The sequence below is a fragment of the Mytilus galloprovincialis genome, chromosome 4, assembly GCF_965363235.1.
Source record: "Mytilus galloprovincialis chromosome 4, xbMytGall1.hap1.1, whole genome shotgun sequence".
NCBI lineage: Eukaryota > Metazoa > Mollusca > Bivalvia > Mytilida > Mytilidae > Mytilus > Mytilus galloprovincialis.
In genome coordinates this window covers 81237510-81357195 of record NC_134841.1, presented here as the reverse complement: position 1 = coordinate 81357195, position 119686 = coordinate 81237510, and the positions used below count along the sequence as shown (strand labels likewise).

At 31.6% G+C, this 119686-nt stretch overlaps 3 protein-coding genes and 1 long non-coding RNA gene across 8 annotated transcripts; 1 reads left to right on the top strand and 3 right to left on the bottom strand.

Annotated features, from left to right (window-relative positions):
• The first annotated feature begins 8969 nt into the window (after positions 1–8969).
• On the top strand, positions 8970–36017 carry LOC143073109 (uncharacterized). Of its 5 annotated transcripts, none has more exons than XM_076248422.1 (15): positions 8970–9076; positions 9533–11487; positions 12014–12112; positions 12754–12855; positions 14669–14803; positions 15287–15318; positions 18903–19027; positions 19715–20053; positions 21023–21170; positions 28667–28725; positions 30249–30313; positions 30763–30859; positions 33517–33661; positions 34394–34553; positions 35464–36017. In XM_076248422.1, exons 2-15 carry the CDS (start codon positions 9589–9591, stop codon positions 35512–35514), a joined length of 3456 nt encoding a protein of 1151 aa, XP_076104537.1. In that variant the 5' UTR covers positions 8970–9076; positions 9533–9588; the 3' UTR covers positions 35515–36017. The 5 variants fall into 5 exon arrangements, with proteins under 5 accessions (XP_076104537.1, XP_076104534.1, XP_076104538.1 ...); XM_076248419.1 differs by having other exon boundaries at positions 33499–33661; XM_076248420.1 differs by lacking the exon at positions 8970–9076 and having other exon boundaries at positions 9168–11487; positions 33499–33661.
• A 5850-nt stretch (positions 36018–41867) lies between these two features.
• LOC143070791 (uncharacterized) lies at positions 41868–43897 on the bottom strand. Its single transcript, XM_076244930.1, has one exon. It carries the CDS (start codon positions 43549–43551, stop codon positions 42016–42018), a length of 1536 nt encoding a protein of 511 aa, XP_076101045.1. The 5' UTR covers positions 43552–43897; the 3' UTR covers positions 41868–42015.
• A 13794-nt stretch (positions 43898–57691) lies between these two features.
• On the bottom strand, positions 57692–73779 carry LOC143073108 (uncharacterized). The gene is made up of 9 exons (XR_012977398.1): positions 73720–73779; positions 70635–71985; positions 67488–67586; positions 66544–66645; positions 64480–64614; positions 64131–64156; positions 59496–59620; positions 58652–58954; positions 57692–58049 (listed from the first exon to the last, which is right to left on the bottom strand). It is a non-coding gene; the product is annotated as an uncharacterized LOC143073108 (long non-coding RNA).
• A 19404-nt stretch (positions 73780–93183) lies between these two features.
• Positions 93184–118302, bottom strand: LOC143073107 (uncharacterized). Its single transcript, XM_076248418.1, has 12 exons — positions 118253–118302; positions 113963–114912; positions 111644–111742; positions 110755–110856; positions 109211–109345; positions 106686–106711; positions 104920–105044; positions 103820–104167; positions 101648–101768; positions 97280–97338; positions 94330–94394; positions 93184–93583 (listed from the first exon to the last, which is right to left on the bottom strand). Exons 2-12 carry the CDS (start codon positions 114905–114907, stop codon positions 93488–93490), a joined length of 2121 nt encoding a protein of 706 aa, XP_076104533.1. The 5' UTR covers positions 114908–114912; positions 118253–118302; the 3' UTR covers positions 93184–93487.
• Positions 118303–119686: the final 1384 nt, after the last annotated feature.

Here is a 119686-nt window from a genome sequence, read left to right as displayed (position 1 = left end):
GTTTTATTTTTGATTTCATGTATTGCGTTTTTATGTTTGTTAACATGCGATACTTTCTTTGGGGTATAAATGTAAATGTGCATTTAGGGATAAACTCATTTATCGCTATTTTGTGCATTTTTCCTTTAATCTTTTTTTTTTTTGATAATTTTTATATCATGCTACTCGCTAGAGATGGAAAATGATCGCTAGAAACTAAGAAGCCACGTGGCGTTGCTAATGAAATTGACAACATCGTCATAGGTAAAATAGCGATAAACAGATTATCATGGGTAATCTCAACTCGATTGCTTTTCTCGCATTCGCCGTATCCGGCTCAAGCGAGAAAATCAATCTTGTTGAGATAACCAACGATAATCTATAAATATGCCGCTTTCGACAACGCTGGTATAAAAACTTGTTACAGTGGTGAATTGATGATCAATGCTTACTTTCAAAAAAAGGTTGAGGTTAATCGGATACCATTTACCCCCAAAAAATATGAATATGCGGACTGCGACGGAAATATTACTGATTATTTTGCCGTATTGATTTTAGAACTTCAAAAAGCACAGATTGTTTGTCTTTTACTATATTACTTTTTTACTCATTACCATTCCACAGATAAAAAGTCCCTTTAATTATAGTTGTAATCATTTAGCATCCTGTAGATCATTTATATTAATTAATGTTATTGTCACTGGTATTGATTTATTTGTCTGTTTGTTTGCAGACTGATATCAAATTAAAAAAGTATTAATTTAACACACGAGTATTCATTGCTTATAAAAATTTGTCTGGTCTCGGTACATGGAGGCTGTAAGTTTCTGCAATGTATTTGAATTGTTTTCTTTTGTCACTTCACATTGATTATGAAGTACTGGTTTCTCGACTGGTTTACATTATGTGCACTACAATGGAATAGAGTTCATATGGTAGATTGTTTATATTTTTACAATCAACATTTCAAGGACAGTATTTACGAAAGATATTTCACAAACGATATGAAAATATAATTTTACTTATAACAATGTGAGAAAATAAAGCATTCATTTTCTAACTTCATTTATACGCGCTTATACATCCTTTTCCTATAAAGTTCTCACGCTAGTCTTAACGCAGTTTTCGGCAAACGAGCAGGAATCTTCAGAAAGACTCGTTACAAGCCGAAATAGGCACTGCCGTTGCAGGAGGTATTATATGATTGTCTATGTATTTACATCTTGGCAAACTTTATATGACCTAATTCTGAAGTGATAAATCACTTTGATTCGGGCCAGTAGAAACCTAATGTTTCTATTTTAATCTTCTCAAGTTCCTCACATAGGAGTGCAATAGGTAAGCTATATGCTTGTTGTCGAGTCTGCGACTTTTGTCGCAAAATCCTCGACATAGGGCTAGGGATTTTTTGTAATGTTAATTTCTCTCTTGATATACATGATACGTATAAGCAATAGGATACCTATATTTTATGTGTGTACCTTGCAAGGTCTTCATGCCCATCAGACATTTTTCACTAGACCTCATTTCATGAATAAGTGAACAAGGTTAAGTTTTGGTGGTCAATTTTATATCTCAGATACTTTAAGCAATAGGTCTAGTATATTTGTTGTATGGAGAGATTGTAAAGTGTATATGTCCAACTGGCAGGTGTCATCTGACCTTGGCCTCATTTATATGGTTCATTGGTTATAGTTAAGTTTTTGTGTTTTGGTCTGATTTTTGGACATGTACATCTTACCATCGTTCCATACACCAAATTTATCTGGAAGTAGTGTGTTTGAACGAGTATATAAGAATAACTAAGTTTCAGATGGTTCCGAATAGCAGGAGTAACTTGTGTTATCACATTGAAATGGGAACAGTGAAGAGATATTTTTGAATTTGCCAAAAAAAAAAAAAAAAAAGACGCAAATCTTACTCAGAAATAAAACAAAAAACAAAGATATATTAACGAATCCAAGAATGGAAGACAAATAAAAGATTTGATGACGTTAAGTTACATGATCGCCACACTCAAACACACTACGGTGACCTATATATAAAAAAAGAAGATAAGGTATGTTTGCCAATGAGACAACTCTCCACAAGAGACAAAAATGACACAGAAATTAACAACTATAGGTGACCGGACGGCCTTCAACAATAAGCAAAACCCATACCGCATAATCAGCGACAAAAGCCCCGAAATGACAATGTAAAACAATTCAAACGTGAAAACTAACGGCCATATTTATGCACAAAAAATGAACGAAAAACAAATACGTAACACATAAACAAACGACAACCACTGAATTACAGGCTCTTGACTAGGGACAGGCACATACATACATAATGAGGCCATGGCGGGATTGAACATGTTAGCTGGATCCCAACCCTCTCCTAACCTGTGACAGTGGTATAACAGTACAACATAAGAACGAACTATAAAAATCAGTTGAAAAAGGCCTAACTCATCAGAACGACAAAAATGCAAGTGGACGTGGGCGGATACTTGTACATCCCAACAACAAAAAGACACTAGGTACAGATCTGAGAGTACTCGCAGTTAACTGACAGCTGTTTTAATTTCTATGTCATTCGGTTTCAGGTGGAGAGTTGTCTCATTGGCAATCATACCACATCTTCTTATTTTTATACGATAAGTGAAATTTGCTTCTGCTATTCTTGTTCCTACTATGCGGCCGATATAGCGAAGTCTTTATATATAAACAGACTTACAAAATGATAGGATTAATCAGTTTAATGCTTTTAAGAACACATGGGTAGTGTCCAGCAAAGACATTGCTGACAAAAAACACATTGATGATAAGTATCTTTGTGTCATTCAGTATCCAGATGGAAACCTTTTCACTTTGGGAGTATAAATCTGAACATTCATTCACTAGTTACGTGCAAGTTTACTTTTAATTTGATGAAATTGTCTGAGATCCGAACAGCGTCGATTCGAGTAAATTATTTATCATCTTGTACTTTATCGTCGAGGATGATGACTTCCGATAGTACCAACTAGTGAGATCCTTATTTAGATAGTTTATTTACCATAAAATACGAGGTTAATTTTCATAGCTGTAACTGTTGATTTCGTCCGTCTTTTGGTAATAGACTTAATGAATATTTTATGCTGACCAGAAATCCGATAATAAAATTACCCCAAAACTCATTATATAGTTAACTAATTACATCTTAATGAGATACTATATTGGTTTTTCTACCAGTAAGGGAAAATTATTGTAGTTTTGTCAAGTGATGATTATACTAATTTGGTAAATGGTTTATGTGATTACTTCACGTGAAATGTAATGAGTTTTGCGCGATGACTTACCAAAACTAACAACTATGATATAACGTTTCCACTTTCATCATGTTTATAACTTCAATTGCAGACAACATAAAATATTACTAACATTCAATCCCTAAACATGGTGTGGGGAACAACTGATTTTTTTGTTTTGTTAATTATGAGTATGGTATGTGTGCATGTGGGGTGGGTGTGTGGGTGTGTGTGTGGGGGGGGGGGGGGTGTGGGGGGGGGGGGTAGGATGATACTGTAGTAACAAACTGCATAAGCAATTATTCTTATCAACTATCTTATATGGGAAACTTAGACGTAATTTCTATTTGTTATGATATTCTAAGATTAGGCCGGTGCTACTGAAATATTGCCACACACAATTGAAAGTACTCAAAATCGTTGAAATTGGTCATATGTTTGTTGGCAATGTCAGAAGTCAGCCGACTTACACTGTACATATTTATAATAAAATAGTTCGATTGGATAAATGTGATTTACAGTCACAAAGTTGTCAATCATTTATTTAGAGGACATCTCGATATAGGGGTACATGAAATATAAGAATGATATTAGTTTCCTTAAATTCTTCATGATAGCCACTGTATGTAATAGGATCATACGATTAACCTCAAGCAGTTAACGGTATACATGTGCATGCAAGAATCATCATTTATAATATTTGTCCCTAAAATAAACTATAATAAATTAATGACTATTAAAATGGGTAAATTTTGATACATGTATAGTGGATTGGTCATAATTATTTTTAATTTGAAACAAATCCCTTAATATTTTTTTTTTGAGGTTCGTGTTTCTCAGACAGTTTGTTAGTTTTCTAAGTTGTGTTGTGTATATTGTTCGTTTTTCTATCGTTTTCATTTTTCCTTGTCAGGGTATTTTTGACTTATGAGTTTGATTATCACGTTGGTATCATTCGCCTCTCTTTAACATCACAATTGAACAAAAAAAAGCAAAAAAAAAAAAAAAAAAAGCATCGCACCTGTAAATGGACATCATTTAGATACTGTCCGAACGTTGAAATTGTCTGATATAATCTTGTTGCAAGCATGCATTCTAAAATGAGAGATAGTCTGGTTCTTATCACCAGTACCACCGGTTGTGCAATCAATAATTGGAAAATTAAATAATATCAAATTTATTCCAATGCAGAACAATTTACAAAGCATTTGGGGTACTTCACCATACAATGAAAATATAATGAATCTGACAATTAATTATTTCATAAAAAAATGATTCTGTCATTATAAGTTTTTTCTTCCAGAAATTGAAAGACAATGAACACATTTATCTTGCTGTCAGATAACTGCAAGTACTCTCAGATCTGTTTTTGTGTCTTTTTGTGTCGGGATGTATAAGTACCCGGCCACGTCAACTTGTATTTTTGTCCATCTGATGAGTTAAGCCTTTTCCAACTGATTTTTATAGTTCGTTCTTATGTTGTACTGATATACCACTGTCCCAGGTAAGGGGGAGGGTTGGGATTCCGCTAACATGTTTAACCCCGCCACATTATTTATGTATGTGCCTGTCCAAAGTCATGAGCATGTAATTCAGTGGTTGTCGTTTTTTTATGTGTTACATATTTGTTTTTCATTCATTTTTTTTATATTAATAAGGCCGTTAGTTTTTTCGTTTGAATTGTTTTACATTGTCTTATCGGGGCCTTTTATAGCTGACTATGCGGTATCAGCTTTGCTCATTGTTGAAGGCCGTACAGTGACCTATAGTTGTTAATGTCTGTGTCATTTTGGTCTCTTGTGGACAGTTGTCTCATTGGCAATCATACCACATCTTCTGTTTTATAACATATATATTCATACACTGATACAGTAGTATAGATTGTAGTTGTCTTTCTTCAACCAGATATTGGTAATATTTTAGCGTACTGCTGGGATCCTCTACTTGGCAAAATGAACGAACTTTAGTGTTAACAATACTTATTATAAATCACATTGATCAACGATGTCAATCAGTATCTCAAGTATGTGAACTTAAAACTATTGATTTTTGCTTGCGTTTCAAAAGTAATTTTCAAAAAATTGTGGCTACTTTTAATTACATGTTATCCAAATTAATCATACAACAAAATGTATCTCACAGCGTTCTTATACATGCACGAAATATATATAATGTTATGAACAGAAGGAGAGGTGGAGTATACGCCAACGAGACAGGAACCACACGAAAAAGATAATCAAAATACACATTTTTCAGTCTCAAACAACAGACAGGCGACAATATATATACGTATGAACAAACCATTGACAACTCTACGACAGATTTTATCCATTGGATCACCAGTGATGGTGATACAAGGCTGAAAACACATTCTATATATATTATTTGTCTAAATTACAGACTAAAAATGTAACAATGTTTTAGATTTTGACGAGAGAAATTTATGTATTACTGAAAAATTATTACACCAGGGTGTTCGATATCACGATCTAGTCAAAACATTAACTAAATTTTATCATCGGAATAAGGACATCATTCGTAAATATAGCTCAACATGCAGACTTCTTATACGTTCAGGTATTTCACATCCATTTTTTTTCTGAAAATATTCTTTATAAAGCACAAAAATGTCAGTATTCACCTCAGAATCTAACAAAACCTTTAAATAGAATTATTTAGAAGGGATATAGTTACGATACTGTTGTCAGGTTATTAAAGATTGCATATTTTGCCGTTAGTATTAATTCACTTATAGGGTCTATGCACCGGAACTAAACACATTTTATAATTATTTAAAAACAGTTGTTGGCATGACACGGGTTAATATGTTCTTCTCATATATGTTATGATGGTATGATACTAAACCCCTAACGGGAAGGATTGTGCCTGATATTCATGTGATGAAAACATAATCTTTCAATCAGTTTAATTGAAGTCTGGAGCTGGCATGTCAGTTAACTGCTAGTAATCTGTTGTTATTTATGTATTATTGTCATTTTGTTTATTTTCTTTGGTTACATTTGAGACTACTATAACATGTGTTATAGTAGTCTCAGGTTACATCTTCTGTCATTAGTCTCGGACTTCTCTTGAACTGAATTTTAATGTGCGTATTGTTATGCGTTTACTCTTCTACATTGGCTAGAGGTATAGGGTGAGCTAGGGTTGAGATCTCATAAACATGTTTAACACCGCCGCATTTTTGCGCCTGTCCCAAGTCAGGAGCCTCTAGCCTTTGTTAGTCTTGTATTATTTTTAATTTTAGTTTCCTGTGTACAATTTGGAGTTTAGTATGGCGTTCATTATCACTGAACTAGTATATATATTTGTTTAGAGGCCAGCTGAGGGACGCCTCCGGGTGCGGGAATTTCTCGTTGCATTGAAGACCTGTTAACGACCTTCTGCTGTTGTCTGTTTTATGGTCGGGTTGTTGTCGCTTTGACATATTCCCCATTTCCATTCTTAATTTTAGATCTGTAAATTTGCAATAGAAAATTTTTGTATTGCCCTGGACGGGATTCGAATTCGTGCTACTGAGAAGTCATGGCATAAAATCGCTTTGCACTATACCGGTGCACTAGACCACTCAAATACCTAGGCTAGATAAAGATAAGTTTAACATGGCCGGGTGTAATGTACCTTTCCTCGTCAGTTTTATCTTGCGTCGTAACACAGTACATGATATATAAGGCATGAAGATGGAATATTACAGAACAGCTGAGTTATCTATCGTAGAGGATCTTACAAATTAATGTAGGATGCAGTCCCAGAAATAATTATATTATAAGTATGTCTGAACCAGATGAGTGACAACTATTCACACATTTTATCCATCGGAACACCAGTGTTGGTGATAAAAGGCTGAGAAAGCATTCAGTATATTTAAAGCGTATTTAATAACAGCTGAACAATGTTACATCTGTAAATTTTCGGAATCACATTTATTCTTTCCTGGCAGGGATTCTAACTCATGCTATTGAGACAACGTGACACCAAATCGCCTTGCACTACTGCGTCAGACCACTTGACCACCTAGGCTAGCCTAAAATCAAGGTTTCGGCGGTCGGGTGTTACATTTTCTTTTGAGTGTTTATCTAGCGTCGTAACGCAGTACACAACATATTGGCGAATTATTGTTTGAGAAGCCAATATATCAATAAAAGCAAATTTCTTCTACATTTGGACAAATCATAGCATTTTCTTTAGAAAAAAAAATGATGTATGTAAGTTTTTTATTATAAAAACTAGCAATTTAGTTATAAAATACATATGCATCAATTATTCCTTAAAGTCATATGAATCCTATGCAATAATGCATGTTTTTTTTTATAACTAAATGGATAGTTTTCATTATAAAACTCTTGTGTATATACTATTTTCTGAAGAAAATTCTTTAATTTGTCCACATTTCAAGTTTATTTTTTTTTAATTGCTTGCTTCCAGGAACCAATTCGCCGAGTCGGACGTAGTTTCAGTATGCAAGTGACCTCAGCGTGACCCTTCTCTTAACCGGTGATCGTAGTACCCATGGATCTGTCATTTAAAAAAGCTATAATCTGATTGTAACTGTTATAGACATGCTCAATAGCCATGCTTCTTGATTGATTGTTTACTATAAACTGACAATCAGTAAACTACGACTTTTAAACACGACAATTAAGTAACTGCCATATTTTCAAACTATAACAGGCAGTGACAAAACAAATGGGCCATTATATACGAAATGTTTGCGTAAAAAATGATAAAATCGTGCACAGAAGACTAAGTTTATGATATATACATGCATTGGTTCAAGTATTGGATAAACATTATTTTATCACCAGTCACTCGTTTCATATGACTTGAATTTGAAGTTTCATAGTTTTACTACAAGTATCACATAAACTTTTATATATTTTTTTAAAGATCCATGACAATGAGGTCAGGGTCAGATAAATCCTATCACACATATTACAACTATAAATCTTACATGTATATCAGATATGAGGGTGTGGATGGTGTTTACTGAACATATATTAATGTACAAAATATTCATAGTAAAGGGTGAAAATCAAGAATTGAGAAAAATAGGCCACAAAAAAATAATAAAATAATTGTGTGCTAAAATATAAACAATAGAGAATATTAGGAGGCTTAATTATATAGAATAGAGAAGAATAGTTTAAAATATTAAAGACTACAAAGTTGAAGCACGACCAGTTCAGACCCTCAAATTTAGTTGACATAGGTATTACTTATGGTATTTGAAAAAACGAACAAAGCACAAAAACTTAACATCATTAAGGTTTAACTACAAGTACCACACCCCTTAGTAACCAAAGAGCAATGAAAATGAAAATAATGATACATGTAATCGGGGAAAATTAGTACACTATTAGACAAGGAAATAGCTAAGCAGAGTAAAGGGTTCGAAAAGTGAAAAGAAAAAAAAAAATAACGAAGGGTAAAAAAAGATAGTAGACATTGGCAAACAGTTGCATTTTTGCATTATTTCATGCATCAATTGTAACTAAAAATATGATGTGAGCGACGCAGGCTCATTGGAGCCTCTAGTTTAATTAAATCATTCACGAAACAGACTTTAAAATGTTTTCAAGTGAACAGTTCTTAATAATTTATTATTTCACATTCTGCCTTTTGTTTCTTTTCAAACACTTCATTCGACGATATTACAATGAACAAGTAATCTAAAACTATTTAAATAAAATATTGTGTTGTAATATCTACATGTATTATATAGTTTAAAGGTTTTCCGAAAATCAAATCTAGTTTCGGTTTAGTATAATGTGTTCATTTCTGAATCTGTCAAATTATATTGAACAGGTAAGTTACATTTTTATCGTGATAGATTAGGTTTTTATAGAAACGGAAAATGCATACAGGGATTTTCTTTGGGGATGAAAGTGATAAATTATCAAACGTAATTTTCACAATATATCTTGCATAAATTATACTGGATGTATAAATGCGCTGACATTCCGATGCCTCGTGTAATGAGTGTGCCCACTTCACATATGCACGCCAAAGAACCAATATAACAACAGTGTGGATTCTCGTTAGTGGCCGTTTGAGAGGCCATTCAATCAGTATCGTAAATATTCATAAACAAATTAGGAATGACTTAGTGCGAATAGCTGTCTACAAATGAAATTTTTGTTATATTTGAATTTACACATTCAAGACGTATTTCCTTGTATGCCCCCTTTGCACTTTATCTAAAATAAAAACGGTCTATATAGACACTATCAAATACTAAATGTTACCTTTCTACATTTACAGCCGGTTGACATTAAGGCATACTACTAGATACATGATAGAGCTTCACATAACACGAAATGACCGATAAAACAGTATCGTTTGAAAAGACGCTCATTTCAATGAGTGAAACTACAAACTCAAATGCTTTTGATTTAGATTTTGAGAGTGCAACAGATATTATAAATAATCAGAAGAAGGAAGATATCGAAAAATCCAACAAATCAACGAAACTAGTACCGGTTGAATTAACTGCAGTGGAAAATCAGTTTTTAGCAGAAAAAAATAGCGATTGTGAAGTTGAAGTTTCGTTGCGATCACAATCACAGGGAACACAATTTAAGACAAGTATTGTTGAAGATGAAAGACAGCATGAATGCTCTAAGCAAGATAACTTCAAAGAAAATGCTACTGGAGTATGTGATTCCACAGTGGTTGCGCCCTCAGATTTAGAACCAGTTGATGGTAGAAATATATATGGCGAATCAGGTTGTTTTGATGAGGAATTGTCCAAGTTGACTAAACTCAACGATGAAATTGAAAAGATGTTTCCAAAAGAAACTTATCATATAGAGGAAAAAGCTGATACTTTTAGTAAAGAAAAACCTAATGCGATAGATACTGATATACAGCGCTCATTGGAATCATCAGAATACAACCAAGATGAAAACAAAAACGTTGATAAAACTTCCTGCGTACAAGAACCTATTGAAATAATTAATAATGAAGATGCATTACCAAATGAAAATAGGTCACCTAGTTATGATACTAATGGAAACACCAACGTTTCACGAGAGCAATATAAACGTGAAACTGAAGGCAGTTGTGAAGCACAAGACAAAGACATTTTCGAGATAAAATGTGAAACAAATAGGGAATGCAAGCCTGAGGTAAATAGAGACGTTATTAATTTTGAATTGAAGCATTTGACGGAAGACTGTTCACATCCTTCTGTCTCATCTCGTCAATCAAGAGAATCTTCAAAAACGGTACAAAAGTGTGTACTAAACACTATCAGTTTGGAAACGGACAGTAACATTAAGCCATCATCACAGATAATATCGACGAGTGCAAAAGAACTTAAAACAGACAAAAATGTCACAAGTGGTGAATCAACATGTGTATATAACGATGTCAATGAGATTGACATTGAAAATGAGCTGATCGATGAATGTTTCGTTAATAAGAAAACTGAACATTCCAAAACTGAAACAGGGATTCAAGCTTTACTTAAACTGTCAGACAAAGACTTAGAACGTGATAGTCTTACAATGCATAAGGAAGAAGAGGAGGAGGAGGACACAAGCGTTAATATCTCTTTGAATGGTAATGAAGAGTTGGAAAATCTGCAACGAAATGAAGACGAAGCTCAGACATCTAATAACACATTTATATCAAAATCATCAAAAATATTGGCGAACAATTTTGAAATTTTTCAGTCTAACGATTCATTAATCAAGAACACATATGAAGGGGATGACAAGTTATCTACTATAAAAGCTCGATGTGATGCTATTGACAAACAAAACAAATTGTGTATTGATGTAGAAACATGTTCCGTTCAGAAAGAAGAGGCATCAAAACATTCAAAACCTCAGGTAACAGTTTTTAAATTTGAGGCTATCAGTTTTAAACACGTCAAATCCGATAAAAAAGAAGAACGAAAAATTATTAAGATAAAAGCAGGACGTTCTCCAACTAAACAAGTTTCAAATTCATCTCAATCAGCCACAACCGGTTTGATTAATTCAACTAATGTTGGATCTGAAGTCACATCGTTTCAAAAACCAGATGATCAACAAGAGGATGTTCAAGATCTGCGTAGTAAATTGTATTGTAAAAGTCATCACGATGTTGTGAAATTTTGGTGCATGGATTGCAAGAAATCAGTATGTGAAAAATGCATAAACATTTTCAATAGTGAACTTTGTATAAGACATCAGTTAAAGAGTTTGAAACTACTCGTATCAAACAAAAAGGTAAGTAATTAGTAAGATTTGTAGCAAAGCTATATTCTTAGTTTAAATTGTACTGTGACCAGCGGTAAATACGTATTGAGACAAAAATGTCAATGAAAGATTACATCTAAACATTATTTTCCGCATCTTTTTATGCGTCTCAATAGAAAAGCTGTCAGTCAAATCGGCTGCTCGAAAGTTTCCATTTCTAAACTATTTCTGTTCAAACTGTTCTTCTCGAACATAAAATGAAGATAATGTGTCGTTTAATTGTCTGGTAGAAAAGTTTTAGACAATTCATTTTAATTTGTTATTCTATTCTTTAAAATGATATGTTTTAGTTCACTTAAAGAAAATATGTCTCTGATAACAATGCACAATGCGTGAAAATGAAACAGATACCATATTATTGTTTATTAAAAATTGCTGTGACATATAAACATACATGTAGGTAATTACTTGCTAAAGAAATTGTTTGAATAAATCAAAGTATTTGTATGTATAACACAAACTAACAAATGTTCATTAATTTGTATAAACACCACAGGAAAAATGGGAAAAAGAAATTCAAAAGAACAGCAATAATTGTTTGAAGGTTTTAGATCACGCATTCAAAGAACTTCAAAGAAATGAACGAGAATCTCAGGTAAGATCAATTCATCGAAAAATATAAAAATAATTTTAACCTCAAAACATGTTTTGTGTGTTCATTAATTTTTTTTTTATAAAATTCGTCTGAAGCTAGTTATGATGTTGGGTATTACTTTGGTCAATTTTTTTTGTCATGTATGTCATTCAATTATGTCCAACATTAAACAGCATGAAGGTTCATGATAAGGTAATTGGAATTTGCTATCAATATGGATAATTTAACAATTGTCCGTAGCCACAATGCACAACTTGTAGGGATTGCATCTATTAAACTTCAGAATTACAGTCAATCTCTGTTGATCTGTTGAACCTTGTGTAACTGAGGCTTGTCTGCTTTGATGAAGAAATGCATTTTAAAACACGTATCAAACGATAGATAGCTATACCATTTAAACAAAATGTGTAACTATCAAAGGGGTCGTCGTTGTTTTGGACATAACCTCTATTGAAGATGACATTTCACGGAGACTAAGCACTGAGGAGGACACCTTTTAAAATAATTCAAATTATTTTAAAAATTTAGGAAAAATGTAGGTAAAGGGGGTTACACCAATTTATTTCCTCTTATTTTTGTTTTCTATTCAAGGAAATTTTATTGATACATATGAAACTAATCATATTGTTATTATTTTCTAGTTTCAAGCACTAATTCAACGAGATCGTATTCATCAAGAATTTATATCATTTCATCATCTTCTTATTGATGAAGAAAACAAGATACTGAAACATCTAGAAAAGGTAACAACTATCTAATTGTATTACTGATTTCTATTATGCCCTTTTGTTTTCTTTGTTGACAAATTTGTTGTCTTTGTTGTGTTTTCTTTGTTGACAAATTTGTTGTCTTTGTTGTGTTTTCTTTGTTGACAAATTTGTTTTCTTTGTTGACAAATTTGTTTGTTTTTATAGTGATTAAAAAATAGAAAAAAACACGTTTAATAATTTATTGCGTCCGAAGCACTTTTCTGGTTTTGCCTTCATCAGGAACGCTCAAAGCCAATCATTTGAAATTCGAAGATGTATAAGTACCGAAACCGTTGAAGAGCTATACGTCAAAAATACCTAAAATAAATAGCCAAATTTATCTAAAGCCAACTTTGCCTGAGGGAGTTGAAACCTTAGCTAAGATTTAGATTAAGATAATAGCAAAATATTGACCGTTGTACCTCTTTTTATATTTTTACCTCTAATGTCCACACATCGTTGTCAGTATAATGGAATTGTATGCGACTGTCATTCAAGTTAGATGTTGACCTAGCTATAAAACCAGGTTAAATACATCATTTTCGACACAGGGAAATGCATGTACCTCTATTGAATAAACGAATAAGTCTCAATAATTTTACGTTGTGTTACTATGATGATTAAAATCTAAATCTAAGGTGCCCATATAAAGGAACAAAGTAACGTCATAAACACAAGACGTCAACTACGAGAATGTTAAAGATATTAATTTGCACTATATTCTCAACAGTTGTAAATCAGTAATATGACAGCTTGTTTGATGTTTTTGAGCTTTTGATTTTTCCTTTGATGAGGGACTTTCCGTTATGAATTTTCCTTGGAGTTCGGTATTTTTTACTTTTCACATTAAATCATAGCTAAACCCCATTCTATATATATATATAAGGGTAAATAATGACGTGATCATTGTAAGGCATATTCCAGTTTAGTTTTCTTTTAACAAGCTTTAGCATTTGAAATGTGACCATGTGAGGGTAGTATTCTTTGGACATTCATTTTCATCAATATTTTAAAAGAAATTTCAATATTGTTTTACGAAATCATTATAATATATATCCGGTATGGAAGGGGAAAAGAACGTGTTCATTCGATATTTTTTTTTTATTATTTCGTGTGATTAATATTTTGAAAAGTATGTTGTTGTTTTTGGCTGTGCATGATGGTTCCTTAAAGGAAATATTGAAGGTTAACAGCTTAGATTTACAATTTTTCGTCCGTTTTATGAAATAAGATCGTGTTATGACGTTATATTGTGACGTCATAACAAAAAAGATAATATGTACTTCATTTATTTTCATAATCTTATGCATTTCATTATGAGGAATTTGAAAAAAGTTTTCAATTTTTTTTGGGGACCTTAATGCCCAACTCCATTCTGGATCTACATTTAGATACTTATGGATAACACCATCAAGTCATTTGTGCTGTTTTGTATCATGTTTTGTGTCGACCTGATGTTTCAATTCATGTGTATTTAAAGTAAAAGATATAGCAACAAATGAGAGACGAAACGACTCACATGCACAACATAATATGAACATAAACAGATAGAAAAACAGGCAACACATTGATTAGGATTAATAAGAGCAATTTTATATTGTGTCTGAATCCTATTTATTTTATGTTTAAGAATTGTATACTATGTTTTGATTTATTTGGATAAAATATTGTTTAAGCGAAAGTTCGAAAATATAACTTATTTAAAAGGCTATACACTCTGACAACAACAACAGGAACCCTTAGTTATACTTAAGTTGTCGCCTCATTAGTGCTTACCAAAAATGTTGCTCTATCTAATTTTTTATAGACTTTGGATGAGCATTCTTTGCAGACTAGTGAAAGTCAGAAAAAGTATGGTTCACTTATTGACGAAGAAGCTTCATTAATGTGTGAAAGCGTAAGAAGTATCGACGAAGATGATTCATTTGACACAGATTTGAGTGTAAGTAAAATAACGTTAATATTATATGAAGTAAATTGTGTAGGATTTTTATGTTATTAAGGAATTTAAGCATTATATTTTTCAATACATATACGGAAACAAATCGACTTAAGTCTTTATATATATAAATATAAGATTTTTAATTAACTGTTCTGTAATTTATTGTGGGTTACCCTTGATTTTGCTATTTGATTAGGGACTTTCTTTTTCGAATTTTCCTCAGAGTTCAGTATTTTTGTGATTTACGTTTTATTAGTGTTAAAGACCAAATGATTAACAGAAAGACGTCACTATTGGTAACCAAAAAAAAAAAAAAAGATTTACTGACATGACCTTACTGCACTTGATTATCATGAGACCAATTCGACCTGTTTTAATCTTTTATGAACTTTAAAAAAAAAGAACATTTTTGAAATTTCGTTATGATTTTTGTATAAATATTTTCGTTTAAAATGCTGTTCAAATTAACCTTTTCTATCACAGGTCTTTGACAGTCTCACACATACACAAGACAAGTAAGTACGAAACTGTCCTATTGCTATCAAATACACAATCATTATTTATCAAACATATTAGGTCAGAGGAATCAATAGTGATATTTGTGATTGTAACTTATGGCACACCGCATATTTCAAAAGTAGTTGGGAAGTGTTTTTTTTTTATATAAAAATGTAATTTCTTTTTCTATCATCATGGGGTTTCTTTATCATGTCACATTTTGATGTTAATTATGTAATTTGATTCCTATATTATATTATGCAATTAATTTCTTTGGATAATTCCTTACATGACGTAGTTATATTATGTATACGAATAAATTCTACATATTCTTTTATTGATACAAGGACCCTAGCTAACGTCAGCCAACAGAGTAATAATCAAGATAAGTCAAGATTACCTCAACCGTTTTGTATGTTCAGTGTTATACATAATTTAAATACTGATCGTGGTAAAAAACTAAATATTTGCTCAAATTACATAACTATTTTGAGGTACAATTAACCCTGAAAAACTTAGTTTTTTTCAAATAAAAAAAAAGCATGACTATATTCCAAAATGATTTCAAGTTTAATTTTTTTTAATGAAGTGCAACTTACGTTTTGCCGAGCCTTCGAGTTTTGTCGAAAAAGCGAGACATAGCGATCCTACATTCCGTCATCGGCGTCGGCGTCGTCGTCGTCCACAAATATTCACTCTGTGGTTAAAGTTTTAAAAATTTTAATAACTTTCTTAAACTATCCTGGATTTCTACAAAACTTGGACAGAAGCTTGTTTATGATCATAAGATAGTATCCAGAAGTAAATTTTGTGAAAATAAAATTCCTGTTTTTCCGTATTTTAATTTTTCCATTTGATTAATAACTTTCCGTTTTGAAGTTTCCTCATACGTCTGTTTTTTTGTTTGTTTGATGTTTCGTTATTTTAAGTTTAATTTTACTTTACAAATCAACTTGTCTGTGAAATTATATTGATCACAGCTTTAAGTAAAACTTCTTCACAAATGTTTTTTATGAGATATTTGACAATAAAGTGCACATGTAAATAAAAGAAAAACTTGATAGAATCGTGTTTTCATAATCACAGCAAAAACATGTAATTATTGAATCCTTGTTTTAGTAATTTCATAGGGTACATGCGTACATTTTACATCCCATTGAATTTACAAAACAAAGCATTCAATTCATAATAATCTACTAAATACCAATTATATATTATCAGGTATCTTTTGCTTGCAAATTATGTATACTATAATCAAATTTCATATACAATAAACACCTGTCAAAACTTATATTTTGGCGCTGCATAAAGATTTGATACTCTGCATCGGATTGGAACATCTAAGTAGAGAATTTGTCAATTTATAAACTGTATCATAAATGCAAAATACTTTTGATAGCTGAGAATAAAAAAAAATCTACTTGGGGGTGAATATGAACATCAAGATTGTGTAAAGTATTATTGTGAGCAGTTTTCTGTATGACAAACCGTATTTTTATATTCACAACAGACATTGGTCCGATTATTGGGGTTTCCCACCTTTTATAGCAATACCTTTGTGATATAATCAAACGGAATTTTAGAATATAGGTGCTCACATTTTATTCGATCTTTCGATAGAATAATGCCAATAAATAAGGAAAAATAGCACTCAAAGTAATAATTTATGTTGCCATTGATACACATAATTGAAATCATATTTCACTGTTTTTAAAAACTGTTGAAAAACAAATCTCTGTAACATACCGATTATAAAACAATGTTGACTGCTATGCCCTTATTTTATTTTTATATTTTTACCTATCATGTCGGCATGTTTTGATTACAAATCGTAGTCAAAATAATGGATATTGTTTGTGACTGCCATACGAATGAGAGTTTTAGCTAGCATTAAAACCAGGTTAAATCCACCATTTCCTATATGAGGAAATGCCTGTACCAAGTCAGGAATATGATCGCTGTCGTCTGTTCGATTGATGTCTTTGAGCTTTAGATTTTGCATTTGATAACAGAATTTCGATTTGAATTTACCTTGGAGTTTGTTATTTTTGTTATTTAACATTTTACATACATGTGCACATCTTTGTCACGTACAACTAACCAATGAGAACATTAGGAATAGAAAGATGATGAAATATTATGTTGATTTAATTATATTTCATTTCCTATATGTCGAGTGCCATCTTAGTTGTTGCAAATTGTTCCGATTCCCGTTACTATTTCAGACTGAGCATGTTCATATATGAACTTGGTAACATATAGGTTTGTTGAATTTAAGGATAACTTTTCGCCAGATTTAGAGCTTACCATACAACATGGTGAATAAAACATCCTTTAAAACCGTATAGTTACTCCCGAATGTATGCTTTTGTTTGTTAACTCTGGCTTTTGTCATTTGTGTATCTGCTTACAACGAATGCTTATGGAATTTATAGAATATTTTTCATAATCGTTCTTTTATCATTTTTCTTTATCGTTGCTTTTTCATTTTGTTTTCGTATCAATTATCCTTTAGAGTTAATAATTTGTTTAAAGTCCTATGAAACTTTCAATTCAATAAAAACAAAACGAAAAAAAAAAAAACGTTCAGTATATATTATTTACTTGACTGGCTAAGTTTAACTATAAAAAGTATCCATGCACTTTCTTGTACAAGAAAATCCTCTGTATAATCTATTGATGCAAATATATACTTTTATTTAAATATTGTTTTCCAGTACACAATTGGAAACATTAAGGTTTAACTAAACACATTGAATTCGTTCTATAAATATCATTAGAATTCAATTAAATATTCACATATTTTTGTACTCATTTGCATAGAAAAAATAGCCTCACATTTTATGATGAAGAATAATGAATTTATAATTAAATAAACTCAACATAGATACCAGGATTGAAATATTTTTTTTGTAAGAAATAGTTATTATTTTTCTCATTCCGTATAATTTGACGAAGGAGAATATTTTTTTAAAATTAGGCATTATTGAAATGTGTTTCAATTTCAACTTTTATCAAGAGACAATTTATACATGTTGTACAAACTTTTAGGTTATACGACTGCAACATTTTTCACAAATAGACAATTTATCAAATAAAATTAAAATTTGTATTATGTCAACATCCGAGAACTACTGCTTAATATCTATTGCAAGCTTTCAGTAAGAGAAAAAAAACTTTTTGTATGAAAATTTTCGATAAAATTTATTTATTTTTGTTTGTCATACCATTGACATTTTTGTTTAAAGTGACTTATAGACCCAAAAGGTCGGGTGTTTCAATTATTGTTTTTATATCTCACTGTATTTTATGATATTTTGTGAAAAATACCTGCCACTATAATAAATAATTTTCCTACTTACTTACTAAACGTTCATATGAACATAAAATTGCCGAAAACAATGAAAGATAACTCAAATCAATCGTAAAGAAGTGTTTCTACTGATTTTAGGATAATGAAAATTGAGCCATGAATCTGGAGATGAATCTGGAGAATCACATTATAATCTTGATTGGAGAGATTAAACAGTAAACGTATCAGTATTCAAATAGTATAAGAAAATGTTGAAATGTCAGTAAATAATAAATCTATTTATTGCAGATGGAAAAAACTCGAAAATGAAGCTATAGAACTGTTTAGTTCAATTCAACCATTGCCAAACGCTATCAACAAAATGTTTAGTTTCAAACATCTGAAGACCGCAATCGGAGAGCATTTGGAATCTGGTAATTCTAATTATTTAAAATTGAAATACATCAAATACGCGTATACCCGATTACTTCCTTAAACACTTTTATGTGTGAACTTTTAGAATCGTGTTAGGTTTGGGACTCTCAATGTCAACGTAGTTCTTTCTTCAGGCCTCATTTTTCTAGTATATTTAAGTTATTTTCTGGAACTGAAATTGGTTTCATACATATTCAATACGTTTCGATTTCCTTAGCTGTGTTTTGCACAACCTCTCAGAATTGTGGATCATTGATGCTTTTCAACTTCATACTTAACTTTGTCTTAAAGTTTTTCTAATTTATTGTAACATATTTGATTTATTCGTCACTGCTTAATGTTTTGTAGACGAAATACAGATGAGTTAATTTGTTAAAACCTTTTACCATTTAGTCAGTATCACTGGTTTTGACTGAAATCGGAATATTTTTATTCAGGTAGCTTTTAAAAATTCCTTTCTTGTAGTTTCGTTTTTGAATTTCATACCATGACCAGAATAAAACTTTCGAAATAATCAAATGATGCCATAGTGGGAAAAAGGGTTTGGGATGATTAACATTCTTTTCTTGCGAAAACTAAAGAACATTGTTTGCAATCATTACCCCGTGTCGTGTTTTTTCTTAAAATTATGACTAAGACTTGTCATTCCTTTACTCTATTCTAAAATGTAGTATTTTTTTTTACAGTGGTAAATCCATTCCCCCTATGTACAGTCAAATCCACAATGTTTTTGGATGATGAATTTATCGTAGCACCTATTAAAGTATCAGATCTATTCCTGTATCTAAATTCAAGACGAATGTTTTCTGAAATTTTCCTGTATATCGAATTAATATGTGATAAGAAAATAAAATTCAAAAAAGTTTTGAACATGAGTGACTACGTATTCAACTTCTATGGCGGATATTACCTTCATCCTTATAAGCGATACATTGTTAAAGCGAAGCATGTGACGAGCAATGAGGTGGAACAAGTGAAATCAGACCATAGCAAAGAAAGACACAAGCATATCTTAGTAGTAACAGGTAATTTATTGTCTTTTCAATACACGACAATAATGAAAAATCATCGAAATATCTTCTAAAACGTTCAGGTGGAATAGTTTATTCCAAGTTTACTGAAAATATTTACATGCATGTTTATTTCAATTTTGTATCCATTCTATCAGCGAATGAACAAATTGTTTAATATTTGTAATGAAGTGATAGATTTGACTCTTTAAATGTGCACAGGAGTTTTAATTCCGCTGTGAAATAAAACCATCTTTAACTTAAATTTTAAAAGTGAACTTGTGTTTGTGGCTGCTTATATTATATATAATATAGTGATTAACTCTTATTTAAGTTTTGAACTTCGTTACTTTGTGTGATTGTCGAAAATGAAAATTAAAACAAACAATAAAACCCCATAAAACTCGAGTTAATTTTACAAAAAGAAAATTGGTAAATGTCAAAAAATCAAAAATTAAAAAAAACCGAAAGTTGAATGGCAATATTTTGATACGTTTTGAGTAAGCGATTTTTTACTAGCAATTCAAGTGTAGTTTCATTTCTTTGTTGTACATGCTATGGATGTATGGTTATTCGTTGGATATTAATTTTCGTTGGTTTCGTGGGTACAGTCGAACTACGAAATTAAATGTACAACGAATAACAGTTTTTCTAAGGACTTGTCTGCAGACTTCGGTTAACCGCGAAATAAAATATCCACAAACATGTAATGGTTTCTCTATCCAGGAAAATTAATACCCTAAAAAAAAAAATGAATCCCCAGTAAACCATTGTAAATCATAAACATACGATGAAATATCTAAATAAACCACACAACATTTAACATTTTAATGATATTAAAATATTTGTTTTACAACTTTACAACTTTTCAAATTTTATGTTCTATGATAAATAATATACATGACATATGTAAAGATTAACCAATAAAAATAAATAATATAAATTTACCAATATTGAACTAACGAATTTACTGCAATCTTATAGGAAAAGGTCCTCGCACTACATACTCTATGCGTAGTGAGGGTAGAGTGCAGAGCCTAATAGCAAATACAGATTGCAGTCAAAGACAAACTTGTCGCAGAATTATCAACACTTATCAAAGAAACAGAACCCGAGTATTTCAGAGTATAGGGTAAATATGCTACTCTCAAAGTATATCATTTTACCTGAGGATAGCAAATGGGAGATAGATACATTTCAGACAGTAATCAATAAATAACGTAACAAATTTCGTATAAATAATCGCAAATCTAACAATGATAGAACTTACTTTGTGGTCGCATCACGGATTGGTCAACAGTTTGCTATGTTTTATCATGAACATATATCACAAAATACTACATGTTTTTTTTTACCAAATTTGATCACAACCTGCTTTTGACAAGCGAGGTTTACAGGTATCAACTATCGCAGGGGGAAAATAACGGAAGACGATAAACTTGCCCAGGTTTATCACCTAAATTTTATATTAGTTTGGTTAAATAACAGGTTATAGACGAAGCAAAGTTAAGTAATACAATATGTATTAGGAGAACACATATACGGTTAATAAGTTACATATAAAGACATCTATTTTGCAGAATTTGAGGAACTATTTACGTAACATTAATGATTTTATTGCTACCTAAACTTCTCAATTGTACGACAGTAGCATACAATTCATTTATATTGACAACAATGTCTGAAAAAACAGACATAATAGGTAAAAATGTCAATATATGAGTAAAGCAGTTCATATTGTATCATTATATAAGTCACTATAAAACAAACAAACATGTCAACAAAGTAAAAAGGAAAAGGAATAGAGACATACCACATAAGGAAAGGACAAGACTGTTTTTTACATTAATTTATGTCATTAACAATTAAATATTTTTTACATATACGACTTTTTTTATTAAAAAGAGTTAACTTTTCCGTTTTTATTATATACTTCTTGTACATTTCACATATATTTAACATCTAAAATATATTGATTATATGGAAAATTAGATTGTCAGCGTTCTCCTGTATACAATTATTGTTTTAAATAACTTATTTCCTAGGTTTATATCAGCAATGTCTTTGACACTTTCGAAAATAAGTGCTGATCAAATTTTTAAAGCCGTTTCGAAATATTGAATATAATGGAAGTCACATTGAACTTGCTCTGGATTTTTTTTTTTTTTTTTTTTTTTTTTAAATTTACAAATATAAGATTAAGAGTAAAGCAGTTTAAACACCGGAGAGAGAGAGATAGATAGAAAGAGAAAGAGAGTAAGAGAGAATAGTGTGGTGAGTTTACAATATAATTCATCTATAAATTGAATTCTATTTTAGTATAGTAAATACAACATTTTCATGTATAACATGTATAATATCAAATTTAAAGTATATATATTTTTGTACTTGACTAAGTAATATATCAAAAACATTCCATTCTCTGAGAAACTGATGTTCACATTTGTTTTTTCATAGCAATATTTTTGTCCATTGCATACACATATTTCATCTTTTCTTTTACTGAGTTTATTGACATTTTTTTCAAACCTCTGGAATTATATATATATTGCTTTTTGGTAAGAAAAAGAGTATTTTCTGCATTGCCTTTTGATATTTTTGCAGTGTTACCAAACAAAAACACTTCTTTTGTAAAAAGTACACTAATTCCATTGGTCAGAAACCAATTTTCAATCTGTTCCAATAATGATTGTGTATGTTGACATTCCCAAAATAAATGTTCTAATGTTTCAAGTTCTCTATTACACAATTTGGATTATCATAAATCTTAATTTTATGAAGAATTTGTTTGTAGCTAAGATTGAATCTGTACTGTGACCACTGTAACTTAGTATTATTTGTGACAACAAATGGCAGTTTATAAAAAAAATTCCAATGATTTTGATCAAAGCCAAAAATTTCAGTCAATCTTAACTGACTAGTGGGAACACTTCCATTTTTATTTAAAACAATATACATATCTTTAGATCCTTTTGAACTTTTAACAAGTCTTTTAAGGGGGTTCGCGGGTCTAAATCATTTATATAGGATTTCTCTATATTTTTCTATAAATGAACTTTATCTTATAGTTAAAAGAAAAATAAAATAAAAAAGTGGGGTCACCGTTCATTTGCGCTCACAATCTGCCTTCGAAAGAAGCATACATTTTGGTAAAGGTGTTTTTTTTCTGTTGAAGTAATAGGAGAAATAAATGTAATATCGAAATAAAATAAAGAAATTTATTACAGAAATCGCTAAAATTTTACAATAATTTAGTTTAAGTACAGCTTATATGGAAATTATATTAAAAAAGATAGGTCACCGATGATTTGAAAAAGATATTTCAATTTTAGAGCCAAAAAATGGCATTTTTCCACCAAAGGGAGATAATTTGGAACTTTTTCAATGATGTATACATTTTGAAAGTCATCTGGGGCCAACACGAATTGATTGTTTTGAATGATTTTTGTACCATATGATAAAGTAACAACTACAAAAGGAAATAAAAAAAATTTGTAATGAAAAACAAATGTTTGATTTTTTCCTGAAATTTTTATACCCTCGAGCCTCCTTAATAGCAGATGGAATTAAAGGTAGTTCTAATTTGTGATTTTTTCCCACAAAAAATTTTGATGCATGATGTATAGCAGATATAATACTATTATATCTCATGAAATTCACATTTATCTGATACATTTCTTCTATTTTTTGATGAGAGAAAAAGGTCCCATCTTCATTTACAATATCATTTATAAATCTTATACCATTTTCAAACCAATCTTTATAAAAAATAGCTTTATTTGATACCTTTATATTATTGTTAAGCCAGATTGGACTAGCAAGAAAGCATTCCCAACTGTCATATTCATCTTTTTCTCTGAGAAGTTGCCATGCTTTCAGAACATCTTGCCAAAATTTATTTTTGGATATAAACACTTCCACAACCATAAAATTTTTCAAGTTCTACAAGTTGAACATTTAACAAAGAAAAAACAGTCTGCCATTTGTTGTCTGTTTTAAATAAACTCCTTATCCGTTTTAGTGCTAAAATAAATGCATCAAGATTTATCATTTTGAGTCCACCATCTTCAATATCATTTTGTAAAACATATCTCTCTTAATTCTATCAATTGGTGAACTCCATATAAAATTGTACATAAGTTGAACAACATTTTTTTAAAATATTGTCACTTGGATTTGGTAAGGATATAAACAAATGATTTAAAATAGGCAATATGAATGTCTTTGCTACAGTAATTCTACAAATAACAGTAAGATTTCAATTTGACCATTGTCTAATTAGACATTTTATTTGTACAATTTTTTCATAATAATTAATTTTTACAGTTTTATCAAGATTAACATCAAAGCTTATACCTAATACCTTAAAACAGGTTTTTCCCCATGTAAGGTTTCTATTTTGGCATAATACCTCATTACTATACTTTTAATTTTCTATCCAAATAACTTGTGTTTTAGATTTTTTTTTTTTATTTAAACGAGATATATTTCAAAACCAATCTAATTCATTTAATGCTTCATTCAAAGATTCTTATTTACCATCTAACATAAGAGATGTGTCATCAGCAAATTGTGAAAGTTTGTTCTCAACTTGCGTTATTGTAATACCATTTATTTTATCATTATTTCGAATTTTTAGTGCTAATATCTCAGCACAGAGAATAAAAATATAAGGCGACAAGGGATCACCTTGTCTACAGCCTCGTTCTTTAGAAAAAAATTCTGATAGATGTCCTCCCTTGTTTACAGCTGATTTGATATTGTTATAAAAACTTTAACCAAATTAATTATTGATTCTCAAAAATTGAACAACTTCAAGACACTGGTTAAAAATTCCCAAGAAATCGAATTAAATGTCTTTTCGAAATATATGAGCAGCAGAAGTCCTGGAACATCGTTTTCCTCAGTAAATTGCATAATATCATAAATTAAACGAATATTTTCTCCAATGTATCTCCCAATAATAAATCCAGTTTGATCGAAATCTATCAGTTTATCTAAAACTGTTTTAAAGCGTTCCGATATAACTCCAGAACCAATTTTATATACTGTATTTAATAAAGATATAGGTCGCCAATTTTTTTAAGAAATGTCTAGGCTTATTTCCTTTCGACAGGCATGTAATGATTCCTTATTTTTGCGTAACAGATAGTTCACCAATCTCATTACTGTAGTTCACGGAGTCAACAACAAAAATTTTCAAATCTTTCCAAAAAAAAATAATAAAGAAGTCTGTGGAGAAACCATCAGATCCTGGTGTTTTATTATTTTTCATATTTTTCAATATCAAACCGGCTTCCTCAATTGGTATTTCACCTTCAAGATTTTTTTCTCATCATCAGCTAGTATTTTAAATTTTATATCTTTGAATCCTTCTTTACGTTAACGGAATTTATCTCCCCTTGACTTATCTTTATTCTTGTAAAAATTTTCATAAAAAGATTTAACTTCTTTTAAAATATTTTTTTTGTTTTGAAATTACATCTCCATTTTCTTTTTCAACTTTTGGTATTATCTTATTTGTAAAATTTTTTGATTCTAGCCCACAAAAATAGCTAGTAGGTTTTTTTAACCCATATCTACCTATTGTATTCTTGATCGAATTAACTTCCCTTTAATTTTTTTCTTTTCTTACATTTTCTAATTCACATTTTTTAGCTCACCTGGCCCGAAGGTCCAAGTGAGCTTTTCTCATCACTTTGCGTCTGTCTGAAATTTTAGATGAATCAGACAACCGGTTGTTTGGTTGCCACCCCTGAACTGGTAATTTTAAGGAAATTTTTTTGGTTATTATCTTGAATATTAAACAGCAATAATTTTCAGCAAAGTCAGATCTACAAATAAGTCAAATGACCCCTTAAGGAGTTATTCCCCTTTATCGTCAATTTTACCAATTTTTCTTAAATTTTTGTAATCTGTTACAAAAACCTTCTCCTCTAAACTACTGGACCAAATTCAACCAAACTTGGCAACAATCAGTATTCGGGTAACTTATTCAAAAAATGTGTCCGGTAACCCGGCTAGCCGGCCGCCAATGCTAAAAATAGAACATAGGGGTAAAATGTAGATTTTGGCTTACAACTCTGAAACCAAAGCAATAAGAGCAAATCTGACACGGGTTAAAATTGTTAATCAAGTCAACATCTATCTGCCTTGAAATTTTCAGATGAATCGGACAACCGGTTGTTGGGTTGCCACCCCTTAATTGGTAATTTTAAGGAAATTTTGCCGTTTTTGGTTATCCTGAATATTATCATAGATAGAGATACACTGTAAACAGCAATAATGTTCAGCAAAGTAAGATTTATAAATAAGTCAAACATGAACAAAATGGTCATTTGACCACTTAGGAAGTTATTGCCCTTTATAGTCAATTTTACCAATTTTTATGCCCCACCTACGACAGTAGAGGGGCATTATGTTTTCTGGTCTGTGCCTCCGTTCGTTCGTCCGTCTGTGCGTCCGTCTGTGCGTCCGTCCGTCTGTGCGTCCGTTCGCTTCAGGTTAAAGTTTTTGGTCGAGGTAGTTTTTGATGAAGCTGAAGTCCAATCAACTTGAAACTTGATACACATGTTCCCCATGATATGATCTTTCTAATTTTAATGCCAAATTATAGTTTTGACCCCAATTTCATGGTTCACTGAACATAGAAAATGATAGTGCAAAGTTCAGGTTAAAGTTTTTGGTCAAGGTAGTTTTTGATGAAGTTAAAGTTACATCAACTTGAAACTTAGTACACATGTTCCCTATGATATGATCTTTCTAATTTTAATTCCAAATTAAAGTTTTGACCCCAATTTCATGGTCCACTGAACATAGAAAATGATAGTGCGAGTGGGGCATCCGTGTACTATGGACACATTCTTGTTCTTAATTTTTATGCCCCACCTACGATAGTAGAGGGGCATTATGTTTTCTGGTCTGTGCGTCCGTCCGTCTGTCCGTTCGTTCGTCCGTCCGTCTGTCCCGCTTCAGGTTAAAGTTTTTGGTCAAGGTAGTTTTTGATGAAGTTTAAGTCCAATCGACTTCAAACTTAGTACACATGTCCCCTATGATATGATCTTTCTAATTTTAATGCCAAATTAGAGTTTTTACCCCAATTTCACGGTCCACTGAACATGGAAAATGATAGTGCGAGTGGGGCATTCGTGTACTGAGGACACATTCTTGTTTGTAATCTTTTACAAAAACATTCTTTTGAAACTACTAAGACAAATGTAACCAAATTTGTCAACAATCATCATAAGAGTATCTAGTTTAAAAAATGTGTCTGATCACCCTGCTCGTGAACCCTGATGGCAGACATGGCTAAAAATAGTACATAGGGTAAAATGCAGTTTTTGGTTTATATCTCTGAAAGTGAAGCATTTAGACCAAAAATGTTCATCAGATTTAGATATATCTGCCCTGAAATTTTCAGACAATTCCGACAACCAGTTGTTAGGTTGCTGCCCCTGAGTTAGTAATTTTACAAAAAATTTGCTGTTTTTTGCTATTACCTTAGATATAATACTATGAATTATGATTTTAATCTTATTTTACATGATTTCCAAAGCTTCAGAAAATACAGGTCAGCGAAACAGGCTCTTTAGAGCCTCTAGTTATTTTCCAAAATCTGTATTGAACCTTCATCTACCTTTTTCTAAAATAAGAATTTCATTTCTAAGATCTTTCTCTTGTTTTTCTTTTACCTTTTTCTTATAACTTGAATACTATATAGTTTTACCTCTAATTTCCACCAACATTGTCTCAAGAAATAAGTGACTGTTAATATCAAAATGAAGATCTTCATTATTCATGTCTTCAATTCTATCTATATCATTATCAGGTGTTGCATATTGTTTTTTAACGTCTACTATTTTTTCTTTAACAATCTTTATATATTCTGGATCATACAATAATGAATTATTTAATTTCCACAATCCTCTACCTCGATCAAATGATTAAATTCTAGATTTAATACAACAATAGAATGATCAGAGCGATAGCTAGGCTCTTACAATTTTTCAAACAGCATAGTAGATCTTCAGATAAAAGAAAAAAAATCTAGCCTTGCTTGTTTAAAGGGGGTTCTTTTTCTCCATTTGAAACGCTTCAAATCTAGGTAAAGTTCAGGGTCAATGAGACACCTTTCCTGAATGATTTCTAAAACTTTCTCCCGAGCTTTAGGGTTATTTACATATAAATAGTTAAAATAGTCTATATCGGGGTTGAAAACAAGATTAAAATCACCACATTTCACATAGCTATCATGACCAAAATCATCTATAATTGACATAATTTGAACATAAAAAATTGGAGTATCTATATTTGGTCCATAAATAGTTACAAATGTAATGTAAAGTATCAACAACTAAGTCTAATACTAAATAATTGCCACCAACATCTTTTTTTTTCTTTTAGGACCTTAAACTTTAGTTTTTTATCCATAGATTTATGAGTTTTGAACAATGGTATACTACTGTTGCCTTTATTTAATCAATCAAGGTACACACAAAAGAGCAACACAAACTTTTCATTTCAGCAAGCGTAGGGCCAGTTGTCTCAAGTTGATATTCCAAACAGTAAAAAGTTTTGTTTTTTATTATAACGATGTCGTTCCTTTTGAAGTTTTTTTTCTTTTTGCAGATTTCTACAATGGAGACAATCAAAGATGTGGCCTTTTTCTGCAGTGAAAGGTTGCAAAGGTATTTAACCACACATACATGTAGCACGTATTATTGATAGTAGAATATTAATCTTGGAAATTTTAACACAAACGATACATATTATTGTTTGTACACATAATTTTCAGATACTGCCAATTAAATCTTCAAGTGAACTGTTCATACAAAAAGAGGGGCAAAATGTACCAGAGGAATAGTCAAACTCATAAATCGAAAATAAACTGACAACGCCATGGCTAAAACTGAAAAAGACGAACAAACATATAATAATACACAAGCAAAAACATAGAAAACTAAAGACTGAGCAACACGAACCCCATAAAAAATGGGGGTCATCTCAGGTACGCCGGAAGGGTAAGAAGATTTTAGTCCATATGTGGCACCCGTGGTATTGCTCATGTTATTACAAACCCGGTAAATATTCTAATTCGGTAGGTCACATTCATGAAAAGGGAAGGGGATTGTAGTTACAACGTAAGAAATATATCAATATCATCAGTGAAACGGTTATTCTATAACCGTCAACAAACTAATACAGTTTATGTATCCATGTCTAAATTCTGGCTAAACGAAAATGATTACTTTTACCTTGAATACTGGCTATAACTACATGTATGTGCGTTAGGTTGAAATAAAAAAAAAAAACCCAGAGTTTTCACGTGATTTGTCTTTGTACTTTTAAATTCATTTTTGCATTTATGTTTACAACTATTTATATATATATGTTACATATATATTTGAAAATGATATGCACACTTACATTGGTCAGAGCAAAATACATTCTTAATCATGTAAATAAAAGGCTTTTTATAAAGAAATTTATTAGTAATCCAACGTTTGTACTTCTTTTCAGATGTTCAAATAAATCCCCCAAAGGAGTATAATAACAGCCCTGTAGCCAGTCGGTTCTGAACATATGGATATTGTCTTAATACAATCACTTGTTATTATGAAAATTATTTGAAATTAGGGAATGTTTCTCCATTATTTACAGCTTTGATTCTTTCTCAAGTTTGGCTATATTATTGGTCCTTTAATCAGAAGAATCAGATCTTCAACGTGTTTATTAGAATTTGAATTTTCAAATATTTTGCTTCAAGCATCACTGAAGACTCCTCAATAAGTCAAAATTCGTATATGGTGCTGTATTTGTTTTTACCTTTCATACATTACTTTAACTAGTGTTGTCAAATCGTTCAGTTTTGCCTAACCGGTTACTCGGATAATCGTTCGATCTGCATATTTCTTCAATTATTTGATAAAAAAAACATTATAGTTTTTAAAATATGTCGAAGGGTTTGTTCAACATGTTCAACTTTTAGTAAGTTGAAGACAAAAATATGATAAAACCAGATTAAATGCATGAGGAAAAGCTTAAAATACTTTAGCCAGCCTTTCAATGTGAAGCCTGTCATATACGCAAGTATCATAATTTACATAATATATGATGTTTTATGATTATGAAAATTATTTTGGTTACTTCAAATAAAAAAGCAGATTCCATAATTTCGGAAACATAATAATTTAAAACTCCTTTACTCCAGATTTGTATGACATCAGTCCAGAAGAGATGAGATCATTAGCATACAGATTAGATAAATCGTCATATGTAAGTTGCCCTTAACATGGAGAGTTGTAATTCAAAACAATATAAAAGCAAGTGACGATCACAATTTAAGCAATCGTTTTAGGGTCTTTCATTTTATATATGTATATTTTTTTTTACAAATCTATCATTCAATTCAACGACAGAATGAATTAAAAAAAGATTTTGACCTCAAACTTGAACTAAAATTGTATCATAATCATGATAATTCTGATGGTTATCTGCGTGTTTTCGTTTAAAGATTGTTTTGTACTGTTTTGTTGCCCAGTAGTGTCATGTGCATCGACTGACAAACGTGTTAAATATCTACAGAACCAAACATATAAAGTGTCATTTTGATCGACATTAACTTTTAATTTTAGTATGTCAGTACGATAAAAACAGAAGGATTCAGAAAACTCAGACTTGTATTTGAAAATTTAAATAATTAGTATCATATGTTGATTTTAAAGGTGTCATTGGAGAACGACTTGACAGATACTTTTGATGTGATGTGCTCTAACGATGAGAAAGAACTACTGGATAATCTCAATTTAATATATCAAATTAGTAAGATATGAATTATATTTTTTTGCATCTGGCGTACAACATTTAAATCGTTTGTGTCGTTTGTTTTCTCTAATATTTGAGTGTGAATTCACATTATTGTAAGACGTGTCATGGTACTTTTCTATCCCAAATTCATGTATTTAGTTTTGATGTTATATTTGTTATTCTCATCGGATTTTGTCTAATGCTTAGTTCGTTTCTGTGTGTGTTACATTTTAATGTTGTTTCGTCATTATCTTGTATTTAATGTGTTTCCCTCGGTTTTGGTTTTTGACCCGGATTTGGTTTTTTTTCTATCGATTTATGGGTTTTGAACATCAGTATACTACTGTTGCCTTTATTTTCTATGATGATTTATTTGTATTCTGTTTTGAAAATCATATATTTTCTGCATAATTTACAGACCTTTTGTTCTAAAATTATTTTTTACTCTGCTACATGTATGAAACATCCAAAAGTAATGTATGAAAGGTAAAAACATTTTTTTTACTCTGCTACATGTATGAAACATCTAAAACATCGATAAAATGTTTCATCAGTGCTTGTGATTTAAGTTGACTATATTTGAATTAAAAACCGAAACATATGAAATTGAATAGATATAAACATAATATGTAAACTTTAAAATTAAAATTAGGAGCAAAGATATCAAAAGCACACTCAAACTCAATAGTCGAAACTCATAGCAAAATGTGGAAATTATTGCCAATGAAACAACTATCAACCAAAACATCAGTGACAAGGATGTACACAACAACAAATCAACTTGCTGTCTTCAAGCATATGCAAAACAACAAACCTAAGACCATATTGTAAAAACAATACAAACAGAACATCCACACATGGTAAAAAGTAGGATATCATGCGCCATTAAAATCAATTTAGTGCCATGTACAACATACAAATTTAACTTTTCGTTGTTCATAACATAATACCAGAAGAACATCAAATGTAAGAAATTGATGCAATTCAACTAGTTACCTTTGGTTTGTCACAGTTTATATATTCAATAACACATTAATAATCTTTTTCAACATTTCCTATCCTGATTTGCGATAATCTAGATCTAACAACTTCACGTCAAAGAGAAAATACAGAATTTAATTGTAAATCTTCGACTGTTCAAAAGGTTGTAGATACAACGATTTGAGTTTATTGCTTGACTAATTGAATATCTCGTCTAGGTTTTCTAGTCATAAGAAAAGACATTTACTACATTGTAGTAGTTGCATGTCTAACCAAAAAAAAAAAAGAACAATACAATTTGAAAAAATAACAACCTTTAAGTTTAGCTATAATGTCATTATACACTCCTATAACTTTTTGTAAAACAGAGGAGCTTATTAATACAAACACTTTGAAAAGCGGAACGGATTCTGATGTAATTCCACCATTGAGCTCCACTATATGTTTTTGTAAAAGGACAAGGTACGGTAAATGTTGTTTCAAATAAAGAAATACTCGGCATAAGTAAGGTTTTATCCTGTCCAGTACTTTAGACAAAACTTCACATAACATTTCATTACATAAGTAAAAAAACCAAAACAATGAAAGTTAACCAATAAAATGTCACCTCTTTTTTCCCGTGTTCATGCTTTAATTACCATATAAACTCAAGTTTCCCAAATATTCTATATAAACACCAAAATCAAAAAATTCCAGGAATTACTATTTTTCGACCCTTTTTCGTATGCAACCTGAAGTTATAAGCCTGGTACCTTTGATAACTATTAGCATACAGAAATGCCTTATTGTAATGTTTATTTGTGTATTTCTTTGTCCTGAATGTTCTTGCATTTATTTGTATTGTAGCCCTGGCTTGTAATGTTGTCATTTTAGTGTTATATTTAACATTGCCATAAAAGTGCGTGCGAGGTTTGGCTTGCCGCAAAACAAGGTTCAGCTAACCATTTTTTCTTAAAATGTCCTGTATCAATTCAGGAAAATGGCAATTGTTATCTTATAGTTCGTTTCTATGTGTGTTGCATTGTCGTTTTGGTTTTTTGTTCCACTTTAGAGTTTCTGTTGTTTCGTTGTTTTCATCTTATGGTTGATGTGTTTACCTCAGTTTTAGTTTAAAACCCGGATTTGTTGTCTCTCAATCGATTTATGACTTTTGAACAGCGGAATACTACTGTTTCCTTTATTTATATCGTATGATTTGATGGCATTACACCTTAAAGAATAGTTGCAGGTAAAGAGACAACACTTATTTTTAAAACTAAAGTCTTCTCCTTCTGTATAAGATTAGTAATTTAGATAATGTTGATAGAACTAACATTCAAGGATATGATCACAAACATATGCTCGAAGTCATGATCATTTTCTTGAATAGGGACATTTTCCTTTTGAAACTCTTTATTCCTCTCTTCAGGCAAGCTCCAAATATGCTGTTTTATGAGAATTTAAGACAAACGATTGATGCATTAGTAATTTTGGTGTAGAATTAAATAAAGATGTTCTTTTTATATTATAGTTATAGAAATCATAGAACATAACTTAATTTGAATATTGAACTCTTAAAATGCTACTAAGTTTTAGTTTATTATTTTTCTGTTCTTTTTATAAACTCTGAGTTCATTTTCATATTAAATAATTATATATTTGAACCTTGGATTACTTCACACTTTTGTCAACAGAAAAATTTGATACAATAGGAAATGCAAACGTCAAGTTAGATTTTGAAATGAAGACAGTCCAAGAACAAGAGATGGAGATTCAAAGAGAAAGTTTTAATGAACAGTTGTCATCACTTAAGGAGGAGATTGATAGCAAGCAGTATTATATTGACCAACTCAAACAGTAAGATAATTTGTTGTATAGCAAAGAAATCTGAACTACATCATACGAAGACATTAGTGTACAATAATATATGGTAAAGCCTTTATGCAATAAGGAATAAGGAAAAACTATCTTATATCCTTATGTGAACTTCCCGCTGGGTCGTATTATAAATAGTTAGAACAAGAATAAATAAATAAATAAAAGCAACAGTAGTAACCGATGTTCGAAAGTCATACATCGATTAAAAGAAAACAAATCCTGGATACAACCTTACACCATGGGAAACACATCAACTATGAGAGGAAAACAAAGAAACAACAGGAACAATGAAGTGCAACAAAAACAAACGTCAATATACGGAGAAACGAACTATTTGATAACAACTGCCATATTCCTAACTTGGTATATGACATTAAGAAAAAAAATATGGTGGTTTGAACCTGGTTTTATAACTAGACAAAACCTCGTACTTTACAACAACTGTCATAATCATGACTTGGTACAAATATATTGTGGGAATATAAGGAAACTCTGGGTTAAACCCAGTTTTATATTTAGTCAAACCTTTTTCTAGTGTGACCTTTTTCATAGTTCCTTAATATTACAAAATATGGGTGAACAACCAAAATAACTATATTTAGGTAAAATAATAATATTTGGGATTCAATGTTGATGTATTATATAAGTTTTTAATTTTCAACGCAAAATATCTATTCGAATCTGAAATAATGTTGACTTATTTTGTCACAGGGAAAACGAGAAATTATCTGTAACTGTTGTCAAATTAAATGAGGATACATGCAAGAAACAACATAATGAATTAGAGTCAGTCATGATGACCGGAAAATCGTCACACATTCAAAACGACGAGTTAGAAGAACGGGATCTCGCTTGTCTTAAGAAATCTACGGTATGGGCAGAATAGAGTTATTTGTGTTTTTCAAACTCTCATATGGTGCATTAGTTATATAATGAATATTCTAAAGATATATCTCGCGTTTTTATCTCATTCATATTACTTGAAAGGTAGCCAAAAACAAATGAAAATTAAAAAGCAAAAAAAAAAACCAACTCTGCGGAAAATTCTAAACGGAAAGTCCCTTATCAAATGGCACAATTAGAAGCTCAAACACACATAAAGGAATGAATAACAACTATCATATTCCTGATTTAGTACAGGCAATTATTTACGAAGAAAAAGGTATATTAAACCTGGTTTTATAGCTAACCAAACCTCTCACTTGTATGACAGTAAATAGGTAAAAATGTTTTTAAAAAATAAAGGGAGGTGCACAACAATCAATATTGTGCATTGTGTATTGTGTTAAAATCATAGAAAAACAAACAAAAGAAAAAGAAATAGGCGTATAGACAACGCACTTAAGCAATATTATATATATGCGGCTAATTGAAAAATATTGAAAGCAGTATACACATTTGCAAAATAAATTTTATATTTTCTTGCACAGTGAAAGATAGTTTTGACAAGACAAATAGCCGACGAACCTCTAGAATCAATAATTAGTAAATAATGAATTTGGCAAATCACACATTGATAACATTTGTCTCATATGATTTAATCCGCTGTCTATTCGGAACATTCATTCGTAAATTTTCAATAAATAATAAGATACGAGAGGTAGGTTCAACAAATATTCCACCGTTCATTTCTATATTTTTACAAATATATTTAATTTTACAATTCTAATTAATCAACAATAATAACAGAGAAACCTCAACAGATTTTAGAATACAAAAATTGTGTACAGTCAATACATTTTTAAAATCTAAAAGTATCAATAAAAGCTATTATTTTACAGTCTCAAATGGATGAAAAAGATGGCAAAGAAGATGATGTATTCATTATTTAAAGTACAGAAAAAGAAAACATCATTCTAAGAAAAAATAACCGTCGACAACTTCCAAAAGTTTTTCACCTGTTAAAAACGGAATAACATAACAAGACCAACAATACACTATACTGTTACAGAGGCTAAAGAAGGATCTATAAGAGACAGACAGAAGTTTGAGGATATGTTTCTCCTCGTTGTTTTTGCTATTGAGAAGTATCCAAAACAGTTATGTAAAATCAATGTCAGTGGCAACTGAACACATAATGAAATAAGAAATAAAAAAATAAAAAATAAACATAAAAAAATCATATTCATGTATTTTCCATGATTGTATAATGTAACTTCAAAAATTTGTTATTCAAAATAAAACTCAAAATGAGGTATCCAATACCATGTTTAACTAGAAAGACAAAGACAGAAATTCATATCAATCAATTTAGAACTTGTATAAATAAACGAGTGTCCGGACATACACAAGAAAAATATTTACAGCTGCCAATAAAACAGAATGTTTATAGAAATTGCAGAATTGATATTTTGTCATAACCCTAAACATTACGTCTCAAACTTTGTTTGACAAAAAAACCATTATATTGTTAAAATAACTGTTCCTAAAATGAACTCTAGCAACAGGAAACCCAGATAATAAAAATATGTAAAGTTACAATTGGGATGTTATGAACACAGAACGAAGAAGAAACAAGATTGATTGATTGATTGTTATTGTTTCGCCGCCATCTTTAAGTGCCATTTTCGGCCTGTTTCGTGGCAGTAAGTTTTTATTAGTGGCAGAAGTAGGAGTGCTCGGAGAATACCACCGACCTTCGATGGGAAAACTGACATTCCTAATCAATTAAGATAAGAGTCGAGTGCACCAGCACAGGCGGTGTTCGAAGTCATAACCTCATTGTTGACTGGCTAGAACTACTTACACCACTTGGCTACTGCGGCCCGAAGAAGGGACAATTTTTGGCATTGTAACGAATTGCTCATTGTTGAATATCTGTTTTTCTGTTCATTTTGTGTTATCACGTCAAAGATCACTAACAGAAATATATTATTCGACTGTGTTTTTATCAAATGTCAAGTATTAGAAATTTCATAGATAAAAAGATTGCATCATGCAACCCAAACCCTAATGGAGCAGATTGATTGCTATCAAATAGTAAATTCCGCATAACTATACACATCTTATCAATGAAGATTTCAACAAACTTATTAATAAAACTTATACTTATTGGTGGCTTTCGGCTATTATCTGCTCTTTGGTCGGGTTGATGTCTCTTTGACAATTTCCCCATTTCCTTTCTCCCTTTTATCAGATATTCGAGATATAAAATGAGATGTATTAATTTGTTTCTTGTGGTTGTGGTCAGTTATCCATGTCTTGCATGCAACAAATTTTCGCGTTTATCACTGCACGAACAAGTGTAATGCAAACTATGTCAATTTTGTTGGCTTATCTTCCATTTCGAGGTTAAAAAGTGTTAATTTGATTATCTGATCCAGCATCATGAGAAACTATCAAAACTGTGTTGATTTCAATGGCTTATATCAGAGCTTATATAATGAAATTGTATCGACTATAAATTTTATCATTGGTAACGATGTACATTCCGTTTATGCAACGGACGTTTGTGTTAAGATTTCTTCAATAATAAGTATGTTCCTTTGAGTAGATTTCGGTGGTATATTTAAAGAAAATTCTTGATTATTTATCGACAATCTATCATCACGATAAGGGCAATTTAATATTTAAATGCAATTCTGACGGATTTTTACTGAGTTTGCTCCAGGAACATGTCTGCCATTTAACGATCATAATTGTTGTCTATAGGAAAAGCTACAAACTGTCGATAAAATTAGTTTGCCGAAACATTAACATATATCATTTAGTAGAACATTAACAGCTCCAATCATCACAGCAGACTTTCAGTAAGCAAATATAAGAGGACTTTTTTGAGTTGCAGCAAATATATTTGCAATCAAATTAACCAAACAACCATTTAATTACATAGGACAAGATTTGTTTGATAATGTTGTGTTGAAGTGTAGTGTAAAGAGTTGATAAGTCAAAACTGACAACGGAAGGGACCATCAAAAGCACGGATTTTTTGTAAAACATTCAAAAGAATGTTTTACACTCCAAAAAAATAGTTCAACTATGTTCACATTTTCTATTATAAAAGTTCTTTTATAGTATGTAGGGAACTAGTTAAAAGCACATACAAATTAGTTGTAGAACACTTAATAGAATCCGAAACGACACGATTTCCGATCTATTCTAAATGGAGGACGACATTGTGTCCATTTTGCAAAATATTTTGAACCTTTCGGTCTTGAACTATATTGAGGTCTCCTGTAATAACATGACCATATGGGCCATATCTAAAACTCTACGATTCACTTTTTCAAGTTAGAGAAATATCATTTTTCTACATTGACGGCTGATGGTTCTGACGTATAATATAAAAAAACAGATAAACTCTGTTTTATGTATACGAAATCATATAAAGTTTTGTGTTATCAAAATAGGCATGTATAAAGATTTAAATGGTAGAGTCAATTAATATACTTGCTAATTTGATGAAAGCAATACATCTTTTAATACATTTAACTTTCAACAAGTGCCTTTTATGATCTTCGAGTTTATCAATACGTAGGAACAGTCAATGGTGACAGAAATCTTTAACTGTACTCGAATATTCCTAGAATGGGCTGAAGAATGAGAGTGTTTCACAGTTCTTGAAAATATCATGTGATTTACTTATAGGTGGTTTACCCAGTTTACACATACTAGTATTTTATACGCCTGGTTTGTAGCCTTCACTTGTTTTCAATTAATTGATTTATGACTTTTGAAGACCAGTATACATCTGTTGCCTATATTCAAATCGATGAATTAAATTACGTTTGGCATGATATCTTTTATTATATTGTCCGTTATCACTAGAAGATGTTTAAGAGATGTTCTTTGGTCTAAGTATATTGTATTTAGACCCAAAACCTAAACCGTTCTTAGGCAACATTTTTGTTGCTAGGTTGTTGCTTATCTAAGTTATTGTTAAACAAACAATTCTATTTTGAGTAATGCTATTTCTTATGAGAAAGCAATGCATAAGTGATAATTTGGCTATTGAATAAAACCTTTGCAAGGCAACCTTCCTTTTACTGGAACAACAAAAATCATTGATTTGTCTAGTTTCTATACAAAGGCTACATTTATCAATGATTTATATATAAACGTTTTTGGGAAGGGGCTAAAACGGCCCTTATCATACCTTGTCCTTAAAAAAGGTCGTACCTGCTCTATCCAAAATTTTATTTTACAGTGTAAAAATATTTGGAGAAATTATATCGAAATGATAGAAATGTATATAGACTGTCACTTTAATTATGGATAAGAGTGGTGAATAATACAGTCTTACACTTTCAGATCTAGACATACTAAATTTTGTCTTTTTCAAAGTGGACCAGATCACTACTTTACCTCATGTACAATTAGTATAGGCAGCTTTAAGATACCCGGACATGACAAACGTGAAACAATTCATTCGAGAAAAGAACTTCCCATAAATGATTTTTACTAACTACAATGATGGACAAAGGATTATATTTCCGATACGTAGTATTGATTTCCAATAATGAATACAAGTTAATGCTTACTTTTTATTTCCTTCTGCAGAATAGTTAAAACCCTGCAGTGCCCTCTAACACTTTGAATAGAAAATACTATATTATTACCGTTTGGACAATGAACAATGTGCAAAGTATAAATTGATTAAACCGTGTTTGCTTAACTTAAGTTACATTATACAATTGCACATCCGAGAAAAGGATCAAGCCAAGTAGCCCCAACAGAAGTTCAAGACAATTGTTTCATGGAAAAAACATTTTTAAGCGGAAGGTTTAACTAGTTATAAAACCAGGTTCAACCCAACAGTTTTTCGTAAAATGTCATGTATAAATTCAGGAATATGACAGTTATTATCAAATAATCTGTTTCTAGGTTTAACCCAACAGTTTTTCGTAAAATGTCATGTATAAATTCAGGAATATGACAGTTATTATCAAATAATCTGTTTCTATGTATGTTGACGTTTTATTTTGTTTCAGTTCAGTGTTTACGTTGTTCTGTTTTTTTTTCCTCTTGTAGTTGAATTTCCTCGTTTTTAGTTTGTAACCCGAATTTATTTTCTTTAACCGATTTATGACTTTTGAAGTTTTATAACCCCTGTAATATGAACTGGTCGGTTATGACCTAAACAATAATTCCTAGAGTATCAATCTTTACGAATATATAACATTTTTAATAAACGTTATTAGATTAACATAATACACAATTCAATATAAACTTAAGTGTTTCAGTATTTCAATATTTCAATCATTGTTCCGAAAGTACTACCAACAGACTATAACAATATACAATATTTAGTATTCCATAACATAACAAACAGTAGTCGATTCTTTGGAATATTAATGTTAGCTGGGAAGGTTCAGAGTGGAAATGTGACCAAAAATGAACTGGAAAACACATTTAACAACACAACAATTAATCGATTTCTAACTGGGGAAAAGGGGGGGGGGGGGTGGGCAAAATATCCTCCTATGCTATGGTTAGTGAATTATTCCTGTTACAATGCAGCTAGAAAAGCAGAAAACGTATTTTAATTACATGTTGTCAAAAGCAAGAATGGTAGAAGAAAAACCTTTGGGAGACATAAAGTCTCATGACAAGAATATATCTACACAGTTTTATTGTACCATAAGAAGCCGAATGTTGTTGTTCTTTTAAAAAAGACCAGAAGACAAGATGTTAACAAGTGCAAGACACCATCGGTATGATCTTAACCAATTAGAAAAAAAACCCGATACAATATAGTTCGAAGTAAAAGGCACTTGGATTACAAACGGGAATTAATTCATCCGAGAAGACCAAAAGCCTGATATAAGTTCAAATTTAAACCCCAAAAAGATATTAAAATAAATTATAAAAATCACTGTGCCACAGGATTCACATAGGGATATACAACTAAATGTGATGCACAAGCACAGCATTACTAAAAACTAAAAATGCTTTAAAGCACACAAGGAATTTTAAATATCTAAAAAAACTAGTCCAATTCTACTATATTCATTAGCCTATTTAACTCAGGAACCTCATTGGCGGTTGTCTTATACCCTATTAATAAATCATCATAGATACCAGGATTAAAAAAAATGTATTTAGGTCGAACGTGCGTTTCATCGTACAAAGACTTATTAGTGACGCCTGTTTACAAAAAAAGAAAAAGATCAAATAAAGTACGAAGTTGAAAAGCATTGAGGACCCAAAAATCCTAAAAGTTTTGCCATATACGACTTACGTAATCTATTCTGAGGCAGAAAAACCTTTTAACTATTTCAAAAATGTAAAGTTTTGTAAAAAGTTAACTCATAATTATGACCATATCAATGAAAATTCATGTCAGAACAAAAGTGTTGGCTACTGGGCTAGTGATATCCTCGGAGGAATACAATTCCAGCAGTAATGGTTTCGACCCAGTGGTTGTAAATAAACTCATCATAGATACCTGGATCGAAATTTTGTAGTTGCGCCAGATGCGCGTTTCGTCTACAAAATCTATGAAAAACATGATGCTGATTGCACATCTATTAAAGTTTTAAGGGGCTCCTGGGTATAAATCTTTTTTTTTCTAATATAGGATTTCCCTATATCATGTATACTTTTTTTTATAAATAAACTTTATCATATACTTAAAAGAAAAATGAAATAATAAAAATGGGGTCACCGTGCATTTAAGCTCGCAATCTGCCTCTGGAAAAAGATTACAGTTTTTTTAATGTCCATTTATTCTGTTGAGATAATAGGAGAAATAGAGGTAATATCGAAATAAAAAAATAACCTAATTACAGAAATCGCTTAAATTTTACAAGTATTTAGTTTATGTACAGCTTATTTGAAAACAATAATAAAAAATATAGGTCACCGATGAGTGAAAAAAGATGTTTCAAAATGAATGCCTAAAAATGGCATTTTTGCACCAAAGGAAGATAATTTGGAGCTTTTTTAATGATATAAACATTTTAAAAGTCTTGTGGGGTCAAACCGAATCGTTTTTGTGGTTGATTTTTGTACCATATCATAAAGTAATAACTAATAGTGTAATAAAATTTGTAATGACAAAATAAAGGTTTAATTTTTTGCTGAATTTTGTACCCACGAGCCACCTTAACTCGATTTTTTTTCATTTCTTTGGTTTTATTTATATCAGACGGTGTATAGCTTTGCGTTGTGTATCTATAAGCAAAATACGATGATCTTTTTATATTTTATTTGTTTTTATGTTGTTTTATAATTGTGGTTTCATTAATATATAACATATTTGTTCTTTTAATCATATAAGAAAACAACTTCTATTTTCAATTATCCAGCTTTTCAGTTTGATTCAAGTAAAGTTGACAATTTTGCATGGTTACAGTTTTCTGGAATTTACAATGTTTCGTTTTTGTTTTATTTTAACTGTTACTTTCATGATCATATTTGTACTTTTGGTGAAGAATGTAACGTCCTATTTCGGCAAACATATCGTTACCTCGCATAACACTCGCACGACTCTCCAATCCTGGAAATGGTTCAGGCCAAGGTACATGTACACTGTAAACGTCATCTAAAATCCAATTGAATTTCTTTGCTTGGGTTTTGAAATTCTCTTTAAACGACGGATGACAGGTTCGTTTTTGTGTATGACAGACAACTTGTAGCCGTGGTTCGATATGAACAGAATCAGGAAATTGTTCATATACTTTATAAGGTGAGAATATAGCATTGAACCACCAACTGTTAGTCTGAAAATATTTTAGATTTTCTTTCCAATGTTCAATGAATTCGCTTTTGGGTTTTGACATCATAACTCCGACTTGAATTGTGTCTGGATAGTATGTCCAAGGTATTATATCGAAAGAGACAACGGCAGCATAACCTTTCATAATTAAATCATCAACAGGCTTCACCCATACCCATATAACATCCCAATCGGTGTAGATTCCACCATACCGTAGTAATATGTCACATCTTGTGACGTCACTAGCTGCTGCCAAAAATCTAATTTTATTTCCATAAACATACTGCGGCTTATGTCTGTAGACAAAAATAACACGTGGATCTTTTGATATATTTTGCATATAATACCCAGTAAGGATGACATCACCATGTATGTATAGTTTTTCAGGATTAAGAATGGTTAGAACACTTCTTAGACTTAAGTAGTTTTGAAATGGTAGATCACTTGTTCCATACCATATCATGTGGACAATCTTTGGCATTACACTTTCAGAATGAGTTTTTGTATCAATGTCAGAATGTTCGTACAATATTTGTTTTGCTAAACGACCAAATGGCGATATCGAATTTATTACGTCTACTTGATTTAACGTTGGTACAATTAAACATTGTGAATTTCTACCAGTGTAAGTGTTTACATTTTCACACTTTATGCTATTGTTGAAAAAATAATTACTATGTTCTAGCAAATAACGGGTTTTAAACCTATATATACAGCTAGTGAATGTAGCGCTTTTTCTTTCTGTAAATATGAAACTAAGTTTCTTCATTTTGTCAAATGCCAATGAGAATCGTCGTTTCCTAAATGACCTCAGTGAAGATGTAGGAAAAACATTATTGGAGAAATAAATACCCCCTTTTTCTTGAAGTTCTTGAAATATGTACCCTAGAGTACACTCGTCATCACGGTCAGGGGTTCCTTCTACGGTTAACACGTAAAAACCTGGTATAGCATTCTTAAGAAGTCCAAGCCACATATTATAATCATTATATTTTTCCCAACGAAGGGAAGGGTCAGCCTTTTCACCGGTATTGATAACAGATTCAATATTATCATAAATTGTCGTGAGAACTATGATGTCCGGTTTTAATGTTCTCCATATCGTGAGGATACTGAGATAAACATTGAAAGGAATCGTGTATCTTTTACACCATGAAAAGTACACAGTATTTGGAACGAAGTTACCTTCAAGATCGTCTGCAGCATTCATTGTATCGTAAATATAATTTTCTGGTGAAATATGTATTCCTTTGATCTTTCCCAAATATCTGTTCCTATCAAATGTAAATGATCTGTTATATTGTGTTTTGACTTTAAAAACGTTTCCAAACTTCGAATTATATAGGAAAAGAACGAAAAGACACAATAACAATATACAAATGACATATCTTAATGGAAAGCGGCATTTTATTCTGAAACAAAATAAGTAAGTAATTATAAAGCGCAAATAAACATTTTTGATTTTAAAACAGAGGTAATTTGACAGTAAAAAAAACAGCTTCAGAAAATACTCGGTGACCTATTATTTTTATTATATTTTTGAACATATCGTGCACATTTTCATCTTACACTCACTCACTCATCCTCTTCGTGCCTGTCAGCACATAAGGCCTCAACCTTATTTTCATCTTAACTGGAGAGTATTTGGTTCGGTACCCTGTGATATAATTACCTAATATTCTTGTATATATATATCTCGTTTTAAAACTTGTCGTAGATGCAAAATATAGAATTGTCTCATTGGCATTCATACCACATTTTCTTATACTATTATCTATTTATTGGAATAAAGGCTGTGACATTTTCTAGGACACTATTTCTTAAATAATAGGACATTTTTATACAGATGATATTCTGATAGATGGAATAGATTTAAAGATTTGAATTATATGACAACAAAAAATGGTCATCAAGCCCGAACTGATATACATTATAATTGTTGGGTAATTTACGAATAGTTAAAAAATCCTCTTCCATAACAAACTAACGTGCACATTTTGAACAGATATATCATGTTAAGGAGGGGTATTAGCGAAAAATACCAGTCGAGAGAATGTTAAATTTCACGAGCCGTAAGGCGAAGGAAATTCATTCTCAAGACTGGTATTTTTCGCAAATACCCCTCAATAACATGATATATCTGTTTAATTACACCGAATGTTAATGTACTAAAACGCATTGATGATCGTGACGTTACAAGCGTCCAGTCGGATAGAGTATTTTTTGGCAAATACCACGGCAGAGAGGGTAAAAAAGGCATATCCTTTTAGCAAATACCCCGGCGGCGTTAAAAATGAACGATATTCATTTGATAACAGTAAATTGGTGAAAAATACACTGGCTATTAACCAATCAAAACCCCGGATTCTTACATAAGGTGTAATTATGGATGAAATATTTATCCCATGATTTTTCTCAAATATGGGTTCCTATATGATGTTAATGGTCTATGTTATTTTGTTTTGACTCCAACAATGTCTACCAACTTCGTATTATCAGTAAAAACAACTAAAATACATTACATCAAGAATTCGACCTGATCGGTTATGAATAATACAACCGATCGAGTACATGTTAAAGAATCAAAATCTACTTATGATACTAAATTAATTCCTTATGCTAGTATATCTCTTACAAAACTAAATAGATTTGATAAATATTATTTGCTATCGAACAATCTGATCTAAGCTGAGGAGTATTTGGTGTGCACCCTTGTGAAATAATTAAATTTACCTCATAGTCTTTCTTGCAAATCTCGTTTTAGAATTTGTGATGAAGGCCAACTATAAATTGTCTTCATCAACTAAGACTTTTATTCAGGTATTGATTACATGAGCCAAAAATTTAAAACAAAAAACAGGTAAAAGAGCTTTGAAATACGCAATATATAAACGCAAGGTGTGCACTGAATTGGAATAATCGAACAATGAATATATAATGCTTAACATCTTTTCTTAATGTTATTACATGAATTCTTTCAAAAATAAATGTACATTTGTACAATGTACAAGCACATTAGGTTTATGGTCTATTTTCTATTTTAGTGAAATAAATGAAATTGACAGTCTTAACATTCTATTCAAGTCAAATCTTGCAACAAGAATGGCCAACGTAGATACAAGTATCTTGTCTTAGGGAGGGATAAATCATACTTTTATATAAGCTTTGGATATCAAATATTTTGGCCACGAGCATCACTGAAGAGACATGTATTGTCGAAATGCGCATCTGGTGCAAGAAAATTGGTACCGTTAATTCTATTACTACCACTGGGTCGATGCCTCTGCTGGTGGACTATTAGTCCCCGAGGGTATCACCACCCCAGTAGCCAGTACTTCGGTACTGGCATGAAAATACGGATTTTTTGTGTTATTAAAATTTACTGTTACAAAATTATAGAAATTATTATAAATCAAGGAATGTATCTCCCTCATGAAAAGCTCTGATTCCTTTCACGGATTTGGCTATATTTTTTGGACCTTTTGGATTATAGCTCTTCATCTTTTATATAAGCTTTGGATTTCAAATATTTTGGCCACGAGCATCACTGAAGAGACATGTATTGTCGAAATGCGCATCTGGTGCAAGAAAATTGGTACCGTTAATTTTATTGTAAAGAATCACTCTGATTCAAACAAAAAATTCTCTGAAACCGATATTATCAAGATGCTTGATTTCTTGATCATGTTGATTAAGAACATATTTGTAACGTTCGGAGGACGTGTTTTTCAACAGACTGTCGGCATCCCAATGGGAATAAACTGTGCCCCTCTACTTGCCGACTTGTTTATTTATTATTATGAGGCTGACTTCATGCAGGAACTTCTTAGGAAGAAAGATAAGATGTTAGCAATATCCTTTAACTCTACTTTCCGCTATATAGATTACGTTCTTTCACTAAACAATTCAAAATTTGGTGACTATGTGGAACGCATCTATCCCATCGAATTGGAGATAAAGGATACTACAGATACAGTTAAGTCGGCTTCATATCTTGACTTACATCTAGAAATTGACAATGAGGGTCGGTTGAAAACAAAACTTTACGACAAAAGAGATGATTTCAGCTTTCCAATTGTGAACTTTCCATTTCCAAGTAGCAACATTCCAGCAGCACCTGCATACGGGGTATATATCTCCCCATTGATACGATATTCCCGTGCTTGTATTTCCTATCATGATTTTCTTGATAGAGGGTTACTGCTCACAAGGAAGCTATTAAACCAAGAGTTCCAAATGGTGAAGTTGAAATCATCCCTTCGTAAATTTTACGGACGCCATCACGAGTTGGTTGACCGTTATGGAATAACCGTTTCCTTACGTCGTAACTACAATCCTCTTCCCTTTCATGAATGTGACCTACCGAATTAGACTATTTACCGGATTTGTAATCACATAAGCAACACGACTGGTGCCACATGTAGAGCAGGATCTGCTTACCCTTCCGGAGCACCTGAGATCACCCCTAGTTTTTGGTGGGGTTCGTGTTGTTTATTCTTTAGTTTTCTATGTTGTGTCATGTGTACTATTGTTTTTCTGTTTATCTTTTTCATTTTTAGCCATGGCGTTGTCAGTTTGTTTTAGATTTATGTGTTTGACTGTCCCTTTGGTATCTTGCGTCCCTCTTATTTTAACACCAATATATAAAGATTTCCTCTCTAAAATATGTTCTTGTCACATTGTTTAATTTTGATTAGTATAAATTTATTATTGGGCCATTAACGTCTTTTTTGCCTTTATAAAACTGTCACCATGTTGGTAGTGAAAAATCTTGAAATGGCGTTTATGGTTTTACAACGTGACGATGTTACGCTATTTGTGTTACAAAGAACATAATTTTCACTTTAATATGCATACACAAAAAAATAAAAGACAAAGAGAGTGAGGCTGTGATTATTTTACATATTCATTAATTTACAAATTAATCAGGCAACATTTTCATATAAATGAAAAATCTATGCACAAGGGGAAGCTTATTGAGTTTGACAAAGTATTCGGTAGATTTTACGTACATTCTACAAAAATGTTGAACTATTTAATTTAAGCACGTATATCTACTTAATGAATTATTTTTTCACTTTTAGTTAATATTTTAGTTTTGAAACATGCCAAATGTGTATGCAAAATATTAGCAGAATCTATGACCTAGCACATTTACTCTTTCCTGATGGTAGGGTATAGATTTGGTTTACTTTTATAAATTGTTACTTGGATGAAGAGTTGTCTCATTGGCACTCATACCACATCTTCCTATATCTATTGATAACTCTTTTCACATTTAATGTGCATAAACAAATGAAACAAAATAAAATCTTTGTAACGAAAAACGAATAATGAGACAAAACCCCTAAAAACGGTAAAAACCCCGATTTGGTATATTATAATTGCTAGGTATTTGTTTAATAATCATGAATAGCATATGAAATCCCCTTCCGTACAACAACAAAAAAAAACAACGCGCTCATTTTTGAGAAAATGTATAACTAAAACTATGGCGAAGTGTTATATTTGCCTAACGTAGACACATACTAAAAGACCGAAGCACTAAGACGTGACTGTTCCATGAAGAGGTCAGCAGCATTCACTTTATCGTGAATACGATTTTCTGATGATATTTTTATCCCTTGATCTTTCCCAAATATGTGTTCTTATCTTATATTAATGGTCTGTGATATTGTGTTTTGACTTTTTAAAACGTTTTCGCAACTTTTTATTATCAATAAAACAACAAAAAGACATTACCTTATGCATTCGACCTGCTCGTTGTAAATAATACAACCGATTGAGTACATGTTAAAGATGAAAAATTAAGTTATGATACGAAATTATTTTCCTGTGCTATTATCTCTTTCAAAACTAAAACATTTTTATTTGATACTGCATAATTTGATCTCAGCTGGAGAGTATTTGGTTTGCACCCCTGAGAAATAATTAAATTTACCTCATAAAATTTAGAATGGTAATGGGGAATGTGTCAAAGAGACAACAACCCAACCATAGAGCAGACAACAGACAAAAGCCACCAATGGGTCTTCAATGTAGCGAGAAACTCATAGTCTTTCAAATCTCATAGTTTACACTCTTGCAAATCTCGTTTTAGAACTTGAACTTGTCATGAAGGCAATTATATATGCATATATTAAATAGGTGATTTCACAGATGTTATGAGAATTTTGTGTAACATAACTGTGCTATGTTAACCTTGGACAAACAATTAAAGATATAATGCCTTTATCTTTTTGTTTTAAAGTTATTGCATGAATTCTTTCAAAAATAAATGTACATTTGTTTAAAAAGCACACTAGATTAATGGTCTATTTTCTATTTTAGTGAAATCTTCAATACCAATATATAATTAATTGGTGAACTACAATTACCACAACGAACTTGCATTCAGGTTTAGGATGCTACTTTTATAGTTTATTTTGAAAATGATTTTTTTGCGACTGTCATACAAGGGAGACTTTTGGCTAGCTATAAAACCAGGTTAAATTCACAATGTTCTACATACAAAAATGCTGGTATCAAGTCAGGAATATGACTGTCAATGCGTTTGCTGTGCCTGAGCTTTTTGCCATTTAATATTACTTTCCGTTTTGAAATTTCCTCGGTGTTCAGTACTTTTGTGATTTTTCTTTTTGCATATTCCTGATTACCAAAATTGAATAAAGTTATCCTTAAGTTTCTATTATGAAATCCATATTGATATATATATCCCTCGTTAATATATGTAGCTTATGTGTGTGTGTATATTCTACATTTCCTAGAGGTATAGGAGGAGGGTTTAACCTCGCCGCAGCTCTCAAGTCAGGAGCTTCTGGCCTTTGTAAGTCTTTTATTGTTTTAAATTTTAGTTCATTTCTATGTTTTGAAGTTTGGTGTGAAGTCCATTTTTTTTAAACTAGTACACGTTTTGTTTCAGAGGCAAGCTGAAGACCACATCCGGATGCTGGATTTTTCTCGATGCATTGAAAACCAACTGGTAGTCCTCGGCTGTTTTGGTCGGGTCGTTGTCTCTATTGAAGTCAAGAATAAATATTTGATAAGTTGAAAAGTTGTAGTGATTCCAATTTTGTTTAATTGCTTAATTCTGGAAATTTCCCATAAATAATGGTCAAAATTATTATCGTACCTGTTTTAAAAAAAAAATAGATGTGGCTGACCCTAAAAACTACCGTGAAATTTCTTAAGTATCTCATGTTGAAAAATGCTTCACCTCGTAGCTGAATACAAGGTTGCTACAATGGAGTTAAAAGAATTATGTGTTGTCAGAGGCACAATATGGTTTCCGTCTTGAATTTTGAACAATCGATGCCGTCTTTGCTCTTTTTTCTCTTATCACTTTTTTTTTAAGATAGGGTAAATTTTCATACTTTGCTTTGTAGCTGACACTAGATACAGCTTTTGATGGTATCATGCATTACAAATTATGGCAAAAGTTTGTCAGATGCGTAATAAATGGTATGATATTAATTGTCATTAAATCTATTTATAGCAAATTAAAAGCATGTGGAAAACTTGAGAAATATTTTCTTAATTCTTTTAATGTACAGTTGGTCTAATGCAAGGGGAATCCGTATCCCCCTTGCTGTATTTATTATATACCAATGATATGGAAATAGAACTTATAACACAGAATTATAAATCATGTGAACTTAAAATGTTAAATCTGTATTTGTTTATGTACGCTCACGATATTGTTTTATTTAGTGAAAGTATAACTGATCTACAAAAGATGATCGATACTGTAATAAAATTAACGGTATCAATTTTCCTGCAACAGATGCGCATTTCGACAATACATGTCTCTTCAGTGATGCTCGTGGCCAAAATATTTGAAATCCAAAGCTTATATAAAAGATGAAGAGCTATAATCCAAAAGGTCCAAAAAGTATAGCCAAATCCGTGAAAGGAATCAGAGCTTTGAATGAGGGAGATACATTCCTTAATTTATAACAATTTCTATCATTTTGTAACAGCAAATTTTAATAACACAAAAAAAAAATCAAAAAAATCCGTATTTTCATGCCAGTACCGAAGTACTGGCTACTGGGCTGGTGATACCCTCTGTAAAAGTTTATTCACATAAGTATGATTTGTACATAAGTTTATCAAAAATCAAAAATGTAGGTTTTAAGAAACAGAGGTAAAATTAGACCAGATTAGCTATGGTATATAAATTGAAAAGCTATTGATACATGTTATGAGTTTGTGTATTGAGGAATTTTGATTTATTATACTGTTAAGTTTGCAATACCCAAAAGAAACTATCAGAACAGGGTAAAAAGACTGTTATAGCAAATTAAAAGCATGTGGAAAACTTGAGAAATATTTTCTTAATTCTTTTAATGTACAGTTGGTCTAATGCAATTTGTTGCCATTTTGCTGTCATTATGTTATACTTACAAATAAAGAAAGAGTTCATTTGTATTTTTCCAAACGTAATCTTGAAGTCAAAATGAGTGTTTTATTGTGAATTGCTATGATGAGATGTATGAAATAAGTTGTATTAAAAAAGAATGATAAACAAAACAGGTGTTGTAAAATTAGAAGTCTTTTGTTTAGTTATTGATTTAACTATGTTTGGTTAAGCCAAAGTTTGTAAAGACTTTTTTCTAGCACAATTAAAAGAAAGATTGACTGGAGCATTCATTAGTAAATAACCGAGTCTTTTTGAGAATTCAAATAAATGCCATTTGTATATATATTTATATTAATAGTACAAACGCATTGCAATTGTATTTAGCTATAAAGAAGTAGGTTCGGTAAGGCCCTGAAATTGCCCTCTTATTTAGCTTATATTTCAAATAAGGATTTATTGACCAATATCACAATGCATCATAGATAATATAGCGACTAGATATGAAACACTCTGCGCTCTGTTTCCTTGTCTTAAATATGGTTGAAATCCAGCCTATTTTTCAAATTTCGCCAAAATCTCTAATCTAAACCTATTTGGGATGTAAAAATGAACACTTTAGAATAAAACTTTGACACAAGTAGTTCTTTTGGAGTTCCACACATGTCTTTAAGTCAATTTAAATTTGTGTTATCTTGTAATATAGTACTTTATAATCGAGGCCAAATGTGGCCCTTACCGAACTGACGACTTTGTAAATATAGTAAATCAGCTCATAAATTAATCATAGAAACAATTAAGGACATTGAAGATGAATATTATTTTATACTTGCATGTCAAAAATATAGTCAAATCCGAGAAAAGTATAAAAAAATATTAATAGAGAAATCAATTTCCATACAAACTTATCCAGTCGTTATTTGTCAGAAATATAAAAGAATCAAATAACTTAGGTATATTTTTTAAATCAGCAGAAAAAATTTAATTGCATTATATACCATATTTGTTCTCACTTTGTTTAGGTATATCATTCTCCGCTCGTATTTCGTATTATGTATTATATTTTATTTTATAAACTCATAGATATTTGTATATACACATGGAAAAAAGTATTGCAACAACGAATTGAAACTCAAATTAAAAAAAAACCACACTCTATATTGTGTTGTGATATAATTTATTGAAATAGAACTAGTTCAACGTTATTCAAATCTCTCCTGAGTTAAATCAATAAATGATGACTCGATAAGTTATAATCTGCACACGAATTTACTGTAAACAATAACAGATGTTTTTTAACCTCATTGTTTTCGACACTTTAAATAACTAAGTTTGTAAAGTTATGTGATTGCCACCATGTACTAGGTCCACCACAACTATCAACTGCAGCAATATGGCATATTATCATCATAAGAGAAGTAGGTATGTCTTTGCGACACGTATTGTTGGTCATCACCATTCCACTATAAGTTGTTTAATGAATTAAAATCAGGCAAAAATTGATGTTAAAGACCTACAGAGATCAGGAAGACCCCCTATAACTTCAGCAAGGGAAAACCAAGCCGTAGAAAGGTTGGTTAGTAGAAAACCCTTTGCAAACAGTACAAACCTAGTGGTTGCCTTACAGGAGACTTTAAACAAGAACTGTTCGAAATCGACTCATCACTACTGCGTTTCATACATGTACGAATAGACCATTTCGAGGACATTTACTTACGAACAGACATAAAATTAGCATCTTGAAGGAAGATCAACTGGTCCGATGAAAGTCGGTTTATCTTTTTTGGCCTATTCGAAGCCCGGATTTGATCCATATCGAGCATAAATGGAACCTTTATTGGCGTTAAATGCGCGAAAGGTCACCCCTAGTTCAAATACTTCGCGAAAAAAACAATGCTCATTATCAGGAATGGTTGCGGTTACTTCATCAACAAATTCGTCGATGGATGGCGGGTATAAAATGACGTTAAGATGCAGTTACTGTGTGAATAGAGGCTGCACCAAATATTGATTCTTTGGTGTGCAACGATCAACCATGATGTGAAGAATCATGTTAAGATTTATTTTAAAAATGTCTGACATTGTAAAGATCGATTACAGTAAAATGTAAAATGCATTTTTTTTGTACAAACATTACTTCATTTTGTTTCAATGCTTATGTTATCATTATTTTTGTACAAACATTACTTCATTTTGTTTCAATGCTTATGTTATCATTATTTTTGTACAAACATTACTTCATTTTGTTTCAATGCTTATGTTATCATTAACAATGTTTCAATAGATTATACAAATATCTGATCATATTCTATCCAAAAAGGAGGCTGCTTTTTGAAGGTTTAAAAAATCAAGATGTTGCTATTTTTGTTCCCATGTGTATATTATGTAACTCTTGCAAAGAGTCTTATATTGACGCATTTAGAATTATTATTAGTATCCTATAACCTGTATTGTTTTTTAAATTTAGTATTATTATATGTTAACACATTTCCATTCTCAATGTTATTTTAACAATTCATATAAATGATGAGGAATCGATCATCTAAACAGTCTAAACCGAATATTTTATACGTACTTGTATGTGTATTTTTTTGTAGTTATATAGGAAATATTCCTCGCACAGTATATACAATATAGTTGCATATTAATTGCTTCAAATGAAATATAATTTTACAAAATCTCAACTGTATTCTTACAAGGACATCTAAATTTTCAAACTCCAAAATTTCTGATCCAAATTATTTCATTGGTTCTACTTTTTTGTTTTAAACAAACCAATTTGACATTCAATATATAAGTTATTTCTCCTACATTTCTTCAATAATCCATACATAGCTTCAGCTGATTGTTCTACAAGATACTTTTTTGTAGACAGGAATGATTCACTCTTACAAAAGAATGTATTAGAAATGGCATGTACAACAACTAGATTCAAAATGTCTTTGTTAACAACCGGACTTCTAGAACTCTAGATATATTGATATCATTTCTAAAGTCTAACATTTTTCAAATTTTTATGGTTTAATTGTAACTTGAATGTTTCTATCATATTCATTTGATTTGTACATTCATGCCCAATCACTTCCGAAACTAGTGAAATTGTTGAATGACTATCTGAGTACAATTAGATGAATTTAAGTATTTCAATAGATGATCTGTGTTGAAAGTACAATATACTACACTCAATTTGTTCTAATGGATTTCCTAGCTCTGTCATTTCCAATTATATCATTCCACATATTTTAAAACATTAATATTTTTCTCCTGGATTTAAACTCCTAAATTAGAACTAATTATATTTTTACGGATATACAATTCATCTAAAATTTTCAATATCAGTTGGTTCCGTGATAATATCAATATTATTAACACAATAATCTTCTGTATTATGATTTTCTATAAAATCCCTTAATTTTCTTGGGCATTAAAATCTCCAACTAAACAAGTCGGATTTGTATTTTTATTTATATATAGTTTTAAATGTTACTCATTAAAGGTCTCAAACGACGAATATGAACTATTTCAGGCGGCACTTAAACACTTACAAATTTAACATTTTCAGGTAAATCCAAACTTGTTTATCGATAATGAACCAATGAACAAATTGACAGTTTAATTAAAGTTTTAATGTAGATTTTATACACATAGACAATACCACCTAACTTGATTATGAATTAATTTCGACTTTTATAATGAAAGGATAAAATCTTTGCGTTGTATTTCATCGAGCTAATCTAATTTGTTTTCTGTTAAACATATTAAGTCATAACACGTTTAGGTTGCACTTTGTAAATACACCTGTTTGACAAACCACACCTCTTTTATGAATATATCTAATATTCATTAATATTTGTTTCAATTTTTGTACTGGTTCCCAGGTATGCTTAAGTTTCATGTCATAGAGACAGATCTTGGGAATGTCATCAGTATAAATTGACCAAAATATTAAAACAAAAGTAAAGGGAGAGGTACTACACAATCTAAGTTTAAACTCTCAGAAGAGCAGCCATATACACAGTGTAGCTACTATTCTGTACGCTATCCGGAAGTCGCGATTTTCGAAGCGAGAACTTTTTGGATAGCATGTGAAATTTGATGGATATACTGAATTAAACGGTAAGTGGATCATCTGTACATTGCTGAATGATTAATTCAGCTGACATCGATATTCTCAAATGGTTTAGAATTAAATTTAGCACATTCATTATTCGTATCTCTGTCTTAATCAATAGATTTTCAAGTGCATCACTAAGGACAATCAGTCTGTGAACCTAAAAACAATCTTTTTACCCTCTTAGTGTACAAATTAACGTAAATACCAGACTTAATTAACTAAATGAAATATATTTCAAGTGGTGGTAAAAGTTTCAACCAGATCTTTGAAGCCAGAAATAAGAAAATAACACTTGTTTGAATTTCTCACTGTACGATCAGTCTCGCTTGTATATTTTGAAACTGTATGATCAGTCGTTATTTCACTGTATTCTAGTAGTGATTTCAAAGTTATTTACGATACATTTAGAAGGTGTCATTTTTCTAAATAACACAAATATATTTCAATAAATTCACATCCTGAAAACTTATATGAAACATGTTTAGCTTAATAGGGTGTACTCGACTTACTACATTCAGTATAAGGATGTTAAATGTTGTTAAAATCTTTATTTCACTGTATTCTAGTAGTGATTGCAAAGTTATTTACGATACATTTAGAAGGTGTCATTTTTCGAAATAACACAAATATATTTCAATAAATTAACATCCTGAAAACTTATATGAAACATGTTTAGCTTAATAGGGTGTACTCGACTTACTACATTCAGTATAAGGATGTTTAAATGTTGTTAAAACAAGAGGAAGGTTTGCTGTATGTATAAGTTTCAGAATTGTCCTCCGTTATACTTAAATTGTACAAACGCACAGATTTAATTGTAATACAAAAATGCATGTATTTACACACATTCGAGGCCGCACTGTAGCCTATAATTGATCACAGTTACTTCACTTTGTTTTGGGAGTAGAGCTATTTCTGTGACACCCAATTGTACAACACTTTGCGGGGGTTTATAATGATAATGAAGGCCGTCTTTCCGTTCGTTCGTTGGACAGTTATACTATGTTTGGCCGGTTTTGTAAGTGCATCTCCTCATTTACCACTTAATATACAATGGGGTTTCCAGCCATTTTTAAATGGAGAGAGGGTCCAATCCAGGAGAAAAGGGGATTCCAAATATATGTTCCCATACAAATGCATTGATAGTTAAAAAGGGTTTCAATCCGCCGGATCTCCTTTTTTTATCCGTCACTTATATGACTTAATTAATCTCTCCGGATTCCTTATCATAAATTATAATGACTGTATTGTGCACCGTCTATTTCGAATTTAAGTAAACATCTTTTATGGGGGTTCTTTGTATAAGATACGGACTATGCATTGCCACTTTCAACTTTAATTCTTCTGAATCATGACGAATTATGCAATGATCTACCAGTTCTGCAAAATCTCTTGACCGTAAAAAGATGAATAAAAGCAGCGAAACTCTGTCATTGAAACTCTGTCATTGGATTATCATGAAAAAGAAATATATCTTTCGTATACTTGAATGCATTACAGCATTTAGAATCATATTCAAAACAGTGTGGTCCTGGCCATTGATTGACGACCTAAATTATCCCATTGACTGGAACAGATTAGGTGAACGTTTGTCGGTATCAATCACTGCTCACTATGTACTTGTTAAAGACACTGAATCTGTGGGGTCACATAAGGTTCTCAACACCTAAATAAAGTAATTCGAAAAACTAATCCGGAATAATACGATGTGTTGATTTATATCAATAACATAAATCAAAACATAAAGGTTATTCCTGAATAATTTTTCGAATAATTTTATTATTAAAGGCGTTAAGAACCTATGGTGACCCCACAGTTTAAATTCTATAATAAGTAAGAAGTGAGCAATGGTCGTTACCGACAAACGTTCACTTAATCTGTCCCAGTCAATGGGATAATTTAGGTCGTCAATCAATGGCCAGGACCACACTGTTTTGAATATGATTCTATATTGATTTGAATTTAACATGTTCATTTCATTAACAATTTTCAAATAACAAAGTCAGTAGATATTTATAATGTGCCTCCTTTTCACCCCATCCCAAAGTTATTCTCAGGGTCGACTAATATCAACTTTTAATCTGAATGTTTCGGCGGACGATGTAAATAGTTTTTTAAAATGTTATAGTTAAATAGATAATTGCAACTATACACTATTACAAAGTCCACAATCAAATCAAGTATTGCTTTTTAGGCGTTTGATTTTAAACAAGACTGACGGAACAAAAATACAATTATTTTGCAGTCTACAAAAATCATCATATCTATATTTATATTGTCTGATGAACGATATTACACTGTAAAGTTCCCTTGACAGTTCATAATATCATATAAATACGTAGATACCTTCAAATTGCCTTTGTTTTTTTCTTCAAAATCACGACTGGTCATACAGTAAAAAAATTTGAAATCGCTACTAGAATACAGTCAGTTATGGACTGATCGTACAGTAATTTATTTTGGGATCCTCAAGGAAAACATATTTTTTATGGGAAATACGAATGTTCTACTTAAATACGAAACGAATATTGAAACAGTATATATTGAACTTTAAACTGATGCAAATATTTGCAATAAAAGGTTATTTGTTTTGTACTACGAGAGCAAAATTGTCCATCGATTTCACTTTTTTCTATCAAGTTGGTATGATGCACACGTATATTTTATATTCTAATGCATGTTTTTGTTAAAGTTACACATATTTATGATGCTTTACATACCTTGAAGATGTTCAAAGCACTTTATAAGTATAGGTGTAAACAAATGGTGAGAAAAGTCACCGTAGGCAAAACCGTCCTGTTAGCCAGTTGGTAATAATCGCTTCGAAAATCGCGACTTCCGGATAGCGTACAGAATAGTATCTACACTGTGATATAAATGTTGAAAAAATGCCGAATAGCAAAATGTTTTGACATTAAAATAAAATAGTAGTGCATTAAAACTTTCCATTTCAAGATTTTTTTACAAAACTTAATAGTAAAAATGTTTTTGACGTAAAGGGTGTTCCGAAAGGGAATTACATTGTATATATTTACAAAAGTGCAACGTAAACAGTGATTTAAATTCTGGATAAATAAACGTTTGTTTTATACAACATACATTTAAAGATAAAAGACAAAATTAATGTTATTGTATTTTTTATGAGCGTTTTAATTGCACGAGAGGTCGTCAGTTCCACTAAAGTATTCACTTTTACTGCGATCAGCTGATCCTCCATGGCTCACCTATCTATGACCTGGTGGAGAAAGAAGTAAAGAAGTCACAAACAACGAAATAAAGAAAGGTTAAACAGTTTTGAATCTTTTGCAATACAACGATTTGTAGCGTTTTCCCCCCGAAGTACAACGAAATAAATATCATGTTTTACCGTTCAATTATCATAACGACGTTCCAATATTCATATTTTATTTAATTGCATTTCTGTTTGCACGGATGTTGTTTTTGGTCAAGATTTAAAGAAATTTGTAGTCTGACGAAAATAACGTTTATTACTTGATAGTCTACCAACTTATTTATAATACTGATTATTTATGTAAAAATGAGTCAGAAGATACAACAAGCATAAAATTCTTATAATAAAATGTGAATGTAACAACTGTGAAGTTACGAGTTTCCAATGCACTGTTTTAACATAGTCGCATAGAAATGTTTATACGGAGATAAAACTTTTGAAATGCCTCGGCAATCAAAATTATGAAATCGTATGAATAACTATGTAGTATTATCATTTACATTATGAATAAAACATTTTTTTTCTTTTTTCGAAGGAGTAAAACTATCAAGAATTTCTTTTCGTAAATCCATTATTATTACATAACAGAAACTATATATACGAACCTGTTATTAAAAGTATATTCCTACATGTAGTCGTATCAGATAGTCGTGCCTTTATCAAATAGCGACGCCACTCACTCAAACGGGGCCTACCGTCAAAGTTAAATATGTAGTCATACATATTCAACGATTCTTCATGAATAACCATTCGACCGCAAAAAACTTCAATATGAAGTTTAGCTTTCGGAAATGTATGTTTTAAGTTCTTGCATATGAAGAGATCGGATACTTTTATAGGATACTCCATAATTGAACCATCGAAGTACAATGTAAAGTTCAGCGGGCAAAGTTCAAACGGATCTCGTGCTGAAATAAGAATTAAAAAATGTACAAATGACCTATTTTTGAAGCGACATCTTTTTAAGAAAATATTTAATAAAGAAATAATAAAGAATTATATGAATATATAAAAAAAATACAGGCGAACACTAGTCATCCTCAATTATACCACTCACAATCAATATATATCTTCGATAAAATAGATAACAAATGGAAAGGTTCTTATATGGAGCATCAGAAACTCTTTGTGCACACTACAATAAGTGACTCATATTTATTCTGTCAAACTGGTTTATAACCTCATCCTATCATACTGCCAAGCTTTTAACAAGAGTCCCAGGCTTATTCATAAATCCCTCTCATTTGTTTATCGTTTAAAAAAATTAAGTATTATTAGGTAAGTTTAGTAATACATCATGGGAATTATCTGTTTATGGTTTCACCATTGTGAATGTAGAGTTGTCAATTATTTATGAATATGTTACGATATGCTAATCTTTAATCTCGGAAATGTTTTTTGATAAACATTTCTATGGTACATCTTTTATCTTAATGTGAAATTCCTCACCATTACTCAGCTGCTTCATGGTATCCATTTTCTGCTGCCGGAGTGATAACTTGTTTTTAATGTCTGTCGGCATATGTTGTATCGAGTTTATTACTCCTTTTACGTTTTCTTGAATCTTCGACCAACTGATAAAGGTTTAAAGGAAGAGTTAGAGAAACAGCCGTTCACTGATCAGTTGTAAATGTACAATATCATAATCTTACAAGAAGAGCGTGGAACATAACGTGTGCGATGAAACGTTTTAATAATGCAAATACTACAAATACAAGTGGGCGTGGCCGGGTACTTGTAAATCCCAACAACAAAAAGACACTAGGTACAGCTGAGAGTACACGCAGTTACTTTACAACCATTTCAAACAAATTATAAAACAAATCATGCATCTAATGTATGTAACAATGTATTAGATTTTAGCGAGAGAAATTTATGTATTACTGAAAAATTATTACACCAGGGTTTTCGATATCACAAACTGGTCAAAACATTTACTAAATTTTATCACCGGTATAAGGAAATAATTCGTAAATATAACTCAACATGAAGACATCTTATACGTTCAGGTATTTCACATCCAAAATTTTATGGAAATATTCTTTATAAAGCACAAAAATGTCAGTATTCTCCTCAGAAACTAACAAAACCTTTAAATAGACTTATTAAAAGGGGATATAGTTACGATACTGTTGTCAGGTCATTAAAGATTGCATATTTTGGCTTTAACATTGATTCACTGATAGGGTCTTTGCATCGGAACTAAACACATTTATTTCTAAAAAAACAGTTGTTGGCATGACACGGGTTATGTTCTTCTCATATATTTTATGATAGTATGATACTAAACCCCTAACGGGAGGGATTGTACCTGATATTCATATGATGAAGACATAATCTTTCAATCAGTTTAATTGAGGTCTGGAGCTGGCATGTCAGTTAACTGCTAGTAGTCTGTTGTTATTTATGTATTATTGTCATTTTATTTATTTATTTTCTTTTGTTACATCTTTTGACATCAGACTCGGACTTCTCTTGAACTGAATTTTAATGTGCGTATTGTTATTCTTTTACTTTTCTACATTGGCTAGAGGTATAGGGGGAGGGTTGAGATCTCATAAACATGTTTAACCCCGCCGCAATTTTGCGCCTGTCCCAAGTCAGGAGCCTCTGGCCTTTGTTAGTCTTGTATGATTTTAAATTTTAGTTTCTTGTGTATAATTCGGAGTTTAGTATGACGTCCATTATCACTGTACTATTATGCATATTTTAGGGACCAGCTGAAGGACACCTACGGGTGCGGGAATTCTCGCTTCATTGAAGACCCATTGGTTGCCTTCGGCTGTTGTTTGCTCTATGGTCGGGTGGTTGTCGCTTTGACATATTCACCATTTCCTTTCTCAATTTTATCTAAGACTAAATTATCAATCCCTACACATCCAACATCCAATGGATTTAGTTTTAAGACGTCATAAACAGTCAGAGAATAGCATGACCTTGTGCTATGCCAAGATACAGGTATCGACGATTGTAGATCCATGAATGTGTATATGTATATAACATGCTAGTAATATTTAGTTTGCATTTAATTAACTGATAACAAAATCAATATTTATTCCAATGAAAACAATATCCAATAAACTTATTATAGTGTTGAATTGGTAACCTTTAAGAATAAGTTTATTCAAAGGAGCGATAAGTTTACCAGGATCATTTCTAAACTTCAACAACATTTCCGTAAAAATGAGGATGTGTTATCCTGTTTGAAATAATTTTTCTACAGGTACGACCAAAACTTTAAAACCAAATCTTTATATCTATGGATAAAGGAGTAGGTTCAGTAAGACCCCTTTTTGGTCCCAAAATAAAGCAGTTTTAGAAAATTGTGAAAATGTAATCTTTAAGCTATATTTTGGAAAGCAAAATGCTTCTGCTACATAAATATGAGCTGTTTTTGACAATACAATGCACAAATATCGCGTTCTAGCATCATTAAGTCGTGCTAAATTACTGAAATCTTCAAAATTGTAACATTTTGGTTAATTTTTAGACGGTTTCCGTCTAAAATGAAAGTGGTCGCATTCGTGTTCATTCATAATATTGAAATGTAAGTTGTATTTGATGATAATACACAACATATATAAAGGTTGAGGATGAACACGGATGCGGCCGCTTTCATTTTTGACAAAAACCATCTAAAAAGTGACGTATTTTGGCATATTTCATAGATTTTTCATATTTACGCTTGAATCAGAGCGTTTTTAAGGACTAAATCAGTTAAAATCTTTCACATTAACTAATCTAATCAATTGAAATAGACACTTAAGTGTTTAAAAAGTGGCCAAAAACTCGTTAGATAAACCTGAAATTTGAGGCCAAAATCGGTCCTTACCGGACCTAGTCCTTTAGTAAAGGTTTTAAGTAATTTATGGTAACGAAATCCATGACTTAATAATTTACCAGTTATACATAGATTACGTTCGTTAAAATCAAAAAGCCACACCAGACACGGACATCGCGAACGATCTGTGAAATATAAACACCGTAAGATGGTACCAAAGGAACATCATCATCTTAAAATGGGAAAATTAACAATAGGGAACGAAAAATTGCCTTTTTCAACTGATTAAAGTTCGTTCTTATGTTGTACTGTTACAAAACTATTTCAGGTTAGGGGAGGTTTGGAATCCCGTTAACTTGTTTACCCCGCCACATTCTCTATGCATGTGCCTGTCCCAAGTCAGGAGCCTTTAATTCAGTGGTTTTCATTTGTTTATTTGTTACATATTTGTTTTTCGTTCATTTTTTGTACATAAATAAGGTTTTTGTTTTTCTCGTTTGAATTGTTTTACAGTATCATTTCGGGGCCTTTTATAGCTGACGATGCGGTATGGGTTCATTGTTGAAGGCCGTACGGTAACATATAGCTGTTAACTCATGTGTCTTTTTTGGTCACTTGTTGATAGTTGTTTCAATGGCCATCATACCACATCTTTTTTTATATATAATAGGTTAAAACACAGAATGACATCGATACTACATTGTGCAAACTTTCGTAAATGTATAAATAGCACCATCTTACTGTGTTATATTGCACAACTCGTTCTTTACGCTTGTGTTTTGTCGTTTCAGATTTCAATGAACGTATTCTATATATGACTCGAAAATTATGAAGCCAGGAAATACGTTACAAAATTTACTTATACTTTTTCTAATCTCTTCTATAGATATAACAATTTTATTTTGAAGTTTGGTTATACTGTAGACAACTTATTTCAAATGGGATAGCACATCATCATTTTAACGTAGATGTTGTTGACCGAGTCCGAAAATTTAGATGTTATCCGGGTAAACTTATCGATCGTTTAAATAAACGTAATATTCTAAAAGGTTACCATTTTCACACTGTAATTAGGTCTTTGCATATTGGTGATTGGTATTAATACTGATTTTAAAATCAAACTAAATATTTGCTCACTCATGGCTCTAAAATGCTTTGTATCGATCTGATAAGTTGAATGCCGTACAACGACCACAAGTTGTTAATTTCTGTATCACTTGGTATATTGTGAAGAGTTGCTTTATTGGCAAAATATATCACATCTTCTTATTTGTATATCGTAATCTAATCTTTGTTTTTTTATTGAAAGTGATAACTTTAGAAATCTAACTATCAATAATAGCACAATGAATTTAAAAAAAAAACATCATTATGAAATTAACATCATTTACGTATATGTCTTATTATTCAATTTAAATCGTTCGATAAGATTAAAACCATAAAAAATAGTACGATCAAGAAGGTAAATGTAAACCTAAAATATATGTTAAATTACTTTATCTTATTCAAATATTGATATTTCTTTAATATGCAAATTCAATCAACATAATATTCCTTGTCTATGTCTTTCTACCAGTTTTTATTCAGTAACTTAAAATCAAATACTCTTTGTTTATCCACATTTCCCGTTTCGATACATTTTGAAGCTACTCTTACTTTTTCAAATGGACACACTTTTCGACTAGACTACAAGAACACGAGCATGACATCTAAGATTTGTTTGCATTTCTGTATTTACCATTATAAAGAAATGTCCAAACTTATACATTTTAAATCAAATAATGTAAAAGTACATGACTATGTCAAGAATTACAAAACCAGATTTAATCACCACTTTCTCCATAATAAAATGCCTGTAACAAGTCAAGAACATACATTTGTTATTAATTTGTTTGGTGTGTTTGAGCTTTTTATTTGATCATTTGCTTATGAACCCTCCCATCAGAATTTTCGTAGGGGATCCGTATTTGTGTTATTTCACTCTTTTCGTGTATGAGAAACGGAGCCTAAAGCGAATAGCAAAGTTCACCACCATCAACTATACTTGAGGGATTTTGAACCCTAGTTTCTAAATAACTTTTTCAAAATTGACCATTCAATGGTGAATCAAGACATTTATATTGTTAATAATATCAGTACGAACTACTAGTAGTCCACCATCTACTTTGAAAATGATATTTTTAAACCTATGGAGCATATTTTTGCATTTACTATTCCACAATCCGCCATTTCTTCGGTATGTTATTTTGCACAACGTCTTTCAATACATTTATGTTAAATAAATGCTTATGTTAGGTACTTACTCTTTCTGAATAGAGTTCTCGATTATCTATGTAAGAAACAAAAAGGAAATATTTGTACGTACTATGTAAATTTGTATCACACTGAGATATGAATAAAATATACATCCATGAGACACAACATTGATAAGTTGGTTAAGAAAGGATTATTTTCCAAAATATGTCATGAAATATAAATGTGTTTTTTTATTATTATTAACTTGAACTTTATAGAATATTAAGCCAAAGTGATATGTGTATAAAACATTTGAAAGAATCAATAAAATACCCATAGAACAAACCAAAAAAAGAAATCTTGAGTTTGAACAATACTAACAAAAACGTATATTTGTTTTAAATATTTTATATTTACATTCAAATTCATCCCAAACGGATCATTTTTCGCTAGAACACTTAAATGATAACTCATCAGTTTGGCTTCTTCCTCAAGAACGGTGCCACATTCTTGTTCTGTCATTCTAGTCTGCATTTTGTATTTTTCCAGACACTTAAATGCACAAAACATTAAAAATTGTACTTCGGAAATATAATTTCAACATTATTCGATTATTTTATTTTGTAGTAATGATGGTTGTCAGTGATAAACATTTGCATAAAATAATTACTGACCGTTATTCAAAATATAAACCAAAACCAGGGATGTATCAAACTCATTAGTTGCAGAAGGACTAACAACACCATCATAACAGACAAAGTAAAAAATGAGAAAGTGTAGACCACTAAACACTTAAAAACTAAAATTGAGCAAATAGAAACTCAGAATAAAAATAGTTGAACTAACATTATCTAGAAGTATCAACACTACCTGATACTTCAGTTTCACGCGTCGTCTTACTTCGGCTTTATCCATAGATTCTATATATTCGACAGCAACAGTATATAATGCTATTAAATAGTCATAAATCAATTAAGCGAAAGCAACATCCGGGTTACAAACTTAAACCGAGGGAAACACATTAACTGTAAGAGGAAAATAACGAAACAACAGAAACATAGAAATTTCATAGAATATTTCGATATGAAAACTATAAACCACTTTACTTTTTGTGGATATTGTTGATTAACCGCAAAATAATAATGATTTTATTAGGGATATAATTGTTGCTGGATTGCAATTACTACTTTTCGTAGTTTATGTAACAAAATAAAGACGATGTTTCTGGTAATCATGATCAATTCGTAATGAAAATATAATTTGATAACAGGTCGTCAAATAATTAAATTATTCAAATTCTGTCTCCTATGTAATACTTTGTTCAACTAATTTATAAAGGAAGATGTGGTATGATTTCCAATGAGACAACTCTCCAGAAGAGACCAAAATGACACAGAAATAAACAACTATAGGTCATCGTACGGACTTCAACAATGAGCAAACCCCATACCGCATAGTCAGTTATAAAAGGCCCTGAAATGACAATGTAAAACAATTCAAACGAGAAAACTAACAGCCTAATTTATGTACAGAAAATGAACGAAAAACAATGATGTAACATATAAACAAACGACAACCACTGCATAACAGGCTCCTGACTTGGTACAGGCACATACATAGAGAATGTGGCGGGGTTAAACATGTAAGCGGGATCGCAACCCTCTCCCTAACCTGGGATAGTTGCGTAACAGTGCAACATCAGAATGAACTATACAAATACAAATATCTTGAAAAAGGCTTAACTCATCAGATGGACAAAAATGTAAATACAACATATACAAGTGAACGTGGACAGGTATTTGTACATCTCACCAATTAAAAGACACTAAGTACAGATCTGAGAGAAATCGCTGGTACTGACAGCCAGTTAAAGCCACTAACACCTCATAAAAAAATCATGCATCTAAGACTAAATTTGTTGGATTCTTTCTACTGGCCCGATGTTGTTATTTATTCTGTTTGTAAATTATATTGTTTCTGTTGTTTCTTTATAGTTTACAAATAATAAATTGATATTTTTGTTATTATCATAAGATTGATTTATGGTTTCTCGATGAAACTAGTTTATGTTTTTAAGTATTTTTTTTACTATATGTGTAACCTACTGAAATTAACATTGTCCTGGTAAAGGTTTCTCTCCAAGGGTATAACCAGACCCTTAGTCAGCACTTCTGTGTTGACATGATTTATCTTGATATGGTCATAATTATCATAAAACGAAAGGAGTTTCTTCCAGGACAAAATATTTAGCAATATTTGACAAAACTATTCGAAATTTTCGGTCATCAATGCTCTTCAGCATCGTACTATTTTTTTCGCTGTTAGATTTTTTTTTATTCTAGCGTCACTAAAGTCTTTTTAAGCAGAAACGCAATTGTAATCCTGGTATCTATGATGAATCTAGTTGGGAATTTTATGTCGAATCCACTTTAATTTGTTGATTGCTCGTTTTGATAATGTAGAATGTACACATTAATTTACCTCATCAATACTTTCCATCAAAATGCGTTCTTCATCATATAACAAATGATGAAACGATATAAATTCTTGTCGAATCAAATCTTTTTGGATCAATGTTTGAAACTACAAAATAAGGATTAATATATATATATATATAATTTGAGCATGAAGTGTATATTTGATATGAAAAATATGTGACAATATGAAACGACGACGCACCCCAACATATACATGATAAGTGAATAAAGTATCTTTTTAATTGTTCACAAATGTTTTAAAAACCAGCATATCCCAACGCTTTCTTTGTCTCATAGTTTTATCATGGGTGTATTTTTGGTCAATATAACCCATAGACTTATTGGTGTTTGGTCCTTTCCGCTACGCAATCGGTATTTAGGAGTAAAGGCAAAGACTGATAGAGATTCGGATTCAGAAATATTTTCTCAGATAGGGTGACATGTCTTCCAGTGAACTATTAAATTGATAACTAGCACTTTTAAATGTCTATGTCAGTAGAAAAAAACAGGATTGATATCCATATCACATTATTCTTATTTTGATGTGCATGATTTTCTTTGGACATTGCATAAAATAAACATTGTTGCGTGCACTAAAAATCGATAATACAAATTCACATTTTAAATGTCTGCTATTTTTCTTAAATTACATTTACAAATATTGGTTCAGTAGTGAAAACTGTATTAAGCCCGTTACTTCATTTCTGTTCATAAACTACTGATCAAGTACCAATTCTATGCATGTTTTTCACAATCGACATCAACAAATTGCGATAAAGTAGTTTTATCGTTAAGTTTAATGAAACGTTTTCTTTAACTTGTACAATTATATTAAAAAAAAATTCAACGACTTTGAATTTTAAAGAAATTTTCAACAGATATTGGTAATTTTGAGACACAATCCATCGATAAAAACCTACTGCTTTATATTTGGCCATTCATACTTACTTCGGTTTGCTGTTCATTTAGTTGTAAGACTCTCATTGCTTGATCAATTGTCCTCAAACATATGCTACTTTTCATCTGAGTTCTGTGTCCTTGGTCTTTCTATATACATATACGAAGTAGAATGATTTTGTTTTAAAAAAATTAAAATTTGGAGGGAATATATCAATATTTTCAATGAAGACAAACACAAATTTACAGGTGCACACATTGTCTAGGCTTATACCTCCGATCATTATGTGATTTTGTACATACAGTATTTATACAATCCACCATTTTGTTATTGTACTATGGTTATTTTTTGTATTACTGTCTTTCAATTTTGCTTATGTGGTTTGTCTAAAGAGTGTCAACGTGCGTTTGTTTTTCTTTGTTTACATAGTTGTTAATTTTTGTAGTGATTCAGATTACAATACAATGTTGATTACTGTACTGAAATGTATGACAATTTTACCTTAAATAAAGATATATATATACAAAAAATTAGCAAAAGTAAATTGACAGATCTAACATTGTTGGGTTGATGTTTAGACGAGTTGTATATATACATCTAGCGGGACGGCAGGCGATTTGGTGTCACGATATCTCAGTAGCATGGGTTCGAATCCCGCGAGGGAAGAACAAAAAATTTGCGAAAGCAAATTTACAGATCTAACATTGTCGGGTTGATGTTTAGACGAGTTGTATATATGTTAGACTCAGATCTACGTCCGGCCTCTAATCGACGTCCGTTCCTCAAATCGACGTCCGTTTCACAAATCGACGTCCAAATCTGACGTCACATTCTCAAATCGACGTCCAATATGTTGATACTCTAATCGACGTCCAATATTTTGATACTCTAATCTACGTCCAATGTGACGGCAATACTTGCCAAAACTACACCCGATTGATTGCTGTCGTCTTAAATCAATGTCCAATATCAATAAATAATAAATTATTGGTCACAGATAAGGCTTCTAGTTTATTCGTTTGAATTGTTTTACACTGTCATTTCGGGGCCTTTTGTAGCTGACTATGCGGTATGGGTTTTGCGCATTGTTGAAGGCCGTATGGTGACCTATAGTTGTAGAGAGTTGTCTCATTGGCAGTCATACCACATCTTCTTTTTTTATATCAATTGTTTACACTTATACATGTACATAATTTATTTTTCAATCCGAAATAGGTATCATGCATATTAAAGTTTTTCTTGATATAAAGTTAATCCAATTGATCCACATCAAGGAGCGTGTGTCATTCCTATTCATAATAATTAGGCAATTAGTCATGCAACCCAACGACTAAGAAAACCAAACGACATGTAGGAGCTTTATTCAGTCTTCATCAATAGACAAAATAAAGAAGCACAGCCAAGTGTTTTGAGAGTATTATAATTCGGGTTTGTATTTTAACAAATTTCTGAGTTTTACACCTGGAGTGAAACGTAAAATTTACACAAGATAATTAGCATTATGTTTTTATGTTATGCTTTTACATCACTGTTCTAGGTTAAGTGCTCACACACATGTGTAACCCCTGACAAATTCTGTATGGGCCTGCAGTACATTGGTGTCCCTGGTTTATGTCTGTCATATTTGTTTTTCGGAATTGTTTTTAATAAATAAGACCGTTAATTTTCTTATTTGAATTGTTTACATTATTTATGTCGTGGCCTTTTATAGCCTTTGCGGTATGGGTTTTTATCATTTCGACAGCCGTATGGTTTATAATTGCTCACATTTTTTTTAACTCTGGTGTATAGTTGTCCCTTTGAAATCATACCAATCTTTGAAAAATTGAAATCACAACCTGTTTACATACTTAGTCTAGTATAATAATTTAAAAAGAACCACACATTTCTTATTTATTCCGTATTTTACTTATAACTGGACTTAGTTTTTCTGCTAGATCTTATTTGTCTCACTCTCACATACTATGATATGTTTAAAGGTTTAAATGTTTCAGCTGCTTTCGGTTCAGTTTAGTTTTGTATTCTGTGTCCAAAACGGACGTTGATTATAGAAGCTTAAAATCGGACGTCGATTAGAAAATGCCAAAAAAATGGACGTCGATTAGACAGGCATAAAATTAGCTGTCGATTTGGAATGTTATTTTATTGTGAAGTCACATTTGGACGTCGATTTGAGGAACGGACGTCGATTAGAGTCAAGGTCGAAAACTTTGGTTTCAGTTGACAACCCCGTGTCCTGTGGTGAAGATCGTGTCCGCTCCATATCTAGATAACCGTTATGATTTTATACTTAATACTTAACATGTTTATTAACCAACACCAGAGGGTGTATTACTTTCTACAATATACACGTGTATTTACAGTTTATCAAACTCTTTCAAAGTCTAGATTTTTTTAGATTTAATTTTACCCGTTTAAACGACTGTCAAAATCTGCACTCAGTACCAACAGATGATCCATTGAATAAGAACATGCACAGTGGATTGGTTGTATCTCTTTTCATAAAAGTTTTAGAGCAATTTAAGCTGGGTAAAGGGTTGTAAAATTCTCAATATAACTGACACGCATTTTGTATGCATACCAAGAATAAAAATAATTCAAAAATCAATTGTCAAATTAAGTGAAGGAAGTCTGACAGTAGTTTTAGAGATTTATATAAATTAAACATTTTCCCTTGATAACCGATTGACATACTATGTTGAATAATTCAGGTATGTATTATTGTATGAAGTAAAAATGTTCGATTTTTTTTTTATTTTGCTCTTCAAATTTGTATTTGTGTCGGACTTTTTATTGGTTAATAGTATTATTACTACAACTTGGTCGAAGTATCTGCTGGGGGACTGTGTAATCCTCGAGGATACCACCAACTTAGTAGCCTGTACTTTGGTTAAGGCATGAAAAAAGGATATATATTTTTTTATTTAAAATTGTAAAAACATTTTTTTAAAATAAGGAAGGCATCTCCCTCATGCAAAGTTCTGATTCCTTTCCGGATTTGTTCTTTTATTTTGTTCTTTTTGATTCATCTTTTTAATAAGCTTTTTCCAATATCTGTCTAGTTTTTAAATATCGATTATCACTGACGAGACATTGCGCATCTGGTGCAGACAAAAGGGTACCAATAATGTAATTATCATAATCTGACTTATTTCAATTTCACCAATCGATTTTTGTTTTTCTTTTGTTTTACTTACTTTTTTGTTCAGCACATACTCGTCAACTGTCTGTACAGAGTGGTTGATGCATGTTCTGCTATACACGACGTTAACGCATTTTTCACATTTCAGAATACCACAAGTATGACACCAGTACTTCACAACATCGCCATGCGGTGTGCAGTAAACAACACTATTTACCACACGAAGACTAGGCGCATGTTGTTGACTTTCAAATTTGTTGATAGTCTTTCGATTACAGCGTCTTTTCCTATTCTTGATTGAATTCAAAGTAGAAATGCACTTTGGTCGACAGAGCGAAAAGTCTTTCACACTTTTTTCGTCTTTCTCCTCCCATTTACTCATTTTGCTGCGAGGTGGACTAGAATTGACGAAAAATGAAAATAATTCCATATTTTGGACAACATGCGCTGACATTGATACCGGTAAACTACGACTTGCATCATTAATACTCCATGTATTCGTCAATGGTTGTGTCGTCTCATTATTATTTTTTACGGAATCACTGTCTTTCTTGTTACTTTGTCCAATAATGTCCGGGTGGTCTGTGTTGCAGTTTTCATCATTGTGCTTTGACTGTATGGAGGTAGTATCAATTTTAGAACTTATCTGTTTTCTATAGAACGGTTTTATCTTTTTCCTTCCGGCTTGTGATTCACAAGCAAAACTAAATCCTCCCCTTAACGGTGATATGCTTGTCGCAATATCTACTGTTTTTTCTTGCCAGGGTTTATCAGGTGTCGTATTCAATACATTTTCGTTTCTAATGTGAACACCTATAGCAAGAGATGTGCACTGTTCTTTATCTGATGCAGTGTTGCTCAATTCGTCGAGGCTATTTTCTTCTAAAGAGATGATACTACTTCCTTTGCAATCATCCTCATTTGTCGATCTGACGCGGTCGTTTATTTCTATGGCTGCCTCATGAGACTTCAGATCTTTACCTGTTTCCTCGTCATTCACAATAGGTTTTCTCATGTCAGCGCTGGTCTGTTCTTCACCATCCGTAGCATTTATAGCAATTTTCATGTCACTACTGGTCTGGTCTTTATTTCTTGTTACATTCATGTTTTTTCTAATATCTGCACTGGCCGGTTCTCCATCATTCGCGACAGTTATAATTTGTGACATGTGAGCACCTATCTGATCTTCAGAGGTGTTATCTTCAGAGTTTTCATCCTTCAGAGATTGATTCAAAATGTCTATTTCGTTTTCTTTGCCATCAATCTTGCTTATTTCGGAATTTTCCATATCCTAATTATTACTATTATACTGTGTGACAAAAAATATGTACTTTTAGAAAATGTATCACAGTTCCTCTGTTAGATATTGTTGTATGACAGTGACTTTTCTGTAATGTTTTCAGAATCTGAAAATTATTTAGTACCACTTCTTTCAAATTTGAATAAGAAATAATTAATAATCAGCCGATCTATCTTTAAAAAGTCCACAGTTTTTTTAATAAATTTAGAAATGTCCTGTTTTCGGTGAAAAAAAATTGACATGCACACGCTAAACCTTCAGGAGCATCTGCTACCAACCGAAATTTTGGTGGGGTCAGTATTTAGTCTTCTTTGTTGAGTTTAGTGTACTTTTTTGTGTGTTGGAATTTTTCTTTTTTAACCACGGCGTATACGTAGTCAGTTTATTTTCGACTTGAGTTTGCATGTCCCTTTGATATCTTTTACCCTTCTTTTACGGCGGTCAATAAATATGGGTTGACATGTTAAATGAATAATAAAATACCACGTAATGTGTTATACAAATTTAATGAAGCAACTGGGTGCAAGTCGTGGTATAAAGCAAACGATTATATCAAGACACATGCTATTTCCTTGTGGCTGCCAAAACAATGGATTAATGAGGATATGTTGGATATATCTTTTAAACTATTACATGACATCTAACAAACCTATAAAAATCCAGTTGTACGAGGTCGCAATTAATCTATTTAAATTTATGTTTATATCGGATTATGTGAAAGTCGGCAGTATTCGGAGGTCATCTTGTTAGTAAATAATTAGATGGCATCTAGACTAAGTTACAAACGAAACTCTGATATATCTTATCGAGTACATACTTTTTTTTTCTTTACTGTTTTAGTATGTTAACAATCAAGTAACAGAAATTTGAGTTAAATAGATGAACATATTGAATTTGAAAGCTTGTATCCTTTTTGAAAAAAAAGATTCGAACAAAATTATACACAAACATAATTGCTAGATGATGTATTTCATTGATGATAATGTTATGATTTAACAGTTAAATGAAAATGATTTGGATTTAATAAAATGATGTTTACCAGAAAAATAATCCGGATTGATGGTATGAACAAACTAGAACTATTAACTGGCATGCTGTATTAGTGAATAACATTGATAAAAGCAGAACTGCAATTTCTTGTTGAATAAAACAGAAAATATCCACATACCATAGATATCATAGCCATCATATCTATGCACATACCGAATAAAATCTAAATGATGAAGACCCTGACAACGGAATGTATAATGAACGCTAGTATGTCTCCTCTGCAGGCTCAACGAAAAGAGATTAATACGTTTTGTAGACTTAGTCATGCTAATAACATCATTTTGATCTATTGCTAACTACTGATGTTTTAATCCAATAATCAAACTTACCTAGAGTCATTGAAACATACTTAACTGTCGTACAAATAATGAGATGCGTGATAAAATTAACACAAAGAAACACCTTGTCCTAACCTTGTATGCATATTTTATAAATCTTTAAATGCGTGACGCGTATATTTAGTTCATACACATACATGTACCTTTACCAGAACGAATTGTATATATATCGACCGAGACCAGTAAAAAAATAAATTGCGTATATATATATTTGATTCACTTTATTTTATCATTGCATATAGCACTGTCCATTCAATTTGATAGATTTGAAAATTGTATTTTATTTCCTGTATTCTAATTTGTCAAATCCCCTTTGTGATTTTTCTTCATGATCAATGTTCTTTTTTTGTATGAATTCTTCATGTTTTGGTATCTTCAAACTTTGAATAATATTCTGTTTCATAATAGAACGTGTGCGTGTCAATTTCAATAATATATGACAAAGGGCTTACCTGAAAAAATGCCTATTCACACATAGACTGTATATTCAAGACTACATGTACTACATATACTAGCAGGAGAAAGTGAAAGTAGATATCAGCACATTTTGTTTACATATATAATATGAATGTTAGCAACGGTAGTTTCGAATATTTAAATAGTCAAATAAATATGGATAAAATGAAAAGCTATCTGAATTTCACCTTCACAACACAACGAAAATTAAATGGATACATGCAACAAGTAGGAGCTTTTCTAGAAAGCTGAGTTAAACTGTCTCATAGCTGCATGATAAAATTTGAAAATGTTTTCATTGTAGTTTAATCCATGCAGATTTTTGTTAAATGTATATTGAATAATAAAAAAAATGACAAATACAGAATGCTATTTCGAAGTCTCACAAACAAACTCCCCATATTAAATCATAAAAACTTAAGGACCCCCCCCCCCCCTTAATTCGTTCAATTTATCTTGCAGAAATTACAGGGTTAAGAACACCGATATACTACCGTTGCCTTAATTTAAGGGCATGGGATTTTAACCATTTAAATGATCATTGTAACTTCTCGTATCATTTATCTTATTCATCTTTTCATGGCAAACCAGAAAAAAACAGTGTTTAGGGGTGATGAATTGACCACTTACAAGGTATTTGAACATATGTTCTCTAAAGGTTTCAATTGTTTGATATGCACAACTTGTGGTTATATGTTACATTTGATTATTGTTTGTCGGAAAAATTACCATTTTTAATGAGTTTTTCTTGTATTTATATTTCAGATGGAACAGCTATGAGTTCATTGATGACATCTGTGGGAGCACTCATCAAGGAATGGCTATTTAAGATTTATATGGACTCTTAGGGTGAAATGGTTGCATTTTCACCTCAAAATGTACCCTTAGTACGACAAAGCTGTGCATCTGGAAAGTTTTAAGGAATACCGTGCCCTAGTTAAATAGATTTTAAATGCATTGTATGATTGAGAAAATTAATAACTTAAGGTGGTACCTAACACTACAGGGAGATAACTCTGTAAAATCAGCCAAACGTTTTAATAACGTTGTGTTGTAAAGGGAATATTAAGCTTCTCAATGATCAAAATTGGTGTTTGTCAATCTGCTATATAACAAGTGTAATTTTTCTGATAAAACGGTTGGTTCAAAATTTTTGAAATTTATATATTTTGGTTAAAGGTTCAAAGTAAATACTTTGTCAAAATTTCATGAAAATTAAACGAGCCAAATTAATTTTAGTAAAGGTGTTAGGTACCACCTTAAATGGATCTTGCAGTGTACTTTTTTGTCCCTGCAGAAGATGATAACATTAACAAACAGTTGAGTTTCCTTTGATATGGTCATCTCAGTTACACAGTTTACATCACCAATTATTGTCAGGTATCTATTGTCCATCTATTGTCCATGTCATTCAATACACTCATACAGTCCACTTCAATTATTACATGTGGGGAAGTTCTCCAACCTCTTTTCCAACTTAGTTTATTTTGGCACCTTCTGGAGGAATGAAAAAAAAGTGTACTGCAAAATCCTGTTAAGTTTCCATTTTCTAAAACATAAAATATATTTGAAATTTATTTATCTAGGGTATTCTATGACAAATAACTTTAACAGTTGCACAGGTTTGTCTGTACTCCAAGTAAATTTTTAGGTGCAAATACGGCCATTTTAGCCAAAGGGTCCACATGAACCATAAGATGGTAGTTGTAACATACATAACGAACACTTCTCTGTGTCATTTTTAGTTTGTTTATGTATTCTGTTGTATGTGGATCCCATAGACTACAAGGTATTCAAGTTTTAGTACCACTATGAATCGGTATGCACTGGATTTGATGTAAGTGTTTGAAACTTTTAGCTTTTTCTTCAGCAATTCAAGACATTTGTTTGCATTTGATATGCTTTCGATGTGATGGTTATATTTTAAATGAACGCTGTGGATGTTCAATAAAATTTCCATATGTTAAGGTTCATCATAACCTTTTTGCTAATATGGCCGTATTTACACCACAAATTTTACTCTGAGTACAGACAAACCAATGCACCTGCAAAAGTTTTAAGGGATGACAGGAACTAGATATGTAAATTTTGAATGCATTTTATTTTTCTGAAAATTATAACTTTACTAGATTTTGCTATTCAGTCTTTTTCGTTCCTGCAGAAGGTGCCAAAATAAAGTAAGTTTGGAAAGATGTTTGAGAATCTCCCCTCATATAATACACGTTGTGAGTAGAATTGATTTACATAGACAATAGATGGACAATAGACATCTGTAACCAATAGGTTATTTAAAATGTGTAACTGAGTGGACCGTATCAAATGTTTGTTTATTTTGCTATCTTCTGCAGATCAGAAAAACTGCACACCAAAATGTTTTTAATTTTCTGAAACGTATACTACACATAACTATTATATATCCAGTTCCTGCCATGCCCTAAAACTTTCCTAGATATATCATTTTGTTTGTACTCATAGTAAATTTTGAGGTGTAAACACGGCCTTATTTTGAAATTCCTTATGTTGAACCTTAAGCATTGAATAAACACAAGGATACATACTATTTTTAATTATCCTTAATACAATTTTAAGAAAAAGTCGTCTCGATTTTCGACATGTATTTGCGGTCTTCTCGATCTATTCACATTCGATGTTCACATCGAGATGAGGTCCGTTTGAATTTGCTGAGTAACTTTATTTGAAAAGTATAAATCTTTGCTACATATCAATCTATTCCTTGGAATTTTGTCCATGAAACTTTAGTTATCTGATCTAGCTGCAAACATATACGGATAATTGGCATGTTCTAGAGAGCCGTACAACAAGTTGAAAGATAAATTGGAAATAAATGGTACTCAATGAATTTATTCGAAAAGAAACTTTTGGGACCTATTGGTGACCTTCTGCTGTTGTCTGTTATATGGTCGGGTTGTTGTCTCTTTGACACATTCCCCATTTTCATTCTAAATTTAATTTTTTGAGGGTTTTGTGTTTCTAAGTCTTTAGTTTTCTTATGTTGTGTTAATTTTTTGCGTATTGTTGATTTCCGTTTGTTCTTTTGTTTAGCAAAGATGTTGTCAGTTTATTTTTTACTTATCAGTTTGAATGTTCATTTGGTATCATTTTCCTTTTATCAAAATCAATTTTCCACTATATTCCTATGGCCTGTTCAAATCGTAGTTTGCCATAAAAGGAGAGAAACGCTAACAATTTCCTATAATTTTGTTTATAATTCAACTTCATTTCTTTTTTACTATTTTCAAGAACGTTTTTCGTGAATTGTTATGAATCGATGATAGCTTCCTTGCTAAAACTTTATTGTCAGCTTATCGTCTTCATTAGATGAATGTAAGAATAGTAATGATAAAAGTTATCAAAGGTACCAGGATTATAATTTAGTACGTCAGACGCGCGTTTCGTCTACAGAAGACTAATCAGTGACGCTCATATCAAAATATTTATAAAGCCAAACAAGTAAAAAATTGAAGAGCATTGAGGATCCAAAATTCCCAAAAAATTGTGACATTTTAAATGAAAATATCAGTAATGAAAGAAAGGAGGTAATTTCTAAATCTGAGTAACTTGTGACATTGTTTTGAGTAATGACAATCAGAATGATACATCTTTTTCTTTCGTCGGAATCAATTTTTTCCAGTGTAAACCATATGTGTAGATGATTGATGCAATGTTAAAATTAGAAAGAAATGCAGCGTTAATATAAAAGTGACGAATGACAGACAACCTTTAGACGCATTTTTGGCGGGTGTATAGTTTGTCAAAGTTGATGCAAACTTTGCAAACGTATGTAATATAAAAAAGAAGATGTGGTATGATTGCCAATGAGACAACTATCCACAAAAGACCAAAATGACATTAACAACTATAGGTCACCGTACGGCCTTTTACAATAAGCAAAGCCCATACCGCATAGTCAGCTATAAGAGGCCCCGATAGGACAATGTAAAACAATTCAAATGAGAAAACTAACGGCCTTACTTATGTAAAAAAATGAACGAAAAACAAATATGTAACACATGAACAAACGACAACCACTGAATTACAGGCTCAAATGATTCCAACATGTACTCGCTTAACCGTTTGTACCGTTTGTGTTAGAAAGCAAGGCGTGTAAGGTATGCAAATCATTGCTTCACCTAAACATTAAAATCTTAACCAATTTAATATTTTTTAAGTCTCATCTCACAATACGTATACTACACAGATATCATGTTAAAACAATGAGGTCCCTTTGATATAGAGTATCAACACATAATTAAATAATAACACATATTAAAGCAAATATTATTAATATAAATTGACACTAAACAAAAGTTTAAATTTATAAAAGTGAACCATTAAATGTCAAGGTACGATCTTCAACACGGAGCCCTGGATCACAACGAACAGCAAGCTATAAAGGGCTAAAAAAAATCAAACGGGAAAACCCAACAGTCTAATCTATATAAAAAACGAGAAACGAGAACACTTATGAATCACCTTAACAAACGACAACTACTGAACATCAGTTCAATGACTTAGGAAAGCTGCAACAATTGCAGCGGGATTAAACGTGTAATTGGTACCAAACATTCTCCCTTATCTGAAACAGTAGTGTAACATCACAACATAGAAAGACACACTATAAAATATCAATTGAAATGGCTTAACTCAATAAAAAGAGTAACACAAATGAACATACACTGAATGCATACATTTGATCTATGATACAATGTAAGAACAAAGTTAATAGCAATAAGGGATGAATAATTAAATCTAAATTATTATACCGGAGTGAAATGCTAAACACGTTCAGAAAACGTCAACTTTGAAGAACATTACGCGATATTATACACAGGTAATTTAAATGACAGTATGTTGTTGTTAAGTATGGTAAAAATCGAATGACCATTAGATATATCATAAATGAAATAAAACTATTATTTCTTTTGCGCTTCTGAAGACTGTTATTTTTCTCATTGTTATATGTTTTTCTAGAATTTAAGCTGACTAATACCCGCAACCACCAAATGAACTAATGTATAACTAGAGTTAAATGGACAATGCTCTGGTAAAAAATATAATATTCTTTGTAAGACTGAACCATTGTAGACAAATTGTCAAACTGTAAAGACAAAATATAAAAAAGTTCGAAACTTAAAAGAATAGATCAGTCACGGAAATACAACCAATATAAAATGATTATTGTCTAATTTTCTTGGCGGAATTAAGAAATAATGTATTCTCAGTTGACGAGGCTGAACACATATATATAGAGTCTGATGGTATTTAATTTTGGGATGCTTTAGGGTTAGAAAAGAGACTTTATCTTTGCGATACCCTTTTACCACATATCAATAATCAATAAACAGCATAATGTTGCGGTTGCCATCAGTTGAGCAGATAGAGTCATCGCTTATGAATAAAGTAAAAAGTAAAACCATAAAAATACTGAACTCGGAGGAAAAGTCAAAACGGAAAGTCCCTAATCAAATAGCAAAATAAAAAAATAAAACATATCAAACGAATGGCCAACTACTGTCATATTCCTGATTTGATACACGCATTTTCGAATGTAGAAAATGTTGGATTAAACCTGGTTTTATAGTGCTAAACCTCTCACTTTTATGACAGTCGCTGCAAAGTTAGAAATTTCATAAACAGATCGCGATTAAAAATTATCCAGCAGTTCTCTTAAATTAAACAAGTTTATTATAATGATTTAAACCAACATTGGACTTTTTACCTGACGCCAATTTTGGATCATCAGTTAAACGTGTTCTGTTTGCTCTAAATTAAGTTAACTATTCAATTTCATTGATACAACTTTTAATTTCGTTTTAGATATTGTTTATTCAGTTTTAAATGTTGTTTTTCCTATTTCAAAAATGCACTACACGCGTGTTTGAATTGCTTTGAAACTTAGTTGATTCGCCTACTACTTCGCATGGTTTAGAGGTATGCCGAACAAAATGTGGTATAAATAGATCTAATTTTTTGAAAGAAACAATGACGAACTTCAAATACAGACATGAGCGGAGATGTATTGAAACAAAAAAGATCAGCTTTATATGACAATACATCTGAATCCAAGCTTCGATAAAGCCTATATACAATATATACGTATGAAGATGGGGTATTAGTGCAAACGAGTCAACTCTCCATTAAAGTCACAATTTGTAAAAAGTTATATTATAGGTTAAAGTATGGTCTTCAACACGAAGCCTTTATGCATACCCAACAACAATCTATAAAGGACCCTTAAAAGAGACGAGTGTAAAACAATTCCCACAGCAAAACCAACCGGCCAATCTTATATAACAAACGAAAAACGAGAAACTCTTCCAAACTACATCAACAAACGAAAATCAAGGAACAAAAGGTTCCTGACTTAGGTTTGTCTTTTCTATTTAAGGGGCCATAGATTGGAGTCATTTTTCAATTTTTGCCCCGAAAAAAACTACCATCAGACTATTAAAACAGCAAAAGTCGACCCTTCATATAAAGTTTGGAATATTAGTGCTAGTTGTACTTGATGCTGGTTAAAGTGTCATTTTATGCTCTGTTGCAGAGTGGAAACGTGATCAGATATGAACTGGTAAACACATTTAACAATATTTAACAACACAACAATCAATCCATTTTTTACTGGGGTACAGCATATCTTCCCAAGCCATGGCTAGTTGAACCGTTCAGTGACAATGGAGCTATAAGTGCTGACAAGTACTCTAATAACAAGTTATCGAAAGCAAGTATGGAAGTAGAAAACGATTGTGGGAGGCTTAAAGTATCACAAAAAAAGAATATATATAGATAGTTATTTTTGTACAAGAAGTAGTCAAATGTTGTTTTTCTTTAACATAATATTTGTCAAACACTTTTAAATGAATTCCCAGAAGAATGCTTGGAGCAAGGGAGTATGTTATTTAGCAAAGACCAGACGATAGACGAAGATAGTAACAACTTCAAGTGACTAACTGTATGATCTTCAAAAAGTAGAAAAATACGAAACAATAAAGTAAGCAGTAAAAGTCACTTGGATTACAAAACGGGGATCATTCATCAAAGGAGACCAACAGTCTGATATAAGTTCAAATAAAAAAATATATTAAAACAATCTATGACAATCAATAAGCCATAGGATCCTGACTAAGGACATAAGGACATACACCTTCATATGATGTAAAAGCACATCGTAAAATAAATTGAAGCAAACGAGGATTTTTAAATATCTCAAGAAACTACTTTAATTTTGTCACATGTTCATGAACCTGTCAAACCTCATCGGCCGCAGTCTTATTCCCAAGAATATACTCATCATAGAAACCAGGATTAAAATTTTGTATTTGTAGAATGTTAAATTTGGTAAACAGTTGATTTATAATTATGTCCATTTGACGATAATTCTCGTCAACACAGAAGAGCTGACCACTGGGCTGGTGATACCCACGGGGAATAATCATTTCAGCAGCATTGCGATCGAGATAGTGGTTGATAATCAACTCGTCATTGGTCGAGACTTTGTATTTGCGCCAGACGCGCGTTTCGTACAAAACCACGTATTATTTTTTTTTAACTATGAATTGCTGAAGATTGCACATCTTATATAGTTTTAATTTTGATTTGTTCATTACTTTGGTTTCAATTTATATAGGACGGTGTACAGCTTTGCGTTTTGTATCTATAGGCAAATGTCTTCCATTAAATACGATGATTTTTTTTATGAATGTGGGTTTTTTTTTTTTGTCGTTTGATTGTGATTTCATTAACATACAGCCTACAGCCTACTTCTTTTTTTATCCATATAAGAAAATGTTCTTTTTTCATTATTTTTTTCCAATTATCTAGTTTTTCAGTTTGATTCATGTAAATTTTACGGACGCCATCACGAGTTGGTTGACCGTTATGGAATAACCGTTTCACAAATGATATTGGATATGTTCCTCACGTGGTAACTACAATCCCCTTCCCTTTCATAAATATGACCTACCGAATTAGACTATTTACTGGATTTGTTATCTCATAAGCAACACAACGGGTGCCACATGTGGAGCAGGATTTGCGTAGCACCTGACATCACCCCTAGTTTTTGGTGGGGTTCGTGTTGTTTATTCTTTAGTCTTCTATGTTGTGTTATGTGTACTATTGTTTGTCTGTTTGTCCATGGCGTTGTCAGTTTATTTTCGATTTATGAGTTTGACTGTCCCTCTGGTATCTTTCGTCCCTCTTATACAAATTTGTAAGGTTACAGTTTTCTGGGATTTACAATGTTTCTCTTTTGTTTTATTTTAACTGTTACTTTCATCATCGTATTTGTACTTTTGATGAAGAATGTAACGTCCTATTTCGGCAAACATATCGTTACCTCGCATAACACTCGTGCGACTCTCCAATCCTGGAAAAGGTTCAGGCCAAGGAACATGTACACTGTAAACGTCATCTAAAATCCAATCAAACTTCTTTGCTTGGGTTTTGAAATTCTCTTTGAACGACGGATGGCAGGTTCGTTTTTGTGTATGACAGACAACTTGTAGCCGCGGTTCGATATGAACAGAATCGGGAAATTGTTCATATACTTTATAAGGTGAGAATATAGCATTGAACCACCAACTGTTAGTCTGAAAATGTTTGAGATTTTCTTGCCAATGTTTAATGAAGTCGCTTTTGGGTTTTGACATCATAACTCCGGCTTGAATTGTGTTTGGATAGTATGTCCAAGGTACAATATCGAAAGAGACAACGGCACCATAACCTTTCATAATTAAATCATCAACAGGCTTCACCCATATAACATCCCAATCGGTGTAGATTCCACCATACCGTCGTAAAATATCACATCTTGTGACGTCACTAGCTGCAGCCACGAATTTAATTTTATTACCATAAACGTACTGCGGCTTATGTCTGTAGACAAAAATAACATGTGGATCCTTCGATATGTTTTGCATATAATTCCCAGTAAGGGTGACATCTCCATGTATGTATAGTTTTTCAGGATTAAGAATAGTTAGAACACTTCTAAGACTTAGGTAGTTTTGAAATGGTAGATAACTTGTTCCATACCATATCATGTGCACAATCTTTGGCGTTACACTTTCAGACTGAGTCTGTGCATCAATGTCAGAATGTTCGTACAATATTCGTTTTGCTAAATGAGCAAACGGCGATATTGAATTGATTACGTCTACTGGAAATAATTTTGGTATGATTAAACATAGTGCATTGCTACCAGTGTAAATGTTTTCACATTTTGTGCTATTGTTGACAAAATAATTATTTTGTTCTAGCAAATAACGGCTTTTAAACCAAGTGAATTTAGCGCTTTTTCTTTCTGTAAATATGAAACTAAGTTTCTTCATTTTATCAAATGCCAATGAGAATCGTCGTTTCCTAAATAACCTCAGTGAAGATGTAGGAAAAACATTATTGGAGAAATAAATACCACCTTTATCTTCAAGTTCTTGAAATATATACCCTAGAGTACACTCGTCATCACGGTCAGGGGTTCCTTCTACGGTTAACACATACAAACCTGGTATAGCATTCTTAAGAAGTCCAAGCCACATATTATAATCATTATATTTTTCCCGACGAAGGAAAGGGTCAGCCTTTTCACCGGTATTGATAACAGATTCGATATTATCATAAATTGTCGTGAGAACTATGATGTCCGGTTTTAATGTTCTCCATATCGTGAGGATACTGAGATAAACATTGAAAGGAATCGTGTATCTTTTACACCATGAAAAGTACACAGTATTTGGAACGAAGTTACCTTCAAGATCGTCTGCAGCGTTCATTGTATCGTAAATATAATTTTCTGGTGAAATATTTATTCCTTTGATCTTTCCCAAATATCTGTTCCTATCAAATGTAAATGATCTGTAATATTGTGTTTTGACTTTAAAAACGTTTCCAAACTTCGAATTATATAGGAATAGAACGAAAAAACACAATAACAATATACGAACGACACGTCTTAATGGAAAGCGGCATTTTATTCTGAAACAAAATAAGTAAGAAATTATAAAGCGCAAATAAACATTTTTGAGTTTAAAACAGAGGTAATTGGACATTAGCGTTCATGACTTAAGGTAGTGTTGATGTCTTTCGCCATCTTGGATTGTAAATAACAGAGAACATAAGGTCAATTCAAGATGTTCAATCAATGCAGCAAAATTTGATGAAGAATGCAGATAACTTATGTGAATTTTTATTTAAAAGAATAAATTCATAAGATTTTAATTTAAACATATTAATATTTGCATAAGCGTAGATTATTTTTGTATCATTTTTAATGTTTTTAAATTGCCATTTTGAGGGACGGTAACTCTTAAATAGTGCGTTTTTCTGAAGGAATCTACATGAAATTTTGGTATTATATATTTTAGCCGGAAAAAAAATGTACGGGGACCTTATCTTTTCTTTTGATATTCTCAAAGCATTTTCTAAAAGCTATCTTCTCGTATTTTTTTTTCAATTCTATCATTTAGTTAAGCTTCTAAAAACAGAATGATATATTTTTCATCTATAATCCATACAAAATTTGTCATTTCGTCACAACATGAAGCATTAGAAAATACTCAGCGTCCTATTATTTTTATTATATTTTTGAACATATCATGCACAATTTCATCTAAATAAGCTGGAGAGTATTTGGTTCGCTACCCAGTGATATAATTACCTAATATTCTTGTACATCTCGTTTTAAAACTTGTCGTAGATGCAAAATATAGAATTGTCTCATTGACACTCATACCACATCTTCTTAAATCTATCTATTGGAATAAAGCCTGTGAAATTTTCTAGGCCACCGTTCCTTAAATAATAGGAATTGTTTTTTAGATGGAATAGATTTTAAGATTTAAACTATATGACAAAAAAAAACCGGTGATTAAACCAGACTTGATATATATTATAATTGCTTGGATAATTTACGAATAGCTAATAAAATCCCCTTCCATAAAAAACCAACGTGCACATTTTGGATGAAAGTTTTATCCCTTGATTTTTCCCAAACATGTGTTCTTATCTAATGGTAATGGTCTGTGTTATTTTGTATTGGCTCCAACAATGTCTACCAACTTCGTACTATTATTAAAACAATAAAAGACGTTTCCTTAGGAATTCGTTCTGATCGGTTATGAATAATACAACCTATCCAGTGCATGTTAAAGAATCACAATCTACCTATGATACGAAGTTAATTTCCTATGCTAGTATCTCTCACAAAACTAAAACATTTAAATAAATGTTATTTGCTATTTAACAACTTGATCTAACCTGGAGAGTATTTGGTTCGCACCCTTATGAAATAATTAAATTTACCTCATAGTCTTGCAAATCTCGTTTTAGAACTTGTCATGAAGGCAAACTATAAATTGTCTTAAAAGAGCTTTGAAAAAAAATAAACGCAAGGTGTGCACTAAATTTGAATAATCGAACATATAATACATGACATCTTTTCTTAATGTTATTACACGAATTCTTTCAAGAATAAATGACATTTGTTTAGAAACCACGTTAAATTGATAGTCTTAACTTAAGTATAAATTTATTATAGGAACATTAACTTCCTCTTGATTCTATCAATCAAACTGTTGACAGGTTGGAAGGAAAAAATGGTGAAAAATGGCGTTTATGGATTTACAACGAGATGATGTTACGCTGCTGTTGTTACAAAGAACATCATTTTCACTTTAATATGCATATGTCGTGTACAAGTTGCGATTTTGTACAGGTTGTAACATGTACAAAAATATTATACATGTTATAACTTGTATAATGCAAAAATACAAGTTATAACATGTACAAAAGTACCTCATACATGTTATAACCTGTACAAAATATTGCTTAAAAATGGTTTTAACTTGTACAAAATCGAAAAAGGATATTTTTCTATTACCGCAACAGATGATATTGACCTCAATAACATTTTCATAACTTTTTATGCCCCACCTACGATAGTAGAGGGGCATTATGTTTTCTGGTCTGTGCGTCCGTTCGTCCGTCCGTTCGTCCGTCTGTTCGTCCGTTCGTTCGTCCGTCTGTCCCGCTTCAGGTTAAAGTTTTTGGTCAAGGTAGTTTTTGATGAAGTTGAAGTCCAATCAACTTGAAACTTAGTATACATGTGCCGTATGATATGATCTTTCTAATTTAAATGCCAAATTATAGTTTTGACCCCAATTTTACCGTTCACTGAACATAGAAAATGATAGTGCAAATTTCAGGTTAAAGTTTTTGGTCAAGGTAGTTTTTGATAAGAAGTCCAATCAACTTGAAACTTAGTATACATGTTCCCTTTGATTAGATCATTCTAATTTTAATGCCAAATTAGAGAATTTATTCCAATTTCACGGTCCATTAAACATAGAAAATGATAGTGCAAGTGGGGCATCCGTGTACTGTGGACACATTCTTGTTTATTATTCTTTCATGTTAGTGTGTTTTGTCCTTTTTTGATACAGTTAATGTCCAGGGGTAGGTATTACGAATTATTACCTAAAATCTGTCATAAGATATATCTTAGGACATGTCTTATGATCCTTTTATGACTATCTATGGACATATCTTTATTTGATGAATTATAATTGTGAGTGTCCACTTTGAAGGCAATAGTAAAATACTTTAAATTCATTCTAGTTGACACTAAAAGACATAAGAGGATAGCCAGGATAGATATGTCTACAACTATTTTTGGAATTGAAATGGGGTATGTGTCTAAAAGACAACAATCCGCTCATGGAGCAGACAACATCCAAAGGCCACAAATTCATGCTTTCATAGTAGAGGATATATATTTAAAACATCAAAATGAAATTCGCCTCATGCAATGATTTTATAGTTAATAAACAAAAATTGAGTTATAAATTTACATAAGTCATGCTGAAGGCCAAAAATGTTGAAGAGTAGATCCAAAGATATCGATAATGAAGCGTGGTACAATGAAAACTATTTCAGCTCTATTGCTTTTACAGAGTAAGCATATAAGACTTTGTTTTAGTCTTTGCATGCTATAAAGTCGGGAGGGAGGAGTATTTCCCAAAATTATTAGGAATCGTTCTTAATTTTGTTGGAAGAATTTAGTTACTAGTATATAATGTAATTGTCATTGAGGAATGCAAGCTTTTAGAAAATAGTTTCACACTTATCTTAGCCATGATGGACTGCATAAAACATACAATTACATGAAAACACATTTTGCCAACATAAGTCATGAACCATATATTTCTGAAACTTTGTGATCATTGTCCTCTACAGAAAAAGACACTTTCTGGCCTATTTATTGTTGTTCTTTATGCATTGGTGAATTTAAATGTATATTTTACTTCATTAAGACTGATTTTAAATTTTGTACAAGTTAAAACCATTTTTAAGCAATATTTTGTACAGGTTATAACATGTATGATGTACTTTTGTACATGTTATAACTTATATTTTTGCATTATACAAGTTATAACATGTACAATAGTTTTGTACATGTTATAACCTGTACAAAATTGCAACTTGTACACGACACATACACAAAAAATAAAAAAAGAGAGTGATGCTGTGATTATTTTACATATTCATTAATTTACAAATTAATTTGGCAACATTTTCATCTTAATGAAAAAATTATGCACAAGGGGAAGATTAATGAGTTTGACAAAGTATTCGGTAAATTTTATGTACATTTTACAAAAAAATTGAACTATTTCATTGAATTTAATTTAAGCAAGTATATCAACTCAATAAATCATTTTTCACTTAAAATTATTCTAGTCTTGAAACATGCCAAATGTGTATGCAAAATATTGCCAGAATCTATGACATAGCACATTTACTCTTTCCTGATGGTAGAAGAGATTTGGTTTACTTCTATAATTAGTTATCAAAGTATAAATTGTTACTTGGATTAAGAGTTGTCTCATTGACACTCATACCACATCTTCCTATATCTATTGATAACTCTTTTCACAATTAATATGCATAAAAAATAAAACAAAATAAAATCTTAGTAACAAAAATCGAATAATAGAACAAAACCCCTAAAACGGTAATAAATCCAGATTTGGTATATTATAATTGCTAGGTTTATGTTTAATAATAGCATATAAAATCCTCTTCCATACAACAACAAAAAAACAACGTGCAGAATTTTGAGAAAATTTATAACTAAACTACAGCGAAGTGTTATATTTGCCTTAAGTAAACACATCTAAGCGTCACTGATGAGTCTTATGTAGACGAAACGCACGTATGGCGTATTAAATTATAATCCTGGTACCTTTGATAACTATATACTAATAGACCGAAGCACTAAGACGTGACATTTCCATGAAGAGGTCTGCAGCATTCACTTTATCGTAAATACGATTTTCTGATGAAATTTTTTATCCCTCGATCTTTCCTAAATATGTGTTCTTATCTTATATTAATTGTCTGTGATATTGTGTTTTGACTTTAAAAACGTTTTCTCAATTTCTTATTATCAATAAAACAAATTAAAGACATTACCCAATGAATTCGACCTGTTCGTTATAAATAATACAATCGATTCAGTTCATGTTAAAGATGAAAAATTAAGTTATGATACGAAATTAATTTCCTGTGCTATAAACTCTTTCAAAACTAATACATTTTTAATGAATGTTATTTTATACCTCATAATTTGATCACAGCTGGAGAATATCTGGTTCGCACTCCTGAGAAACAATTAAATTTTCCTCATTAAATTGAGAAAGGTAATAGGAAATGTGTTAAAGAGACAACAATCCAACCATAGAGCAGACATCAGCCGAAGGCCACCAATGGGTCTTCAATGTAGCGAGAAACTCATAGTTTTGCAAATCTCATAGTCTTGCAAATCTCGTTTTAGAACTTGAACTTGTCATGAAGGCAATTATATATGCATATATTATATAGGTGATTTCAACGATGTTATGAGAATTTTGTGTAACATAACTGTGCTATGTTAACCTTGGACAAACAATTAAAGATATAATGCCTTTATCTTTTTGTTTGAAAGTTATTGCATGAATTCTTTAAAAATAAATGTACATTTGTTTAGAAAGCACATTAAGTTAATGGTCTATTTTCTATTTTAGTGAAATCTGCAACACCTTGTAGTTATTATAGTTTTGAAACGTGCCAAATGTGTATGCAAAATCTTGCCAGAATCTATGACATAGCACATTTACTCTTTCTGGATAGAAGAATAGATATTTTTGCAAGGAAACAAAATAAAAAGCTAAGGAAAATTGTGTACTTGTGTGAAATATATACCAAAACCTCTGTGTACTTGGTCAATCATGGAAGTTGCAAAAAAGGTAAGAATTAAAAACAAAAAAAAATGATCATGAGAAAAAGAGAGTGAAGACACAATTGAACAATTATGTGTTGATCTTATGTCTTCGTTGCTTGTTGACAGGACAAGGTTTTCAGTAGCCATGTTTTATTTCTTGATTCTGACACACTAATTTGCTATTGCATTCCCAGATATTTTTTTTTATTGTTGACGTTATGTATATGTAACACTAATGAAGACAGCGCAATATATTTATATATGATTCCTATAAGGCTTGAAAAAAGGAATAAATTAACTATAACATATATGTTTATTTCCCTATATATAACACAAAAATTACAAAGAATAAGCATACACATAAGTTTATGAATAAATTACTAGAAAGCAACACATCTTAAACATGCACAAATCTAACGGCACAATAGTCAAAGGCAAAATACGTTTCTCATCAATAAATCAACATATGTTTACACATCATGCTTGTTTCTCGTTTTTCGTTTTTTATATAGATTAGACCGTTGGTTTTCCCGTTTGAATGGTTTTACACTAGTAATTTTGGGGCCCTTTATAGCTTTTTGTTCGGTGTGAGCCAATGCTCCGTATATCTATTGATGTTTATCGACGACATCAAATGCGAAAAGTTGTTTTTATTTTATTGTAAATTTTTGGAGGTCTTAATAATATACATATATGTGGTAAAAATCGAATGATCTTTAGATAAAGGAAAATAAAACTATGATGTCTTTTGCGCATCTGAAGACTGTTTTTTGGCTCGTAGTTATTTGTTTTTTTAGAATTTAATCTGCCTAATACCCGCAACCGCCAAACATATTAATGTAAAACTAGAGTTAAAAAGGACAATGCTCTTGTAAAAATACAATATTCTCTTTCAGACTTAACCATTGTAGACAAATTGTCAAACTGTAAAATCAAAATAAAAAAGTTCGAAACTTAAAAGAATCGAGTAGTCTCGAAAATACAACCAAAATAAAATGGTCATCGTCTAATTTTCTTGGCGGCATTAGGAAATTATCTATTATCATTTCATGAGGCTGAAAATATATAGAGTCAGATAGTATTGTATTTCGGGTTAGACAAGACACTTTATCTTTGCGATACCTTTTTACCAGATATCAATAATCAATTAACAGCATATTATTGGGTCGCCATCAGTTGAGCATATAGAGTATAGCTTATGAATAAAGGAAATTAGGCAAGCTTATAATAATGATTTAAACCAAATAAAGACAACAGTAGTTTGCCGCTTTTTGAAAGTCATAAATCGATTTAGAGAAGAAAAAAAATCCGGTTTACAGTCTAAAACTGAGGGAAACACATCAAATATAAGAGTAAAAAAACGAAACAACAGAAACAATAAAGTGCGACAAAAAAAAAAAACAACAATGCAACACACACAAAAAAGAACTGTAAGGGAGAAGGTTTGGATCCATCAAAACGTTCAATCCCGCTGCAAATGTTTGCTCCTGTCCTAAGTCAGGAATCTGATGTACAGTAGTTGTCGTTTGTTTATGTAATTTAAACGTGTTTCTCGTTTCTCGTTTTTTTATATAGATTAGACCGTTGGTTTTCCCGTTTGAATGGTTTTACGCTAGTAATTTTGGCACTCACACCACATCTTTCTATATCTATATAAGATAACAATTGACATTTTCCTGACTTGGTACAGAACATTTTAAGAAAATAATGGTGAACCTGTTTTTGTGACTAGCCAAACCTGCTTTTATTGCAATTCCAAATGTAACACTAACAGTACAACATTGCATGACAGGACTACAATACAAATAATACAGAGATATAGACAAACAAACAATACAATAGAATATTACGACATGCTAATAGTTATAATAGGTACCATGCTTATAATTTAATACGCTAGACGTGTGTTGCGTCTACACCAGACTAATCAGTGACCCTCAGGTCAGAATAACTAAGAAATAAAAAAAAAAAGATGATGAGCCGTGCCAAATACGTCTAAGGTTTTAAGCCCGGGATAAGAAAATCCTTAGTATTTTGAATATTTCATACCTCTGCAAACAGTAAATTTATAAAAATGACTATATAATTGATATACATGTCAACACCGAAGTTGTGACTAAATACAGACTGTTGTGATTATCTACAGAGTCAATGTTTTTAAAGTATTGTTCATTGATCAGTTATTTAAACACTTACTAAGGTCCATGAGCGAAACTCACACAAGTCCAACAATAACCAATTCCAACATAGAATAAACACGATAATTCTTTTGTTTTCACCAATATAGGCATTTCTGTCAGATTAAATCACATAAAAGTCATCACATTGATAATTTTACTTTCTCCAAAACCCCAGAGGAGAAGGAAAACTAATATTTTTACATATTTTATTAATCTCTGCTAAAATACTGCAGCTATCCACCGGAGCATGCGCATTTGCATTTTTGTAAAGACACTTATGTAGTTTAGGTATCCAATACAAATATGGAAGATCCAGTTTTTCATCTTTGGTTGAAATTCCAAATGAACTTAGAACAGACCTATGATTATCTAGGATTTCCTCTTTGGTAAGTGTCGTGAGGGTATATGTTGAGTTTCCAAGTGAATTGTCAATACCTAAATCATTTATCAAGAAATTATTGTAATGAGTTTTACACACAAGAACGCTATTGTTTAGTGCTTTATCTGCGGGGACAACAACATATGTTTCATGGAGGTAAGACAAGTGTTTTGCAACATTTGGGTCTTTAAAGTTCGACGTAGCATAGGCATTGATAGACTTGTAAAATCACTAAATTCTGATTTGTATAAACGACCTCACAGCATTAATCCTTTCGGAAAGAGTACCTACGTCTTCCTTGTTGCACTTAGCCCATTGCCTGACATAATCCTCGTCTGTATCCATCAGTATTTTGAAGTTGTACTTCCAATTGATGGATTTAGGCGCATGATATTTGTTTGATTTCGCAGGGAAGTGTTATTGACAATGTTGAAGTCACCAGTAATAACGTGGCCACCCGGATTATATGTAAATAGACTTGAAGTCGTCAATGTTGAGATCCTGCAAAACGTGTTTATGACTGAAAATTTTAGTTGCAAATGGTTTGGTATAGGAATAAGAAATGATTGATACAGACTGAGCTTTGATATAAGGAGGTAGTTTCGACTTAACTTATTTATGATGAAGGATACTGTCTAAATTGACACCATCGAGACCTTTGTTGGCAAAGGAAAGATTATCGAAAGATCTTTTCACTGTTTCATCTTTCCCAATGCGAACTGGTATGAAAGTATGTGGCAGGCAATATCCGAAATAATAGCTGTAAGTTTGTTTTGGTTTGAATGAGGGTTTGTAACAAGAGTTTCCAAACATAAATTGAACTGAGAATGAATTTTTCAAAGGGGTAATGAATAGTCTTTCCTGTAAATGTGATGAATACCTAACAGATTTTGTATAAATGGCAGCATGTCATTAATAGACACCATGCAGAGTAGGTGATGTCCAATCTGCGTCTACGTCGAGGAGTAGAGATGACATATTCATCGCATTCATTTGCCATTTGATTAGGGATACTCCGTTTTGAATTTTCCTCGGAGTTCAGTATTTGTGTGATTTTACTTTTCATCGGGCTACACGAAGGACTAGATGTAATACCTATACCATCAATTGTATCATCGCAACAATATGGTGTCGCAATCCCCAATAGTCTAATGCAGTAGTCCTCTTTTTGTCTTTGGAGAGGCGTTGCAAGATGAGTATCTTATGGAACAGTTTTTCGATAAAACGAACTGTCATAGAAACGATGGAATGATCAGGCCGACTATAATGCTGGTAACGAATGTCGTTTGCAATGAGGTTAATGTCTGGTCTATGGCCGCACATACGTTTGTTCAGCCTTCCTTTCGTTTCACCGACGTATATCAATCCACAAAGGGTTACACTGTAATCCGTAGACGACATTTATAGATTCACAATTCAGATCATCGTAATAAAATATAACTTCTCAGTTTAATTGTTAGTGAATTGAGCATCTGTTATTTTAACTTCACAAGTTTTGCAGCCCTTAGCCTCACATTTCGAAATGCGACAGTGTTATTCAGAGTCATAAAAATTCAAAATGTCTTTAAGAAGAACTGAACATGGCTGCTGAAAGCGATATTTTATTTCACAATATTTTATATATCTCTTCAAGCTGCCATTTTAATTAAAAGGTCGTCCTTTAAGTGATGAGGTACAAATATTAAGACTTATGAATTGTGAAATTTGGGAGAACGTACCATTTTTTTTTCATAGTGCAAACATGGTATGACCATTTACACAACATAATGCAAACATTTAAATTTAATTAACAAGATTATATAGACCAAGTATAAGACATTCTGTTTAATATCAAATTATTTTATTTCATCCTGCAGCTGGTTTTTATGTTTTTCAATATGTTTACGTACATGACATGTGTACGATGTATGTCAGAATAAGAGTTATTATAAACCCCCTCGCAAGAATTTCCATTTTCTCATATTTTCTGCATAAACACATATTTCCAACACTTCTCTTACAAACAAGGAATGAAATGAACTCTACAAGGAAAAATCATGAAATTCATTTAAACATATATTGTTTTCATACTTAACAGATTCCTTTTCAAATGGTCGGATATTAGTAGTTAATATTTAATAGCAATACAGCGATTATTGATTGATAAGTTACTTCGTTACGCCGTATAAGAAAAGAATGTTATATCTCGTGGCAAGATACAGTTATTAAAATATGAAATAGTAATGTTGACCGTAATGGAATATCTGTGGCACAGATGACCACAGATATTTCCATTCTTGAACCCACAATCATATCCCATTTCGCTTGATTGCGATATCACTGAATATGCCTTATCATCCACTAAGTAGTACAACGTTACCTGTATGGAGCATCGAAGAGGGTTGGATTTGTGTTATCAAAGTTTTCAATGTATCGATATGAAGACTGTTGTGTGTCTTTTTTTCATGTCATTTCTTAAAATTATACAAGACTTCTACATAAAAATATTTACGGTATTAATGTTATTATATTTCAATGATGCTCGAAGTCCAAAACTCTAATACAAACGTTGAAGAGAAAGCCGAATCTATAACGTGTTTTATCGATAATTACCTAATATTTTTGGATATATCCCAACATCAGACCTTGATTTACACTCTCTAAAAGTAACATAACAAAATTACTTATCTCCAAGGAAATTTCCGAAATAGACTAAATTAAATGAAAAAAGCAAATTGACAATACTTTGGCATTCTTACGTATCCCATTTTCTTTTATTTCAACTTACATATGTTGCCTTATCTGTTCTGTATGCTAAAACTCTCATCTCTTCAGGACTAATGTCAAATAAATCTGTTAAAAAATATATCAGCGTTGATAAAAAATTATAAAAAATTCGCATGATTGTTTATAAAAGCTACTGAATCCGACAAAATGCAAAGGTAAAAAAATTACAGATCATTAAACGACCAACGTCTGCAATAATCTGAATCAATCTGTGGTATTATTATATGGTGTCAATTAAATTTCATAGCAAAATATGAGATTTTAATGTTGTATGTTTATCAATCCTACAGATTGTAATAAAAAAAATTATCATATGTTTTGTAGTAAATACAGTAGTTTTAAATATTTGATAAATAGCCTGCTGTTTAATACATATCGCGCAACTTTGATGCGCACCCTTTATCGCATACCCTTTATCACAGCCCTACCCTTTATCGCATACCCTTTATCACACCCCTACTCTTTATCGCATACCCTTTATCACACCCCTACCCTTTATCGCATACCCTTTATCACACCCCTACCCTTTATCGCATATCCTTTATCACACCCCTACTTTTTTTTTACATAGTCAATTTTTATTTAAGGTTAAAAAGTAATTTTCCTCAAAAAAGGTACGGTCATTCGGGCGTGATGCAATTTATTGAATGGCGTCATTGTTTGGTATGTACATGTGACGTCACGAACGTCAAGTTTTCATATTTTTTGGCACACAAAATGCAACTATAAAAAATACAAAACACACAAAAAAATCAATAATAAACAAGAATAAAAAATAGAACTGAAGGTAACCCAGTGAACAGTTCATATAATATAACTCTCCTGTTGAATTATATGATAAAGCGTATAAAACATGGCAAATTCCGTATCACATGCCGTATCACCCTCGACCAATATCATCCCTCGGGCTGATATTGGTGTCTCGGGATGATACGACATACGATACAGAGTTTGCCATGTATTATTCTCTATATATACAAACAGTAAAACTCGAAAATACTCAAATCCGAGAAAAAATTTAAACGGAAAGCCTTTAAGGATGTGGGTTAGGTGAGGTTAGGTAAAAATCAAGAAATTAAGAAATTAAAATTGACACTATAAGCTTGTAGAGCATCAATTAAGGATAAAGATAAGCTGAAAATATTGATAGGTCATGGACCTCCTTTTCAAGATATTTGAGATTTTAAATATGGCGGGAAAATGCTGAATCGGACTTTTACCGTATATTTGCATTAGTATTATTTGGGTCTCAAACCAAAAGAAAGAAAATAAAGAATCTTTTAAAATTTTGGTAAATGACCTTTCATGAGCTAATAAGTCTTATACGAAAAAATAAATGGGTGTTATGGGGCAAAATATTTTACATTGTATAGTAAAGAGAAACACCAAGGAGCCCGAACATTTGACACAAAATCCAAAACTTAATCAAAAGCTCAAACACACCAAACAAACGAACAGCTATCATATTCCTGACTTGGTACAGGCATTTCTCTTATGTAGAATATGGTGGATTAAGCCTGGTTTTATAGCTAGCTTAACCTATCACTTGTATGACAGTCGCACAATGTTGTAATATATTAACAACCATGTGAAAACAAACAGACATAATAGGAAAAAATGTCTAAAATAAGGGTACAGCAGTCAACATTGTGTTTTTGTGTTAATCATTATAACATACATTAACAAATAATCAAACATTTACCATGGCACAATAACACAATAACGAGATGTATAAGTACAGAGTCAATTCATATGTTACAAAGAAACACTAAAAAGCATGTAGACAAAGCATACTAGCGAAAATAAAAAAAGACAAGAATACAAAAATTATTATAGAACAATAACACAATGACGAAATGTATGAGCACAGTGCCATGTCATATTTATAAATGAAGCACAAAAAGGCATATAGAAAAAGCATATCAGCAGAAAAAAGACAACAACGCAGAAGTTATCATAGCATAATAAAAGAATACTATAACACGTTATTAAGATGATAAACAACGTCAGTATCCATAATCTATACTTCAAGGTCATGGAATATTATTTGCAAAGGTGATACAGAACATTTATTAGTAAAGTCTTAGTACCTCCCAATGAACCTTTTTAGAAAATGGAAAAGATGTTCTTTGACATACCCTGGTTCATCAATGCTCTACACAGACACTGGTCATAGCAGTTACTCATGCTCTTAAATATCGAGGTTGGGGAATGTATATCCCATATGGAGGTGAAGTTGGTATTTTGCTATTAAGGTGAGAGAAATTGATAGTTTTAAAATTTAAATCGTCTCGTATGTATTCTTAATCATCAAAACAATTAAATTAACTCATCATAGGTACCAGGACTAAATTTTGTATATACGCCAGACGCCCGTTTCGTCTTCAAAAGACTCATCAGTGACGCTCGAATCCAAAAAAGTGAAAAAGGCCAAATAAAGTACGAAGTTGAAGAGCATTGAGGACCAAAATTCCTAAAAAAAAATGCCAAATCCAGCTAAGGTAATCTATGCCTGAGATAGAAAAGCCTTAGTATTTCAAAAATTCCAAATTTGATAAACAGTTAATTTATAAATATAACCTTATCAATGATAATTCGTGTCAGCACAAAAAGTGCTGACTACTGGGCTGGTGATACCCTCGGGGAAATACATCTCCACCAGCAGTGGCATCGACCCAGTGGTTGTAAATAAACTTATCATAAATGATAATGTATTTCTTTGATTTATGTCATATCGATCCATAAATAAATTGTATATCTTTTGACTGAATGGTTTACACAGTTTGGTGCTAATAATCTATGTGTATTGACATATATTGTATTATGTATTTGACCTTATGTTACACGTTTAATTGGGTCTGAGTTTTTTTCTAATAATGATATGTATTTCTTTTAGGTGACATAAACGGGATTTATCGTACCATTTACAATGGTCTAGGACATTAACTTACCTTTAAATTCACTGTGGGATGAAAATAACCACATCTTTGATTTTGTCCACTTTAAGAACCTAAAACAAATCAAGGATATATTTAAGGATTTGTTTTATCAAGAGAGCATTGGATCATTAATTGGTAACACAATTACATGTTCGGTATCTTAGCTAGATATAAATAAAATATTACACACTGCTCTTAATTTTGATTGTTCCAAAAGATTTGACAAAGTATAGGTTTCTGACACAGAAAAAAAGGTAGGTAGAGAACTTTGAAATTTGACATTCATCTTCCATGGTCCAAAAACTTAATACATGGTTAGATTCCGCAATTTAGTATTTGATGAAATCAAACTAAACTTTAAGGTTGGAATGTAATAAGAATTTATTTTATAAAGAGAACCAGAATCTAAAAAAGTAGATACATGGCTAGACTCGGTATTTCAAGGAACCTCATTACCTCAATTTGATATCATTCGGTCTAAGTTGGACACCGATTAACACAAGCTTGAAAACTGACACAGACAGAAGGTAGACAGAGAACTTTGAAATTTGACATTCATCATTCATGGTCTAATATCCAAAAACTTAATACATGGTTAGATTTTCCAATTTAATATTTGATGAAATCAAACATAACTTAAAGGTTGTTCTGTAATAAGAATTAATTTTATAACGAGAATCTGAAAATGTAAATACATGGTTAGATTCGGCAATTCAAAGAACCTTATTACCTCAATTTGAAATATTTCAGTCTAATTGGGACCCCGATTTACACAAGCTTGCAAATTGTTTCCAAAATCAAAAATCTAAATACAGGTTTAAATACAGCAAATAATAACAAGAGGCTCTTAAGAGCCTGTGTCGCTCACCTTGGTCTATGTGCATATCAAATAAAGGACACAGATGGATTCATGACAAAATTGTGTTTGGTAATGGTGATGTGTTTGTAGATCTTACTTTACTGAACATTCTTACTTCTTACAATTATCTCGATTTATAATGAACTTGGCCCATTAGTTACAGAGGAAAATATTTTGTTACAATTTACAAAAATTTACAAATTTTACACAATTATTAAAAATTGACTATAAAGGGCAATAACTCCTTAAGGGATCAACTGACCTTTTTGGTCATGTTGCCTTATTTGTGGATCTTACTTTGCTGAACATTATTGCTGTTTACAGTTTATTTCTATCTATAATAATATTCAAGATAATAGCCAAAAACAGTAAAATTTCCATACAAATTTCCAATTCAGGGGCAGCAACCCAACAACCAGTTGTCGGATTCATCGGAAAATTTCATGGCAGATAGATCTTGACTTGCAAAACAATTTAAGGTTTGAATTGCTCTTAATACTTTGGTTTCAGAATAAAAAGCCAAAATCTACATTTTACCCCTATGTTCTATTTTTAGCCATGGCGGTCATCTAGGTTGGTTGGCAGGGTCACCGCACACATTTTTAAACTAGATACCTCAATGATGATTATGGCCAAGTATGGTTAAATTTGGACCAGTAGTTTTAGAAGAGAAGGTTTTTGTAAAAGATTAGAATAAATTAGGAAAAATTGGTAAAAAATGACTATAAAGGGCAAAAACTCCTTAAGGGGTCAACTGACCATTTTAGTCATATAAACTTATTTGTAGATATTACTTTGCTGAACATTACTGCAGTATATAGTTTGTCTCTATCTATAATAATATTTAAGATAATAGCAAAAAAACGGTATAATTCAATTCAGGGGCAGCAACCCAACAACCGGTTGTCCGATCAGGGCAGATGGATCTTTACCTGATAAACAATTTTATGCCATGTCAGATTTGTTCTAAATGCTTTGGATTCAGAGTTATAAGCCAAAATCTACATTTTACCCCTATGCTCTAAATTTAGCCATGGCGGTCATCTAGGTTGGTTGGCAGGGTCACCGCACACATTTTTAAACTAAAAACCTCAATGATGATTATGGCCAAGTATGGTTAAATTTGGACCAATAGTTTTAGAAGAGAAGATTTTTGTAAAAGATTAGATTAAATTAGGAAAAATTGGTAAAAAATGACTATAAAGGGCAATAACTCCTTAAGGGGTCAACTGACCATTTTAGTCATATTAACTTATTTGTAGATATTACTTTGCTGAACATTACTGCAGTATATAGTTTATCTCTATCTATAATAATATTTAAGATAATAGCCAAAAAACGGTATAATTTCGTTTAAATTGACAATTCAGGGGCAGCAACCCAACAACCGGTTGTCCGATCAGGGCAGACAGATCTTTACCTGATAAACAATTTTATTCCATGTCAGATTTGTTCTAAATGCTTTGGATTCAGAGTTATAAGCCAAAATCTACATTTTACCCCTATGTTCTATTTTTAGCCATTGCGATCATCTAGGTTGGTTGGCAGGGTCACCGCACACATTTTTAAACTAGATACCTCAATGATGATTATGGCCAAGTATGGTTAAATTTGGACCAGTAGTTTTTGAAGAGAAGATTTTTGTAAAAGATTAGAATAAATTAGGAAAAATTGGTAAAAAATTACTATAAAGGGCAATAACTCCTTAAGGGGTCAACTGACCATTTTAGTCATATAAACTTATTTGTAGATATTACTTTGCTGAACATTACTGCAGTATACAGTTTATCTCTGTCTATAATAATATTTAAGATAATAGCCAAAAAAACGGTATAATTTCGTTAAAATATACAATTCAGGGGCAGCAACCCAGCAACCGGTTGTCCGATCAGGGCAGATAGATCTTTACCTGATAAACAATTTTATACAATGTCAGATTTTCTCTAAATGCTTTGGATTCAGAGTTATAAGCCAAAATCTACATTTTACCCCTATGTTCTATGTTTAGCCGTGGTGTTCATCGTGGTTTGTTGACCGGGTCACGCCACACATTTGTTAAACTAGATACCTCAATGATGATTGTGGCCAAGTTTGGTTTGATTTGATTCAGTAATTTCAGAGGAGAATATTTTTTGTAAAAGCTAACGATTGACGCAACGACGTCGGACGACGCCGGACGCAAAGTGATGAGAAAAGCTCACTTGGCCCTTCGGGCCAGGTGAGCTAAAAATGGACTCTTCGGACCTATTGGGTAACGGAGACATCATTTAAGATATAATTATGTGTAGATTCAGCATATGAGGGAGCCCGAAGAATTGGGTTTTTTTTACGTCAAAATAAGTATTTTTTGGGAACATGTGGACCTTAATATGGAACAATTTGAAATGAGGACACAGAATTAAAAAAATAAATACATGGTTAGATTTGTCATATCAAGGCTCCTCAATAATTTTCATTTCATGAAATCGAACAGAGTTTTTAATTTTGGACCTTTTGGTTTTCAATGTGCCACAATTTTATAAGGGGATCCAAAATTAAAAATATAAATACATTGTAAGATTTAACATTCTAAATAATCTAAAGACCATGAAAGTGGTCCCCTTAAGCAAAGTATCATAAAGTTTTTGGTTTTTGACCATTTTTCTTAATGGTTAGGGTCATCACCCCAAAATTCATTTCCGCCTTTTTTGGGGTATGGGGTCTTTTAGAATAATTTCATATAGATTCATAAACATTGCTAAAGTGAGTCGGCAATTTAGTTATGTTGGATGTACAAGTTTGCAGTCAAGTGCAGTCAGAATGGGGACGTTAAATCGTATGCCTCGTGTAAAGGGAGTGTCACGCTCTTTCAACGTTAGGAACACTTTTTTTGAGAGGTCCATATGTGGCATGTTGCAAGGCAAAAAATTCTGACCCTATCCAACTGCCTAAGTTACAGTAGCAATCCAAATTTCCTCGACCAACATCCCAGATAAACTCTTTCACAAGATCTAACTATTGTATTAATTGTTTACTTGTTAACTTGTATCGTCCTGAACATGCATGAAATGTTTGCCATTGTCAAGCAACCAGCAATAAATCAATCATAAATATCAATACATTTATACACAAATTATTGTCCTGAAACACGAAAATGTCTTTTTTTGGTCCATGTTTGGCTGTTAAATTCCTACACTGTTCAGACAATAAGACCCAAAAACATTCCAACCTTCCGTTTGTGATATGAAACCCAGTGGTCGTAAAAAATAATGAAATATTTGCCAAACAATATAAATAAAGAATTTAAAGAAACAATGCCAAAAACGTCTGAGGTGAACATAATGCTGAAATTAGACTATGTTTATTTATATTTGTTTTACCAGCTGTTCAGTCGAATACATTATTATTTTCGTCAAAGATAAAAGTAAAAGATATGGAAAAGGTATTACTAGACAACTTATAACATACTTATATGTAGCCTTGTCTATCGTATTTTGTTTACTATACAAGATATGTATGTGTTTAAGCGTTAGTGTACATACTCTTTACTCTGATCACTGGTGAGAAAGCCAATTCGATATTTTCCTGTCAGTTGTTTTCTCAAATTATCCATATATGCGAATGCCTCTGCAAATTGTTGACGGGCAGATAATGGGTGATAACCTAATTAGAAAAGAAAGAAAACACAATTCAACGATACAATAATGAACAATTTGAAAAATAAATTCGAAATAGAAATGGACACTAACTTAACACTAGGGAGACATAAAACAAAGTATCCACATTGACTTTATTCCGTAGTATTTATTGCCGTGCACTAATAATTACATGGTTGAACATGTTTGACAACCTTCAAATACATTTTAAACATGTCTGTAACATGCCTACGTTCCGTGGACTATTTGAAAAAATAGACTCTGAAACAATGTAATTCGAAGTCGTTCGTTTACAATACGTAAAACTTTACGCTTTTTAAATTATGTCCTCTTGCTAAATAGTTCAAGTTTGAAGACTAAGTGGAACACATCAATATTTCCGATCGAACTTGAATAATATGAAATACTCCAGATACGGTTTGCCTCATATCTTGACGTACATCTAGAAATTGACAATGCAGGTTGTTTGAGAACGAAAATACGATTTCAGCTTCCCAATTGTGAACTGTTTAGTTCTGTGAAATAACATTCCTGCAGCGTATGTATATGGAATACATATCTGTTAGCTGATATTATATTTCTTGATAGAAGATTGGTGCTTACAACATGTACAATAAATATATATTAAACCAAGTGTTCCAAATTGTATAGTTGAAAACATCCCTTTGAATGTTTAAAAGACATCATCACGAGTTAGATGACATTTATGTAAATTTCTGTTACACAGATGGTGACTGATATGTTCAAATTGAAAATACCACGAACCCGTACTTGAGCAACACGTCGGGTGCCACATGTGGTGCAGGATCTACCTACGGTTCAATCATTGGAGATCACGCCCGGTTTTAGATGGGTTCGTGTTATGTTTTGTAAAACGTTGTTTGTATTTTTGTATTTGTATTTTCTGCAATCACGTTTCTTTTTTTCAAATTTTGAATTTTAAAGTTTTTTTGTCTCTCTTTTAGTGAAATTAAAAGCGCTCGGTATCCCAAAAAGAGTTTACACCCTTGAATGATTATACATATATAATGATATCAGATGTTCATAAGCCTGTTAAGACTTTATTCAACTTATGAGGTATAATATCCGTTTGGCTTGAAAATGCAAATATTGTGTTATAAAAAATTAATTTAAAATGTTTAACAAAATATTATAAATCAAATAATGCATCTCCCTTATGCAAAGCTCTGATCCCTTGCAGATTTTGACTAAACGCTTTGTTCTTTATGGCTTTGTAATCTTTTCAATTTTTGAAGTACAATTCGTACTATTAATGTTAAACAGTCTCTCTTTTACATAATGGTAATATTCTGTCTATTTGATCTTATAAAAAATGACAACTACAAAGTTCTTACCGTAGATAAAAGATTTTTTCAGAGCAATATAAGTTTTCTTATGTAAATACGTAATGCGTCTACTTTATGTCAGATATGTCAATTTCCAAGCCTTCAGGTTCGGGATTTTCTAACTGTGTTAAAGACCAATTGGTGACCTCTATTAAAATCCGCATGTGTTATTGCAGTACATTTTTATAAAAGGTGGGTTATGGGAGAGTTCCGTTCTTATAAAAACAAAAACTGTCTTACAAAATTGCAATACTGGTATCTATGATGAGTTTATTTACATAATGTGTCTGGTTACAATAACAGTGATGATACATAGTGATGAAAATATATTTTCGTTTGATCGTTTTCCATAAATATTTGACCAGTAAACACCAATAAAAAATTGCGGAAAAGTGATACGATAGCCAATAAGGCAATAATACAATATTCATTTGTTTTTATTTGGTTCCAATATATATTATAATCTTTTTTTGCATGGACGAAATCGAAATTACTCGATGCTTATAATGTGAAATTTCTACCACAATCTTCGTTATGAATTTAAAAAGAGGGACGAAAGATACTCATAAATCGAAAATAGACTGACAACGGCATGGCTAAAAATGAAAAAGATAAACAGACAAACAATAGTAAACATGACACAACATAGAAAACTAAAGAATAAACAACATAATATATTCGAATAAATAAAAGTAAATGGAAATACACGTACCAGTTACCACCAAAATATTTCTCCAACGAGAACGATTTTCATTCTGACTACATTCCTCATCTTTTTTAATCAATAATGGCCTGGCTTTAACTAAGTACCGTTGAGACTCGCAAAAATGTGGTTTGTCGTCACTATTAAAGATATAATCATTCATTTTCAAATGCGCATTGTAAGTTTCCTCGCGATTACGTGGGCCCCATCGAATTTCAACATCCAGTTCAAGTTCTGAAAAAGAATACTTCGAGTTTTTGCAGATGAATAAATCCGATAATTTTATTGGTGTTATCATTTTATTGCCATCTATGTATAGCGTGAAGCTTACAGGAGATACTTCGATGGGATGTTCCACTGAAATAGAATTAAACAGTATTAATGTTTTGAATTACTCTCACTGAGCAATACGGATTGACAAAGAAATTCAAATAAAAACGACAACTAATTTAAACATTCAATAATAACTTAGGAGTCATTTAAGGAATGACTGTAATATTTTTTTCTGTCTATGAATATATACCATAAAAAATTTGGTGCACACTGAATAACGCGCGATATTCATTTTGTTAATTCCTCTATATGTAGCATTTTTCTAGGGGGTTTCCAAGTAATTAACCAAAGTGTATATGTCTGTCTGAATCAATTCTCGTTATACTAACTGTAAGATTATAGGCGCTGTTAAAGTAAAAATGTTGCTAAGCTTGAAATCTATTTGACACTCTACTGTATTAGGTTTGAATTAGGAAACATCTCTTTGAATGTCGATAATAAAAGGTCATACAGCTAATCAGCAAAAGTCTTTTAATACTAAAAGTTACATGTGTGTGAAAATATTTGTTGAAATTATCCTTAAGGTGTTTAAACTAAGTAAACTAGTTTTGTAAAGCTGTTCCTGATATTCATTCATCAAAAAGGTACCGCGGTCAAATATGCGAACTGGACACTGGCATCAAAAAAAACTTGTCTGCACTTGAGTGACCAGAATAGGTCACCTTATAACGTTGCTTCAATAGTACTATTCTAAAAGGAATGCAATAGTGCATAGTATGTAAAAGAATTGTATTTCTGTAAACATTATTTAAAATAAAATATTCGAAAGATTTTACCAGTACTGAGGTGCTTCAATGTATCCAGTTTCTGCCTGTAGAGAGTAAACTGGTCCCTTATTGGTGTAGGCATAGATGGTATAGAGTTTAAAACTTCTTTCGTCATGTCTTGAAGCTTGAACCAACTATACAAAAAGTGAACACACAAATGTTAGAGTAGTGGCTAGCGAAAAGAACCTTATACAAGTCACCAATTATTATTGTTTCAGATAAAGTATTTGTAAGTAATGAAGTAGGTATTTTTAGTAGATTAGATGATAATACGTTTATATGCGCCATATTTTAGAAAGCTTTTCGATTATTTTAGTCTCTTCTCAACATGTCGTATATCCTGCATGAATGCGAAATTCAATTATGTGTGTATATATATGATGTAAAAAATATTTTCTACATATACATATTGCCCATATCTAGGATGGTCATTGGATGTGTGTATTGATTGATATTTAAGTCTAGGATACATGATTATATAATCAGTTATCAGTTGTAATTGGCTTTGAACTAGTTCCCAGTAAGTACAAGTACCCTAAGATATGTACTTCCTGTCTATTTTTTGTTTTAAGGGATATACCCATATAAAAGCACTCCCACGTCCCACCTGTGTTTCAATTATCTATATTTCTGCTTTGTATTAATCTGGTGAATTGAGCCTTTTTCACCTTATTTTTAGTTTCATCTTATGTTGAACTGCTACACCACTGTCGGTTATGGTGAGGGTTGGTGACTTCAAATATGTTTAACACCGCCATATTATATATGTGACTGTCTCATGTCAGAAGTTCAGTGGTTGATAATTCCTGACTGATATATTTGTGTTTCGTAAATGGTTTTGTTATAAGTTGGGTCATTATTTTTTTTTTCAATTAAATTGATACATAATATATTTAGTTGAGACCTTTAAAAGTCGACTATACAATAAGTATTTTTTCTCATTGTTGCAGGCAAAACGGTTGCCTTCGATTGCTTACATCCACTATATTTTGAATTTTAATGGATATATAATTGTCTTATATGCAATCATAACACTTCTCCTTATTTTTGATTTTATTGAATGACATAATCAACAAAAAAGGATCGATCGGACAATTAATGATATTTGATTCTTTGTATTCTGGGATTATTTTATCAAATCATTTTTTATTGTCGAACTATAACTAAGTCGAAAACTGCAAAACATTCCTCCAATTTTGTGTCTTACTGATACAGCATTTCAGCTTTATAAATTGAATGCTATATAATGCTCCTCTGGCTGTTAAACTTTTTGGTAGTTTTAAAAGAAACAAATTTTAGTATAAACCTGATATCTTCAATGATCTTTTACACACTTCTGATCTCGTCAGTTTGACTGGAAAGTCACAGATAGAGTGTTTACTTGTATGCCAGTGGCTATCTTTTTTCCCAAGGTTTTAGTTGAATGATTTTTATTTGATATTTAAAATCAACCTAAAAGTACTTTCCAGACTTAGACTTTCGGTAGAAAAACATTAAAACGAAAATATATCTTTAAAAGAACAACCAATTGATGTCTGTTTTTAATTATTCGATGCATGCCGTACATTTTGCGTTTATCTGGATGGACCCTATATTGGTTTGTATAAATATTGAAAGACATTTTGCAAGCCTCTGTTTGGTATACTGGTAGATAATTTACGATTGTTTACACGTGTACTTCGATAGATTTAGAACATTGAAGTCATCATTATTAGTTTTACACAGAGTTTCCCATACGTATTAATTTCGTCACATTATCAAATAGATGTACTTACTCTCTGCACAAAATTATTTCCCCTTTCTAAAATAAAATAAATCTATTTTATTATGCCTATTTTGTAAATTATACAACATGATAAACTGAAAGAGAGCGACAAAATCATACAAATCACATCAGAATTACCATAAAAAGTTACACATTTAGGTTATAATTTCTTTTTTGGTGGAATTGTCAGTGCATTTTACATCGAAATTTCGTTTACGTTAAATACATGAATAATGATGATACCAGAAGTGGTTAACGACATAGTCTGACTATAAAGTCCTCTCATGGTCGGCTCGGTACCAGAAAGTGGTGAGCGTTTAAAAAAAAATATGCGTGACGATGGAAAGTTGGAAAAAACGGCTGCCATTTTGGTTTGGTGAGATCTTCTTCGTATGTTGATTATTTTGGTGTTATTGACTGCCTTCACAACGGCTGCTTTCACGACCAGGTTGTTCGGCCTGACAGCCCGCTTACCACCACGATGACGTACTGGGCTATGAGTGTCGGACATATAATTAACGATGACAAGAATCATTATAAGGGACAAAGTTGTAAGACAGTAAAATAACGGTTTATTATCTAACTCCTAGGATACAGCCCCTCGGACGCCCGTAACACTCTCCCATCCATAATGGGTTTGGTGTGTATGCTGAACGGTTATTTACGGAGACAACAACGTACATGTACTGTATAGCGTTAGTAACAGTTAGGTTTCTGTCTACGAAAGTAGTAAGTCGGTGGTCATCTATTATTAAATCAACAGCCTAGACTTAGGGTAAAGAGGAGTAGACCAAGCACGTCCGTACAGTTGTAATGTCTGAGAAGTGAATGATTGTATGGATTGAATGGATTGAATTGAAATACATAAATAGTGCCTTGCAACATCACTAGTGGAGTCAAATAGTGTCACGAATAAACAACCAACCAGTTAAAAACATTTTTAACCTTTTCAAATATCTTCCAGACCAAGTGGATTCTGATGCATACTTATTTGCAGATGATACCAAGATCTTTAGAATAATAAAAACCCAGAATGACAAACAAATTCAACAAGAAGATCTTAACAAGATGGAATCCCGGAGGTGACAAATGGCTAATCAAATTTCCCCCGGAAAATTTTAAATATATGAAAATAAGAAAGAAATCTAATAGCACTGACCATCTACCAAAATATAGGCTACTAAATCATCCAATAGCACAAGTTAAAGAGAAAAAAGATATAGGAGTCCTTATCGGCTCAGAACTCACCTTTGAAAACCACATAAGTGAAAAAGTAAACAAGGCCAACTCCATATTTGCAGTTAATCGAATAACATTTAAATACTTGGGAATCGAGACATTCATGCCATTATACAAAACCATGGTTAGAACCCAACTAGACTATGCCAGCTCAGTCTGGTCCCCATACAAGAAAAAAGATATCGACAAAATAGAAGGTGTCCAAAGAAGACCAACATTATCTTATAGGAGAATAAGAGGAGATATGATTCAAACCTTGAAAACAATGAATGGATACTACGACAAAGAAGTAAGCTCATTTTTAAGAAAGGCTGACGATTCCGAACAAAGATATAGTAGCAGGAACAACAGTATTAAGTCATTCATCAAAGATTCCAATCCAATATCCGTAAACACTCTTTCTCTGTTAGAATTGCTAAAACCTGGAACAAACAACCAGATAAAATAAAAAAGTCACCATATATAAATGCCTTTAAAACCGATTAGACAAATATTGGTCAGACGAAGAGATATATTATAATGACTACGGAGCAGAAATATTCGGAAGTCATGGCCAAAACTGTATTAGTAAAACATTAAATTATGAGTCTGGTAAAGAGGATTCGTGAGGGATCCTGTACTGGAAATCAACTATAAGTAACTATAAGTAAGTAAATTGTTTCCGGTAAAACTGTACTTCGTTTTCAACTATAGATGCTTTATAAATTTTCACATACAAATAAACATTGTAGAATTTTAATCACTCATTGACAAATATTTTTTTGTCGATTGTTATATAACGTTCGTAAAATGGCACCCAATTGATATGTTTGTCATCTTAAAAAAATGAAAAATACAAGCTGTGAATACCTGTATACCTTACTTGAGAATTGAATGGGTTTTATTTTGGAAATTCATTGGAGGTGCAAAAGCGTTGACCGAAGTACATTTTGTATGAAGCGATTCATTCTAAAAATGTGCGCACGGTCAGCGCTTTTACAACCCTATGAAATTACTAAAAGAAGCATGATCACTATCACGTTTTTCTTTTATTTACCTGTGCACTTTATTGTGGAAACGTACGTATGTTATCATATATGTTGCAATTCGTGCAATTCATTTTTAAAATGAAGAATGACGCGAGACTGCTGTTAGCCGATGAAAATAACGTATAATAATAAAACATACATGTAATTATATGAACAGAAATATACAGATACGACGACTTGCGATAAAATATCTATTTCTCTTTCTTAAAAAAACGGTTTCGTCGGTATAAAAATGTTCTACAGGTCAATTTTATTAGTGTGTACTTACATTCAAATTAATTCCAAATGGATCATCTTTTTCCATAAGACTTAAACTCTTACTCATCAAGTCAGCTTCATATTCAACCACAGACCCATATAATTGTTCACAAGATCTGTTCTGTGTTCTGTATTTATCAAGACTCTATAAAATAGAAGCGAAATATACCAGAGGGTCGTCATCTTCGCTAGCCAAGGGTTACGATCCACGTCCTTCGTAACCTATGACTAGCGAAGATGGAGGGACATTAAAACTCATATATTGAAGAAAATAAATACTGACAACTAAAAAATAAAAAAGACAAAAAGACATTTTATAGTACACAAACACAACATAGAATACTAAATACTGAGAAGCACGACCCCCACTAAAACTGGAGGTGGCCACAGGTGCTCCATGTAAGCAGATCCTCCTCGACCTGCTGTACCCGTCGTGTCGTTCATATCATTTCAAAGACGATAATACGTCCAATTCGGTAGGTCACAATCGGGAAAAGGGGACGGGTTTGTAAAATAATATTATTTTACATATATTACATATATACGTCTAAATATGTGATAAACTTACGACACATGCTCTTCATTAGATAACATATAGTTATACAGGTAACACCATAATTAATATATACTTCATCTCAAATTTAGCCCAGCAATTCCAGATCTACAAATTTGCGTTAGTAAATTATTTTCCCCTCAGTGGGATTTAAACCATTGCATCTGAGACATCGTGACAACACCACAAGCACTATGTCGAGCACCCTAGACAACTCGACCAACTAGGCTATATAAAGATATAGCTTTCGTTAGTCTAGTAATGCTTTCCTCGTCGGCTATTATAATAAAATATATATTACATTCCTTCTTTTATATATTAACTGAGACCATTGCGTAACATGTAAAACATTCAAAATTGCAATCGCTTTATATTTTGAAAAAAAAATATATTAAGCACATGTGTTTAGCACTTACTTTGTTCAGGTTTCCTTAGATCTAATCTATATACGATGCATGCCAAAGATAAAAGACATTTCAAAGAGCATAATATATATTTTCTTCCTTAACAAACGGTCTCGTCGGTAGTTCAAGTTCAGATACATTGATTATATTTTGTCACTCAAAAGCCAACGTGTCAATCATTACTAAATTGATATTTAGGATGTTTCAGAATCTAAAGGATGTATGTTTCATATCTTTTTCTTGAAATTGACAAATCTAGGAATGTTATACTTGGATCTATGGCACACAAAACTATTCACATTTAAACTTCAATTCTATTTTTGTAGTGAAACTAAACTCTGTTCCATCGCGTTACGTTAACGCAATATTTCCTTTTAACTTAGTGTTGAATATATGCTTTCCCGATTATTTTCAAAAGAAACACTACATTTTCACTACCCTTTTATAGACAGTCAATGTCGTCAAACACAACCCTCGTCATCTTCTGAAACAATTTTTCGTCCCGAAATTTGGTTGCAATTATTTATACAAAAAAAAGCTCTTTCCCCAATCCCCCCCTCTCCACAAAAAAATAAAAAATAATGACCAATACCTTACCGTATTTATATTATCCAGAACTGTCTGTTCTTCCTCAATTAGTAAATGATAGAAGGATGCAAATTCCTGACGAATTCTATCTTTCTGAATCAGTGCTTGCAACTACAAGAGATATCTAAATCTTACAATGATTACATGCACTAAATATGGCAAAGAAATATAATTCTGTTGAATTGAAAAAGGTTAAAAGGCATATAAGATCGTCACATCATCTTCAATAATATATTATAAAACAAACGAATCTCACATTTAGTGATAAGTGATTTCAAAAGACGTTTATTTCAATTCAGATGAATAGTTAATTTTAATATACATATGACTATGTGGAAATGTATTACTAACACTACGTCCGAAGCTCTTTTGTATATTTACATTTCTCAGGAACCAATTATAAAAAAAACACTGGATCCCTGCTTTGGCATCTGTAATGTTAATTAACTTAGCAAAGAATAAGTTCAACAACATCTCTGAAAACAAAATAAACACCTTCAATCTGATATAAGGTTTTTATTTTCAACAAAATCTACCTCGAAAACCTCTAGACGAGATTGTCAGATAAACCATGAGTGCTAAATTTGCTTTTAAAAATTAGCTCAACAATCTATTTTTCAAATAAATTCATGAATATCCGAAAAGTGTTATCCTAATAGTATAAACACCTTGGTTATTTGGAAAGGTACACATAGTTTGCAAAATAAATGTACCAAGCTGGAAGAGATGTTAAAAGTTGAAGCCATGTGCAATATATAGAATTGAAAGTTGAAACGTTGAATGTGTCAAGGGGATAATAACCCAGCCAAAGGGTAGAATACCCTGAGGCTCATGACATCAATGGGTCTTTAAAGCAGATAAAAAAAATACTTAAATGCCTTTCTATTTTCTCACTTACCTCCGTTTGTTGCTCATTTCGTTGCAAAACTCTGATTGCTTGATCCAGCGTTCTTAAACAAATGTTACTTTCCTTCTCAATTTTTTGACTTTGAACTTCCTAAAAATAAATAAATGTTTAGCATTTTTAATCAAGCGTTTTACTTTGTAGTTTTATTTCATTTTTTAGGGGGGGATGAATTTGAAAAGTTTAAATTGAAATAAATTCCACAAAATCACATAAAATATTTCACATCTAAATTCTAGAACTCCAGCAGGAAAAAATAAAATGAACAAATATCTAAACTTTCCTACTTATGCCACATATACCACTTACTTACATAGATAACAACACTAAAATTGTTCGTTGGTGTTTGTACTAAATTCTGTACTTTGCTATGGTTAAGAATTTATTGATATCATAAGAAAGGTCTAAAATTTACCTCACTATACTAATATATATTCATGTGAATTGTTCTTAACTTTAACTGTTTATATTTTAGGTCGCAAACAGGTGGCTGTAAATGTATTTGGTATGTAAATGCTATAGAAAAGGGATGAAAGATACTAAAGGGACAGCCAAAGTCATAAATCTAAAACGAAGACAACGCCATTGCTAAATATGAAAAAGACAAACAAACAACAGCACACATGACACAACATATAAAACTAAAGAATAAACAACACGAACCCCACCAAAAAACTAGGGGTGATCTCAGGTGCTCCGGAAGGGTAAGCAGATCCTGTTCCACATGTGGCACCCGTCGTGTTGCTTATGTGATAACAAATCGGGTAAATAGTCTAATTCGGTAGGTCACATTCATGAAAGGGAAGGGGATTGTAGTAACGACGTAAGGAACATATCCGATATCATTTGTGAAACGGTTATTCCATAACGGTCAACCAACTCGTGATGGCGTCCGTAAAATTTACGAAGGGATGATTTCAACTTCACCATTTGGAACTCTTGGTCTAATAGCTTCCTTGTGAGCAGCAACCCTCTATCAAGAAAATCATGATAGGAAATGCAAGCACGGGAATATCGTATCAATTGGGAGATATATACCCCGTATGTAGGTGCTGCTGGAATGTTTCTACTTAGAAATGGAAAGTTCATAATTGGAAAGCTGAAATCATCTCTTTTGTCGTAAAGTTTTGTTTTCAACCGACCCCCATTGTCAATTTCTAGATGTAAGTCAAGATATGAGGCCGACTTAACTGTATCTGTAGTATCCTTTATCTCTAGCTCGATGGGATAGATGCGTTCCACATAGTCACCAAATTTTGAATTAATTAATGAAAGAACATCATCTATATAGCGGAAAGTAGAGTTAAAGGATATTGCTAACTTCTTATCTTTCTTCCTAAGAAACTCTCAAGGACAACAAACCTATAAACGAAGATGCCTCTCTAATCAATTTCTGTTCAATATTGCAATTTTAGTCAAAAGCAAAGTGATTAAATTATGTACAATATATACGAATCCAATGCTTCGATACACCAGTTGCAAAATGAAACCATGTTCCTATGCACTTGTATCAAACAGACATGGTCGACGATTAAACATTTCAATTTAGTTAACTTTGACGGGTTGTTTCAAATATTTAATTTTACAAAAGCATAATAGTGAAATAAAATCTCGCTTATAGTAGTCCGTTTCTTTCAATTTTATTAAAATAAGCACAAACCATCGCTGATTAGTTGATAATTCAACCTTATTTGAATCCGTGCGAACTTCGATTTCGGCGTTACATTGTAGGTGGAAATTGGTTGATCATGTTCAAATAGAGAAAGGAAAAGAAGGTCAACATTGAAAAGTGAAACAAATGAGCGACAAGCACAAGGTAAAAACATGTTATTCAATAATTCGATTTATACATTTATTTAATCTTTGAAATAAAATCAAACAACAGATCTAGAACAATCGTATGACAACATGTGCTTGTCTGTCTACTTAAGTTCATATCAAATTAATGTCTATATTGGGTCATTAAACTATGATAATTGACAATTTTCGGTTACTAGTAATTAGATGTAGTCTGATACTGTTCTAAAATACAAAATACTGACAAATGAGTCCATAAATTGTAACTGGGTTTCTTTTTATAATATAGATACTTGCTGATTATTATGCTTTAAATCAAATATGAGAATTTGAGCCAAATCGTTGAAATGAATTTGACAGTTATTGCAACTTTCGTTTATTTCTTATTCGTCTTACAAAAATGCAGTATTAGCTTATGGTGTCCCAGTTCATATATCAGTCGTTAAAATTTAGAGAGATACGATATGACTCAAGTGTGCAACTGAATTTTGTAAAAATGCCATAAAATTTACTGACCTTCGTTCGATTAACATGCTCTTCAATTGTCGTCACAACATGACTAATGCAAGTTCTGCTAAATACAAAGTTTACACATTTTTCGCATTTCAATATTCCACACGTATGGCACCAATACTTGACAACTTCATTGTGTGTGCAGCAATAAATAAAACCATCTGGAGATTGTACAACATGCAACTGCTGTGGATTGGGTACTTTTGGCGATTTTTTTCTTCTAGACTTCTTTCGATTTGTTAATTGATCCGCGTCTCGTTTAAAAAAGAATGATGAAAATAATGATGTTTCATGCGGTTTTATTGGTGCAGCCTCTGTCACTGTCACTTGTTGGCAATCATTACTTGAGCCCTCGTCAAAGAATTTTGCTGAAGCACACTTGATTTCGCAAGTTTGCTCACCTTCGTTTCTTTCAATAGAAGTTGAGCTATTCATACTTTGCCTTGAATGCACTGTTGTGAAATTGATGCTTTCAAAAGATTCATGCTGTCCATCTGATAAGGTTTTTATCTTGTCATTTCTATCTACTGATTCTTCTAAAGAGAGATCACTACTTCCTACATTAGTATCATAATAATTCTCAGACACAATAGTTTCTCTTACAACTTCATCTTCTTTAGCTGTATTCTGTTTATCAATGCTTTGTAATAGTTCAGAAGAGTCAACGCTAGATTCAACACACGAATCTTCTTTCAACGATTTAATAAGAAAATCTATTTCTTTTTCTTTTCCCTCCGTTTTATTCAAATTTGTGTCTTTAACATTTACATTGTAATGATCTCTGTCTAATACTGTAGCTATAGGGTTACCTTTAGAATTTCTAATATCGCTTTGCAAAATGTTGCTTTCTGTAAGTGATTCATTTTTCAAACCACCTTCAACGTTGTTGTCTGATAACTCCTGATCAGATGTTTCGGTGTCCAGTGATAAATTATTTTCTTCGGCCATTTCACCTGTTAAAATGATGGTGTGAGTAAATTATATGAAATCTTGCTTGATCTTAATTTGTTGGATCTTAATTTTTGTGTACGAAATATGAATTTACTCAAATTACATAGCTCTGTAAGAGTATTCGAACTCATCAAATGTATATTCTGTATGTTTATACATATTATAAGGTTTTCTCCAATAATAAGGTTTCTAAATGAAATAAGATTTAACACCTTGATTTATATAAGTGAGTCAAGTACTTCTAGAAAAATCAGAGTAACGTCAACATTATATAGCTCAATTATGACTACTAAGTTTTATTTTAATTAGTAATACTGTCTTGTAAATGACTGGTATTGGTTAACATAAGTAATATTGTAAACACAAAATTTGAACAATAATTCAATAGCTTGAACATTTATTTAAATTACTTATTTGGATGTAAGAATCTGGCTTCAGACAATCAAACCGGAGTATAAAATGTTTTTGTGCATATAGTTAGTTGATATAGCTATGAATGACATAAAAAGGAATTAGGCTAAACTTTTCGTCTTCTATATATGTTTACGGAGGGTCAAAGTGCTAGTTTGATTTTCAAAATATATATAGTGAAAAACTACCTGAGACCGCTTAAATGACAGTGAGACACTCTGGTCTTTCATTGTCCATAAAATTGAATGATCTTTAAGATTATGTATATATATATTATAGTGAAGATTGAGATATTAGAACGATCTAGCCTACGATATTGGCCCTCTTTCCTTTATTTAGTTTGAATATTTACTCAATCGATTTTTTTTAATTTCTTTTTGGAAGGTTTTACCCCTTGATAGGCAACCCTCCTCCGTTACGTTCATTTAAATATAATGATCAACAGTGACTGTCATTACAGAAATGATGAGCTAGACAAGATCAACAAATAATTCAAGATGACAAAATTCACCAATGGACTCAGGATTACAAAATGCATACTCCTTGAATGACGACACTAAAACCTGCTTTTTGCATTATAGGGACACTAATTATTATAGATGGAGAGAAGTTTCATAAATAGCAAAAATTTGAGGGGAAAATACAAATTTATTGTTTAACCTTATATTTTGATATTAAAAAGAAAAGATAAGTTTTAAACAGCAAAAATTAGCATTCAAGACAAAATCTTTTATAATAAACCCATTGGAATGAAATTGTAAGATTAATTTACTTCTAACAGAATTGTTGCACCTGAGTGAGGGTAGTAAGCGTCAAATTGGGTTAACATTTTACCGTGATTCGTCAAAATATCCTTATCGTGATTCGTCAGAGGTCTCAAATAATTATCGTTATCGTCATTTTTGGAAATCGATTTTTTTAAATTTTCTTTTTGGAAGGTTTTACCCCTTGATAGGCAACCCTCCTCCGTTACGTTCATTTAAATATAATGATCAACAGTGACTGTCATTACAGAAATGATGAGCTAGACAAGATCAACAAATAATTCAAGATGACAAAATTCACCAATGGACTCAGGATTACAAAATGCATACTCCTTGAATGACGACACTAAAACCTGCTTTTTGCATTATAGGGACACTAATTATTATAGATGGAGAGAAGTTTCATAAATAGCAAAAATGTGAGGGGAAAATTCAAATTTATTGTTTAACCTTATATTTTGAAATTAAAAAGAAAAGATAAGTTTTAAACAGCAAAAATTAGCATTCAAGACAAAATCTTTTATAATAAACCCATTGGAATGAAATTGTAAGATTAATTTACTTCTAACAGAATTGTTGCACCTGAGTGAGGGTAGTAAGCGTCAAATTGGGTTAACATTTTACCGTGATTCGTCAAAATATCCTTATCGTGATTCGTCAGAGGTCTCAAATAATTATCAACGTTATCGTCATTTTTGGAAAAAAAATAATGTGATCGTCAAAATCTCGATATGTTTATCGTCTAAAAGAAAGTGTACATTTTATCGTCATACACCAAAAATTACCGTTAACGTCATTTGGCAAGAACTTTTATCGTTATTCGTCATGAAGGTACCCCCCTGAATCACAATTTAAAGTAAAGACATTTTTTTCTGCTTTTTTATTTTAAAAACTATGAAAGATCAGTTGAATATTATAACTTGATCCAGCCAAATTATCAGATTTTAAACCCATTGTCAATTCACCAACACAAATACATACATGTACTATTATTATCGTATGCAAAATGCATTGGACGTGTAACATGGACTCCTAGGGAGCCGCTAGTCACTTAAATTTATATATAAATACGTCACATAATTTGTATGCCTTAAAGTATTGACACATTTGATAAAAGGTTTAGAACTACACCGATATTTGAATCGATATTATGTTACAATGATTTAAAAAAAAAACAATGTCATACATTACAACCTCCTTTATATATATATTTAATTTCTACTTTCTTTTTGGCTAATTATTATATATTTAATTGATCCAACTTTTTGTGTACTATACATATGTGGATATCTATTTTTCTTTTTTTTTTCTTTTTGGGCTGCTTGTTGTTATCTATATCAACCACACTTGTAATAAAATGCATTAGTATTAAAAAAAACCAACATACTATAGATTCTTTATCTACGTATTCTTTAAGAACTTAAATAGTTCTCGTTTAACTTTTTTTTTTTTATCTCATTGTTTGTATTGTATTATGAAAAAATTAATGTTGTAATGTTTATGCCCTTTGGGGCCCATAATTGGAAATAAAAATATCTTATCTTATCTATCTTATAGTTAGTGTGTATAACATGTACGAGGGTCAAGATGGGGTGCCTTTATTTCTGTATTCTTTGATTTTTAAGCGGGTAATTTTTCTCTATTCTTTATAATCTATATATATGGAAGTTTTTAACGGGCCATAGTCAAGGTCGTTTAAAACTTGCATATAATGGATTATAATCTATTCTGTATGTTTAAACGCGGCCTATTTTTTCTCTATTTTTTTGCTTTTTGGCATAAATTTTGGTATCTCGTATACATTATTTTATACTGTTTCATCCATGTAAACACAAATTAATACTCTGCAAATGTATATACATTTGTACTTATCATGAATGTTTTGTGTTTGTAAACATTGTACTGAAAATATATGAGCATCAAATTGTAGATATCCGAAGTATGAGTATTGATTGGTTTTGACACGTTCAATATGTAAAAATGTATCAAGCTCTGTTGACACTGTTGGTGTGTCTTTTCATACAAGTACGCTGGCTTTTTTGGTGTTTTTTTAGATGAAACTCATCGCGTATACATTAATAGTTCTTGGTCCTTATTCAATCCCAAACACAACCATATTTAAATTTTATCATCACATTTCTTGTTTTATACAAACACAAGTTCTTACCTCACTATGCAGTACATGTATATATCTGGCTCCTTCATGTAATTGTGAAAATGAAAGTGAAAGTAGAATGAATTTGGAAATATTTCCCGAGAATGATCTATGGAACGCCACAGCTGCCTTATGGTAACGGTTATCATATCAAGAAGGGTAGAGATATATATCATGAAACAATTTCATTATTAGCCAAATGTTATAAAATATAGCGACATTCGACTATAATATACTACTCTGTCAATTTGTTATATTTTTTTTTACATCACTAAGATAAATTTATTTACTATAAAGACGTTTAAATTTGCTATAAACAAGGAGTTACACATGTACGTACCTTTTCCGATCTTTTCATACTATTCTGTCATTTTATTTTGTCATGAAAATATTTTTCACACTATGAAGGCATCTTGACATAACATGGCGCTACCTTTTTATACTGATTTGTCATTTAACTATACTATTATGTGATATTGCTATATCATAGTAAAGGTTTATTTTTATAGTTGTCACTATATATATCAAGACAACTTTTTCATACTATTTTGTCACCTCGGTGTATTATTTTGTCTTGAATATTATTATCTTATTATGATAAATTTGTATACTTTATACAATCGTCTCGATATAACATGGAGCAACTTGTGCATACTATTCCGTCATCATAATTTTTTATTATCTTCCGACGATGAAGTCGTATACAACAAAGACATTTTGATATAGGCGCGTTACGTTTGAGCGAATTCATCCTTCATTTGCGCGAGAAAAAATCCAACGTTTGCGCGACAAAACGCATTACGTTTGAGCGAAATTTACATGTTGAAGGTTACTGCATTTGCGCGGATTTATGCAAAAAAATATATAAAAAAAATTTGCAACTTTTTGTGTTTCTTTGGTTCTTATAACGTGACTCTGTACTTTTAAAGATCCCGTCATTGTGTTATTGTTCTATTATATGTCATTATGTTATTGTTCTATTATAAATTTGATAATACTTTGAACGACAAACGACAAAATTATTTTACTCAAGTAGTGGTATTTATCATATATGGATTTTAAAAAATTTTATAAACTTCTTGATAATTTTATATCTCGGTCTGTTTCTGAAATCAATTCTAACATAACTTTTATTTTGTTTAACCCTGCACACCACAATTCCCCATGTGAAATTATAATTGTTTTGAATATACATTGAACGACAAAATTTCTTCCTATGTGACGTTTACATTTTCTGACGCCATACACGCGAATCAATGAATGTGTTTTTTAGATAGGTTAATTTGATAGATGCTTTTTGTGCTTTTTTGTAAATGTTTGTTTGTTTTGAGATTGTAACACAGTGATGACTGCTGTAATCATATTTTGAATATTTCACCGAGTATGTCTGTTTTGTTCAAGCATCGTTGTAAAAATAACGGAATTTGATGCGACTGTCAAACAAGT

What these genes read in the sequence shown, in the direction of transcription:
- LOC143073109 (XM_076248419.1), top strand. Translation starts at nt 9,589, where the DNA reads ATGACCGATAAAACAGTATCGTTTGAAAAGACGCTCATTTCAATGAGT. An exon ending in CGAGTATTTCAGAGTATAGG is followed by an intron (nt 21,171 to 28,666) that starts GTAAATATGCTA and finishes TTCTTTTTGCAG; the next exon opens with ATTTCTACAATGGAGACAAT. An exon ending in GATTAGATAAATCGTCATAT is followed by an intron (nt 30,314 to 30,762) that starts GTAAGTTGCCCT and finishes TTGATTTTAAAG; the next exon opens with GTGTCATTGGAGAACGACTT.
- LOC143070791 (XM_076244930.1), bottom strand. Translation starts at nt 43,551, where the DNA reads ATGAATGCTGCAGACGATCTTGAAGGTAACTTCGTTCCAAATACTGTG.
- LOC143073107 (XM_076248418.1), bottom strand. Translation starts at nt 114,907, where the DNA reads ATGGCCGAAGAAAATAATTTATCACTGGACACCGAAACATCTGATCAG. An exon ending in CATTTGGAATTAATTTGAAT is followed by an intron (nt 106,712 to 109,210) that starts GTAAGTACACAC and finishes ATTTTATTTTAG; the next exon opens with AAAGGGGAAATAATTTTGTG. An exon ending in AAATATTTTGGTGGTAACTG is followed by an intron (nt 101,769 to 103,819) that starts GTACGTGTATTT and finishes TTTTCTAATTAG; the next exon opens with GTTATCACCCATTATCTGCC.